The sequence below is a fragment of the Sceloporus occidentalis genome, unplaced genomic scaffold (assembly GCF_023333645.1).
Source record: "Sceloporus occidentalis isolate IW3139 unplaced genomic scaffold, rSceOcc1.0.p SCAF_7, whole genome shotgun sequence".
Taxonomy (NCBI): domain Eukaryota; kingdom Metazoa; phylum Chordata; class Lepidosauria; order Squamata; family Phrynosomatidae; genus Sceloporus; species Sceloporus occidentalis.
Genome location: NW_028316987.1, coordinates 6057008 through 6201186, shown reverse-complemented (window position 1 = coordinate 6201186; position 144179 = coordinate 6057008). Strand labels below are relative to the sequence as shown.

The 144179-nt window shown below is 41.3% G+C and overlaps 5 protein-coding genes across 11 annotated transcripts in view; 2 read left to right on the top strand and 3 right to left on the bottom strand.

Moving 5' to 3' along the window:
* The window catches only part of TBX21 (T-box transcription factor 21), a 62072-nt gene extending 8049 nt beyond the window's left edge, over positions 1–54023 (top strand). Inside the window, exons 2-6 of one of the 2 annotated variants that reach the window (XM_089531774.1) lie at positions 42499–42653; positions 48868–48989; positions 49563–49721; positions 51132–51193; positions 51798–54023. In XM_089531774.1, the coding sequence (XP_089387900.1) occupies positions 42499–42653; positions 48868–48989; positions 49563–49721; positions 51132–51193; positions 51798–52464 (1165 nt within the window). In that variant the 3' untranslated portion in view covers positions 52465–54023. The remainder of the gene's footprint in view (positions 1–42498; positions 42654–48867; positions 48990–49562; positions 49722–51131; positions 51194–51797) is intronic. The other variant, XM_089531773.1, reaches the window with a different exon arrangement.
* Positions 54024–58148: 4125 nt separating this feature from the next.
* On the bottom strand, positions 58149–105846 carry OSBPL7 (oxysterol binding protein like 7). 2 transcript variants are annotated; one of them, XM_089531772.1, is made up of 23 exons: positions 105771–105846; positions 90801–91017; positions 90038–90160; positions 88177–88230; positions 87882–87995; positions 85413–85523; positions 83761–83887; positions 83404–83507; positions 83051–83143; positions 81677–81806; positions 79470–79618; positions 78847–78954; positions 77242–77376; positions 74898–74991; positions 72152–72465; positions 70259–70396; positions 68980–69043; positions 68285–68363; positions 68028–68172; positions 66863–67007; positions 64201–64327; positions 63809–63931; positions 58149–62711 (listed from the first exon to the last, which is right to left on the bottom strand). In XM_089531772.1, exons 2-23 carry the CDS (start codon positions 90897–90899, stop codon positions 62603–62605), a joined length of 2685 nt encoding a protein of 894 aa, XP_089387898.1. In that variant the 5' UTR covers positions 90900–91017; positions 105771–105846; the 3' UTR covers positions 58149–62602. The 2 variants fall into 2 exon arrangements, with proteins under 2 accessions (XP_089387898.1, XP_089387897.1); XM_089531771.1 differs by lacking the exon at positions 105771–105846 and adding an exon at positions 104165–105759.
* Positions 105847–109916: 4070 nt separating this feature from the next.
* On the bottom strand, positions 109917–118666 carry MRPL10 (mitochondrial ribosomal protein L10). Its single transcript, XM_089531770.1, has 5 exons — positions 118215–118666; positions 116732–116907; positions 115121–115285; positions 112944–113088; positions 109917–110559 (listed from the first exon to the last, which is right to left on the bottom strand). The coding sequence occupies exons 1-5, from the start codon at positions 118291–118293 to the stop codon at positions 110312–110314; spliced, it is 813 nt and encodes a 270-aa protein (XP_089387896.1). The 5' UTR covers positions 118294–118666; the 3' UTR covers positions 109917–110311.
* LRRC46 (leucine rich repeat containing 46) lies at positions 118137–129908 on the top strand. 5 transcript variants are annotated; one of them, XM_089531767.1, is made up of 9 exons: positions 118137–118392; positions 119697–120001; positions 123208–123310; positions 123416–123524; positions 124323–124369; positions 124727–124836; positions 126381–126450; positions 127073–127230; positions 128817–129908. In XM_089531767.1, exons 2-9 carry the CDS (start codon positions 119992–119994, stop codon positions 129179–129181), a joined length of 972 nt encoding a protein of 323 aa, XP_089387893.1. In that variant the 5' UTR covers positions 118137–118392; positions 119697–119991; the 3' UTR covers positions 129182–129908. The 5 variants fall into 5 exon arrangements, with proteins under 5 accessions (XP_089387893.1, XP_089387890.1, XP_089387892.1 ...); XM_089531764.1 differs by lacking the exon at positions 118137–118392 and adding an exon at positions 118577–118709; XM_089531766.1 differs by lacking the exon at positions 118137–118392 and adding an exon at positions 118577–118750 and having other exon boundaries at positions 119701–120001.
* Positions 129842–142459, bottom strand: SCRN2 (secernin 2). The gene is made up of 9 exons (XM_089531763.1): positions 142399–142459; positions 141252–141433; positions 139257–139438; positions 137245–137444; positions 134793–135008; positions 133751–133916; positions 131791–131971; positions 131287–131458; positions 129842–129920 (listed from the first exon to the last, which is right to left on the bottom strand). The coding sequence occupies exons 1-8, from the start codon at positions 142406–142408 to the stop codon at positions 131300–131302; spliced, it is 1296 nt and encodes a 431-aa protein (XP_089387889.1). The 5' UTR covers positions 142409–142459; the 3' UTR covers positions 129842–129920; positions 131287–131299.
* Positions 142460–144179: the final 1720 nt, after the last annotated feature.

Sequence of the window (144179 nt, the reverse complement as noted above, 5' to 3'; positions counted from 1 at the left end):
CAAAACACACTGGAGAAATAATCCAGTTTGAGACCACAGTTAACTGCCCTGGTTCAGTGCTAGGGAACTCTGGACATTTTAGTTTGTTGTGGCACCAGAGTTCTCTGACAGAGAAGGCTACAATTTCTCACCAAATTACCGTTCTAGAATTCCTGACTATTGAGCCTGGGCAGTTAAAGAGGTCTCAAACTGGATTATTTCTGCAGTGTGTTTTAGACCAAAGATGATCATAAACATTATATTCAGCCTCAAATGACAAAATAACCTGGTTGCTTTCATCAAGTTATCGTGCTGTAGACCTAGGCTTCATCCACACTGTGGAAATAATCCAGTTTGACACCACTTTAACTTTCATGGCTGAATACTATGGAATGCTGGCATTTGTAGGTTTTTTAAAAATGTTTTATTAGTTAAAAACAAATCAAAATAATAAGTACCAGAAAAAAGAACAAAAACTAAAGCAGAAAAAATAGTACATAGTAACAATAAAAGGCATTTGTAGTTTTTTGAGATAGTTAGCCTTCTTTGTCAGAGAGTCCGGTGATACAGTTCCCAGAATTCCATACCAATGAGGTGTGGCATTTAAAGTGGTGTCAAACTGGATTGTTTCTGCAGTGCAGATGCAGCTGGAATGAGGTTGCTGCCTCAAGAAGAATATTTATTGTTGTTGTTGTGTGCCTTCGAGTTGTTTTTGACTTATGGTGGCCCAACGGTGACTCTGTGACAGAGTTTTCTCAGCAAGATTTGTTCAGAGGGGGTTTACCTTTCTTTGAGGCTGAGAGAGTGGGACTTGCTGAAAGCAACCCAGTAGGTTTCCACAGCTGAACTGGGATTGGAACCCTTGTCTACAAGAGACCTAGAACCACTACACCTCACTGGCTCTCCATACAAAAGAGCAGCAAGTTGTTCTTTATGTTGCTGTAATGGTATTTTTACTGGCAAACTGAACGTTTTTTTTGGCCTGGATGCCAAAACAGTTTTGACTGGCCTTGGTTACAATGCAACAACTACCAAGACCCTTGACAGAGATGCTTTAGCAGATCTGTGTTGTTGTTGCTGCTGTTGTGTGTTTTCAAGTCATTTCTGACTAATGGCAACCCTCAAGTGAACCTATAATGGCATTTACTTGGCAGAATGTGTTCAGAGGGGGTTCACTTTTGCCTTCCTTTAAGGCTGAGAGAGAGTATGACTTGCCCAAGGTCACCCAGTGGGTTTCTATGGCCAATTAGGGATTCAAATTTTGTTGTCAAGAATCCTAGTCCAACATTCAAACCACACTGGCTCCCTGAAAGCTATGACCTACGCCTAAATCCAGTTGCTAGTCTCCACTAGAGTAGACGGGAAGGATGGGATTATGTGAAAGGATGGGATTTACATAAGGACTGGTTTGCCATTCAGCAGTTGACTGAACACATATACTCCAATGAAGACTAGCAATTTGCTTTAGGCCTTTATCTACAGATGGCTTTTCTTAACCACTCAGCACCTCCATTTCCCTTTTGTTTAACTTAAATTACCTCTTGAAAGTGTAGTTAGTTGGATTTTGGGAGGAGGCAGATAAAAATGAGGTAGGAAAACAAACATTTGTTGTTAACTGCCCTTGAGTCAATTTCCACCCATGGCATCCCTACTGATGAGATATCTCCACAACCTCCTGTCCTCCACTGCTCTGCCCAACTCCTGCAAAGTCATATTCATGATCTCTTTAATAGAGTCTTCCATCTCGCATGTGGCCTTCCTCTCTTTCTACTTCCCTCTACCTTTCCTAGCATTATTATTTTTTCCCATGATTTGTGCCTTCTCATGATGTGTCCAAAGTACGACAACCTGAATTTTGGGCCTCCAGGGAGATTTCTGTCTTGATCTGCTCCAGGACCCATTTGCTTGTCTTTTTGGCTGTTCATGGAATCCTTAGCACTCTTCTCCAGCACCACATCTCAAATGAATTGATTTTCCTCCTATCCTCCTGCTAAACTGTCCTCCTCCTTCTAAACTGTTCTTCTAAAGTTCTCACATCCGTACATGACAATAGGGAATACAGTGGCTTGTACAATTCTAACTTTTGTGCTCAGTTGTGTATCTTTGCATTTTAGGATCTTCTCTAATTCTTTCATTGCTGTCATTTCCATTCTTAATCTTCTTCTGATTTCTTGGCTGCAGTCTCCATTTCTATCAGTGTTTGATCCCAAGTATGAGAATTATTTTACTCTTTCTGTTTCTTCATTGTCTAATTCAAATTTGTGTAAGTTCTCTGTGGTCATTATTTTTGTTTTCTTTATGTTCAACAATAAGCCTGCCTTTGCACTTTCATCTAACAGTATTTTTTAAATCTCCAGCAACCTGATCAGTATTGCTTTCCTCTCAGTCCCTTTTGGGTGGAAAAAAAATGTTAGGCTAAAAGTTTTAAGGACTGTGTGAAGATAGTAGGGGAGTTTTTACTTAATATGACTTTTCCTCAGTTTAAAATGTATTGTCAACTCTGTTATGGCCCTTTCTACAGAAGAAGCCCAGGGCAATTCCCTTTGTTGCTCATAAAAGTGTGTGTGTGTGTGTTTGTGTGTGTGTGTGTGTGTGTGTGTGTGTGTGTCCTTGTGTCCTTGGAGAGAAGATTTCATCACATAATAGCTGGAATCCCATTGGTTACTCCCTTGAGAAGACCCATTGAATCAATTGTTGAATGTTGAGTCAACACAAAGATAAATTCAACATGGTTCAGTGGCTCTGCTCTTGCTGGAACTAATCTCTGACCCAATCTTTAGTTTTAGATTTTAGGCTTAAATTTCATCAGTGCCGGACAACAGAGAAAAGGAAGAAGGGAGGAAGAAAAGAGACGAAAGCGACCAGTGGGGGCATCTTTGGTCTTTTATAGGGCCAAACATCTAGAAGAAGGAAGGTTCTCTCCCACACACTAGGATAGATGGATGTACAGTATAAAAGTATAGTTACATTTAACTAGATTGCTTATGGCAATCCTAAGGCAAACCTATCATGGGGTTTTCTTGGCAAGATTTGTTTTGAGGAGGTTTGCCATTGCCTTCCCCTGTGACTTGCCCAAAGTCACCCAGTGGGTTTCATGGACATCATGAGAAGAAAGTAGTAAGGGAAAAGAGCCCAAGCAAAGAGTTCTGTCGCGAAAAGAAAAAGATATTTAAAGAAGATATGTGTGAACATATAACAAGAATAAATTAAACAATGGCCAGTGCTTCATGACACTCAACTGCTTGAAGATCTTACTCTGGCAAGTAGTAGAGTCAGACTTGGAAAGTGTGAAATATCCTCCCCTGACTTCAGTCAAAGTCACACTTATTGTGGGGTGGCCTCTTTGTGGTGGTTGGTAGAACGTGTAGTTCTTGTACACAAAGAGAGTGTGAGTGTGTGTGTTTGGGAGCAAGAAACTAAAAGAGAGAAAAGGAGAGATGGAGACAGAGACAGAAGCAACACAAAAATAAGACATTCCCTTCTGACTAATTCTTGCAGAAGTTTCAACTCTGTCTTTCAAACACAGATTTGATTAATTGGCAAATAGTAATGGTGACTGCAGTGGGCATATGGCCTCTAAAAGTCAAATCATCCTTTTTAGGTTCATATTTTACCTTCCTCCCCCCCCCCCCCAAAAAAAAAGAAGAAGGGGGGGGGAAAGCCCCAGTTACAACTGCATATTTCATGTTTTTGACTTCGAGGCAAGCAGGTCTCTTCAATCGGGTTTTTTTTATTTTGTGCTCAGTGGTATCATTCCTTTTCATCCTGGTAAAAGAACCCTGCATAAGCTTTGGGCCACTCTTGTTTGTTGCTGTTGAAAGGATCTAGTTAGTCCAAAATACTGTGGCTCAGTTTATTCACTGATGCTGCATCCATGCTGCAAAAATTAATCCAGTTAGACACCACTCTAACTGCTATGGCTCAATGCTATGAAATTCTGGAATTTATAGTTTGTTTTGGCACCAGAACTCTCTGACAGAGAAGGTTAAGTGTTTCACAAAGTTAGAGTTCCCAGAATTCCATAGCACTGAGCCATGAATGTTTAACAGGTGTCAAACTGGATTATTTCTGCAGTAGAGATGCAGGCTGAGACCTATTGTTAGGAATATATCTTGGTGATTCTCTAAAGCAGTGCTTCACAGGCTGTTTTATGTGGAGGAACAGCATTTTTTTCAATGTACCACAGACGAGTACCAAACTTGTGTCCATTGGGTTTACCTGTTTCTTTCTATATCCCCCAACATTTCACAAATGAGCAAAATAACCTTTTATTTTCCTTTTTAGACTCCTAGGAGTTTATCACATAGGAGGGAATTGGCCAAATCCCGTGCGGAAAAAGAATTTAAATCCACAAAAGCGGGATCATTTTCAGATGCGTTGAGCATTAATCCAACATTAACCCACACAGAAAGTGGACAAAATCAGCCACTTTTTACTTTCGGGATGTAAAAAGCAGCCAATTTTGTCCGTTTTCTGTGCGAGTTAATGTCAGATTAATGCTCAGTACCCCTGATGTATCTGAAAAAAAATCCTGGTTATTTCAGATCTTGTTTTATTTTAAATGATTTTTGTTAGCCTTCTTGAGTGTCTTCCTGCAGAAGGAAGAGTTAAATGTTTTTGCATATACACACATTTGCATCTCCTTTTACAGGAGGGGCAGGTGGGCATCTGTGGCCTTCCTAATGGTTTTAGCCTACAAAGCATAACCAACTTTGATATTGGTGGCGAGTAACATCAAGTAGGTTCTCCACTTTTGTTTTAGAGATTAGATCCCTGGGACATTGAGTTGCGAGGGTTGCAAGGATTGTAATAAAGTGCTAGTGAAGTTTGGCTTAAAACTGAAGATCAGAAAGGGCTTGGTTTGAATTAATCAGGCTTCTTTAAAACATATAATATAGTAAAGGTAATACCTTCTGTTGTATGTGAGGTTCACTCACTAGTACAAGAGTAATAACTAATGTGAAACTTTCTGGGTTTTGATTTCTGGTTTCTTTCTCAAGCTAATATTTTGAGGAAGCCAAGAAATGAAACTTGTTGGTAAAACGCTGAAGATTCCATTGTTAAACACTGAAAAGTTTGCTGAGTTATTTCCATTCATGTGTCCTTTCCATGACATCATGCTTGATCGTTCCTTTCCAGATTTAAGAATGAGTTTCATTAGTCTCACAATTTACATATGGCCTCATCCTTCCTCACCAGATTAAAATTCCCTAGATAGGAGGTTGTAGGATGTGGATTAGGTGGAAAAAAACAAAAAACAAAAGATACAGAAGAGACTAATAGTTCTCCCCACATTTGTTGCAGACACTGATGTAGGTATCAAGATGCCATCCCACTGCAAGCATTTGGTTTTTGCATATTTGAATATTCTGCTGTGTTTTTAATGGTTTGCATAAAGAAAACTAATAATATGGGAGGAAGCATTTGTCCCTCTCCATATTTCTGATGTACTGCTTTTCTCTGCAATAGGTCTGTGGCTACAGTGGAACAAAACAAGGGAATCACCCTCCCATAAACATTCTGCCCCATCAATGAATTTTTCCTACAGTTCTCTTATTTCTAGCGTTGCAGTAACTTAAAACTTCAGTTAAGTATTTAGAGAATAGAGTTTAAGCATCCGCAAAAAAAGGGAGGTAAATTTACCAATGGAATGCAAACACAGCAAATACACACCATGTATTTTTATACGTAAAAGCAGCAAATACTAAGGCTGCATCCACACCACAGAAATAATCCAGTTTGACACCACTTTAACTGCCATGGCTCAATGCTATGGAATCCTGGGATTTGTTTTGTCACCAGAGCTCTCTGATAAGGAAAGCTAAGGTGTGTTACATACCGCTGGATTGCGGCGGTCTCCCACCGCCGCCGCTTGCAGCGTCCGGGAGCCGCAGCAGCCAAACCGCGCAGCTCCCGAACGCTCCGAGGAAGGAGCGCGGAAATCGCGCTCTTTCCTGGGCCCCGGAAAAGACATTGCGAGGCACTAATCGTGCACTCGCAGCGTCACTTCCGGGGCGCAACGTGTGGACGCACAGCGTCCGCTACGTCAATATGGCGGCGGCCGTGTGGAAAGGCCACCACCATTTGTTACGGACTCTGTCCGTAATAGGAATAGGGGCGTCTGGAAGAGACGCCCCCTTTTCAAAATGGGACGTCTTAAGGACGCCCCTTATGGTGGTCTGTAACCCGCCTAAATATCTTACAAAACTACAAAGCCCAGAATTCCATAGCATTGAGCCTTGGCAGTTAAAGTGGTGCTGAACTGGATTATTTTTGCAGTGTGGATGCATCCTAAGTGAGAATGATGTTAAGTGTCTCTGCCCTTGTCTGTACTGGCCACAATACTTCAGGGACTATCTTGGCAGTGCAACTGTCCCAACCTGCCCGTTATCCTCCATTTTCATACTGGAGTGGCTGTCTACACAGGTATCCCACTGGGCTGCTTGACATGTTTGTCATCACAGGTCATTCACTTATGAAGTCGTGAGTAACCCGTTTTGATGGCAGACACACTGGGTGTTCCAGTGGGACGCCCGTGCAGCCAGACACTGGTGCAGAAACCGAGAGGTAACGGGTTGGGTTTTTTTGTTGATGTTGTTAAACCATGTTAATGTTGTTATACCTCAGTTCTGGTGTGGGACATGCCAGATATCACCGGATTGCCCACACCAGAACCAGGGTGTGGACCATGCATCGTCTGAACAGGATGGTGCCAGACCAGGATGGGGATGGGCCTTTTGGTCTCTGCAATACTAGAAATTTAAGGATTGAAGGAAAATGTCATTGGGAGAGGGGCAGAATTCTTATTGGTGAAGATAGGGGCACCTCTGTTCTTGCACTATAATTTACTTCTGCAACTCCTCATTTTTAGTTAGAAGTGGCACCATCCAAGAGGAAGTTTGCCACCTGTTTCTGCTTTACTGTGTAATGCCTAGGAAACCAGTCCTAGAATCTTTCTTCATTGGAGTGCGGAAACACAATAAAAATGTTTGAAATTTGAAGCTGGGTAAGGCATGTGGAGACCATTATTCCTTCTTCTTGTTTGCTTACTCCAGAAGGCTGGTGAACTAGTTGGTGTGATAAGGATGGGTAACAGCAGCAATGGGACATTCCAAGGATTGGTTGTAGATTCCCCATTTTTAAACCATGGTATTTTTGTAATTAACTGGCAGTGTCAAAGCCTGACACCATCCAGCTAACAACTGTCATTACTGTCAGAGGAAGGAGGTGAATGTTGCATCTTAGTCTCAGTTGAGAATTTCCCCCTCTGGCAACATTTTAATTGTTGTTTGTATTTCATTTTAACCCAGTTCTACATGGTAGTATAATATAATATCCAAGCATGGACCCATGGCTGGGGTGGCCATATGAAAAAAAAAGAGCAGAGCTCCTGTAACTTTAATACTTATGGAGAATTTGAGTATGAATGTAAGACATACTTGGTTGGTGGTCTCTGATACTGGTTTACATCACTGATGCATCTCATTCATAAAGAAAGGCATACTTTCTGCATTAGACATTAATACTGTGTGCAGTTACTTGGCGTTAACTCCAGAACTTCCAGTTGAAGGACTAACATGTGCATCAAGATAGCATTTAGCAATAGCATTTACATTTCTATACCATTTATCAGTGAACACAGCACTCTCTAATCAGTTACAATGTGTAACATGCAAATCATCAGGTTATATAGTTTCTACCACCCTAATTCACAGGTGCTTCTCCATATCCATGGATTCTGTATCCACGGATTCAGCTATCCACGGCTTGAAAATATTTTAAAAAAATATAAATTCCCAAAAGCAAACCTTGATTTTATCATTCTATATAAGGGACACCATTGCATAAGATGCGATGCTTTTAAGAAAATTTAAAAAGAATAATTTTGTAAAACAATTGTACTACTATTTAAAATTTAAATTTCTTTTTAAACCAAGGCCTTTCTTTTCTCCTTCCATTGAGCCACACTCCACTTACACCATCTCTTCCACTGAGCTCCCGTGTTTTAAAGGGATGCAGGCAAATGCCACAGGCCATTTCTGCCAAAAGGTAGGTGTTTGGAGAGCAGTGGTGTCACCCCCCCCAGTAGGATATCACCTGGTATGTTTTGTACTCCTTGCACTTATGTAGTGACACCCCTGTTGTACTCTTAAGTAGAATAAATTTTTCAAGTTAAAAATACACAGTATTTATGAATGGCAGATATGGGAACAGTTGGCAGACTGGGCTGTCAAATATATGTGAAATGCTACTCTCTTGTACCTTCCTTTTCTATTTTTCTCGTACATGCTTACATATACTTCTATTTAGTTCTTTGTTTCTTTCTCACACTGTTGATAGGGCGGTCTCATGATTTTTCCTGTCTTCTTTTCTTGTCTTCCTTTGCTCTCCTTTTTCTCAAGCCCCAGACAGAGAGTGTCACTTTGATGCTGTAACCAACCCGCTCCTAATGTGTTGAAAGTCTAAATGCATTAAAGCCGCTTCATTTCCTGCGCACCCTTCAAGGGTTTACAATCAGAGAAAAAGACACCCCCCCCCCACACACACACACTCCTCTGCTTTGCGCTCAAGGCTCTTCAGTGACATACCACCATCATTGGGAAAGAGACATAACAATAAAGAAGATTTTATTCTGAAACAGAAATAGCAGAAATGTCCACTAATTGGTCCAAACTAAAATTTCGTTTCTGCCACTCCAGACTTTTCCTGTTCCATTCTGCGTGAAACTCTGTGAATAGGTTCTTGAAGAATACTTTCAGTTTTGACAAGCTTTAAACTATGTTGTTTCTGCGGGTTTAGTGTTTAAGATATATGGTTTCCTTAAAGATGCTATTGTAATTTCTCCGCTGGGCAGAAGGATACCTCCTACTGCAGGGTCTGTGATGCGCAGTGTCTTGGTATTGATGTCTTCCTCAATTAAATCTCTTTTTGGACAGAGTGCAAGATAGTATTCTGTAGCCTTTTGTGCAATGTACAGTACAAAATTCCCCATACAGTGGTCAAGTCCCTTACCAGTAGGGAGGGGGCAGAGAGCTGGGAGATAATTTAGCAGATCTAGATCTAGGAGGAAGGGGTGGAAGGGTGCACTCCATCTATGAATGTGTTCCCAATTACCTTTTCCTCTGAGCTGATGCCCACCAGATCTTCATTCTCTAACTTGACTTCCCATTCCCTCCATTCCTCATCAGTAAATAGCAACAGCCCTTCCTACTATTTGATAGGTATGGGGTGGGATATTTTGGGTCGTGGTGGTGGTGATGTTATTCATTTATATCCTGCCTTTCTCCCATTAATGGGACTTAAGATGGCTAGAAAGATTTATAAATCAATACAGATGTTAAAAAAAGCTATACAAAAACATAAATACAGTGGGACCTTGTTATCTGCTGGGATTTGGTTCCAGGAACCAACAAAACTAACAAAATCCATGGATGCTCAAGTCCCATTAAATATAATGGCAGAGCAAGATGGTGTCCCTTATATAAACTAGAAAATTAAGGCTGGCTCTTTGGAATTTATACTTTTTTTTTTTGGAAAAATTTTAAGCTATGGATGCTTGAATCCATGGATAAAAATCTGTACATAAGGAGGGCCAACTGTATAAATTTAAAATTAATTTAAAAATTAATTTAAAAACTATTAAGAGCCAGAATGGGTGCAGTGGTTTAAATGCTCGACTAGGACTGTGGGAGACCAGAGTTTGGATCTTGGTTTAGCTATAGAAACCCACTGTGTGACCTTGGTTAAGTCACATACTCTCAGCCTCAGAGGATGGTGATGGCTATTTAAATATTGTGCTATTCAGAATTGTGCTACTCAAATATTGTTGGGCTAATGTGGTGTAATGGTTTGAGTGTTGGACTCTGAAGATTAGTTTTGATACTCTGCTTGAGCAGAAAAACCTACTGAGTCACCTTGGGCAAGTCACATTCTCTCAGCCTGAGATGATGGCAGTGGCAAACTCCCTCTGAAGAAACTTGTCAAGAAAACCCCATGATAGAGTCACATTAAAGTCACCACTACAACTACACGCTGCAGCCCCGATCTCTCCTTTCCTTGGTGCAAAAAGGAGCCTTTGCTGCCGATGTGCAGCTTTTTTGCACTCCTTTGGCCTGCGTCACGTAGATGCAGTCCTAGAGGAGCGCTGTGATGCCATGTGCCGGAGTGGTGGCCAGTGTTATGCCAACCTGGGGACAGAGTCGGGGTGTGTGTCATGTGGCTCCCATGCCCCGACTCCACCTCCAGGCTGGCCTTAATGGCCAGTTTGTCAAGCCCCAAAGTTTGTCACTATCTCAGCCACTTGTGTGAATTGTTTTGGAATTTTCTGGATTTTGGAATTCCAGACAAGGGAGACTCAGTATGTAGCACAAAAATCTTTTCATTAGCCAATGGTAGGAGAACAAGGATGGAACAATCCTGGCCTCCCTAGGGAGGGGGTTCCAAAATCTGGAAGCAGTTCTTGAGAAGGTCTTCTCCGTTGTTCCCACACAGTGAGCCTGAGAAGTTGGTGGTTCAGAGCCTCTCCAAATTATCCCAGAGCTCTAATGGGGTCATAAAGGATGCCCCTTTATGGGATTGTTCTTTGCATCCCTCCAAAAAAAGACACACACAAAGGTGGACGCAGAACTGCACAGGTGCAGAATCTCTTGCCTAAATGTTCCAGAATTCTTTGTATATGCAAGGGTTCCAGGGAAGATGCTCAGGAATTCCTCAGCAGAAGAGTTGAAATGGCAGGTTTGAAAATCTTTGTACTGTTACACTAGATTGTGACCATGGCCTGTAACAAGAGTTTATCTCCTAACACCCCCCTCCACACACAATTGCTATATATTTCTTCTAGTTGTCCTTAGAGACAAAAAACAAAACAAAAACAAAACAAAAAAACTCAAACCAAATGGGTCTTCGCAACCTTTTATTGTTTTCCTTTAATTACACTTAAAGTGTGCACAGAACTTCTGATGTGCATGTAGGCTCATAGTTTCCCTCTTCTTCTCCCTCCTCTTCTCCATCCCCAACAGCTGGAAATTTATTTATGAGTCACTTCTCTATGAAAAATATGTGATGTGACATTTTGCCATTGAAATGTATAAGTGTAAACGACATTCAGTAAAGGAAACACGCAACAACAGCAGAAGCCTGAAAACCCAATGATCCCAAGCAGTTACCGATATGCTTTTAAAGTCCTTCCTAAATTTATAATCTATTCATGTCTTGTAAAATAATACCTTAGTATAAGTCTACTAGGAAAATTAGTACCACAGGATAGGTGAAGAAATCAGATTGATTTCTGGAAAAAACAGAAGTATACTGTCTCTGACTCTGGAGGTTCCATTTCTGCCTCTCTAAATCCATCTCACACAGTTCTAGTAACACCAATCTTGCATTTATTTTTTCTAATTATATTTGTTTTTCTTAATGCATTTTCAGAGGCATCTGAGCTTTGGCTTTGGCCATCACTACATCTTATGGAATTTATTTTTCACAGTTAATGTTATCCATCCACTCAAATACCCTGAAGGTGCCAGATACGATCTGACCTACGAAGATAAGCAGGGGCAGGTCTGGTTAATACTTGGAAGGGAGATCACCTTGGAATATCAAATGCTGTAGGCTGTATTTGGAGGAAGGCAATGACAAAAGTTCTCTGAATAAATCTTTCCCAGAAAATTCTATAATAGGGTCATCATAGGCATGTAACAAAACACCAGAAACAGTGTGGTGTAGTGGTTTGAGCACTGGACTACAACTGTGGAGGTCAGAGTTTGATTCCCTGTTTAGCCATGGAAACCCACTGTGTGATCTTGGGTGAGTCACACACTCTCAGTCCTAGAAAACCTCATTAGAGTTGCCATAAGTTGGAAATGACTAAAAGACACACAACATACACCAACAATACTTAACTCTAATGGCAAGGTTGGTTGTTTTTTAAAATCATAATGCCTGCTTGCAGAATAGTATAGACCAACTTTTTCACAGTGATTCCTAAGCAACATTACAAATCCCAGAATTCTCTGGGGAGGTCAGGAGAGGCAAACCACTTTCTATCCAATTTGTCTTCTGCCCACACAAGCAAGAGAGGTCTTGTCCACGGAATGTAATGCCAATGCAGTTGGAGAAGATGGCCATCCAAAAAAGGTCACGCTCCTGTCCTGTGTTCACCATGCAAATGATACATAAACAAAGTGTGAGGTCAAATGTGCAACCCCTTGGCTTGTGACATTTTTCCAAGGGGGCCTGGGGTGTCCGGGGAGCAAGCTGCCAGTCATGGGCATTCTGCCCTACTGCCTGCCCAGAAATATCTCCCTTGTTGTCCCTCTTTCCCTCCCTCCTGCCACTTCCCTGAGCCTCAAATTATGTCTCTTCCATACAAATCTTGGCTGTGTCTTTCTCACACCCACGGGGAGTGTTTATATCTGTTAATTTTTCTCCACTGAACCTTCCTTTCCCAAAGGGGCTGTTGGCATACAATGCCAGCTCTTCATCCCTCCAGGGAAGCTGTCAACACCCATGTTCTTTAACCAGCCTCCATTGAATGTGGACAAACATTTCAAACCTTAGGAAGGAAGAGAGGGATTGGGGCTTGTCCACATCGCTTTTTCTAATCCAGAATTGCTTGTTCTAACTCTTATCGCCATTGCCAGCTATTATGGGTGTTAAGCAAAAAAAGGAAGTACTTGAACCTCCTGGTGGCATGCAAGCTATAGCAGTCCATAGGTTGCAAAGTTCCCCCTGATTGCAGTCCTAGATGTGTGGAAGCAAGCTGTGTCTACCCATTGGTAAAAAGAATGCACTTTGTGCATGTTCAGAGACTCTGTTATATTCCAAAAATTCCACAAATATGGAATTCAGGAAATCAGGCATCCAGAAATGAGGCATAGCTTTAGTTCAACAAAGAGAAAGGAAATCAGCAGCATACTCTGTGCAGTTTGAACTGCAACACTGAATGCTGGGGTTTGCATTCATTTGATGACATTTTTTTTTATACCTCTTGATTTTTCTTTTTTCTTTTCTTTTTGGATACCTAAACTGTATTTCTAAATACACAACTGAAGTTTTAAGTTATTGACATGCTAGAAATGCAGGGATTGAAGGGGAAAACCAGGGAGGGGAAAATTCTTATTAGGGAGCAATACTGTCCTTTTGCGCTCCTTCCAGCTATATCTCTGTTTGACTCCCTGCCTTCCTCCAGTTGACACGAGGCTCTTTTCCCAATCCCCTTGCCATGCTTCTGGCTTTCAGATGTATTGACATTACTCAAGCACAGCATACACACAAACATCTTCCTGCCAAGCCATGGAGCCTCAGTGCCAGCAACGAACAAGGGAAGATGGGTACCCAGATTTTAAGGAGTGAAACCAGTTTCACTGGCTGCCTATCCATTTCCAGGCAGAATTAAACGTGTTGGTTATGACCTTTTAAGTCTTACATGGGTCCAGACTGTATCTCCTTATATGAGCCCGCCTGAACTTTACGATCTGCAGGAGAGGTCCCACCACCACCATAGACACATTTGGTGAGGATGTAGGCGAGAGCATCCAAGCTGTGGGATTTCATTCAGTGGGATGGAATTCTGGTTTTCCTCCTCTCTAGTATGTTTCCACAAGTACAGAAAGACTTTTTCATTTAGGCAGACATTTCTTAATTTAATTTATTGTAGCAGGTGCAGCTTTTGTGTGTGTGTGTGTATGTGTGTTGTGTTGTGTTGTGTTTCTATTTTATTATGTTTTAAACGTGTTTACTTGAACTGTTTTTAACTTCTGTTTTTAATTTAAGAGAGTTAAAAAGAACTGGTTTAATTTTCTCCTAATTTTATTACACACACACACACACACACACACACACACACACACTCGTCCCTCCTGATTTGCGGGGGATCCGTTCCGGACCCCCTCGCGAATCAGAAATATCTCAGATATTCAAACTCCATTAGTTATTCAAGCCCCCTGGCACATGCCCCATTTTGTCCCTTCCCCCTTGCCATCCGCGAAGGACCAAAACTGCAGATCCCAAGTCCGCAATGGGGAGGGAAGAGTGTGTGTGTATGTATATAACTTTATTTTAAATGGTTGTGAGCTACCTTCAGTCCTGTGACAGGAAAAAGACAGGCTATAATTTAATACAAATAAAATAAAATAGGCATGATCCAGTTCTTTAGTTTCTGACAGCCAGGAGCCAGTATAGGAAAACTTTCCCATGTTATAACTAGTACCACACACACAGAGATGAAATAAGGAGGGAACAAATCCATGTACACCTTTTGCCCACCCCAGTGCAAGATGGCAATACAGTACAGTGGATAAGGAAAGAGATCTGCCTCATTGCATCACCTTCTACCTCGCTTTGAACTGCTTTGGAAGAACAATTGAACTAGTTGATTGTTATACCTTAAAAACAGTACAGATTGGAAATCCAAATGTTGGACTAGTGTACTCAGTGTGATAAGAGTGAAAACTGTAATATTTATAACTAATCACATGTTGCATAAGGACGTACTTCTGGCACAAACAGCAATATTTATGGCATCAGCAGCATCTTTCTTTTTTTAAACAACCCTTATTTTGGAAATCTGTTCATTATATTCTAAAACAAATGTCAGTCTCCCACTTATGTAGGACAGATTTAAACTAATAAATTAAGGCAAGAAAGGAGGGATGGTGTAGCTAGGATACAATGGATCCTGCAACAAAATGTTGCAGTATTACATACTTTGTTTAGTTTGTCAGCCAAAAAGCTATTCCCTTTACCAGGATATTCCCCAGGTCAGCAAGCATTTCATGGCAACTGATCATGTTCAGTTTTCCTTGGGCTATTGGGTTGTTTTTTTTAAAATTTCCTTAGAAATGTTGCCTTCAAGTTTTGGTTTTAAATATATATTGTGTAAATCTTTTGCATAATTTAATTGCAATAAGATTTCTTGAGTCTTTTTGCAGCAAAAGGTATCCAATAAATAATAATTATCATTGGTACCTCCATCATCCTTGTATTGAGATAGCAAAAGGAATTTTAATATGGTTAAATACTTGCAAAGGCAATCATAGTATAAAGTTCTCAGCATGTCAGGTGGCAGTGAAAAGGATGGAGTACTGTTGAGAATTTGATATGTAGTTAGGGTTCCCAGGTCTCAGGAGATTCTTGACCCTCTTCTCCAGTTGTCAAGATGCAGGGAGGATTTATATAGCCGGAGTGCTGCCTTGAAATCTCTGTGTGTGTATTCCTTATTTGTTGGACTTCATGTTTTTGAGCTGAATGGCATACTCTGCAACTGGTTGATGCTTAAGATATCAGGTTTAGTGGCATCATGTCCTTGTAATCTCATCAGGTTCTGCCACCCATGACATCACAAACGGTCATCCCTAGATCTCAGGTTCTTGGCTAGTCTTGACCTGGCAACCTCATAGATAATATCAAGGAATAGGAAGGGATGAAAATTTAAAGAAACAGGAATTATATTTCCTTTGTCCAGAGTAGTGGTACAGAAAACATGGGAACTAGAAAAGGGGACCCAAAGTGACTTGGAAAATTTGGCATTGGATATATATCATGAAGGTCCATGCTAGGTTGGATGTGAGGAAGAATCCACACAGTTTGGGTTGCAACCATCACTGCACAGACAGAGTCAGGGAATCACATGACTTAAAGCAGGAGTTGGCAACCTGCGGCCCACGGGCCGGATGCAGCCCGGCGAGGCCTTGGGACCGGCCCCAGCCCGGTCCTGCTGCCGATTGCCGCAGGGGCAAGGGGGGCAATTGTTTATAGACGCCTCAGAAACATGCATTTATATTAACATTTTTTTAAAAAAAATCAGCAATTTTTTTTGTGTGTCCTCCACTTTTTTTAAAAAAGTGTCCACCATTTGAAAATGTCCTACATTTGTCCCGGTTTATTTATTTATTTTAAAAATATTTAATAATTTATTTTTGGGCTTCGGCCCCCCCAGTTGTCTGAGGGACAGCAACCCGGCCCCCGGCTCAAAAAGGTTGCCTACCCCTGACTTAAAGCTTTCATTTTCCCTCCATGCCCAAACTAAAAAGTTAAATAACTAGAGGAGAAAGGCTGAAGGAAAGGGGGAAGAGTAAATGGGAGCTAAACATATGCAAGGAGCCAGTGTGGTGTAGTGGTTTGAGTGTTAGACTATGATTGTGGAGACCAGGATTTGAATTCTGGCTTGGCCATGTAAAACCACTGGGTGACCTTGGGCAAGTCACATCAGCCTCAGAGGATGGCAATCGCAAATCTCGCCTGAATAAATTTGCCATGAAAACTCCATGATAGGGTCACTTTAGAGTCGCCATAAGTCAGAAAGTACTTGAAGGCACGCAACTATAACAACAACAACAACAAACATATACCAGGATAAAGAACCTCTGAAAAGCATTATCTCAAGTGTAAAGTGAGTCACTTCCTATGGGGAAGTGGAGTCCATTTTCCCAACCAACCCAGACTAGACCTTCACAAGTATTCATTGTCCCATTTTTGGCTGGTAATGGGAGGAATCCACATATTTTGGGACATACTCAAGCTACCCAGATAGCCTTAAGGATGGCTTCTGTTTGGCCATAGGCAATCTAGGAAGGGAGCCACAGGGTGGTTTGGAAAATCAATTGAGCAATCTCATATACTGTATATCTACTCAAAAGTAAAGCCAATTAAGTTTACCTTAAGCTGCAATCCTGTTCCTGTTTGCCTGGGGGTAAACCCTAGTGGAGTAGATGGGATTTTCTTCAGAATACACATGTCCAGATTATAGATTGATTGATTCAATAAAGGGAGCTACTGTCTTGAGTTTGCAACATCCAACCAGAGCTGTTGATGATGAATGTTCTCAGAGGTCTCTTGTTCACAGGAGTGATATAAGTTGAAACTATCTTGACAGAAAATAACAACGAGAACAAAGACATGTATAAAAGTGAATAAACCTTGCCAGGAAAACCGTTATGATAGGGTTGCCATAAATTGGCATTGACTTTAAGTCACATAACCAACAGCTCGCCTTCCCTGTATTATCTTTTATGCAAGTGCCATTTTATAAGTGCTTTTATTTTTTAAACTCATCCCTTAATTTACACTAGAACATCCTTTTGCCTGTGTTTGAATTATTAAAACACTTGCATAATTGCATTTTAAAAAGCAGTTTAATGCAATTTTCAGCACTGGTTTTTAAATGTTTCTTACGTATTTGGTGCCATTTCAGTATTGTAACCTCTCCCTAAACACACACACTAATTAGCACTGAGACATGTTTTAGCAAACCTAAAAAGTAATAATAATTAAATAACTATGCAATAAAACCTGAATTAAAAAGCACTTTACTGCGCATGTGTGTGTGTGTGTGTGTGTGTGTGTATAAAAATAAATCCTTGGAGAAAAAGTTGATTAACAAATGGCCTGCGTATGGAAATTGTCCATTCACCACCTGCATACAGGTTGAGTTTGGGCTCCCTTATCCAAAATGCATGGGACCAAAGTGTTTTGGATTTTGAGGGGGCGGGGTTGGATTTGGAATATTTGCAGATACATAATGAGTTATCTTGGAGATAGGGCCTAACTCTAAGCATGCAATTTAGTTATGTTTTGTATATATCTTATATACAGAGCCCGAAGGTAGTTTTATACAGTACATAATATTTCAACCATCAGAATGCAAAGGTGTCACTATCTCCATGTGGACAGTTTTGGATTTTGGAGTATTACAAATTTTGGAATTTTGGATAAAGGAGACTCAATCTGTAGTTGTTTTATTTGCACTAATAGGGATAGACTATATAGTGAGACATACCCACGCATGAAGAAAGCTACTGGAATACCAATTGCATTTCCACCTGTATGTTATTGCTGAAGCATAGAAAGTGAGTAATAATAGGCACTGCCCTACAGGAAGCACCAGAATCTGCATTGTGTCGTTGTATCCATTTGATACCATTTCACTGCCGTGGTTCCACCCTAAGGATTCCTGGGTGTAGGGTTGTCATATTGAAAACTAGATGTGGCTTCTATTCCTGTAATGGTTGTGTACAAGAAGGAATTACAGCAGATGTTGCTTGTCATGCAACTGGGGGCTAGTCTACATTTAAGTGTACTATGCAAATTGGTGCACATTTGCATTGATGGTTAATTGTTTTTACTTTCCTGTGCAAATGTGCATCTGTTCACCTTCCCTCTGCTGAAAATGTGCTATAATGCGGATTTCAGTGGATACTCTTCTTTGCAGAATTTAAGTCACACAATCTCAGCCTCAGGGGAAGGCAATGACAAACCTCTTCTGGAGAAATCTTGCCAAGAAAACCCCATGATAGCTTCGCCTTAAGGGTGCCATAAGTTGGGAATGACTTGAAGGCACATTACAGCAAACTGTAGTCAGGACTAATAATAGGATTTAGACCATTATTTCAATTAGAAATAATGATATGTTCAGGCTATGGCATTTTTGTTGTTGTTGTTGCTACTGTATGCCATAAGCTCGTGAAGGAAACTTTAGTAAACTAACAGGAATGTTAAGAATAGCCCCTCCCACATTTTCTCAGTGTCTACTTTAAAATCTTTGTGTCTTTAAGGAAAATAGATTGGGAAACTGCCTATTGTTTCTGAACTGCCTATTGAATCATTAGCGATGCGTCTATACTGTACAGATAATGCAGTTTGACACCACTTTAACTGCATGACTCCATCCTACGGAATCCTGGGATGTGGAATTTTGTGAAGCACCAGAGAAGGCTAAAGACTTTCCAAAATTACAAATCCCGTAACATAGCCTAGAGCTACAACACTTAAAGTGGTGTCAAACTGCATTATTTCTACAGTGCAGACGCACCCTTGGTCAAACCCTAACCTTTCCAGGTGGCACACAAGGTACCAGTGTGCCTTTAGGTAAGGCAGGCATAAAGGAGCTCAATCCAGGGCACTTATGCCACCTGGAGAAGATTTTTTTTCTGTTTTCAATCATGAGGGATTTTTGTTTCTTGAAGTATTTTTAAAAGCCAGCTGTCTTGGCAGTCTTTGCAGAATGGCAACATATAAACACATAAAATAAAGAAGGAAGGGCCTGGTAGAATCATTAGGCAGAGTGGGTGCCTCAGTGAGCAAATGTTGGGGGTTGTTACAGGACAGTAAATTGTTTTTTTTACCTTTTAGTGCCAGGGCTAGGAAATAATGCTTGTGGGATTTTTATTTTATTTTTTGTCTCCTTCATGTGCCAGAAGAACAAGGCTGGCTTTGGATACTGTACGTGTTAGCCTGGTAGCAAAGCCAGGAGGACTACCATTTGCTACTACTGGCACAGTGGTTAAATACTAGTACTGGACCCACCACAAGGTTGTGAGTTCAATTTCAGCCAGGGGCTCAGGGTCGACTCAGCTTGGCATGTCATTTCCAAGGTTGCTAAAATGAGTACCCAGCTTGTTGGGGGCACTTAGCTGACCATTGTAAACCACTTAGTGACTGCTTAGTGCAGTATGACATGTTATATAAATGAAGCTGCTATTTCTATTGCTATTGCTACTCTTCCTCAGCTAGCAAAATGTCTTGGGCTATTCCTGAAGTATGACTAAGACATTGTGACCAAGGATGCACCAAGATTCCCACATGTAGCCCATGCGATGAGTGGCAAATGAAGGATCATTGGGAAACATCACTGTTTCCAGAAATCTTAAGCCTGCAGGGAGAATATTAGAATATAAGAAGAGCAAGGCTGATCAGAATAAAGACCTATCTATCTAGTCCACCACCTTGATTCAGACGGTGACCAGAGCATAGTACCTATGTGCTTGCCTCAATTGCAATCTCACATTTGCAAGGAGAGGACTTTCTTGGTGGCTGTTCCCAGGTTCTGAAACTCTTTTCTAAGGAAGGCTAGGGTAGCTTCCTCTCCATTAGCCTTCAGCTGACAGTTCAGCTGGGCTTTTGGCAGTTGACTGAGAATTTTAACTGATGCATTTGTGTATTCCTCCCATGTGCTATAAAATTGCTTTTAATGCCGTTATTTTAAAATGCTAATCTGCCTAGTTATCTTTTAATACTATAACTTACTCTGTCTTTATGTCTGGTTTTATTTTTAAATGTAATTGCTGACTGTCTTGGGTTCCAGTCTTTGGAGGAAAGTGGGATAATTAATTAATAAATGTTCTCTTCCCCAAATATTTAAGAGAGTCTCAGAACATCAGCTCCTCCAGCATGAACCAGCATGGCATAGTGGATAGTATAAGAGTAGATTCAAATCCCCAATGAGTCATAAACTTCAGCAGGTCGCTACCTCTTAGCCTGAACCTGATCCACTTCACAGGATTTATGCAAAAATAAAGTGGGTGCTGGAAAACCATGCACTACCTTGAGCTTCTTCACATTAATGGAGCACTTTCATATAAGGTAACATTTTTGGCACTTTTTACCTTTTGGGGGGAAAAATTCACTGCTCAGAACAAACCTGATAGCAATGGGGAAGTTCTTAAGTAATGATTCAGTTGTTCCCAAAATGCATGATAATGGAGCATATGCATGCATGTATATGTGTATGTTTAAAATAATGGTGCAAAAGCCCACTTAAAAGCATCTATGCTATTCATAGAAAATTTTCAGTGTTAACATTAACCAGAGGAAGAGCTTCTAAGAACAATGCAAATTAGTTTGGCTGCAACACTGCAATGATTCATCAGATTAATGCATTAAGAATCTCTGTGGTCGATTATATCAGACTTTGCAGAAGCTGATGGTTTATGTAAACAAAATAAATGTTAACACTCTGATCCTCTCTCTTTCTCCCCTTCTCCCAGGGACTTATTTGGGGGGGGGGGACATTGTGAGGAGCACTACACACAGTATAAAATCACTTCAGTGATACATTTCAGTTAGTCATTTAATTTATATATGCTAGTGTTATTTATTTTTTATTGGTTTCGAAAAATAAAATCAAGCGGGGAAATACAGTCAATGAAATAATACACTACATTAGTTGGTTATCTAATTAAAACAACAAATAAAAACAAACAAACCATTTTAAAATAACTTTTAAGTGTCCTGATTTGGGAGGGAAAGTCCCTATTAAGCCTCTGTAATCCCACTTCTTAAGCTGCTTTTAAAATGTCCCAGTTTCTCTCTTGCCCTTCCACTTTCCCGCTTTGTCCTCCGTGTGGTTCAGTTTGTGCCAGTTTGAGTTCAGTGTGGGGAGGTGGCCAAATCCTGTCTTTGCAGTAGGCTCAGGCAAAAGGAAACTGCCACAGCCTCTACTTGTTCTTGTGTTTGTCCTCATTAATAACCTCGTGCCAACTTAACCACACTTTGATGTAGCTTGTACCCCCATTTTCATCTGTGAAATGTTGGTGAGGTATGTTTTTATATAATTACATCACCATCAAAATTTACACCACTTTTGTGGTTGGTAGGAATTAAATACTGGATTAATGGTGGAAGTGGGAGAATCCCTCTGCATAGAAAACTGGTCTGCTTAAGATATTTTCTTTGTTGTATGCCTTCAAGTTGTTTCAGTCTTATGGAGAGATCCTAAGGCAGCTCTATCAGGGTGTTTTCTGAGCCTGAGAGTATGTGATTTGTCCAGGATCACCGAGTGGAGAATTGAACCTTGGTCTTCAGAATTATAGATCAGTGCTCAAACTACTACACCATGCTGGTTTAGCTGGCTAAGGTTTACTATCTTCTTGTACAGTCATTCAGTTGTGACTCTCTGGGTCCACATGGACTGCCAAAAGTGCCAAAAAGATTGGTGGATTAGTAGATATGGCTGGATGGTCATTACTGGTTTTGGAATCATAGAATCATAAATCATAGAGTTGGAAGAGACCTCAAGGGCCATCTGTTCCAACCCCTACCATGCAGGAAATCTCAATCAAAGCATCCCCGACAGATGTCCATCCAGGCTCTGTTTAAAAACCTCCAGGGAAGGAGACTCCACTACACTCTGAGGGAGTGTGTTCCACTGTCGAATAGCCCTTTTACTGTCAGGAAATTCCTCCTAATGTTGAGGTGAGTGGAATCTCTTTTCCTGGAGCTTGCATCCATTGCTCTGGGTCCTAGTCTCTGGAGCAGCAGAAAACAAGCTTGCTCTCTCCTCCATATGACCACCCTTCAAGTATTTAAACAGGGCTATCATATCACCTCTTAACCTTCTCTTCTCCAGGCTAAACATCCCCAGCTCCCTAAGTCGTTCCACACTGGACATGGTTGCCAGACCCTTCACCATTTTAATCACCCTCCTTTGGACACGCTCCAGTTTTTCAACATCTTTTTAAAATTGTGGTGCCGAGAACTGGACACAGTGGCGCTTTACAGAGTGCCCAAAAAGGGTGCTCTGCCAGCGCCCGTGTTTGCTGCACCAGGGAACTGCAGCGGACAAACCGCACGGTTCCCCGGCGCAGCAAAAAGAAGCCGCAAAAAGCGGCTTCTTTGTGCGGCGCGGTAATGACGACGCAAGGCGCCAATGGCGCACTTGTGGCATCATAACCGCACTGCAACATGCGGACGCTAAGCGCTCGCGACATCAAAATGGTGGCGCCCATGTAGAATGGGCGCTGCCATTTTGTACATACTAGGTACGTACTAGGGTTAGGGCATCCAGAAAGGACACAATATTCCATGTAGGGCCTGACCAGAGCAGAATAGAGTGGAACTATTAATTCTCTTTGAACTTGGCCTGATTCTTTTCTTTGGATGCCTAAACTATATTTTTAAATGCTCAACTGAAGTTTTAAGTTATTGCAGTACTAGAAATTTGGGGGCTGAAGAAATATTTCATATGGAGGCAGAGTTCTTATTTGAGGGGGGGCAATGCCTTCCATTTCTCTCTCCTTTAAGTACACTCCTGGTGTGCACACGTGCCTCCACCTAACCACATGTAGACACACACACATCTAGATGCAAGGAGAGAGAGTTGAACATAATGTTTAAAGAAATGGTTTTTACCTCTTTGAGAGATAAGGCAGGTTTTTTTTATTTTTTGCCATGAGGTTTGTGCCTTTAGTTCTGCCAAATGTTTGAGGTTTTGTGGCATAAACTCAACAACAAAAGATAGCGATGAGAGTTAAACTTTAGAATACCACTTATTGTTTTGTTTTATCTCAGGACAGGTAGAGCATGGGAGGTTGAGGGGCAAGAACCAGCAGTGCTAGGTCTTCAGGTCAAACTGGATGAGATAATGCAGCTCTTTAACTGGAGTTTCTTATTCTTTAAATTTTGTAAAAAGCAGCGTGTGAGAAGAAATGTATGTGTTTGTATGACTGTGGTTTTGGGAGAAGAGGAACTAAACCTTGTCCTTGCTTTAATTTGCTGTTGAAAATTGCATGCAAAATGCTATTTTAGGGTTACCCATATTTTCAATAAAAGACTAAGTAATAACTTGGGGGTTAACTTCATTAGGAAGATGACAAGATAAGAATAGGTTAACCTATTCCACAAGTGCTGAAGGCATGCCTCCCTTACATACACACTTTCCATAAAATGTTAAAGAAGCGAATCTGATCCTATCATCATTGAGTTTTACATATGTTTAGCCCTCACAAAGGCCCAAACACAAAATAAATAAATAAATAAATGTATTATTTTATTTTAACAGCATTATCTTAGAATCATAGAGTTGGAAGAGACCACAAGGGCCATCCAGTCCAATCCCCTGCCATGCAGGAAATCTCAATCAAAGCATCCCCGACAGATGGCCATCTAGCCTTTGCTTAAAGACCTCCAAGGAAGGAGACTCCATCACTCTCCGAAGGAGTGTGTTCCACTGTCAAACATCCCTTACTGTCAGGAAGTTCCTCCTAATGTTGAGGTGGAATCTCTTTTCCAGCAGTTTGCATCCATTGCTCCGGGTCCTAGTCTCTGGAGCAGCAGAAAACAAGCTTGCTCCCTCCTCAATATGACATCACTTCAAATATTTAAACAGGGCTATCATATCACCTCTTAACCTTCTCTTCTCCAGGCTAAACATTCCCAGCTCCCTAAGTTGTTCCTCATAGGGCATGGTTTCCAGACTCTTCACCATTTTAGTCGCCCTCCTTTGGACATGCTCCAGTTTCTCAATGTCTTTTTTGAATTGTGGTGCTGAGAACTGGACACAGTATTCCAGGTGGGGCCTGACCAAAGCAGAATAGAGTGGCACTATTACTTCCCCTGATCTAGACACTATACCTCTATTGATGCAGCCTAAAATCGCATTGGCCTTGTTAGCTGCCACATCGCACTGTTGACTCATGTTCAACTTGTGGTCTACTTGGACTCCTAGATCCCTTTCACACATAGTTTCATTCAGTAAGGTGTCCCCCATCCAATCACTGTCAGTCAAGAAAAGACAGAACACACATGAAACAAAAGCAAAGAGATTTGTGCCTTGGCATGCATAGTCTATACACAAGCCTATTTGGTTGTTCAGCGACAGTCAACATATCCTGTCCAAAAGACCATTTTGAAATGTCTCTGATCTGCCGTTTAGCAGGACAGGAGGAATAATGGGAGAGGTACTGTTTACTGGGAGGGCCCAAATACCCTGAAGTCACCAGATCCTGTCTGACTTTGGAAGCTAAGTAGGGTAAGCCTTGATTGGTACTTGGACAGGAGACCACCAATGAATACCAAGTGCTGTAGGCTATAGAGGAAGGAACTGTCAAACTCAAAACCACCTCTAAATATTCCTTATCTAAGAAAACCCCATGAAATTAATGGGGTCATCATAAGTCAACAGGCAATTTGAAGGTGTGTGCACAAACATGCACATGGTTTACTGGTGAGGAGGGGCAAAAGTGAGGAAGCAATTCAGATGAGGAAAAGAAGCTGGCCTTGGCTCAAACGTGAAAGAAATGAGGGTGTGCTCACATATGAAGCCTACCTCCCACAACACTGTAAGTAGAATAGTGGAGGATAGGGGGGCTTGGAGACATCTCATTCACAGGGTTGCCATGAGTCGAGGCCAACTTGAAGGCAGCTAACATCATCAACACAGCCATCAAGATCCTCCAGCACAATTCTGTGGTATAGTTCCAGAGGAAGTTGACCAGAGTCATGCTGAAGGACCTAGAAATGCTTAGAAAGGTGTTCTCTCTAGGAATTTCTAGGTCGTCCAGCATGACTCTATGGTGAACTTCCTCTGAAAAACATTCATTTCAATAGGTTTCACTATTATCTGTACATTCACATTTCCATGGTAAATCCAAGAACGCATCCTCCATGGATTTGGGGGTCGTATTATACGCTGGTGTACATTGTACACTTATGCCTCCATATGCCACTAACAGGATGCCAGCCAAATTATTCCAGCTATTATGGATCCTGTCAGTATAAACTCCCTTCATGCTTTTTTTTTGGGGAGGCTTTCTTAATGACAGGCCTCGTATGTTGTAGCAATGTATTGTAAAACCCAACTTGGAATTTTACTTTCCCACAGCATCGTGATAATCAGCTCCTGTTACTTGTTGCTGTGTTTGAAAAGTAACCCATTGCCATTTCATATCATATTATTGAAAAAATAACTCATTATATTACATTATGTGCTAGTAATTGCTTTTCTATTCCTTTCTGATTATATAGTGAGATACAAAAGCTGAAAAGAGAATGGCATAATAATTGAAACACTCGCATAAAAACACATAGGTAATATCGCTCTTGTTAATTGTGCTGCTTTTGTAATGTGATATGATTACATCCTCATTACTTCCTAACATTGGGCCCATACAAACAGGCCAAAATAAAGCTGCTTCGGGTCATTTTGGAGGTATGCTGTTTATATGATGCATGTGTCCTAAGAGGCCAGAAGGGCTGGAGTGCAGCTTTGGTGCGGCTTCTGGTCTCTTAAGATGTGTGTGCCATTTAAACAGTATACCTCCAAAGTGACCCGAAGCAGCTTTATTTTGGCCTGTCTGTATGGGCCCCTTATTAGTTACATGTGACATGAGATCTTTCAGTTAAATTCCAGGGTAGCAAGAATTTGTACTTTGTCCATGGACAAGATTAGGTGTCTCAGATTCACTTTCCCCATCTATAAGATGAACAACAGAAAACGATTTCATAGCATTGTTTTATGAAGTTGAAAAATCCAGAGGACAAGTTATGCAATTGTCTAGTGGTTACGACACCTGCAATGTTCTGTGTTTATAGCAAAGGGAAAGATGGGATTGGAGGTGGGGTGGAGGTTAAGAGGGGCTTGTGCTATCTCTCGCTCCTTGTCTCTGAGTGGTTATTGTGGCCCATGTTACATTCCCCCAGCAATGCTGGCTCAGGAAGTAAGCAGCCCACCACACTGCCTGTTCAACTCTTTTTGTTGTTTTGCCGCAGTGTGATGATAGAAAAAAGGTGGGTTTTAGCTCACTTCTTCAAAGTTAGTATGTGCTGAATGAGCCTTTGCTTCAATCCTGCCACAGAGGCTTCAGAATAGTGTTCTGAAGGGACAGGAAGCAGAGATGACAGTGAACTGGACCCTTCAAAGAGAAAGATTTAGCCTTTTTCCACTCCCTTCTTTCTTAACCATCTTTCTTCATGTCCAACCCCTAGGCTAGATTCTCCAGCATTTTGCTAGGGGAAAAGTACATGTGTTTGTTTAAATGAAAACCTGAATTGTTCTATGTTATCAAACATAATTTCAGCACATACAAAGGTAAAGCCCCTGTTTTTAAAATCACTGCTGCATTACTACATTGAATCAAGCCTAATTGCCTCTAGTCAAAAAGTAGGTGCAGAGCAGAAGGTGAGCTCTGGTGCCATAATGACTGGGAGGGCAGAAGGAACCTAACAGTAAAAGCACAGATCTCCCTGGAGCATCATTGCAAGCTGCATCAAGAAATGGATTAATTGCAATTGCAAATTGTACCAAGCTGGTACTCTCCTAGCTGAGCTGGAGATTTGTACACAGTCCTTTCTTCTTGCCTGGATCTCAGCCCCCCAGAATTAGAAAATTTGTACCCCTGTTTCCTGTCTGAAGATGAGCCATGAAAACCTGAGACTGAAGGCGAGGCCCTGAGATTTGGCAATCCTGGAAGACAGCAGTCCATTAGCCTTGTCTATGTGTAAGTGGAGTGGAAGGCTGATTATAGGTTCCCGAAAATAAGGCAAGGTCTTTGAACATTCTCTTTATTCATTTTAGAGAAAGGGGGTGAAAAATAAGAGAAATTATCCCCTCCTCTTTAATTAATATCTTACACACTTTCACTTCTGCATGCTTAGCGGTGGCTAGTGATAGTCAATGGTTTTGCCAGTGCAGTGGACATGATTCTCTGGATTTTAATGCTGCTCTTATCACAGCTGCTCCATGTTGAACAGGTGTATTGCTGATATGGGACTTTAGCTGAGCACTAGCAGAGCTTCCTTGATAAAATCCATGGTGGATTTGCCACCTACATCAGACCATTCATGGGGATGAGTCAAGAAATTACATAGAGAGTCAAACTGAAGAATGCATTTCTTATAGATGCTGCTACAAGGGTGAACGAAAAGGAACTAGCAGTTTTGGTGGGAAGGCTCCAATATAGGGCTGCTGGAGGTGGGTGCGGATACTGCTAAAACACTTAGGTAACACTCTAAAACAGTGGTTCCAAACCTTTGGTCTTCCAGATTATTTGGGCTTTAGCTTTAGCATAATTCCCGACTGTTGACCAAGTTGGCTGCATTTCTGGGAGCTAAAGTCAAAAACTAATGGAAGACCAAGGGCTGGGAACCATTGCTTTGTAAGGTTCTGAAAGATGTGTTGCACAGGATAGCCCATTTGTGTGAATCACAGAGACCATGAAGAAGAATTAAGAAAACAGCAGCAGGGCTGCATCTGCACTGCAGAAATAATCTGGTTTGATACCACTTTTAACTGCCACAGCTCCATGCCATGGAATTCTGGGAACTGTAGTTTGTTAGCAGAGCTCTGATGCCACAACAAACAATAATTCCCACAACTCCATAGCATGGAGCCATGGCAGCTAAAGTGGTATCAAACGAGATTATTTCTGCAGTGAAGGAAAGGCTTAAATTCTTATGCTCCCCGGTGGTAGAATTCAGAGTCATAGCCGTGTTAGTCTGGATCAGTATGCAAAGTGATCTAGCTTGAGACTAACTGAGAGAAAGAAGTTGAGAGCATTCACTTTCATTGATTTATGTCTACTTCATCAGGTGCTCCCTGATCAAACATGAACCTTTGCAGCTGTTTTTAAATTGTGCAGGGGAGGGGGATGTTGAGATATCCAGTCCTAAATCTCTGTCAAGTCTTTTTTGACCCTCAAGGACTCATGAAACAAGATTTCCAGTTAATGCTTATGGCTATATTAGTAGTAATTAAATCCCATTTTTTAAAAAAAGAATCCAGGAAAGGTTATTCAGGCACCAGTAACTTGAGCTCCAGTTATAGGATGTCTAAAACATGAAAACAGGATTCAAGAAAAGAATATCTACTTTAACAATATATTCAAACTCTAATCTTACAGACACTTGGGAAATCTGTGTCCCTTACTTCTGAACATTGTGGCTGTAGTACGGGCATTTAACCACTGTGCCACCACTTTGGGAATCACTGCTCTAAGGCAAACCTATCATGGGATTTTCTTGGCAAGATTTGTTCAGGGTGTGTATATGCCTTTGCCTCCCTCTGAGGCTGAGAGAGTGTAACTTGCTTAAGATCTGCCAGTGGGTTTCCATGGCCAGGTGGGGATTTGAACCCTGGTCTCCACAGCTGTAGCCCAGTGCTACACCATGCTGACTGTCACTCCCTACCCCACTCTAAACCCTTTATCTTTTTCAATTTGCAGTTACAGAATAGGATATAGTTATGCCAGTTTGATGGGCCTCTGCTGTGTGATGTCATTAATAAGGAGTGACACTTCTGCTGGGGTGGGGGGAGACACTGAGAGTTGTATTCGAAAAAGTAAGTCTTCCAAGCTGTGTTTTAACTGAAGAACGACTTGAGATCAAAGATTGGGCTGTTTCCATTGCCTGACAAATACCATTCATAGCTGCCGCCGCTACTACTAATAGCACAGGACTTATTTCGTGCTGCCTTTCTGGAAGATGCTGTTTTACATAATTTAGTAAACAAAGCAGAAGGTCAACTCAGGTTGTGTCTTTTTTTAAAATTAGCTGGTAGGTGTTGCAGAGCCCTTTCCACTACACTTATAGCACTACGATCCCACTTTAATGACCACGGATGCATCCTGTGGAATTGCAGGATTTGTAATCAGATGAGGTCCTCAAGCTATCTAGCTGAGAATGCCCTGCACTGCAAATCCCAGAATTCCGCAGGAAGTTGCCATGGCAGTTAAAGTGGAATCATAATGCTATAATTGCATTGTGTGAAAGGGCCTCAAGTCTCTGCTTTTTCTAACTCTCCGTACTCACTCATCCGGGCTCCACCTTTGGTGGACTTTGGGTCAAATGAACTTGAGTCTCCGAAACCAGGCCCATGCTGGGCTAGCTGGAAATGGCATGCATCATGTAAACCCAAAGCCCATTGGATTGCCCCATTCATTAATTAAAGCTCATTGATTGACTGGTGTAAGAATTCTTTGAAATCACATCACAGCCTTAATGATTAGAGTTGTAAATGTTTAGCTGGCTTAATCAGTAGTGTAATCATCTAAACCTTTAGTAGATTAGTCTTTGGGGATGTTAGTTTTAATTAGTAAGACTGAAAGTAAAACAAGTGAAGGGCACACCTGTTTATTCTTGGGAGCTATTTTGGTTCTGGTGTGTAAATGCAATAAGTAATAAATGCAATATAATGTTGTGTTCTAAACAATAAGTACTACAGTCGGCCCTTATACACGGATTTCTTATACACGGATTCAAGCATACACGGTTTGAAAATGTTCAAAAAAAAGTATAAATTTCAAATATGAAACCTTGATTTTCCATTTTTATAAGGGACACCATTTTGTTATGTCATTATATTTAATGGGTCTTGTGCATACACAGATTTTTTTATACACGGGGGATCTTGGAACCAAACCCCAGCGTATAACAAGGGTCCACTGTATTTTTTTTGCATTATGAACGTCTTTCTTTCTTTCTTTTGGCATTTTCTTGAATGTCTGAACCTGAATGGGTGTTTGTAGGGTGCCACTTTTTGTCCTATGCCAGGCTTTAAAATATGTTTAGCCAACCTGGGATAGTAATGAGGAAGCCCACTCTGGCTGGCCCACTATTGAAATCTTGCCCAAGCCTCCCACTCTGAATGTGACGATGATAGTGTAGAGGTCAGAGTTTAGAAATGTTCTGGTTTTCTTTGGGTAGGGAGTTGTACAACTCTGTGATTAGAAAATCTACAAATCAAATTGTATAATCCTCTAAATGGCAGGTGATGGATCAAGTACTATTACTTTATTGGTGACAGTCTAAAGTAAGTTCACAAAACTTGCCCACATTCTCATTGTGCTCTTTGCGTGGTTACATACCCAATAGTTTGGAGTGATGACTGGGAAACTTGAGAAGACAACACACATTTCCGTTTGTATGTTGGTAACCTCCTGTTCTTTTTTTACATACATACTTCCTGCCTGAAGCAGCTTCTTTGAGGACTCTTCAAGCTGACCGGATTGAATTGGTCGGTTAAAGGGCTTTGTGCCAGTGTTGTTTTGCTTAGTTAATATTCACTGATTTAATGCCGAGAGAATGCATAATATATATATAGAATATAGATAAAGAAAGCAGAACCTTCAGAGTTTAAAAAGAAAGATGACGATGGTCATTTGAGAAACATCAACTATGAAATTATGTTATTCATTTTGGAAGCAGGCATCAATTTAGAGGTTTGGAGCAGTCTGCAATTTCTTTTTGGGGGTGGGTGGGTGTAAGGATGGTTCATTTTTCCCAGTCAGACCAGTATAGTGCCATTCTGCTCGAGCATCATCTTGGTCCACACACCATAGCTGAGGCTGGAAACAACATCATAACTTAGGGGCCTAACAGACAGGCCAAAATAAAGCTGCTTCAAGTAACTTTGGAGGTATGCTGTTTAAATGACACATGCATCTTAAGAGTCCAGAAGCTTTGCCAAAGCTGTGCTCCAGTCGTTAGGACTGGAGTGTGGCTTTGGTGCGTCTTCCGGCCTCTTAGGACACATGCATCATTTAAATAGCATATCTCCAAAGTGACCCGAAGCAGCTTTATTTTGGTCTGTCTGTTTGGGCCCTAATACATGTTTTATTGATATAAGTGTGTTTTCTCTGATTATGAAGCCTGAATCTAACTTATTATTTTAGTAGGTATAATGGAGAAAGAGATTAATAGGTATGTGACATTCAACCAATCAAATTTGGAAGGAACAAACCTCCCAGTTTCTGATATGTTCTCTTCTACCCACTGTCATTTCCTTTTATTGAAATAAAACCAGGACAGATCTGGCTGCACCATTAGGCAGAGTCATGCAACCACCTCAGGCAGTAAATTGTTGGGTGTCATGAAAAGGGTGCAGCTGATTTAGTGTGTGGTTTTATTTTTCCCTACTTCTAGGAAAGAAAACTTACAACAGCTTCAGTGTTATGTTTACCAAGATAACATGACCTGGATGAATGGAGGCAGCAAAGTGTCCTTATCCAACCTTGTATGGTGGTGTTGGGGGTACTCAAAGAGAGAGAGCCATCGAGAAGCAGACCATCTCAAAATCTGGAGATGATTTTGGACTACAGCTACCCAAATCCATTAGGTTGGGTTATTCTGGAAGCTGTAGTCTAAAAAAGCAACCTTTGGAAGCTCTGATGGAAGCTTGAGGGAGCAGTGGCTTGCTAGTATGCACAATGTGTGGCTGAGGTGCTATTTAAACAAAAGGTATCCCACTTCATACTGTTTGGACAAGTGGTACTTTCACCAGTTCATCTAATTCTTTCTCATGTTAGGTTTTGCTACAATAACTTTGCTTGTACTGTACATACAGTCAGCCCTCCATATCCACAAATTCTGTATCCATACATTCAGTCATCCACATGTTGAATTTTTTAAAAAAGTGTCCAAAAACCAACTCTTGATTTTGATATTTTATATAATTTACTACCTCATTGTATATAATGGGACTTGAACATCCATGGGTTTTGGTATCCATTGGGATCCTGGAACCAAACCAAGGCCCCCCTGTACAATTTTAAATACTTTTGCCTGTCCATCTATTATTGTCACAGTCTCATCAGTTTGTCTTAATACAGTACTTCCTTTCCTGCTGGGAAAAGAAGGCTGAGAATCTTAAGCTAAAGCCAGAACAAAAAACAAAAAAAACCTTTTGAGCATCCCTTCCCTTTAAGAAGGGGCTGCATGTCCATGGATTCCTCTGTAATTTCAATTTATGTAGAAACTGCAACCATTGACAAAATACAAACCTCACTGCTTTCAGAAGGCTAACTGAACAGGAGCACTCTGACCCATGAGAGCTCCATGGAAAATATGACTCAACAGCTAGAGGATACTCGATTCTTGGCTGTGTGTTAATTCCCCCTCCCCTACTGTTCCAGTTATCAATCCCTAAGGATAAAACCGGGACACAATGCTAGGAGGATGAGGTATCGTGGACACCCTCTCTCTTCCTCTTTTCTATCTCCCTTTCCTATCTAGAATTCCTGATGGTGTTAAATGGATACTACAGTATCTCAGAGAAGGCAGGGGGTTTGATGGTCTGATGTTGATTTCCTCCAACATTTATTTGGATTGCTGCATGAAACCGACTAAAAACGCCCCCCTCCCAATTTGACTGTTAATGAGATTAGATAGGCACATGGGTACTCCCATTGCTTGTGCCTTTTCTCTGACAGGACATTAGGACAGGATTTTGTTGTTCCTTTCTGAGCCATAAAGCTTTTGTTTGGGACAAAGCTCCATCCTTAAACTTTCTTCTTCTTCTTCTTCTTCTTCTTCTTCTTCTTCTTCTTCTTCTTCTTCTTCTTAAAAAATTAATTTAAAACAAAACTTTGTTATATACATTCTGGACAATTTTTGCGTCTTCCGCAGTCAAAAACATTATGATACCACGTTTGCTTTAAGTCATTTCTGTAGTATATACACTTTTTCAAAACTTTACTCCTTCTCATCAGTGTATGAAGTTGCTAAAATCCTAAGCTAATTATATTTAGACCTTCTGCACAATACACACACACACACACAAACACAAACTAATCTTTTCAGTTTCGTTTGTTTTCTCCAGCCTTAACCTTACATACACTTAATCATTACATTTATGATACTAAAATAAATGGAAAGAACAACAATTCTTTCCGTTTATTACTGTATTCTTAAATTCTTTAAGGTTCCTTAAGCTTTCTTTCTGTGCCAGGGCTTCCCTCTGGAAAATGTGGAGTGCCTTTGGGCACATGTAAAGTGCTTTTACTTGCCAACTATATAACCATAAGCATGAAACCTGCTGGGTGAACTTGGGCAAGTCCCATGCTCTCATCCTCAGGGGAAGAATTCAAACTTGATTGCAAACCTCTGATCAAATCTTGCCAAGAAAACCCCACGAAAGGTTCCCCTTAGGGTTGCCACAAGTTGGAAATGACTTGAGGCAAGCAGCAAAAACAACAACAACCATGGTCACACCCCTAAGTTTAATGGACTTCCAAGATATATGTCTTTGAAACATGATCAGAAAATAGTGAAGTTATGAAAAGAATACCTGTCTATATTGTTCTGGTTCCTGCCTTAATGTGTATTGGGAAATGAGTGTTGAGTTACTGGGATGATTGGTCGATATTTGTGACTTTTAAAATGTTTTGTTAAGTCTAGTCTACTAAATATAGCTTGGAATTAACTAATTTTAAATAAGTAGTGACTTGTATTTAATTCCTTTTACCAGTTCCCATAACCAAGAGATTGCCCAAGTATCCCAATGGCATCATGTTTGATCATGGAAGCTAAATAGGATTGGTCCTGGTTAGTACTTTTATGGGGAGATGCCAAGGAATACCAGGTGCTTTAGGCTTTATTTCCTTGCCTAAGAGAATCCTGTGAAATCCAATGGGGTCACAACAAATGACTTTAATGCACGCCAAGGGAAGTGGGGAGGTAAAAAACTGAAACTGTACACTTTTTGGGTTTGCTGTTGTTTTTTTAAGATGTCAGAATTCAAACTTAATTGTAGATTCTTTGACCGATTTTAAAAAAACCTTTATACCCTGTTTTTCCTCTAGAAAGCTCAAGACCTCTAACAACAAGGATAAAACTATCAATTAAGAATTTAAAACAACTATGGCAATTTAAAAAACCCTAAAATACCCACAATAACAGAATACAGCATTTCTTTCTTTCTTTCTTTCTTTCTTTCTTAGATGAGTGAATGGTGGAAATTTTGTAGCACTTTTGTGTAGCTCTCCACACACACACATACCCATCATAACAAAACATTTTAAAAAAATAAATTGTAAAATCATGCCTCTGGAAGCCTGAAGGTATGCATTTGGGGGCAAAACAAGGTGTGACACTCCTTGTAATACCCCCGAAATGACTTTAAGTGAAGCCAGCGATATCATTGTAAGTCGCTTCTTTATTTCATCAGAAACCAAAAGTGTAGCCTGTAGGAGGCAAGGGTGTTAAGAAATGGTGTGAATCTAGATCTTGAATTGTGTGGAGCTACTCGCTCTTAGAATGGGATTTAGGAGAGACAAAGTAAATCTCTCTTGCCTAACCTCCTTCACAGGGTTGTTGTGAGGGCAAAGTGTATGGAGGAGGTGAACCACTGCAGGTATAAATGGAAACTGTTATGCTTGTGGTCCTTTTTAATCTGTTACTTTAGATGATTTCTTAAATTATATCCTTCCTTATCTCTCTAACTTTCTAGCAGTGTGTGGATAGCATGGGGTGGGGTGGGAAACAGAATACGGACCAAGAAGGAGTGAATCGAGAACAAACACAAGATATTTTTAATGTGGAGTGAACACCACTACTCTCCCTCCCAGCAGGACCCAGGATCTTGCTTCTGGATCAGCTGTTTCCTCTTGGGATTTAAATTTACCACTTAACAGGATTAAAATATTGACTTAGAGGCGTTACAAACCGCCGCTTTGCGGCAGTCTCCTGGCGCTGCTGTTTGCTCCGCGAGGGAGCCGCCGCAGCCAAACCGCGCGGCTCCCTTACGGAGCAAAAAAGAAGCTCCAAAATGGAGCTTCTTCTGGTGGCGCGCTAATGACGCCACGAGGCGCCAGTTGCGCACTTGCGACGTCATTAGCACTGCATGACGTGTGGACGCACAGCGTCTGTTATGTCAAGATGGCGGCGGCCGTGTGGAACGGCCGCCGCCATTTGTTACAGACAGAGTCCGTAACAGGAATAGGGGCGTCTGGAAGAGACGCCCCTTTTTAAACTGGGATGTCCTGAGGACGTCCCAAGTGGCGGTTTGTAACCCGCCTTAGCCTTCCCTGGAGAGCTGGCCATTGGAGAATGGATTACTTCTTTTTGCACAGAGATGTTTCCAACTGGGGGGCAAGTGGATGTACAGTGTGCCGTGAAAGACAGAAGAAGGGCTATGGTGCATCATTTGGAATGAAAGCGGAAGAGAAACATGTTTTCTCCTTGCTGTTCCAAATATTTTGCACTTTTACCTTGAAGTGTAGTTGCTGTGGATTATGGGATGAATTTTGGGTGCAAGCACTGATGGTTTCCAAATTGTGGTGTTCATATGGTGCTTGTAAAATAAACAGAAAATTGAGGGTGTGTCTGTGGAAGTAAGAAGTTACAAGTAACACAATTACCAGTAAAATTTACTGGCTGAGGTAATGAGTTATAATGAAGTTACATCTTAGAAATAATATAAACAATAAGAGGGGAATTACTTGGCCAGTGTCATGAGTAAAAGTTTTCTCAGTACTTTCAAAATCTGTTTTCGAAAGTCATTTTAAAGGCATTTTGACTTGCATTTTTCAAACTTTATGTCGATTTCTCAGCATTCATTACTTTTTTCCTCTCAGAAAAGTGATATAAATATTGTCATTTTAAGTCATCATATAGACTTGAAGATATCATAGGGTTTTCTGGGGCTGAGAGTGTGTAACTCACCCAAGGTCAACCAGTGGGTTTCTGTGGCCAAGCAGGGATTAAAACCCTGTCTCCAGAGTCATAGTCCAACCCTAGGCAAGTCACATTTTCTCAATGAGAAATGCAAAGGCAAACCTCCTCTGAGCAAAACTTGCTAAGAAAACTCCAGGATAAGTTCACCTTAGGCTTAGGGTCACCACAAGAACTAACTTGAAGGCGTACAACAAAGAGACCTTTTTAACTCACATGCATAAATGCCCTCTCCTGTGTGTAAAATAGCCATTTCTAAACTGTTTGGTACAAAGCAGAAGGAACTTTCTTTCTTTCTTGTAAAATTTGATAGAGACAGCAAAAGCTGGTGTACCTCCAGATCCAAACTTGGAAATTGCTTTATAAAAGTGGTTCATTTCCATTATGGGTTCCCGTGTTAAAACAGTAATTTGTAAGAGAAAAGAGAAACCTCCAAGAACTGATAAGAGAATGGCATAAAAATTTATCCGAAAGAGACTCAAAAAGTAACTTTGGAGTGAGTGCAAAGATTTCCAGTAAAGTAATGTTGTTCCTATTACATTAATTTTGAAATTTAACTTTGTTCCACCCTTGTTGCTAAAACAAAGTGACCTGTAACTCATAGCTAATTTATTTACTAATGTGTTACTTCCCAGTTCTGTTCCAGATAGAGGATGGATGGATACACACACACACACAAACACGCACACCACACACACAGAGTGATCATGCCAACTCAACAATGAAAAATAAAATACCGGTAAAATAAATTCTGTAAAACATCACGGTAAAATGCCTCATCTAGAAATACCTGTCTAGGAGCACACAGGTCTCCTGACCCTGGTTTTCCCCACAATAGTGAGATGAGTATTTTATTTCTATTTAAACTAAATTAATTCCAAAGGTAACTCTATACACATGAATGCACTTATGCACATTGTATACATTTCTGTGGGCCCTTTGGTCCTCTTGTATTTGCAAGAGCGAGTCCATTCCCTGCATCCTGTTTGTTATCACTGCCCCCCTTGCAATTATCTCAGGGGTGAGAGGGAAGTTCTGTCTGCAATTAAAACTTTAATTAGTTTAATCAGTGTGGTGCTTGCAGTCCCAGTGTTTGTATTTCAAAGAACTATTTGCCTTTAAATCAACAGCTAAGCCATGCATTCCACACATGTATAAGGCCACACTCTGTTATTTACTATATATGCACCAGATCTAAGCTGTGGCTTGGCTCTATAAACAGATTTCCAGCTTGACTGTGAGCTCTGCCTCCAATTAAACTCCTCAACATATCTAGGATTAGTCCTAATCATTAAGATAAGGTTTTCCAGGAGTACAAGGGGTATGGTTTCCGGGCAAAGTTGAAAAATTGAGTACTGAGTGTATTTGCAAAGAAAGCACCATTTCTGGATACAGGCTGAGTCTCCCTTATCTGGAATTCCAAAATCTGAAATATTGTAAAATTGTGCACATGGGTGGCTGAGATAGTGACACCTTTGCTTTATGATCTTTCAGTGTGCCCAAACTTTGTTTCATGTGCAAAATTATGAAAAATATTGTGTATAAAATTACCTTCAGGCTATGTGTATAAGGTGCATTCCCTCCCTCCCTCTCTTAAACTGAAAAAATGTATTTTAGGGACAATAGTTTTCTGATAAGTCTCCAGGGTGTTGGAGTTGTGTTCTGTAGGGATGCAGAGAACCCACCCAAGTGCTATGCAGTCCACTAACCACACAGTTCCATCCTTTCTCTGGACCCTGGATTCCCTAGCTGACAATTTTAAATGCCTTTCCTTAAACTTCAAACCCCAGGATTCCATAGGATAGAACCATGACAGTCAAAGTGAAATAATACAGTGGGACCTTGGGACACCACCACCCCATACATGGATACCAAAATTTGTGGATGCTCAAGTTGCGTTGTCCCCAATGACAGTGCATGCATGTGGCCATGCAGCGATTAGTGGCAGCAGTATGGTGGCTTATCTAAAGTTCTGTCGTGCCTAATGGTGGCATGGCCGCATGCATGCACTGGTACTGGGGACCATGGGGGCTGTCCCTAATGGCAGAACAACCATGGGCATGCACTGCCATTGGGGAAATGTGGGCTTGCTGTTTGCAGATACTGAAATCAGTGGATGGCAAGTCCGCAGATAGCGAGGCCCCTCTGTACCACTATAATTCTGTATGAGCTGCAGGTGAGCCTCTGTGGGAAAGGCACTCTGTACACAGTGTGCCATCTTTGCAAATTCCACTTTTCTTGTGACTACTATGCCATTTTTCAAATGCCACTTTTCTTGTGACCAAATTAAATATTAATTTAATATGAGGATGGTGCTAGGTGCTGTACTGAATGGAGTATGTGTGTGTATATGTGAAACAGGACTCATCCCGACAAACATATTTCCACTTAGTAGGTGGAAAATTCCATTGAGGTTACCATGATGTTAGAATGGCAAAATCTATTTATGAGCATGTGTGGGTGTGTGGGGGGCTATAAAGTTGGCTATTAATTTTTTCCTTATCTCACACACAATGCTAGAAAATGATCCATGGAAAATTTACATATGCTAACAATGATCTACCACCACACTTTCAGGTTTGGGCGCTTTCCGTGGGGGCAACGGGAAGGTGCTTTATTTTGGGGTTAAGTGTTGATTCACCTATATCATGTCTACCTCCAAGTATCTCAGTAGTTGGCTATACATTCATGACTAACATTTTTAATAATTTGTTTCTTTTAACCATATAGAATGAGACTGGTGCACAACAGGACTGATGCACTATCAGTCTCATCAGTCAGTCTTATCAGTCACTCTGCTGGCTCTCCTACATAGTAATGTATGCATGTTACAGAACTGCCCAGTTCTAATTCCTGCTCGTGAAAGTCCATTTAGATGTAAACCTTCAACAGGATTCCAGTCTGAGATTTTAGAGTTGATCCTTCTTTAACTTTTTAAAACTGATTTTAATTTCTTAAATTTTTCTAATTGATTGCTGATGAATTGTGGAAGATTGCTAACAAGTTGCACTCTGATTGGCATATGCATAAAGTGTCTGTTGCAAGAGGCAAAATCCCTTCAAAGCTGGGTAGATTAATATATTTGACACATCCTCTTGTTTCCCACTCCACTTGTTCTTTTGCACAAACCCAGACATGGGGAAGTTAGTAGAATAGTGTGAACAGACCAATTATCTGGTTGTTGTTGTTGCTGCTGTTGTGTGCCTTCAAGTCCTTTCCGTCTCATGGTGAGCGTTTCACAAGGTTCCTCGTCTCACCAAAAAGTGACAGAAAAGGGAGGAGTAATACAAAGTGTGAGAGCCAGTATGGTGGAGTGGTTTGAGTGTGGTGTAGTGGTTGGACTATGACTCTGGATATCATGCTTTGAATCCCTGCTTAGCCATGGAAACCCACTGGGTAACCTTGGGCATTTGCACTCTCTCAGCCTCAGAGAAAGGCAAATATAAACCTCCTCTTGCCAAACCTTGGCAAGAACAAATCTTGCCAAGAAAAACCTGTGACAGGTTTGCCTTAGGGTTGCTGTATATTGGAAATGACTTGAAGGCACACAACAACATAAAATGCTCCTAATCTTTTTGTAACACTAATGGAAACAAACGAACGGGGTTGTTAAGGTGTTATTATATATGTTATATTTGTTTTTAAAAGTAACCTGACAAGATCCAACATGGTATAGTAGTTTGAGTATTGCACTATGACTCTGGAGACCAGGGTTCAAATCCTGGCTTGGCCATGTAGCCCCACTGGGTGACGTTGGGCAAGTCACACTCTCTCGGCCTCTGGCAATGGCAACCCCTCTCTGAAGAAACTTAGCATGAAAATCCCATGTTAGGCTCATCTTAGGGTCACCATAAGTCAGAAACAACAGGAAGGCACACACCAACAATAACAAAAGATCCAAATAGGAGCGACATAATAGTTCTTGTTCATTTCAATTAAGCTTCACTGGGGAAATGGCTTTGTGAACTGAGCCCAATATTACTTGTTGTGTCTTTCTGTGCATTCCTATATGAGTCTGTACGTCTTCACAAATACTATTTGGATTTTCAAAACTCCTTTGGTTCACCCAGGGAACAAACGTTTCAAGCCATCCACTCTTTGTCCGTACATCCCAAGTTCTTCTCTTTTTCTCTCACCCCTTCTTGCTTTCTCTGAAAATAGAAGTGGTGTCTATTTCTGAACCGGAAATGTGGAGGGAGCCAAGAGGGAAGTGGCGAGGTAGAGAATTTGGCTAAGGTCAGTGGGGGTAAGAAAGAAACAGAGCTGCTTTTACACCTGTCGCAGCCAGTCGAGCAGCTCTTGACAAACGAAAAGATGAAGTGCGTGTCATTCTCTTTGAGCTGCCCTGCTGGAATGGGCTGGGTGAGTGGGGAATAGCCTGGAAATATATTGACTGCTGGAAAGTAGATCGTAGAGCTAAACTATTAGGACTGAATGCAGCAATTGATGAAGTGAGCTGGAGAATGGACAACACATCCTCCCTCCCCTTCATGTGGAGAGAGATGGATTGTAAAGGGATAATAATAATAATTATTATTATTATTATTATTATTATTATTATTACCCAACCCATGGATTGAGGCAGGGGACAACAACAATTAACAAACAATGTCAGTTAAAACACATCAGTTAAAACACTTTATGAAACATCAATTTAAAAGGACAAATAAGATGTGCAGATATTAAAACAATCTACATCTAAAATTAATCATTTAAAATTCACAATTTATAAATCAGCTGGATAGGCCTACCAGAAAAAACTGGTCTTCAATGTTCTTTTAAATTCAGAAAGCGTATGACTAATTTTTCCAGCAGGTCATTCCACAGTCTAGAGGCAGCTTTTTGCTGCAACATGAGTATCCGACCCCTTCATATTCTTTCCTTTGAGAGCCAGTGTGGTGCAGTGGTTTGAGCATTGGACTAGGGCTCGTATCCCACCTCGGCATATAAATGCACCAGGTGACCTTGGGGCAAATCATACTCTCTCAACCTCAAAGGATGACAATGGCAAACTCCCTCTGAAGAAACAACAGCACCAACTGCACCTTCCAAGTTGCCTGCCTTTACTGCGACCCCATGTATTTCATTTGCTGTTGTTGTGTGCTTTCAAGTCATTTAGGACCCTAAGATGAGCCTATCACAGGGTCTTCTTGGCAAGCTTCCTCAGAGGAGCTTTGCCACTGCCTTTTTCTTAGACTGAGACTTGCCTGGAGTCATCCAGTGGGTTTCTGTGGCTGAATCCAGCACTCAAACTGTAGCACTATGCTGGTTACCCTACCTACCTATCTTCCCCAAATTTTCCTGGCATTATTTTAAATCCAAACACTGCAATTGTCTGACTGTAGGATATAATTGAAATAATTTTGGAAACAGCAATACGAAGGAGCAAGAAAGGTTTACATGTTGGCTCAGAAGTAAATCCTATGTTCAGTGAGACTTACTTTCCTCTGTTCAGTATATTCAGAGTGTGTCTGTCCCAGTCAGCATGGCTTAATTTTCTATTGATAAGTTGATTGCAAAGCCCTATTTTTACTTTATTTAAACATTATCATCAATAATAGAAAGCTAGACATTATGGGTGGGATTTATCTTGAGGTAGTATTTGAGATGTTACATTAGATAGAGAGATCATTTTTCAGGTTACATTCTCAGAGATCCATCCATTGTTTTATCAAATCTAATGAAATTAAGTTTAACACTGGATGAGCACACATGCCAGATTTAAAATATATATAAAAAAACCTCTGAAGAGATAGCTAAAGAAACAGCCTAGCTGACTCAATTTACATCAAAATTGGAATGTGTTTTTTATACCCATTTCCCCACCTGTTCACTTATGGGTAGTTCTTACACAGTACTCTAAAGCTACCTCTCCACACTCACCAAAAACTTCTCTCCATCTCACCAAAAGCGTCTTTGCTCATTATTCTTAATCATTTCTGTTCCGCTTGTTAAATAGTTCACAGTCTTACATTGCTTGCCCTCATAACTCTTGAAGTCAGGTCCTTAATTCCATTGTACAGGTTGGGGAAGGTACAGCAGACAGGAAAAATGTCACCTGGTGATTCTGTGGAATCAGAGACAATGGTTGCAACTGAGATACCTGTTTTCAGCAGCATAAGGGTGCACACTAATACTTGACAATTTTAAAAGTTACTTTTGGGGAGTGCAACCTCTACAGCTGAGAAAATGAGCAACTGTTTAGTTAGGAGAAATACTTTCCCCTGTTGATGGTGGGAACTGTCTTATAGTTCCTTTCTCCTCCTTGCAAAAAAAAAAAAAAAATACTCAAAGGAGCCAATCTGCCATCGAACTTCTCTTTTCTCATACCTGCACTGCCATTTTCTCTGAGATCCCTTTGTCAAGATTTGTGAAATCTATCTTGAGTGACCAAGATGGAAAGATTGAATAGTTGAGATACTTGGTGATGTTTCCTTCAAAGCCATAGCCATCAGTCCTGACCTCCTCATGGCTTATGAGTAGGAAATGTGTTGAGTCTGAGGAAAACCGGTGATGTGATATCCTTCTTTATTTTTCTCTCCCCCCCCCCCACCCCACTCCTCTGTTTCCACTACCAACTAGGAGGATGTTCCCGTTTCTGAGCTTCAACATCTCTGGGCTGGATCCTGTGGCCCATTACAGCATCTATGTGGACATTGTATTAGTCGACCAGCATCACTGGCGGTACCAAGGCGGGAAATGGGTTCAGTGTGGAAAGGCAGAGGGAAATATGCCAGGTATGATGGAGAAATATCTTCTCCTTCTTCCTATAAACCACCTTCCCCTTGTTCGCCCTCCCCTTTTCACTGTCCTCCCTTTGTTAACCCTTGCCATGGCAGCTTACTTTCCTTGCCCCTATTGCATTAAAAGTGTAATCTACCTTATTCTCTTCCTAGTTAGCTGAACTGGACCTGAAGCTAAGACTTGACCTATGGTAGGACCTTCCTATAGACCGGGGTGGACAACTTTGGCCCTTTTTTGTCCTACAGTCCCCACCATCCCTTACTAGAGTCGCCTCTGGGGAGGAATTACAATATGATTGCAGTCTGAAATCCCCTTGAATTGGACACCTCTGAAACAGTGGTGTCACTACAGTTGGCGTCACCCCATGTGGTAACCCATGGTGTCACCACCAACCCATTGACATCATCCCATACTACAACATACAGAATCCTTAGTAATGTTTTTTGTACTATTGTTACTCATAAATCATAATTCCCATATATCACTGAATGTAATGGTAATAATTGTGACATAAAACAATTGGCAAAATTTAAATTACTGTTGTCCCTCCTGATTCCTTCCTTCCTTCCTTCCTTTTTAGCACTTGCATACAGGAGTGAGGAGATTTAAGGGAAAAAGTCTTGTGGGAAGAGTTAAGCTTCTTCTCCCTGTATTTGTTGGTATAAGTCCAGACTCTATCCCTGCAAGCTTTCATGCTAGGGAGAAGGAAATGGTCCTAAATTCCACTTTATCGATTTAATGTATTAAGGGGTGGTGGGAATTCAACTAAAAGTCTATCCAAACATTATATAAGTATTTACACCAGCATGTGAGTGGAGGCAAGACTGCATTGAGTAGCTCTGCACAAGCATAACTGTGCCATTTCCCTTTTCTAGGCACCTTCATGTACAGCACAGATGTCTGTAGAGAGGAGGACTTTGCCTATATAGACCATAATCTTGTTGAGGCATTATTTTTTTTACATATTTGAATTAGGAGATATACAATATCCCCTTTTGCAAGCGGTTTACTATCTCCCACTGTGCAAGGGAGTGGGTGTTGATGTGGCATGTAGGTTAAGTTTCATCTCACAAAACAGACTCTGGAAAAGTGACTGGTACATTTTGATTCCCCGCTCGGCCATGAAATCCACTGAGTGACTTTGGGGAAGTCGTGGGGTCACCATACGTTGACAGGCTACTTACACACACATGCACACATGTTCAGAACAGTTCTCAAAAAGCGTTCCCTCTGGAACAGAATGGGCACGGAAGAGAGGGGGAACGGAACGAGTGAGGAACTGGAGTGTGTGGTAAAATCCGTCCCTCACTCGTTCTGTTTCCTGCCAGGCCGTTCTGAGAACGGCCCTGAAGACCTGTGCAGTAAGCTTAAAAGTTACAGTAAAATCACATAAGTGTATCACACAATAAAAAATCTGTATTAAAAAAAGACCCCACAAAAATACACCCTCTAAAGGAAATAGTAAAACAGGCAGTAACAAGGACAAACTAGCTGACAAGTACATTTGAGTAAAGCTGTTCACAGTCCCTGCCAGGGTGAGCTTCCACACATCATGTATTAACAGGAAGACAAGCTCTCTGATCCCAGTGCTTGGGGCTAGCCTTGCCATTTACAGAGAGAAGCAGTCATCTCAGGCTGCTCATTTTGGGCATTGTGGGAAGGGCTACAACTTGTTCATTAATTACTTTATGTTGTTGCATATTTCCTGACAGAGAGAGGTGTTCATGATAGGGTGTTCTCATCAGTGCTTGGGAACAACTGCTATTTCTCTAAAGAGATGTCATGTAGAAGACGGAGCAAACTTGCTTTCTGCTGCTCCAGTGATTAGAAAACACACCAGTGGATTCAAATTTCAAGAAAAGAGATTACCCCTAAACAGTAGGGAAAAAAGTATTGTAAGAACTGTCATCAGTGGAATAGAATGCCTCAGAGGGTGGTGGACTCCCTTTCTTTGGAGGCCTTAAAGCAGAAGTTGGATGGGTTCTTTCCTGCACAGCATGGTGTTGGATTCTATGTCCCTTGCAACCTCTTCCAACCCTATGGTTCTGTGATTCCTCCTGGAGTGCACAACGATGGCCAGAAAAATGTCGTTCCTCCACCATCCCCCAGCATGGGAGTGCATCTAGAAGCCATCCAGCTGTCCTTTATCACTCGTGGGAGGAGAAATCCTGGATAGAGAAAGAAGCTGTTTCTTCCCAGGAGCACATTAACAGCTAGATAGCTCATGGACAATGCAAGGCCAAGGGTGTGGAGCTCAACCCAGAGCTTCCAGCTGCTCTTGTGCAGAATGCATCTTCCTGCAGCATTTCCAGAGATGCAGAAGTCACCAATAGTTTTTTGGACTTTAGATTCTTTCATGATGAATTTTGGAGTGCAAGGAAAGAAAGAATGCCAGCCTTGCTGAGAGCTATTCAGATTCTGGCTGGCCTGGCTTCAGCAATGGACAGGAGCAGGCCCTTACTGGAAGCACCTTTTCCTCTTCCAGTCAAAGCTGGGAGAAGCACATCTAACAGTCTCAGGTTGGTCAGGGTGGATGCTCCTGCCAGCAGTTGCTAGATGCCAGTGACATTACCAACATTCTGATTTTAAGGGAATATTGGAGGTTTCCTTTAAAAAAAAAAAAAAAAAAGAGCAGAGCTTGGAGAAACTGTATTATACCTGTCTCGATTCCTCCATCCATGCTGGCTAGAGGATTCTGGGGTCTGTAAGTCCCCCAAATGAACTTATTCTTAACTGTATGGAAATGTTGACAGCTTTGAAACAGGAAAAATGTTTCACTCTAGTTGGAGTATTTAAGATTCTTCCCCCACCCACTCCCACCCAGTCACTGTGCCCCCAGATTCTTTCCCCCTCTGTTATAAAAGCTAGCAGTATTTCGTAAACTTGAAATTAATTTGGATAGGAACAGTTAACAAAGTTTTAAAGTTAAAATTTGGGGGGCCTGCAAGAAGAAATTGCATTATCCTGATTGGAATTTCCAGAAAGTATTTCATGGAATGAGAGCCAGGGTGCCAGGGTGGTTTGAGTGTTAGCCTATGACTCTGGAGACCAGGGTTCAATGCCCGGCTTGGCCATGAAACCCACTGATAAATTTGTCTTATGTTCACCATAAGTTGGAAACAACTTGAAGGCACACAACAACAAACTCCAAGGAGTAGCCATTTTTACATACTCAAGGCAGCAGGGACGCAGCCAGGATTTTTTTTTTTTGGGGGGGGGGGTCCAGACTAAGTGCCACCACCTTAGGCACTCTTTCACACCCACCCACCCACCCTTCCTCAAGGTGGCCACCCAGATGGAAGGGGGGTTCCGAACCCCACAGACCCCCACAGCTACGTCCCTGGAGGCAGTGGGCCATATTGGGAGAGAACATAATAATAAAATTATCATATCAGTTTAACATGGTTCAACTTTCTCTAAATCTAACTCAAAAGAATGAAAAGTAAATTACTTTCCTTATCCACACTGTAGCTCCCCACCCCCAGTTTCCAAATGCCACCCTGTTCACAGGAGCTATGGCACCATCTAGTGGTATGGATAGGAATGCCATTGTGTCACCGTTAAAAAACACTGGTGCAAATCCTACTCGTAATTTGTAGTGCTGACCATTCTGCGTTCCATGATGAAATTATTATTGTATTCTTTCCTTGCCATTTGGAAGAGACCTAGCAAAGACCAAGAGTATGGATGCCATAGGAGTGGAATCACATTCCAAAGCAGTTGATTGCAGAGGGGAAAGGAACAAGGTTGCATTACATGACATGTTAAAGTCAACTTGATGATCTGTTTGAATCAAAAGCATGCCCTCCATGTATCCCAGTTTGACAGGGACAGCCCCTATGAATGCTCTGTCATCCCACTTTTTCATCTACTTTAAAACTACCCCAGTTTCTCTCTCCTGTTCCATATTCCCTTTGTCCTGAGCCTTACTTCCATTGCTGCAGATTTAGTTCAAAGTACAAAAGTAGTTTGCATTCAGTTAACTTAGGAAGGGGAAGAGGAAAGGAGGCGGTAAAATCTTGCCTTTCCCAATAAACTCATGCAAATGCAAACTGCTCCAGCCTCTCTTAACTTGTGTGTTTTTTTCATTAATACGTGTTGCCATCTTGATCTCACTCTGATGTTGCTTGTCCACATGGGTCTCAGTTTTCATATGTGAAATTTGCACACATGCTAAAGGTGTACTCAAAAATCAGTCAGAGAAATTAAAATAATGTATTATATAGAACCTTTCATGTGGGCTGTGTGAGACACATTTTTCTTTCGTTTTTACTTGTTATGTTCCATAACAAGTTGCTCTTGGAAATAACCTCTGGCAGGCCCAGAGGTTATTTCCAAGAACAAGCAGAATTCCTTTATTACCTTTATCCCATCTGGGAAGTCTAGGCCTCATCTTTACAACACCACTAATATAGTTGACCAGAGCGTAGTGTGGCAGCTTGAAGCTGAGCAAATGTTAGGGGATGCAAGGTATCAATAAGGTTCCACCTGGCTTTAGAAATCTGTTGTAGCTCGCCTGATAGAGCTTCTGGGCCATTGACTTACCTCTAGACTCAACAATATATGAAACAATAAATCCAGTGTGCCTTTTGCAAAGCTGCAGAGTGTGTCTTGATCAGTGGCATATACATCACAATCTGTGCCCCATGTCTATCCATTCAAAGATGGGGGCCCAGGACAGTCAGTGTGGCTACCCAGGGTACTTGAGGTGAAGAATTTGTAATTCAATGTAATGGTGGGGATTTCCACAATGAAAAACTGTGCCCTTCCTGCTGTTTGTGAAGGTGGGGGTATCTCAGAACATGGTGGTTTACTGTAAAGGTGGAAGTAGGTAGTCTTCTTCTTAGCTGTGGGAAGATCTAGGATGGGTGGGCTGACTTTAGTCTTGACTGATCTACTTCATTTTCAAACCCTCTTGGTTCCCAATCTATATGGATCAAGTTTCAAAGCAAAAGTGTGCTTGAAACATTCCAGAACAATTGCAGATCCCTCCTCCTCCTCCTCCTTTTTATCACATTACCTTTCATGGTAGTTATTCTTCCTTTTGTGGCCTTCATTTGCTGAAGTTGATGCAAGTAGATTAATCTCTGTATGAGGGATATAACCATTGATTGTTTTCTAGATAATGTTTTCAGCTTAATCTTCAGTATATGCAACAGTAAGCTTTTAAACCAGTGAATGTGGTTCCTTCACCCCCATTTTTATGACCCCCCCAGCTACATCTGCTATTGAATGTGTGGGGAGGAAACTTCTGAATCAGCTGCCAAAATTACAACTGTCAGGCATGAAAATTCTGTGACCAAGAAACCCTCTGAAACACTGCAACCACGTATCTACAGTGCAGAAATAATGCAGTTTGACACTGCTTTAACTGCCATGGCTCAGTGCTGTGGATTTCTGTGATTTGTAGTTTGGTAGGTCACCAGAGCTCTTTGACAGAGAAGGCTAAATATCCCGCAAAACTACAAATTCCAGAATTCCATAGTGTTGAGTCATGGCAGTTAAAGGGATGTCAGACTACATTATTTCTGTAGTGCAGATGCAGTCCCACCCTCACTAGGCTCTCTGGTGCAGGAGAATGCTGCAGTTGCTACCTAAAGCCAATAGAGCAGTGACAGCAAAGTTGGCAGGCAGCAAAATTTTGGCAACTGCTGTAGCTCACATTGGGTTCTATGGGCTGCAAAGTACATACCCTCCAACTGTCCCACTTTGACAGGGACAATCTGGATTAATTCTTTCTCTGTCATTCCATTTTTTAAGCTGCTTTTAAAATGTCTCCATTTTTCTCTCCTCCTTCCACTTTCTTCCTTGCTTCAGTTATTGCAAACTGAGTTCATACTGCAAAAGTTGTTTACACTCAATTAACTGAACAGGAGGGAGAGGTCATAGGTATGAATTTGCAGGATCTGAGCAAAGCAGTGGAGTATAGGGAGTCTCAGAAATGCTTCATCTACAGGGTTGTCATAGATCGAGATCGACCCAAGGGTGAATAACAACAACAAGCAATTTTTTTTTAAAAAAATATGGAAAATGTAGAATAAATTAATGAACAATTGACAGTTCTTGATAGCAAGGAAGCTGAAGTGGTTTCAAATCAGTTAAATATTTGTAATGTGGACATGCTCAAGGTCCTACACAAGGCCCTCATGTGTTTGGCTCTGAGTTGGTTTCTAGAGTTGTTTACCAGAGATGCTGTCTTTCTTGCAGGGAATCGGACATACATGCATCCGGATTCTCCTAACACAGGAGCCCATTGGATGCGGCAGGAGATCTCATTTGGAAAACTGAAGCTCACCAATAACAAAGGAGCATCCAACAACGTCACACAGGTGATGGTGATGCCGCTCAAACCTGGTCTAAATAATTTTCTTAAACATCTGTCTCTCTGAAAATTTGGTATTTGTAATTTTTTGTGTATTCATCCGTTATATTCCTTTGACTTGGAACATTGTTGAACAGTTTGATTAGCTCTTGCATGCTTTTACTTTAGCCAAAATACTTTTACCCCAAGGTTGGAAAGACTAAACAGTCATAATTCAGTGACTGAAAGATCTTGCTGTTTTGTCTGCTTATGAATGTGTATCTTATAGACACTAACTTGAAACAGGTTTAAAAATACTTATGGTCTGCTTATTTTAAAAGATGATAGACAGACAGACAGACAGACAGATAGATAGAGACAGACAGATCCATTACTATATTCTGTGTTTCTCCCCCACACTCTCCCAATCTGTTTTCTTTTTCTTCCCTTTTCTTCCCTTTATATGTATTTGCAAGTATATATATATATTTGAATAAACAACCTCACTTGCCTTATAAATTCATGAGGCTATGTCACAGAATATATTCAGTTACAGTTTATGGAATATGTGCAAATGAATCTTGTCCCATTTGCCCTGCAGATGATCGTGTTACAGTCTTTGCACAAGTATCAGCCACGTCTACATGTTACTGAAGCCAAGCCAAGCGAGTTGGATGAGGCACACCCCTCCATCTGCACCCAGAGCTTCATCTTCCCAGAGACTCAGTTCATTGCTGTCACAGCATACCAGAATGCAGATGTGAGTTTACTTCAGCAAAGGTATCATTGTTCTGCATTGGAAAAGCTTAGTGAAAGGGAGATGTCTTGATGCCACTTGAAAACATCCTATCAACATTGCGTTTATTGCACATGCATCAGGTAGGATTGGATCCTCTCAGGCCTGCAGTGTAGTTCTATCTAGATGTACTTGCAAGTAAGTCCCCCTGAGTTCCATGGGGCTCATTCCCTGTTAATTATTTATACTTTTGCAACCTTACTCATATTTCGAGTAGACTTATTGACATCAGTGAGACATAAGTTGAGCTTGTCTAACTTAAGTCACATTGATTTCAGAGATCTACTCTAACCATGACTACGTGTGGCTCCAACCCATAGTTTGTGAAAACTCAGCAAAGATAAATTTCTCTCCAGGCTGCTGATTGGCACCAACTATTTAATATCTCTTTATAAAGCTATAAACAGCCATACTGCTAGGATGTTTTTTCTTAGTCTAGAAAAGTGACAGGAGATTGGGCTTGCAATAGTTAATGTGGTGCATGGAAACTCCACCTAAGTAAGGTAGAAGCTAGGGTCCTGGATGGATCTGATGGAATACAAAGCTCCACCGGACAAAACTCCAGTCTCACCCATTGTCTGTGAGCAAAACTCACCTCTCTGCTGCCACCCTCGCTCAGCCATTTAGTGGTTTGGGATGAGTGGGATGTGGCCAGGCAGATGCACAAAGATGACATCATCCATCTGGACCTCCAGAGAACCTTTAGGAGGCCCTGAATTATGCCACCTTCATTGCCTGTCCAACTGTATGAACCTTGTTATACTCATTGACATGAGTATAACAAGTGGTGGGGGCAGTCAATACTGCCCTCCACCACTAAATGATCATGAGGAACACACACACACTGTCAGCTGAGAGGTGAGTTCAATAGGTAGGCATGATTACATGACAGAGGGAGTGGAAGGAAGATGATATTTCCAGCCCCCTCCCAGCAGTGAGTGAGACTGCAACAGTTACAAGCAGGATTCCTCTGGCAGTTCCTTGTTGCAGCCTTCCTCGCTGGTGGAAGGAGGCTGGAAACTTCTTCCTCTTTGTGCCCCAGTCAGCAATTGAACAGACCTCTATTGCCCAGTGCAGCTGTTAGCTAGTAAGGTAGACCTGGGCGGTAGGGCCAAGAGGTGTTACTTAGTTATACATACATAACTAAGTATCCAATGTAGCGTATTGGTGATAGTTTGTTATTGGAAAAGATTACTGATTACAAGTAACAAATTATGTGTTACATTGGTTCTGTGTAACTAATTACTTTTATATTCCTGGAAAGGAGGACTTTGGTGGTATGCCAGATGAGATGGAGGGTGTGTATGTGTGCATGTACTTTAGGTAGTGAACTTCATAATAAGTGCACTGCAACTTTCTCTTTTGTTTCTCTAGATCACCCAGCTGAAGATAGACCACAACCCTTTTGCTAAAGGGTTCCGGGACAATTTTGATTCGTAAGTCTTCCACTTGTCTATAGTTAAATTTTACCAGCAGTTAAATAGCCTCAGGCCACAAGGTAGGATGGTTGGCAGTTTTGTATTTTAAAGTCTTCATCATTACTGTGCAATCCGCGTAAAAGTGCAGGAAGACATCAACAGGCTGCTTTTAAAGCCTTGGAGACAATTCACTGCAATCATTAATTTAGAGATCACACCAAACCATGGTGGTCAACTATGGTTAACTGTGATTTAGCATGTTTTCGTAATTCCCAACCATGATTTACAATTGACAGAAAACAAGATCTGTTTGTTTATAGTATTTATATATTGCATTCTAGCCCACAAGGTTCCAGTGAATATTGTTGCATAAACTAATGGTTTATGTTAATTGTATCCCTATGTGTGCCAGTTGATGACTTTACAAACCATTGGTTTGTGCTAATTGTGGTTTGTCCTCAATTCATAGCTTCAAACCATGGTTTGCAATGGTTCACTAACAAACCAGAAACATGAAAGTGACTGTTTGAAATTATTTTGTGCACAAATTCCTGTTACCATTTGCTCTGGCCATCCTGTTTCACACCCCACTCTCTCTTTTCACTTCCTGTCTTCCGTCCAGGATGTACACCACTGCTGAAGGAGACCGCACAACACCATCTCCACCTAGTGTTGCCAATTGCCAGCAGCTCCTTGCAGGCAGCCGTTTCCAGCCCTTCTTGCACGATCAATACATGCTCCCTCAGAGCCGCTTCTACAACAGGGAGCGTGCCCAGCTCCCCCTGCCACCCAAGGATAGCCACCACTGGTATTTTGCTTCACAACAGCCACCAGCTTCCCCTCTGGAATACAGCACCTATGAGGGTGACTTCAGAGGGAACAAATTTATGCCCTATGGGGTGAAGCCCTTTGCTCTGCAGGCTGCTCCACACCCCTCCTTGCCGTACTACCAGGAGCACCCCTTTGGTCCTTCAGCCACTTGGAGCTCCCCACCTCAATATCACCACCCCAAACCCGCCCCGGGTGCCTTAAGCTGGTTTCGGCCCATGAGGGACTTGCAGGTGGTGGGCCCTGGTGATGAGAAGGGGAAGGACAATGAAGGTTGGGCTGAGCTGGGCTCAGTAAAGTCAGCAGATTCCTCAGACTCTGGGTTGTATGAAGCCGAGTGCAAACGGCGCCGGGTATCTCCTTATGTCTCCAGTGCTGAGAGCTCTCCACCTATCCGCAACGGAGAGCTCTATGACAAAGAAGGTGGTGACGCTGGTTACTATGGCTTCTATGGCAACTGAAGAGGAACAGCAACTTTCAAGAGAAAAGGTGGTGCTTGGAAGCATTACCTTTTCAGACTACAGCTCACAAAATCCTTCAGGCCACACTGGATGAGGGATTCTGGGAGGTGTAGTCCAAAATGCAACTCAAGCTCTGGGGAAGGGGATAGAGTCTTCTGAACATCCAACTCTCTGGCACTCATATCATGGGTACCTCACATAAAAGGGACCCCTTGTTTGGGGGAAAGGTATGGTTCTTCATGAACATTGCTGGGAGTATTGCTAGGGCATAGAGTAAAATTTGTTCTAGTCAGGTGTCTCCTTTATTAAGTAACTTCTAGTGTTAAGCACTGATTCACATTGATCTTTGTGAACAGAGGATATAACAGGGCCACATGAATTGTGTGCCCAGTGACAGGGTCTTGAAGGGCTTTCCCCCTCTCTTTCTTGTGGAAAACAGGAAGCACACACATGCACATGTCAATAGTGGTATACAAATGGAACCAACCTGCAGGTTTATATTCACATCTCTGTCCCTGTCTTTGTTTAATTTGGGGGATGTGTTGTTGCTACATACCTAATTTAATTCCTGATAGGTTCATTGCTTCGCAAAAATCTACAATTGAAATTCAACCTGGAATTATCTCTTACACACAAAAACACAAACTCCCGATTGAATTTTAATACCATATTGCTAAGTGTCAGCTTGTTGATTTTAGTCATCTGAATTCATGTAAGGCCAGCTATCCCTAGAATAGGGATTACTTTCTGCATTAGGAAAAGCAGGCCAGAGCTTGGAGAAGTTACTTTTTGACTGCAGCTGCTAGAAACTCCCATCCATCTTGGCCAGTTGTAATCCAAAGAAATCACTTTTTCAAGCTCTGCAACAGGCATAAGGTCTGTCTTTCTGCAATGTATCACTTTGACTGGAATATGCATTCTAGTGTACATTTCATTGTACATCCCTCCCAATCATTTCCTTGCACACCTAGGTACACATGAGCTCCTTCTTTATGTACAACTAGATGCAGATTAGGACAATCCAGTTTACACTTTGATCCTCGTCCCTGTCTTTTTTTTAAAAAGGTACATGTTTGGACTTACTGTGCATTTGGGTGGGAACATTTTAGATTTATCACAAGCAATTTGATATTAAGAAAATTTGCTTGAGAATAATATTCTGAAATACATTTCAGTTTGAAGAGCTTTTTTAAAAATTGAGATTATTATTGTCCAAGACAGATAGGTATAAGGAACCTCAGGTGTAAATAATGGTGCGATTTCAAATGAGTCCAGAATGCACATCAGAGGTACACAGATGGTCTCTCCATGCTGCAGTGGTTTCAATTAGACAGCTACTTAAGATGAGTTGACTACCTATGCATTGCCACAAAAGAGGCTATACAACTCCAAAAAATGAAAAAGGACAAAAACATAAATCAGATTTGCATAAAATTACATATGTTGGTGGGCAACCCCTTGGTTAGTTCCAACTAAATTAGACTCATTCAGTCCTTTGTTGAATGGTTAGTCAACATGTTGGTAAGTTCCATTGATTCAATGGGTATACTCTAGTAAAGACTGACAACAAGATTGTCAATGGAACTTACCAACATGTTGACTAACCATTCAACAAAGGACTGTATGCAAGTTTGGATATAACTGCTGCTTCTGGCAATTTTTGTAGTTCCATAGTGTCCTTCCTACTGCACCTAAATTTTCTACTGTGGTGGTAAATGGGCACCTTTCCTTTCCTTTAAATTTGTAAGGTTTAAAACAAAGAATGTGCTCCCCATATGTCTTGTTTACAAGTGGCTCATGGAAGCCTTCTGATTTTGCTTGTAAACAGGACATGTAGTTACAGCAGTAAATTAGGTAATGGTGGCAGAATGGGATGTAGCCTTAGTGGGATTGGGGGGAGCGTGTGACCCCTTCAATACACACAAAATTGCCCACACTTGATTTAAATAGAATTAAATTAAATTGTCCACAGTGAGTGGGGAAGACTGATACAAGCCTATTGTGCACATGCTATTTATCGATGGGCAACTTCAAGCCTGATCATTAAGATGGTTTGTTGCCCAGAATCCTATATGGAAGTTACATCTTCATAAGTGAACTTAGGTAAGCAGGAATCCAGAAATCCTGTTCTGAGAGGTGCTGGGAGGGGAAACATTTATATAGAACCACTAGCGTTATCTCTAGACCTGTGGTCAGGCACCTTTTACCCTCCAGATGTGGTTGGACTGTTAACAACTCACACAGGCCCTCACCATTGTCTATAATGGTTAGGTCCAAACCATCTGGAATGTCAGAATCTTCCCACCAGAAAGCTGTAAAAAGAATTGACAGGTTCACCATCTCACAGGCAACGCTGTTCAGCTAGCTGTGCAGCCCTTGCCTCCATGTTCAAGCTAAGCGCACAACTGAGAGCAGATACTCTAGTTTCGGAAAGATCTCCCAAACCAAAATGTGACAGCCAAGAAAGGTGTGTGAGCCATCAGGGTGTTCTTTTTGTGTATTTCCAGGGGAAATAAATGGGAGCACCCTTTCATTTTAGTGAGGCATATGTAGAACACCACCAGGGCAATTTGCCCAAAGTGATCAGCTGGCATTCTGTTCACAATCTCATAACTTTTCGGGTTCACGTTTACTGTTATTAATAACTGAATATGACCCACAAATCCTGTCTTTGTAGCTAGAAAGTGTGGAAAGCAAGAAACCAAAGGGTTTCCAAGATGCTACAGAATGATGACTGCAGCACTCTCCTGGTCCCAAGGCATAGAATCATAAAGTTGGAAGAGACAGCAAGGACCATCCAGTCCCACCCCCTGCCATGCAGGAAATCTAAATCAAAGCATCTCCAACAGGTGGCCATCCAGCCTCTGTTTAAAGACCTCTAAGGAAGGAAACTCCACTACACTCTGAGGGAGTTTATTCCACTGTTGAACAGCCCTTACTGTCAGGAAGTTCCTCCTAATGTTGAGGTGGAATCTCTTTTCCTGTAGCTTGCATCCATTGCTCTTAGTCTCTGGAGCAGCAGAAAACAAGTATTTAGACAAGCAGCTGCATTAGGACCCTGGAGGAACCCCAGCTGCCCATCTCAATGCCCCCTGCAGTCATCATTTCCCACCACATTGGAAACCCTTTGGTTGGGACTCTTAGAGGTTGCATTTTGAGGGGTGACATTGGCAGAATTTGCTATGAGGACAGAGCTCTGTCATTGCTATATACAAGATTTTGGCCATCCTTTCTAAAGCCCTACCTAATAAATCTGCTCTGTGAATAATGGGGGTAATAAACATTGGTCTAAATCCAATTGTTAATCCCAATTAACAGTGAGGTTGTGAATCCAGTTTGGGTTTTAGTCCAAACTCCAAAGACGTTATGCAATGTGCTGAATGCTATCCCTGAAGTAGGTTCAGTACCTTGGATAGCTCCTTGAATATCTGGACTCAGGCCTTGAGTAAATTCACAGCCCTGCTACAATGGAAGCCACCAGCTGAGGCTGAATTTATCAAGAACTTGCTAAGTTCACACTTGTGTAAATTCCTACTCATTCAAGGGCTCTGCTCTACTTCGAACTAATGACTGGATTTAAGCTACAGTGTGTGTTTTTACATTTCATACTCTTTTTTTAGCACGCTCTCCCTCTCCCCGCAAAAGTACAAAAGTTTTATATTTCAGCCTCTTCTCGTACAACCCACCCACCCAGAACAATTTTGGTAATATATATATATAAATATATAAATGCCCAAATCCTGGAAAGACTTGATGGTCATTTGGTGAAGTAAATTTATTGATGCTAGACAATCAAAAGAGATTTTCTCTCTTAAGTGCTCTGCAGGTCAGCCTCTTGGGGGGGGGGGGCGGGGGGCAGTTTCAGGCTCAGCTCTCTGTTTACACTTTTAAAACAAATATGATGTAGACGTAAAAGGCACAAATGGTTTTTGTGGTGTTTTGAGGTTCTCTTTTTTAATTTTATTTTTCAAGGCAAAAAAAAATCTTGATGATTGCAAATATTTATTGAAAGCTGTGTACAGGCACCCTGTTTTCGTTTTGGCTGAAGAATTTCTTTAAATAAACTGTAAAGCTGTTAAGTGTGTGGGTGTGTTGCTAGATGAAATTTTGTGCACAGGTATCAGTGTTTAATATGTGCGGCTGATTTCTTATGCCAGAGGTAGGGAAGTTTTGCCCTTCCAGATGTTCTGGATTTGAATTCCAAATAGTCCCAGGCACCACACCAAATTATTATTATTATTATTATTATTATTATTATTATTATTATTATTATTTTCCCAGGCACCACACCAAATGAACAGTTGTACAAAAAACATGGAGGGTGAGGATTTCCCCACTCTTGATATATGCACACTATTGCAAAGCAGGGGCCTAAATACCATAAAGACACCAGATTCCATCTGATCTTGGAAGCTTAGAAAGATCAGTCCTAGTTAATACTTGGATAGGAGGCCACTAATGAATACTGGGGGCTGGAGGCTATATCTCAGAGGAAGGGACTGGAAAAACCACCTCTTGAGTATTCCTTGCCTAAGAAAACCCTATGAAAAATTCATGGAGTAACCATGAGACAACAGGTGACTTGAAGGCACATACACACACACTGTTGGGCAGAGGGCGGGCTGCTTCAGGCCATAGATGCTGGGTAGTTGTGACAGCATTTGTAGACATGAGTGTCACATTTGTATCTCTGTATCCCTTAGCAAGCCTCCTGACCTCAGATGCAACATCCCACCGTTCAGCTTCTAGTCTGGTGAAGTAGTATGGAAAGAGTTGGAAGGTGGAGGACATCTCTGCATCAGAAAGTAAAATGTTTGGGGCCTGCCTTCCTAAATGGCTTTGTGAAAATTTCTGTCACACCAGCAGTTCTGTTAGAGCATATAGGTAGTAGCATGTGGTCTGCTAGGTTTCAGTCAGTGTTGCTACTTGAGGCTATTTTTCTGGCAGAGTCAGAGGGAAAGTTGGGCCTGCCAAGTGTTGCCTAGGCAGACGAGATGTAGTCCGGCAACATTAAATGGGCCACAGAGACAAACCAGCTGCTAGACTGAGGCTTCCTTAGCAACGGAGAACCCTTTCAAAGTTTTAAATAGCTTCCAGGTGTGGACTTGGTCTCTCACCTGTGGAGCATTGCTAGTACACTGGTACCTCCACCTTCATGGGGGGTTAGGGACATAGGACCCCTGTGAGTGTGGGCGGGGGGGGGGGGATTAAAAAACCTTTTTTTACCCAAGAGAATACCTCTCTAGAAATCTCTAGGTCCCCCAACGCAACTTTATGGTCAACATTGACCAGAAGGTGACTGTAGAATCATGCTGAAGGAGCCACAAATGTCCAGAGAAGTATTTTCTTTAGGAATCTCTAGGTTTTCCAGCATGATTCTATGGTCAGCTTCCAGCAGATTTGTACTAGAGGACTTAGATAGAACATATTCATAAAATCTGTGAATAAGTAAGTCCACAAAAGTTAGTTGCAAATGTGGAGAGCCAACTGTAAATTGAAAGACAAATAGTGTAATGACTACAGGGCCTTTCAAACTTCCCAACTGTAGTACTATGATTCCACTCTAATGGCCATGGTAGCATCCTATAAAATTCTGGGATTTGGAATCTGGTGAGGCACTTTAGCTCTCTGGTTGAGAATTTTCAATGCCCCCCCTAAACTGCCAATCCCAGGTATCCATAGGACATTGCCATGACTGTTGAAGTGGAATCAGAGTGCTTTAATTGTGAAGCATGAGAGAGCCCCAAGTCCAGAGACTTTCTAATCCTCCTTACTCGCCCATCTGGGCTCCACTTTTGATGGGTTTTAGGTCAAATGAAGTCAGGTAGGGCTGTTTCAGCAACTGGTCCTTTGCTGGACTAGTTGGAAAGGGCAAGCAACATGTCCATCCCAAACCCATTGGATTACAACATTAATTAGGAAATTCCATGGGATGTTTCCATGGCAGTTAAAATGGAATCATACTGCTGTAACTGTGTAATGTGGAAAGACCCTTAGAGACAATCACACATCAGGAAAAGCCTGGTTCAAATGCGTCATGAAATTCAATGAATGGCACAAACAAGCCATTATTCTGCAGCACACCACAATTTACACACACACTATTGTCTTTGTTGTTGTGTGCCTCCAAGTCATTTTTTACTTATGACGACCCTAAGAAGAACCTATCATAGAGTTTTCTTGGCAAGTTTTTTCCAAAGATATTTGCCATTGCCACCCTGAGGCTGTGCGAGTTGCAGTGGATGTTTATGCTTGAGCGAGGAATTGAGCCCTGATCTGCAGACTCGTAGTCCAACACTCAAACCACTATGCCAAGCTGGCTCTACTATACAGAGCTAAAATACTGACCTTTCCCACTGAATTGTGCTAAAGGATGCTAAAGATTATGCACTAGTTTTCCAAAATCGTATTCCAATTTTCTGTGCTGAAGGTCCCACATACACAGCTCAGTCTACAGAGTGCCACCTCCAGAAGAATCCCAAGCTCTTTGCTTCAGGACTTCTAGAAATCTAGAAAAGGCTAATGGCTTGGTTGGTTGCCTCAAAACAGAATCAAGAGCCATCCAGTAAGAAGAGGTCACCAGATGTTAAGAGCAGGGCTATTACAGTCAATGGAAAGCTAGGGAATAGTTGTTAATGCAGCCAGTAACTTCCACCAGCCTTAGCGAGCATAGTGGATAGTGAGGTAATAGTGAGATGCAACTGAAATGCAGCATCTAGGAGTGCCACACATTCCCATTCCTGTTTCAAGGAATAGGACTTGCAGTGCTTTCTCCACAACGGGCAAGTCAGCATCTTCAGCTTGCTTTTTCTATTGAACCCAGACTTCAAATTACATCCTGATGGGTCTTGTGGCAGTTATACCCCTCTGGTGGGCTGTAATAGGAAGCAAAGATAGCTAGTCAGAAATTCTCTGCATGGATTGCCTGTGGATTATTGAAACAATGCATTTTAACCACTCTGGACATGCACAAACCTACTTTATATCTGCAAACTGCTGTCAACCTGCCTCCTCCATCATCCCCAAACATGGGCCATACCAGTTAGGGATAATTAGATTTAGAGTCCAAGTTCCATCTCTGCCTACATGAATGCTGCTGCTCCTTTGCCTTCTTGTTATTAAATTGCTCTTGAAAAAGGAAGCACAACTAAATAATTGGTTGAAAGGATGAATAAAATGGCTGCCAGAAGCTTGAACTTTCTGAAACCTTAATTTCTTTTTTTATTGAACACACTGTGGATTGTTCAAGCCACAACACAAGACAGAACAGAGGCCAGTTAACGCAGACACAATAGATGATGGAGCAGTGACTCAGGTCCGGACCAGCCGGGTGAGGCAAATGAGAGCAGGCCAACCTGTGTTGCAGGTGTTGCAGACAAAACACCAAAGACACCAGCAGACAAGTGACAGACAGACAGACAGGAAGCTTTTTAGGGTGTGTTGGGCTGAATCTTCAGGAGAGGAGCAGAACAGGGGAGGCTCAGATAATGAGAATTTTTTTTAAGTTCTCCCTTCCATGCGGTATGCTCATAATTCTTTAGTAGGTGGCTTACAAAAAGGATTTGGAGCTGAAACCCACAAACCAAAAATGAGTATCTCAGTCCCTAATGCAATCAAGGAATCTAACAGAAAGAAATTAGTTTAGACCTCCTCCTCTACTGCTCAGTATCAGACTTAGGAGTCTCAGAATCAGCTGGAAGAGGCATATGAAAAAGTGCCTTAGTTTAACACAGTCTTCAGTCAATGTTGTCACATCCCTTCAGATCCACATTAAATATCAGGATCAGTCAATAAACTAAAATAGCTAAATAAAATGTTTGTCCATCCCAGGGTGAAGCAGGAATACAATAGCACTATGTTTTTATATTTTTCACTGGCAGGGAAGAAAAGGCTGCTTGAAACCTATTTTCTCCCTAAAGACCTTTGGTAAAGGGAACAAGGAAACAGGAAGGAAAGAAAAATAAGTGTATGACAAGCTAGGACTGCAACATAACATGAATTTCCCCAATGGTGAGCCAAAGAAACAGCCAATATAGTAGCAGATGATCTTGAAAAAATTACTTTTTGGATTGTAATTCCCCAAACCTCTTAGCATGCACAGTCACTGATCATGTTGGCTGTGGGATCTGAGGTTTTATGTGTTTTTAAAAAAGTAATGTTTCCAAGCTCTGAGCAAAGGATATACATTTCCCTAACACTGAGTAAGCTTAAGACAGGTGTGCAAGATGAAAGAACATGGACAGTGGTCTTGGGAACTCTAAACAATGCATGTTTTATATTTGTGCCTGGATGCTGTAGAACTGTAAAAAGATTTTACAGAGCACTTTCTAGTCACTTCTGTATTTGCACCTTGCGGAGGCATGGAATTGTGGCTGAAAGAACAGAACACACATAAATTGGGAATATAAATGTAAACATAGCTTTTCTTTCAGGAGTGGGGAATTGCCCTGCTGAAGTTTTGGACAACTCCCCAAATCCCTTATTACTGGCCATGCTAGCTGGGGCTTCTTGGAATTGTAGTCCGAAATATCTGTAAGGGCAAGGACATCCCAACAAACCCTAGATGAACCCTGACACCTTGCAATCCACTAAGCCAAACTATGCCCATGTTTTGTGACCCATTGGGATTCAACACACCAGTGATTGTCAAGCATCTTGCAGCCTAGAAAAGATGGCTGGTGAGCTGTCTGTAGTGAATCACAACATGAGTTGGCCTGTTCTAGATACAGCCAGAAGTTACTTGCTGTTCCTATTCTTCCTTCAAAACTCTATATTCCTCTTGGCATAGCTGAAAGGAAAAATACATAGAGATGACTAGCCCATTTTGCTGACAAAGGGCACATACACTCACAAAGAAATTCTTCCTCCTCCTAACAGATGATTGCATTATATTTAATTCATGGCCACAAATTCCTTCCCTCTGCTCCACCTCCTTTCTCCCCCATCTACCTTTAAACACAATCACAATCAAAACAGGTCTGCATTTAACAGACTGACTGATGTTGAGATACAATAAGCTCTTGGAGAGAATTCCACTTTCCTACAAAGCATTGTGGAAAATGCCAATGGTTCTCTTCCCGCCTTATTTATAATTATTGCTGAAGGAAAAGTGGTGTAGAGGGGAGGCATATATCCCTGTCAAAAAAGGAGAGAAGTAGGACCAGAGACAAGATGGATGGGTGGGTGGGAACACAGTACTGTTTCAGTGTCACTTGCCCTCAAACCAGGCCAGGTGTATGAGCCTTAAAATACTCTGCTTGAAGAAAATCCTAGTTTTGCCAAGATGGAAGTATCATGCAGGAATCAATTATTGGCCATCCCTGGAATGTATTGAATAACAGCTGCCTCAGGAGGAGATAAAAGTCTCCTCAGAGTGCTTCCATAATTCAATGTATGATCGACTCCCACAGAGAGGATTTCTAGCCAAGGCCTGGCTTTACTTCATACCAAGAATCTGAGGGAGACTTTAAGGAGAGTTCAACTCTTTTGCAAGGAAAGTGGTACCAAAAGAACAAAACAACAAGGGTGCAGGGGAGGGACAGACAAGTAGCCACCATAGAAGGGCACTGCAAGGTAGTTAAAAAGAGCCAAAATGTCCAGACTGTTCTGTGGAAACAAACACCCCAGTGCTCCACAGTTGTTCTTTGCTCAAGTGTGTGTTTGCTGCTGTCATGTTTGCAAAAAAGCAGGGTTTGAAAGTCAGTAGAGCTTTTCTCCCCATTTTCAAGTTACTTCAGGTCCTTCAGTTTCACTTGCCTCATCTTTTCTGTCCTGGCCTCTTCTGATCCAGGTGATGCTAAAGTGCTTCCTGAAAGCATCTGTGGGACAATCCAAGGTGCCACCAGAAATCTGCCCAACCAGCAGGCAGCAGTGCGAGAATGACAGATGGACGGTGGGCGCCTTTCTCAAGCATGTGGGCATGTGAGAGGGTTGCTTTGGAAGTGCATGGCGTAAACACCTACAAGACTGTCTCCTTTCCCCATCCCACCCCTCTGCCACTTTATGAGGTGCTGGTATTCCAGGATGGCATGCCTCTATCATCTTGTGCTTAGTTGTTGGGGGGGGGGCTTCATTGTCCACTCCCCCCACACTTTGGGAGATGGCAGAAAGGCACGGCTGCTCCTGCAGATATTAGCAGCTACCATAAGACAGCACTGTCCATGTTACTGAAGCCAGGCTCTGCCCTCAGCTTCCAGTAGGTGCTGTTGCTTAGCCAGGATTCCTTGCCGTTGGCATCCATTTGCCGCCTGCAAGGAAGAACAAAGGAGAAAACATTACCCACCAAGGTAACAGCTGGGCAAGTGGAGCATCTGGAGCTACTATAGCATGTGTGGTCATTCCACTGCTATCTGTGCCTCAAGCCTCCCTTTCTCCAAACCCCACTTCTCTAAGGTCCCCTTTCTGACAGCCATTTACCCTTTCTTGGTGCTCTCTGCATGCCTTCCATTGTCCCACTGGACAAAGAGAATGCCATGGATTATTATCAGGTTTGATAGCCATACAAGTTTGCATTTTATGGTAAAGGTGGTGCTTTAGGTAAGTGCTTTAGAATAAATAAGGCAAAGGTATGAGAAATTGTAGTGGAATGTTGGAATGTGCTGGATGCTGAAAAATGTGGTTCTCCAGCTGTTGGACTTCAAGCTCCCATGATCCCTCACCACTGGGTATGCTGCTAGGGCTAAAAGCAGGCTGCAATCTAAGAACATTAGCAGTCCAACATAACCCACCAAAGACTGCCAGAGCGCTTCCTCTCCCCCTCTATCATCCATACCAAAATATGTATATCTATATCAACTGAGGACAACATTTCTTGAATTTAACCAAATAGGGTTCTAGTCCCTAAAGGTTTATGGCACAATACAACTGTCAGCCTTTGAAGGCAGAACAAGACATTCTGCTGTTTTGTTTTTGCAACAGATTAACACAGCTGCCACTCTGATGTCCAAGGCCAAGTTCATCACACTCACAAGAAGAAGGTGTAAGCATACATGACCTCAAAGTTGCCAGACCAATCTCTGCATCACCAAAGAGGCCCAGATAATAAAGGGAACATTTTCAGAGCAATTACATGAAGGCATAGTATATCTATTTTATTTATGTTCCCCTGCTTCCTCCAAGGAGCTTAAGGTTTGTGCATGTGTGTGACCCTCTTCTATCCTCATAACAAAGTGAGATAACAACTGGCCCAATGTGAGATTCAGTACTAATGGATGGTTTGAACCCAGCACTCCCAAATCCTAGGCTAACATATTCCCTCCTTGGAGAAACACTAACAGAGAGCTGGGGAGGATAACATAAGTGGGACGTGTGTGTGGACCAGCAAAGAGGAACAGAAAGGAAATACCTGAAGAAGCGTGCCTGATGAAGAATGTTATTATCCTCCATCACCCGGCGCCTGTCTCTCTGCAGCTGTTCAATCCGTCGCTTCTGGGACTCTGCGGCCTGCACATTTCCCTCTTCTAAGTACCTGGAGATAGCGGAGGTGAGAGAGTTTTCAATTCACATTAAAAGTGACTTCACATAAACTGCATATTTATTGGGCTTTGAAGACAATCAGGGTATGAATGAGAAAAGTGTCCTCTGCTCTGGACTGTGCCTCTTATGTTTTCTCACTTTTATTTTCCTCATTAACCTGTTTTATAACTGCAGATGGTTAGAATGCAACATGCTTTGAGTACCTTACTGACAGAAAGGCAGGAATTAAAACAAATAAAATCCATGCTTTAATATTTTTACCGTTGGTCAGGCCTCAACCGTGTGTCTGTGGAAGGCAGGAGGCGTTTAAGTTCTGGCGTTAACTCATTGAGTTCCAAGGCAAACTGAGTGAAACCATAGTTCTTCTCATAATCCCGAGGCATGGGATCTGGAAGGGGATGCAGGCAAAGAAACATGTCAGAACAATTCAAAGACATAATCATGTTAGTCTGGAAAATCAGTATGCAAAGGGATCTTGTATCACTTTGAGATTAACTCAAAGGTGCTACCTGAATTTACACGCCTTCAGTTTCCACCCTGAACACACTACCAGATCCACAGTCTACACCCAAGCCCTCTGATAAAATCACATCCACAAGGCAGGGATGCTAAACTCATGGAATTACAACAATCATTCCTCAAGCGACAATACCCACCACATGAAGCAAAATAAATAAATAAACAAATAAAAAAGGCAAGACTTGTACCCAGGACTAATCTATTACAGAACAGACTGAGGGCAGAAAATGATAGAACCCCATGAGGGCAACAACTGAGGCCACTCAGATGTATCATCAATGAACTATAACCTAAGCTGGACAATAATACTGCTGTCTTAAGGACTCTTGGTTGCAGGTCTTTATTCACCTACAGGCAGCCTCCCAAACAGTTACTTATCTACAGACAGGAACACAACATATATGTGGACATGGGTAAAAGACTTTGCCACAAACCCAGATGCCAACTCTGCCTACATATCTATTCAGGAAATGTCCTGACCTAATGACATCACCCATAATATTAGAGGGACTTTCACTTGCTCATAATTCTTCCAGTTAGTCACAAAGATGCTGCAATATCCCTTGGAATACTGATGTCAGAGCAATGTATTCCTTTCCCCTTGAGAATACAACACTGGAGAAGAAAGGTTGACGTCATTTCTATCCCAATCCCTGAAAGTCCTCCTAAGAAATGTGTGTCAAGTTGGCTTCTCATCATTTAAATAGGACTGAGATAAGGGTGGGAACTGGAACAATGGTTGCTGATGTTAGAGGCCTGCCAAAAGAAGGGATGGTAATCACTGAACAACAGCATCCTTGGCACATTTCAGCCTCCACTTAAACTCCTTCCAGGAGAGTCTTGCCATCAGGGCCTTGCTCAACAAAAAACCTCCCAGTTTCCAAACCTTTAGGGGGTGTTCTCACTTGTGATTTAAAACCAATTTAAATACAGCGGTTCATTTTAAAGTGATTCAAAATACAGCGAGTGTTATTCCGCTTTTCAATTCGCTTTATTTGTATCGTTCCCATTTACTTAACGTTTTATTTTAATTCGCTGTAATTGACCCTCCTGTTTCATCCCCATTCAAGGATGAATCGGTGTATATTTAAACCGGTTTTGTTACTTTTTCGTTCACATTCACTTGTTTCGGCTGTCAATCAAAGCAACGTCATCATGACGTCACATTAATTCGGAATAACATACACCGATATAGCCTGTACCTGCGTTCCCACTACCTGGCCGTTTTTAATTCGTTATAAATTTCACGGTTGTTTTTTTTAAAAGAGCCAATCAGGAGGTGCTTATTCATCCTCTTCTGTGTCTCCCCATATTAACTGCCATAACTCAGTGCTAGGGAATCTTGGGAATGGTAGTTTATTATGGCACCGGCACTCTCTGGCAGAGGAGGATAAATGTCTCACAAACACAACAAACAGAACCATCCCATAGTTCCTCTGGAAAGAGCCTCGGTAGCCCCAAATTCGCTTTGGTTGCCCCATGGGAGAGAATCTTTGGGGAAGATTGCTCCCAGGGCTGTCTGGAGAGCCTTGAAGTGGGGATATGTCCTGCAAAACCCATCCCATAGTTCCTCCAAAGCCCATCTGCTGCTCAGGCAGAGGTGAAAAAGAAAAAAAGAATAGTTAAAAATGGTGTTCAATGGCTCTCCTCACACATCGGTCTATGAAAGAGGAGCAGAGGGGAGGTTGCAATCCACCGGAGGAAAGGCTATTATGCGAATGGAAGAAAATGGCGCTGGCGATGCAGAAAGAGACCAAAGAGGGTGACACTCCCAGGCCAGCCCATCGCGCTCTGCTCCTCCCATCCAGTTGACCCGATTCAAAGGCCGAAACGTTCCTATTTAAATACTCCGAATCCTATCCCGAATCAAGGAAAAATTGTAGGTTCGACCCTTCTAATTTTTTAACCCTGATTATACGCCATTAACACGGATTAAATAAAAATCCAGTTTACGATTCGGATTTTAGTGGGAACGATTGCGGGTTACTCTGGAACTGTTCTAGAGTTAATTCGGTTTCTAACAGGAATGCTATACCTTGGATTCAATTTGTAACACGGAGTATAAGCCAGTGAGAACACCCCCTTAGAAGCAAAAGAAAAATGAACAAGTGCTTCCAGGATTCAACAACAACACCTAGGAACTTGAATTTTAGTTTTAAATTACAGAAGATATACAATCCCTATCAGAATACAAGGTTTCAAATTTTCACATTTATTGTTGCTCCAGAACTGGATGTATACACGGCTTTTTAAGGCCAAAAGAGAGGGGGGGGGGACAACTGTTTTTCAGATTTTACTATTTTCTTTATCCAAAGATCAGAGCCATAGAAATGTTCAAACAGACTCAACCATTGTAGCTGCGCTTTCCCCTCTTCCCACTTCCTCGGTGCGGTCGGTTACTTACTGCACCTCCAGATGCACTTGCCAACGGGAGCCACACCACGGTACAATCCATCATGCCACTTTCCAAAGAGCCGGTGGATAACCTTGCCACTGTGGCTGAGAATGGCGCCTTGCACCTCATTGACCCCGGAACCCCAGTACCGTGCCTGCCAGAGAGGGAAGGGGGGTTAGGGCAGGGAGAATGACTCCATATACTCAAGCTGGAATTGGGTAGAAGATGAAGGGAGGGAGGGAAATTGAGGACTGGGAGGACAAGGAGAAATATGGAAGTAAAAGGGAGGGAATCAATATAACTATGGTTGCCAGGTGTCCTTTATTTTGAAATGTCTCTTATTTGGGGGTCAGAAAGCTTTGTCCTTTGCAGAACTGGTAGCTATTTTAAAGGGACATCCCCTACTTTAGGGTTGGAAAGCTTTTCCTTTAAATATAGGCAGAATACGATACCAAAAATAGATAAATAAATAAATCCCGTATTTTGAGTCAATCTGGAGCCCTGTGGGCATCCAACTCACAAATAATGTGTTATTAACAGGTTATGCATGTGCCTGGGAAGTTTTAGAGAGGAGATGTTGTTATGTGCTTTCAGGTTGATTCTGATATATGATGATGCTTTCATAGGGTTTTGTTGGCAAGATTGAATCAGAGGAGGTCTGCAATAGCTGTCCTCTAAGGCTGAGAAAATATTGTTTGCCCAAGGTCACCCACTGGGTTTCCATGGCTGTGAGGGGATTTCAACCCTAGTGTTCTAGTCTTAGTTCAACACTCAAACCACCACACCATGAAAAACACACCTTAAAAATGGCCAACTCTCCCACAATGACTTTTTTAAAAAGCAATTTTTAGGAGTAATGAGATGCTATTACTCTAAACTAATGTATTTGGACTAATGTTAAAGGAGGGAAAGTAGGACGGTGTTATGTTCTTGTCACAAAATGCAATGTGTTTCAGGTAACACAATTATTTGTGGCATACTACTTCCAAGCTTTGGATCTGACTTGTGATAAGGCAGGTGAGTATGTTATCAAATTGGGGCAACAACGGAGAGTGATTTCAGAAGTGGTGGATCAGGTATGAGATAAAGGTAGCACAGGGTGAGGTAAACACAGAAAAAGAGAAGCAGGGGTGTGACAAGGGCATACCCAAAGTAGGTCCAGGGTCAAATGTACCTTGCAGAAGGTGAGCTTGCAATGGTAAGTGCTGTCTCTTGTGTTCCGAATCAGCACCTCACCATAATGCTCAATCCACCGTTGGCCACTCAAGATGTTGTGGATGCAGGAAGTCACCTTGTTCCATTCATAGTGATCCCCAAACCTTATGTTGAGAGAAAGAGAGCCAAATAGGGGAGCCAAGTTTTTTGAGGAGGGAATTAGGAAGAAGAGCCCACAGAGTTGAAAGGGAATAGGTAAGAGGACTGGCAACTCACCTAGGAAGATGGACATTCACTGTACCCACAGGGATAATCTCTAAGGATTTGCCCCAGAACTTATTTTTCCACTTCATATCTAAACAAACAAAGAAAGAAGCAAGGAGGTCACACTAGTTAGGTCTTTAGGGACTTAGGCCAAATGGTGAAGTGGGTTATTGGAAGGGTGAAGGGAATGTGGCAAGTGGCTCTAAAGTGCAGTGGCCCTCCAGATGTTACTGGACTGCAACTCTCAGCATCCTTCACTACTGTCTATGATGGCTAGAGATGGAATTGCAGTCCAATGTACTGAAGGGCACAAGTTGCTCCCCATTGCTCTACACCAAAGTTTAAACAGACGTTATTTAAAAACAAAGAAGCAATTGCTATGACTCCGTGGGTATTGTAAAGCTGCCATTTCTGATGTAGAAAGACCATCCCCTCCAATGTAAATGTGCAGGACATTATTTTAGTAGTGAAAGAAAGGCAATCAGTGCACACTCAGAAAATAACCCTTTTTATGTCCCAAGAGCTAGGAGTTGAAAAGCATTCTGAGATTTGACAGTGTTAATAACCTGGAATGACCTTTTTGCTCCACAAAGCTAAACCCACACTCTCTTCCATTGAAGCACTTCCAGACACTTTCTCCTCCCTCCCCCCCCCCACTGTTGTCACCACTGCCCAGCCATGCCCTTGCTTTTACCTTGAAGCCTCACCTTGCCAGAAAACAAAGTTGTCAGACTCTGCGTGGCAGGCAGAGACGGGAGGATGGTGGCACACCTGCAATTTTGGAGGCAAGAAAGAAGACAATAAACCAGCAGCCTTGATAGGATTGCCACCTTTGAAAAAGTGACAAATTGGAATGTAACTGTTTCTTTTTCGGCATCCTTAAATATCAGTGAGCACAATAGGACTTTCGCTCATAATTACACTCTTGCTTACTTTTAGACAGAAAAAGCAATGTAAATCCTTGCTTGCCATGTTCTCACAGGCAATCTTTTTTCTTTTTTCTTCTCCTTGCTTGTGAGATATTTTCTGTCAGTCCTATGAAAGCTTTCATTTCTGTGAGAACCATTTTACACAAATCACTGAGTATATTCTTTGGCTTACCAAACAGGAGAACACATGATAGCAATTGCCAAAGAATATAGCAGAATCATTATCTTACAGCCCAGGTGTGTTTGGGGGATGGGAGACAAAGCAATAGCCATAGCAATAGCACTTACATTTCTATACCGCTTTATAGTGCTGAGCACTCTCTAAGTGGCTTACAATATGTTAGCCAATTGCCCCCAACAAGCTGGATACTCATTTTACCGACCTATGGAAGGATGGAAAACTGAGTCAACCTCTACCCCTGCAGGATCAAACTCACAACGTTTTGGCTGTAGTACCCGCATTTAACCACTGTGCCACCAGAAACATGACACATGGGGGAAAGCAGTTTGTAGAATTTTAGAGTTGAAATTGCATGTATAGATCATGTAGTCCAACTCTCCCACACAATAAAGCATTATGCAATGCAGAATGCAACTATAGCTCCCTCAGCTGGCAGTCACCTAGCCTCTACTTCAGTATCTCCAGCATAGGAGCGCAAGAAAGTCTATTCCACTGTCAACCAGCTATTACTGTCAGGATATTTTTCCTGAAGTTTGACTGGAATCTGTTGTTATTGTATGCTTTCAAACAATTTTTGACTTATCGCAACTCTAAGGCAAATATATGATGGGGTTGGTTTTTTTGCAAGATTTGTTCAGAGGAGGAAGTCTTTGCTTTCCTCTGAGGCTGGAAGTGTATGACTTGCTCAAGGTCACTCAGGCAGTTTCCATGGCTGGGAAGGGATTTGAACTCTGTTTCCTTGTAATTCCCATCCACTGGTTCTATCCCTGACCTCTGAAGCATCAGAGGAGCAATTTACTACATGATGTCTGTTGAAATAGTCAAAGACTACTGTCATGCGCCTGCCAGCTTCATATACACTTATTGGCTTTTTACCTGTTCACTGATAAAACGAAAACCTTTGTCAGGTCGCACACACTCATACGTTTCTCCTAGAACAGGGTTGAATGGCTTGCTGCCAGCACGGTAGTAGGTAGAAGCATAAGCAGATACGGCAAAGGCGGCCATGCAGATCTGCACAACAAAGGTGGAGAAAAAAATGATGTTAGGAAGTGGCTACAAGGAAAGGCGAGAGACTTGCAAGCAGCCAGAAAATAACTGCTTATTAAAAGAGGGCCCATGCTAGGAAAAGAAAATAAGCTCCTTTGACACTATACAATTTACAGTCCTATGATTCCACTTTAACTGCTATGGCAACATCCTATGGAATCTTGGGATGTGTAGTTTTGTGGGATCTCTGCCAGAGAATTCTCGTGCCTCACCAAACCACAAGTGAAGCCCTATGTTCTGACAGTCATAGCATTTCCCATAAGGGACACTGCAACTTCAGGCTACACTCAATGGCAGCTGTTAACTTCCATGTCAGTGAGGCAGTGAATCTATTTTGGGGTTTTGTCTAAATTTTAAAGGAGCTATCCAGAATGTTGAACCCCATCCCCATCAGCACCTGGGACAGTTCCTTTACAATTCACTCTAAAACCAAGAACAGATTCACCCTCCAAATGACATGGTATCACCAACTACCATTGGCCACAACTACAGGTCTCTAGATTCAAATAAGATCAGAAGAAAGAAACAAAACACCACCAGTCCCCACACTTGAGATTCAGAATGGGCTTATCTTCAGGAAAGGAATAGTTTAGGGAGAAATAACTTTTTTTTTATTTCATAGGAAAGATGTGAGTATTCATGTTCTGGATGCACACAGTCACAGGTTCAGTCCCTAGCAGTGCCAGGTAGGGGCAGGCAACTGAGGTCCTTCTACATATTTTGCACTACACCTCTCATATTCCCTGACCACTTCCCAAGCTGGCTGGTGCTTATGGGAGTTGCAGACCAAGGAGTTTCTCTCACAAGGAAAGTGAGTCCAGCTAGAAAAAAAAGACTCTCTTTTATGACCATCTCCCATGGGAAGAGAACCAAAGAACTACAAAATCATGCAGTAAGGCACACAGATGCTTCCTGAGGAAGTAGGCTCAAGTGTACAAAAGCTACCAGCTTCTTTCTTTCAGTTAGCCTCAAAGGTGCTACAAAATTTCTTTGCAGAATGATTTTGCAGACAGACATGGCTATGTCTTTGAATTATACAATGACAATACGTTAAATAAGTAATCATTGACTGTCCTTCCACAGTCTTCCAAATCTGCTGCTTTAGGCAGAAAAAGGTGAAAGCTGTAGAGACACCTTTTTTTAACCACATCTGTATTCCAAGGCCATGTTTTAGCATTCCATAGGATGAAACTCTGGATGGGACTGCATGGGTGGACAGAGACATCAGGAAGATCTGACTACTCACAATCCCTTGGGGTGGGTTCCCAGAGTAGGAGAGATAAGGAAGCATGACTTCTCTTTTTATCAAGAGTTGGTCAGCCAAGGATCAAGGACCATCCCATGACATTTGCTCCCTGAGATGAAGGGCAAGAGGGTATCTCCTCCTCTCTCCATGAACAATTAACCAACTGGACTGGCAGTTTAACCTTCCTTCAGCATTTGCAGTGGGATAGCATTTTCCACCATAGCTGAGGGAGCAGCCTAACTTAAAGAGCCCCAGGAGAGGTTTTCTGGCATAAACCACTCTGTCCTCCAAAAGGATGAACCAGCCGGACAGTCTATGGGAAGAGTCCTCCAGCATCTGCTGCCTGAGATAGTCACCTCACTCTGCCTACAGTAGGCCAAAGAAATACGTAGAAAACGCATTTTTATCTGGCCACCACAACTCCTGCTCCAAGATGAGGGTTCAGGTAAGGAAGCAGTAAGAAAGGCAGATACCAATCTTTCACAAGGATCCAGAGTGCGGCTGGCTGCATCCAATAGGGCACTGTACTCTAATTCCTCACAAAGTCGCTGCAAGGTGTTGAGGGGCTCATTCAACTGGACTGGCATGGAAACTTTGGAGAGATCCTTGCCAATGTTGTTGCGAAGAATGTTCCAAACACTGACATCGCTGGCATGGACATGAGAGGCCGGCAGGCAGTTCCGGCGCATTATTCCGGGTCCCGGCCCAGGGAGGTACAAAGGGAGAGGCACAGGCAGACTCAGCATTGCCTCTGAGGGTTCCCCAACACAGTGCATAGCAGCTGGGCCTGTTGGGAGGCACACAAACAACTACTGTCAAGTGAACACCATTCATTAAAAACAAGCAATTTCCTCTAATTTTTCAAAACATGTACACAGCGACTTTAAAATTCATTATTTTAATTGTTAAACATTCTTTTCAAGAACTCATTAATGGTTAGTTTAAATAATTTTGATTTAATCAGTTAATTAATTAATTAATAATTATATAATAATAAATTAATGATAATTTAATTCAAGAGTTTAGAGACTGGAACTGGGGTAAAGTGCAAAGGAGCTGACACTTTTTATCATTTCACACAATTCTGATGTAAAAATTAACAACTTGTTAATCAACAAATTAATGTTACAATTTTTTCACCCAATGGCTTAATGTTAGCAAATTATTTTCCTTTAATGCTAAAATTAACGTTTCCAAGGTTTGGAAAAGAGTCCTTGAAGCTGGATGGCCTTGATTTGATGAGCCAAAAACCTATCTCCTTCATTCAGGCACTCCCAATACATCCCCCAGTCCAATTTTCCAGGGGCATGGATGTATGAAGCCTTATATTTAAAAACACACATGCACTCACCCAAAATCCTAAACTGGAAAAGGCAAATCTATCCATTGACAAAACAGATCAATCTCTGAACTTGTTTTACTTTTACTTTCTTTACTGTCCTCTTCCTCTTTTCCTCTTGTGTTGTCTCTTTTTAGATAGTAACGCAGAGGTCAGTAAAGTAGTCTGTGTTGTTGTTATTTACCAGAAACCTCTCTCATAGTGTACATTATGTAATTTTATGTATACTTAGCTACATAGCAGAGGAGCTAAGAAACGTTACTAGTGAACTGAGAAGATGTGTAATGGGAGAAAGAAAATAATGTCCTGATGCACATCAGCACTTCCTAGCCTGTCTCCCATCGTGGATCAGTCATTTTGCTAGCTCCCCTATGTAGTAACATAACAGTATGGATATGCACATTACAAAACCACTCAGTTCTAATTCCTCCAGATGTAAATCCACTTATAAAAATGCAAGTCCCAACAAGATTTTGCCCATTATCATTTTCATCATCATCATAATCATCATCATCATCTGTTCAGAAAGCCTTTTCCATTGTAGACTACAAATGCAATCATCACAGGCATGTTTGTGAAGACACAGGAAAGAGCTTTTCCCAGTGGCTGCTCCCAGGCTATGGAATTCCCTGTCACAGAAACCTAGGTGGCCCACACCCTGTTCTCTTTCTGCCAGCAGGCAAATACCTTTTTATTTAGGCAGGCCTTTGTGCCTGAAGGGTTTTTCATTGTAGCCAGCAGGCAAATACCTTTTTATTTAGGCAGGCCTTTGTGCCTGAAGGGTTTTTCATTGTACTGCCCTGTGCTTTTATCATTTTTATTATGGTTTAAATGTGTTTTAAATTGTTTTAACTTTGTGCTTTTGACAGAATTGTTTTACTTAACTTTTTAAAAATGGTTTAATAACAAGATTTTAGCTGTACATTATTTTACTTTTGTTGTAATCTGTCTTGGGTCCCAGGCTGGGACAAAGGCAGGTTATATAAATTAAATTATACATAAATAAAAAATCTGAATCAGATCAAAAGCTCTATTAGCTCGCATTCTGTTTCCAACAGCTTGTGGACAGCAATATGTTTCTAGGAAGTTCCAAAGAGGGTCACAAAAGTGTCTGTTCTCAAACATCTTTCCAACCCTTGTGCTTCATTACAAAACTAAATTCTGGATGATGAAAATCACCAATGCAGATTCTTCTTCTTCTTCTTGTTTTAAGGATAGATTTTCCTCCTCCACCCCTCTGGCCCACAATTATTTAAAAAAAAAAAGGGGGGGGGATTTCTTTCAGCCAGAATGCCAAATTCAGTTTTTGACAGGGCAGAAAGGAACTGAAGGAAAAGGGCAGAAGCCTGCATGTGGAGGGGGGCAAAGCTTCTGTTAAAAATTCTGAGCTAGCTCTTCAAAATGGGTAGGGGCAGTATAGGCCATGGAGTTGCCAGACTGAAAACTGAAGACAGCTCTTGTACCTGTAACAATGGCCCAAATGAGAGAGATTGAATAGGTATTCCATATTACACAACCAGGGAACATGCAACACCTGCTGAAATCTTCACTTCTACACAACCATTAAAGGCACAGGAACCATCTCCAGTTCCCACTCTAGCAGCCCAGCAGGCTACAGGCTGTATGCCACCCAAGCCCCATTTTTGAGGTTTCCAAAGTCTGCACAATCCACACATACACATACACCATACAAAGGCTGAAATGGGGACCCTCTGAGATCTTTGAAATTGAAAAGTTTGGTACCAAAGTCCTATGGTTCCCCACCTTTGTTTTGGTCCCTCTCCTTGTTTCCCTATCCTACCCTACCTTACCCACTGCTCCATTCCGTACCTCCTTCCCTCTGCAAACAAACCCACCAAAACATTTCTTGGCTCAAGTACCTTTGTGACACCGCCCAGGTCCTCCTGCTACCTCTGCCATTTCTTCTGAGATGCTGTTAGTCACTTCGCTGATGCAGGACTCGTCATCCGTGGCCTGCAGGAGCAATAGGAGGTTACACAGGCCAAGGGAAATGCTGACTTTGCCAGGAAAGAGGAAAAAAGGAGGGGAGAGGAAATGGCTGTGTTGGTGTGAAGAGAATTTGGGGCTGGGCAAGGGCTTGAGCTTTCAGCAAGTTCCTAAACTCCAAGGCACCTTACTATTGTATGTGTAAGATAGAGTTCCTTGCACACACACACATCCAGGGTGCTTCAAAATTGTGTTGGAGTGGGGCAAACCTCTAGCCTAGTTCTGCCCACTGCTATGCTATGAATTTCATTGACACAAATCCAGTTCTCCCTGCCAAACAAACTAAAGAACAAGCAGGTGTCTGATGAATGGGCTTCTAAGTCCTGTCCTTCAGAGACAGCAAACAGCAGAGGAAAGAAAATTATAGTTGAAAATTTATCCCCAGAAAAACTACTGGACTGGAAACCTAGAGATTTAATACAGAATGAAAACTGCTTGAAGTTGAAAGAAAGTAGAAGCCAAGACCTGAGGTTCCTAAACAGAAGGACTAACAAGAAAAAATAGCCCACCTCTCCCAAATCCTAGATGCTCCATCCGCATGTCCCCAAGGAACTGTAAGATTCACTACTAGAATGTCACAATATCTCCTGATTTGAAGCAGGCAGCCAGAGTTATGTCCAAAAGTGGGGAAACAGAAGGAAAAGAAAAGACCTAAGCTAACATGTGAAGGGTATCCATGCTGCCAAGTTTGCACCTTCCAGTTGTGATAGTAAGCTAAAAGAGGAAGACCATAAAAATAAAAGAATTTGAGAGATTGTGATAGTAGGAGAGGAAGACAGGCTGTTGGGAGAATGGGAGGGGAACAACAACTGCTAGGCAGGGGGAAGTGGCGTTGCTGCTGACTAATTCACAAAGGATGAAAGAGAAAAAAGAAAGAGAAATGTGAAACGTGAAACAATCATAATAATAAGAATGGATGACGTAATTATATTTTAAAAGAAAAAAACTGTTACACTGGTCTGGAGCATAAATGTTTATCTTGTTCAAGCTTAGATGAAATCTATTCTATTATTTAGCATCGCTATGACTTTCTAAAGCGACTCTGTAATCATGACATAACTGGGCTATGTATATATTTCACAGTTCAGACACAACGGGTTCTTTTATCATTAATCCCTTTTTTCAAGTATAAGAAAGTTACACCAAAGCTGCAATGCAACAGGAATAATTTCACCCCTTTTGCAGTGTATGTCTATCTTCTGAACAATAGGCAGAAAGTATAATTACAACTACTTTTTAAGAGAGACAGTATGGTGCAGTGGTTTAAGCACTGGACTAGAACACTGGGAGACGAGGGTTCAAATCCCTGTTTAGCCATGGAAACTCACTGGGTGACTTTGGGCAAGTCACACTCTTTCAGTCTCAAAGGAAGATAAGAGCAAACGCGCTCTGAACAAGTTCTGCCCACAAAACCCCATGAGCCTTAGGGTGCCATATCTTGGAAATGAACTGAAGGCACATAGCAATGAATGATTACTTTTAAAGCACTGAAACTGTTACTGTGAGTAATTACTTTGTGTCTGTCCAAGCTTTGATATAGTTTATAAAATACAAGCCACACTTAGAAGTGAATTAAACTGGGCAACATTAAACTGGGAAATAAAGGAAACTAGACAACATCAGCTGGCACTTTGTGGCTATTTATTCAGCCATCATCAGGTGGAGCTACTGGTTCACTGAAAAGCTGTCCATGCTATTACTGAGCTGATCATGAGCTCCTGCAGGCTGGGAACCAGAGCCATGCAAATCATGCATCTCAAGTTTCATTTTTCTAAATGGATATTTCACTGGCACAACACATCTCTCTTAAAAGGCCTGCACAAACAAACCACAACTAATCTTCCAGCTGTGAAGATTTCTGCTGTTGTCAGCCACTTTTCCACCTGTTGGGGAGATCTGCCCCAAATACTAGGCTGCAGGCACTTGCTCTGCATTTCATCATTAAGTTTATTTGTATGTTTATTGTAAGTTTATTTGACATTTCTATCATGATGTCTGACGAGACTCACAGTATGATTCCCAACAGAGAAGTGGCCTGGCCTCTCAACATATGAGAAGAAGAACTTGGAAATGTTTATTTTTTGGACTACATGGTGGCAGGGGGATTCTGGGAGCAGTAGTCCAAAAAAACCTTCCCCATATTCAGTACTTGGCAAATAATGTCTTTTAAAACTCTCCCTTCTATGAAGCTCTTTAATGATCATCACATCCACTAACCTCATTCTCAGATGAGCTGGCTGACAGGAAAACCTCACAGGCATCAAAGAACTCGGTGTGTGAATCCGAGAGAGACACGATGCTGCGATTAGATAACTGCTGCTCCTGACCCTTAACCAACAAAGTATTATTTGGCTGCAGGCCAGAGGAAGAAAAGATAATGAAGAGATCAAAAACATGCATCAGTCATTAGAGTCAGACACACAGAATATCTAGGGTCCAAAACACACTGCAAAAATAACCCAGTTTGTGATCGCTTTAACTGCCCTGGCTCAAAGCTAGGGAATTCTGGGAACTGTGGTTTTGTGAGACATTTAACCTTCTCTACAATTCCCAGGATTCCCTAGCACTGAGCCAGGGCAGTTAAAGTGGATTATTTCTGCAGTTAATTTTGTACATAAGTGACTACCCACCTAGCACATTCTGCAGTATCTTTGAAGGGCTTTGGAATAAGTTTTACCACACTAAAGTGCACTGGGGTACACTGAATTACAGTTTCCTTAACTGATAAGGGCTTAATTCTGCATCAAGTAAGGCAGAAACCAATAAGTACTTGCAAGCCCAATATTAAAGTTATCACTGGAGTTTTGAAAAATTACTTTTTGGCTCTACAACTCCCAGAATTTCCATCCACCATGGCTGCTGGCCGGGGCACTCTAGGAACTGTAGTTCCAAAAAGTAACTTCTCCTACCTCTAGCAACAGCCATCTCCTGTTTGTTTTCAGGATCAGATGGTGCACTGCCTCTGGATATAGAGGTTACATTTTATCATGATGCTAATTGATACATCTGTCTTCTACAAATTTATCAATTCCTTCTTTAACCACTGTAAGAAAATAAATTCAGCTAAATGCAGAGGCCATCTTTTTTCTCCAGTATCATCACTCCTCCCGTATGGCAGAAAGTAGGGGGATTGGTGCCCTTAAGCAAACTGTTTTTTCAGCCCCAATGCCCCTACGTTCTGCAATATGGGGGGATGATGGTACTGGCTTAATTTGCAGAGTCGTTGTAATGATTACAACCAGATTATGCATTTGAAGGACTTTGAATCCTTAAAAGGGCTATGACACAGTCAGGAATCACGGGCAGCTTTCCCATCCTGCAGAAAGGGATCCCACTTCTTTCTTTTCTCTACCCATATAGGGAAGAAGTAGAAGCAAAGTGCTTACACAGCCCTACTTCCAAGCAGCATTTGGGCTCTGATCAGGAGTCACACTGTGCTTGTAAATACCAGCTAAGAGATGCCGGTTTTGTACACTCAGTGAATGGAAATAAACAGGGAAATTGCCTCCCAGTCACAGACACTCCACATGCACAGAGGGAAGTGGGGCGGGGGGGGATGGAGCATCTGGCAGCCAATATTCCAACCTTCCACAGGCCAGAGTTTCTCCACCCAAACCCATCCCATTTCTCTTAAGCATCATAATTAAGTATTCATCCATAAACTATCCATTGTACAATATATCACATTAAGCAACTAGAAAATTGGTGCAATTATATATATTTAAAAACAAATGAGCATAAAATCTCACAGTATCCAACTGGCTGGGAGTGAACCCCAAAGGCCATTTTTCCCCCCACCTCTGTCCTAGAAGAATGGCTCACCTCATCAGGGTTGAATGAGGCAAAAGAATCCAGGGTGGTGTCTGATGAGATGGAGAGAGAATGGAAGCGACGGATACATTCAGGATTGTCCAATGTTTGCAGAGAAGCCTAGAAAGTGGGGGAAGATGGGTATTTGAGAGCTTGATGGGATGTAGAACTGGAAGTGGCTGCTTATGGCAGGGATAAGCAAACTGCAACCACGAGCCATACAGTATGTGGCCCCCAACCCCCACCTTTCTGGCCCTTGAACTCTGCCATCAATCCCACAGAGATCAAAGCCCAAAATAATTTTTAGAACAATTTTCAACACAATTTAGGAGCAATTTTTGCCCCTAGATCAGTCAGAAATCTCCCCAAATATGTGAGGACACACAAAATATCTCAGCCCAATCCCGCAAGCATCCCTGAACCCCATACTTTCTGCCAAATAACTCAATTTTCCTCTGATGTTTCTTTCAAACAGGCAACAAGAAGTGAGGGGACATCTCTTCCTGCTACCATTTGAGAGGGACTTCAGAGGAAGAATGGTATTTGAGCTTGCTATGTGAATAATCCTTGATTTCTGTACTGTCTTAAAAGCATCATTTGGCCACCCTGCCAAAGGACCCTGGCTCTGTCCTTACCCCAGCCACTGAAGTTCCAAAGGCACCCCCACGGCCACTAGGTGCAGAAGATCCAGTGGAACGCTGTAGATCTAGCACATGTTGCAGTTCCTGAAGACGGTCTCGTTCTGTACTCAACACAGCCAGTACACTGCTGAGGGACCCATGAACTGGCAAATGAATGACATTTGGAAAAGGATTAGTCCATGATTCCAGGAAATTCAATGTTGGATAAAGGTTTCAGATTATCTAAAACACCAAGTTTTGTTAACGAAAGAAACTCAAACTCCTAGCCCCTATGGCTGCCAGGACCCAACTGAAAATGCTGTTCTAATTTAAATAGTCTGTCTGCCTCTTAATCCACATCACAAATCCACATGCTTGATCAAAGAGTCATCAATGCTGGTCTGTTGCCTAATGGGACCAAAGACTTTAGCAAGATTTTGGACCTGATTTGCCAACTACTTCAACTCCCTTCCTGAATTACTCTGGATTTCTGAATCTGTTGCTCAAAAATCCATGTGTTTGAACTAATTTTGACCACATTTACACATAGGTTGACAACTTGAATATTTTCTTGCAATTCTGAGACAACCTGCAAACTTCAACTTTTTTCTCTTCTTTTTATTTTTCAATTTTTTGCTTCACATGAGCATAACCACCAATGCCAGCTTAATCAATACTGGGCAAATTTTAGTAGTACTGGAGTGAGTTTATATGAGAGCACGTGTCACAGAGAGAACAAGGAGAGTTAGGACAGAAATGAATCAGGGGTCAGGGCCTGGATTTCCTACATCAGATGCGTGCATGGTCTGTGATCAAGCATGTGGATTTGTCTAACTTAAGAAGCAAACAGACTCTTTAAAGTATAATATAGGGACTTGAGCATAGCTTTGGCACAGCTCCTGGCCTCTTAAGATGCATGTATCATTTAAACAGCATACCTCCAAAGTGACTTGAAGCAGCTTTATTTTGGCCTGTCTGTTTGGGCCCATAGATTCTAGACAATATGTTCAGTTGGGTCAGAGTATAAAAATGTGCATGGGGAGTTGCAGCCCAATCATAGCTGCCATTTCAGGTGACCAGAAATGATGCAGCATCACTGCCAGACATCTTTCTAGCTTTTCTGTTTTTTTCTATGATGATTCTATGGGCTCATCTACATTTACCATAATACAACAGGCTGCCCTTGGCATATTCTGACCACAAATTCTCTCCAAATCCCCTCCTTACCTGCTGCCAGTTGTCAGCAATGTAGATAAGCCCTATGATTCTGTTTCAGTGTGTTTGACAAAGGTCCTGTACAGATGAGAAGAAAGGGACGGCCAAAGGCCGTCCCTTTCTTCTCTGGATTGTTGCCGCGGCAACTGCATGGCTGTGGCAACGATCCACAGGAAAAAGGAACTCAAAAATGGAGCTCCTTTCCCGCAACACCACCAAGGCGCCATTTGCGCCCTGGGACGTCACTGTGATGTGTCTTGTGCGACACACTGTTTGGACGTGTCGCACAAGACACATCATTGGTACACACACTGCCTAAATGTGCATGCACCAAAATGGCAGCATCCATACGTATTAGGGCTTGGGAGCGTGTGGTTGCTGCACGCTCCCAAGACCTAGTATGGACGCAGCCACGCTACTTTTGGCCCATTTGTACCAGGCCATAATAGCCTTTTGAGGATATAAAAAGTGTTTTCTTTTCCAGTCAAAAAACCATTTTGTCAGCTGAAAAAAGAAAATGGGGGGCTTGGGGCAGGGGATCAGTGGGAGTCCAAAGGGTCACAGTAAATCCTTCAACAGACTGCATGGCACTTGTGGGCTCCATGACTCTAACTGCTATCTTATACCCCTCATTCTACAGAAGCACAATAAATTATTCCAGCTAAAGCAAGGTGTAACATTTATGCAAGTCCTACAGTTCAGTCTTCTTTGATACAGAATCTGGATTGCCTCATTTAAAAAATTGTGAATTATTGTAGCAAAGATTATACATGCCTAGGGGAAAATGTCAAATTTTAAGAAAACAAACAACAGAACCAGAAGTCCATAACACATTCTTTAATTCCAATTGACTTCGCTCTCTCTCGTTCTCTCTCTCTTTCCACCTGGCAAGATGAGAATTGGTTTTTTGCACTCCGACATCAATAAAAATAAAATTCAGGTCAAGTAAACTGTCAGGTCTAGGAACTGCAGATACAAAAACCAATTAGCACTGGCCATAAACACACCTTTCTGAGCTAAAATCCAGAAGCTTCTCTGCAGCTGGCTATATTCTGGAGGGACACTGAAGATGGCCTGGTTCTGACATGACTCCAAATATCTTGAGAGATTAGGTACAGAGCCATGCAGGCGTCCCACCTGCTAGGAGAAAAATGCTTGAGTTTAGACATCTAGCAAAACAGCTTCACAATCACACCTTTTCCCTCTTTACTTAAAATGGCTTTCTCCTTCATCCCAGAAAAGTACTGTGTCCCTATTATTTCTGCCACCACAATACATAATGGGCTCCTTCTAAACTAGACCACAGCTTGGAAAATCACTTTTTGAAAAGCAATTTATTACGGTTATAGGGCCGAGGTGCCCCCAAACAATTAGTTACTGCTATAGTCATTTCTTTAAAAACTATTTTCTCTTTATGAAGTTGAAAGCTTTAGATTTTTGTGGGTTTTTCGGGCTATGTGGCCATGTTCTTGAAGAGTTTCTATCTGACATTTCGCCAACATCTGTGGCTAGCATCTTCAGAGAATGCTTGCCTGGAAAGCAGTTGGGTATATATATTGTGTGGCCTGGAAAGGCAGGAGTGATTTGCATGTGTATTGTTCTGTTGCTAATGGCAGGCCTCAGACTGGGAGGGTATGCAAAGGAGGATTAGTGTCTGCTTGATTAGTGCTCATTGTCTGCTGGGAAACCCCTGACCCTGGGCGATTTCTCATTTGCCATTGAAATCCACAAACACCTGGACAATTTCAATAGGAAAAAGGAAACCCTTAAAGTAAACAGGGTTTGACTACCAGTCTTGTAAAATAGCAAGAAGAAGACTCAACAAATGCAAATGAGAAATCTCCCAGGGTCAGGGGTTTCTCAGCAGACAATGAGAACTAATTTTACTAATTTTAATTAAATAAGAATGCAGCATCATAAGGCACAGCACAACACAGTGGTCTAGTTATGTGCTATTCCTCCTCCACCATCTTCTGAGATCTCACTTCAGTAACTAGAAAAACAACTTACATGTTATAAACGCCACAACACAGAGAGTCTAGCGGCACCTTAGAGACTATCAGGTTTTTTGGTGACAGGCCACTTCATCAAATACAGTCCATAAAAGCTTATGCCAAAAAAACATGTTAGTATTTAAGGTGCTACTAGATTCTTTGGTGTTGCATTTGCAACATCAGAGCAACATGACAGTGACATAAACCCAAAAGCTCTAATACTGTCACATGCAGACACCAAAAAAAAAAAAAAAAAATCCTTCTGCTTTGTCTTACTTTAAATGATTTTCTCCATTGTCTCCATTGTCTGATGCAGCTTCCCTTCTACCCCAAAACAAACAAACAAACAAACAAACAAATCAAAACAACAATCCCAAACCAGCTCACCCTGCCAATGGTGTCATCTTTTGCAAAACTCTGAGTACACCAAATGCGTGTAGACCTCTTCCCCTTTCTGGGTCTCTCCGTGCTTGCTGAGGTCTGTAAAAGCAAGCAAGAATCGAATAAAACTATTTCTATCACTAAAGAGTTATTTTAAGTGAGACTGCAAAGCACTGCATGCTCTCAGACAATCCCTGATTTCTCAGTTAAAGAAGGGGTGCCTGAGAATGAAAATCACACATAAACATGGCAGAAGGTTATGCAAAATGTTGTGGGAACAGCTACAGAGCTAGTGGTAATGAAAATACTCAAGACATTTTATGCAGAAGAAACATTACAGTTCCCATCACTGTACATACCTGACTACTGGAGATGAGGGGGGCAGACGGAATGCGATGGAGAGATTCCAAGCTCTGTAGCATACAGTTGAGCTCCTGAAGCTTTTCCTGACATTCTGTGAGTTCTAGGAAGAAAAGAAACTAAAAGTTATCAAGAGAGGGAGGGGAATTTTGACCTGCATGGGCAACATCTGTAGGACCTCTTGTTCTGTCAAAGCTCCAGTCACTTGTCATTTGGAAGATGGATTTCTGGAGAGGCATGGGATAAATGAATAATCTGTACCGCAAGCATAGTTTGGAACCAGTTCTGAAAAGATTTATTCTGTTGCCAAACCCAACAATGCCTAAGAGAAAGATGGTAAGAGTATCACATCTCACCTGCTGAACATCTGTCCAAGCCTTTACTGTCACTCAGCCAGTAATTCACCTTATCTCGGTGATTGCCTAGGGAAGACAAGGCAGGGGCACTTTCTGATGTCAGAATGCGGTGCCTTGAGCTGCAGGCCTGCAAGAATGAGGCAAGATGATGCACATTATTATTTGTTTTAATTTTTAAAAATTAAAATATCCAGAGGAGTCAGATGAGAAGGGAGCCTCAATAAGCACCAAAGAAAGTATTCTATAGGCTCCAGGGCAACATATTAAATATCCCAGAGCTACAGCCATTTTTTCACATGGAAGATGGCTGTGCTTCAAGGGTGAAATGCTTGCATGCTCTAAGTAAAAGTGCTTTAGGTCTTGAAAACCACTTTTCTCTGCAAATCCACTAGGTGGAAATCCACTAAATGAGCACCATTAGTAGAGATATAAGAATTCTATCATTTTAGACAATATGTCCCATAAACTGAAGCATTTGAGAACTAACATTAGTTGAGGATTAGAATTAGGATCATAAATGGGGTCAGTCAACCCAATTTATCAGGTGAATCTTACAGACGAGCAGCAGGCCTTTAATTACTAACTGTGTCTAAATGGATATGTTGGATTTTTTATGGTGTGTGTGTGTGTAGTGCTTTAAAGTGTTTTAATGACTGCTTTAAACTAATATATAATTAAATATTTATAACGTATTGTACCTTATTAGATGCTTTTCCTGTGTCCCAAAAAGCAGGATACAATTAAAATATAAATACAAATAAATAAAATTATTAGAGTGTTGGTCTCGGACTGGGGAGACCTAGATTCAGTACCCCACACAGCTATGAAGCTATCTCACAGAGTTATTGTAAAGAAAGAAATGGAAAGAGGAATGAGAGAAATGTAATTTTTGAAGTACAGCTACCAGAATCCTCATGCCAGTCTGGGAGGATGATATATACTATCTTCTCCTTGAAGGATAGGTGGGATGTAAATGTTATCAACCAAGAGCTAAATAAAATACAGTGCACCCCCATCAAGTGCAGGCTTGCCATCTGTGGTTTGCAGATGGCAGGCACCAGCTTTATGAATGGGCATGTGCACACATGGCGATACAAATGGGAGCATGCATCCACTGAGAACAACAGGCCTTAAGGTCCCTTTTTTTACTATCCGTTCACCCATTGAGAACAATGTGACTTAAGGTCCTGTGTTTTTTTTACTATCCATGGGGGGATACGGAATGGTTCCCCTGCAAACAGCAAGGGCCTCACTGTATGTGGGATGTATTAATTGCACCCTATGGAATCATAAAAGCTAACTCTGGCCCAAGGAAAATAACATTTTCCCGCAGAAATGACGCAAGTCTTCTCTCCTTACATGTAAGCAGAGAAAGAGAAGCAAGGAAAGATCCTTAAATACATGAGGCCACCACCCACTTTCATAGAGCTAGAGTGATGCAGTGTTTAAAGTGTTGGACTAGCACTTAGTAGACTAGATTGACTTGGGCCAGTCACTCTGTCTTAGCAGTCCAAAAGACCTACCTGACAAAAATGGGAAGGAGCAAAGTCTCTTGAACTCATTAGAGAAATGCAAGATGTAAAAATAATAACCAAAAACCAACATAGTGCAGCTTTTAGCACAGCAGGAAATCCGTTTTGCCTAAAGCTCACCTGTGCAGGATGGGGAGCTCTCCCACCATGGCCACCCATCAGGAACTTCTCTGCTTGGCGGTGTGAGCACAGCTTGGCCACCCAATTATTGAAGAGTTCCTGGGATTTTATCTAAAATAGATTAAGTAGAAAAGGGACATTAAACAGCAAGAAGCATAAACAGGGACCAGAGCACAGGGGCCCTTTCACACTACAGTTATGTCACTATGATACTACCTTAAGGACAATGGCTGCATCCTATGGAATCCTGAGGTTTGTAGTTTGGTGAGGCAATATGTGTGTGTATGCACCCACCTTCAAGTCACCTGTTGATTTATGGCTACCCCATGAATTTTTCATAGAGTTTTCTTAGGCAAGGAATACTCAGAGGTGGTTTGCCAGATCCTTCCTCTGAAAGGTAGCCTACAGCACCTATAAATACCCCTCCCTAATTGCAAATCCCTGGATTCCATAATCTGAAACCATGGAACTCTAAAATCATGGAAACTAAGGCAGAATATAGCACTGTAACTGTGTGAAAGGCCTCCAGAGCAGATTCAAGACATTTTGCTATTTGAGGAAGAACAGCAGAAGATACCCACCCCAACATTAATCAAAGGGAATCATATCTGAACCACAGAAGCTTGCAGAAGTGCTACTCTCCCTCTCCTCACAGCAGAGGCACAGCAATAAACTATAAATTGAAATAATTAATACTTTGCTGTCCTTTCATAACCCTCAAAAATCAGGTACCCGAGGCTGCTGAGGCAAGGGCAACTCCTACAGGGGCAGGGGAGAGATGGAATTAAACAAAAGAAATGGTAAACATTAGCACTGATAATTCCCAGGCACTGGAAATGGATTTCTAAGCCTGAATCCACAAACTAGAAATATTTTTAACTCAGCAGATCATCAGATTAATCCAGAGGATTAATTTATTTCACAGCAGTAATAGTTAGATATGGGCTGTCAACACAGGTTGCATGAGTTCTTCTATCAAATTCTATTTTCATTATGGGAAGAAGCAAGAGCAAGGTGCTAGTCTTCACAGCTGCAGATAAAAGCTTACTACCACTACCACCACCACTACTACTACTATATTTCTTGTAGAAAAACAAAAGCATGGGAACCAGAATGGGTCCAGAACTTCCTCACAAAACCTTTTGGTTACAGGTACAAGGAGGGCTCCAGCAAACATATCATGAAAGCATGCTGTTCACCGCTATGATCTTTGGAATAGCGGTATATAAATAAAACAAATTATTATTATTATTATTATTATTATTATTGGGACGTACAGGATTCAGTTTTTAACATTCCTTTATAAATTCTCAAATACATGTTCTGAAAGCTATAAATTCATCTTTGGCTGTGAATGTATAGAACTGATCTGCCATAGTCAGGGAGACACTCAGCCTTTCCCTATTACTTAGTACATGCCCATACACAAAGCCTTTCTCTACACTCACTACACACTTAGATGATCCCACTTTTATGAATAGGCCCAGGTTTTCACAGCCCTGCAGAATTTCCAACCCTTGAGCTCTAAAAACTGGACTGACAACTCCAGTAAAGCAAAAGAAATAATATCTTGCCCTGATTTAGATAACTATAGGCACACAACTATATTTCTTTGAATAGCTAGTACTTGGCATATAACCTTTCACCCAGGTTGCTGAGCTGAGAAGATTTCTATCAGGTCATTCATAGTATTATTATATAAGCATTATACCACAGTGCAAACGATTATCTCTTTTCCTATACCCTATGTGTGCAGCCAGCCCAGAAGATCAGCAAACAGAAATTTGCTTTTAGATGTTGTTTCTCAGATCAGAACATTCAATATAATTGCCTATATGAATCAGATCAAATGCCTATACAGTACAGATTCTGTTCCCACAGGAGTTAACATGATCATGGAATCACAGAGTTGGAGCACAAGGGCCATCTAATTCAACCCCCTGCCATGCAGGAATGCAAAACTAAAGCACCCCTGAAATATGCCTATCTAAAATCTGTTTAATGACCTCCAAAAACAGAGTATCCACCACTCTAAAGCAACCTATTCCACTATCAAACAGTTTTTACCATAAAAAAATTAAGTGGAATCTATTTACTTGTACTTTGAATCTACTGATTTGTATTCTAGTCTCTGGAACAACAGAACACAAGCTTGCTCCATCTTCTATATGACATCCTTTCAGATATATAAAGATAGCTAACATATCTTTATCCCTCATGAATTAGTCTAGCATCATTATACAACATTCTCACACAAGATTTCCCATTTCCCATACTGAACAAACTGAGGTCTAGTGTCAACAACATGCCAAAGGCTAACTGGTACTTGTATTCAGGTCCCCAATAATTTTTTTCTTTCCATCATTCTTCCTTCCTTCTACAATCTACATGCCAGTTGGCAATGCCATTTCTCTTTTCTCATACCACTGTCCCCTAACCTGATATGGTGCCCTTGTTTTGACCAATTACCTTGAGATGATAAATGTTATCTTCTGTGTCCAGATCTACTCGCTGAGCCTTCTTGTTGACTGACATGACCGACAAGCGTACATCAATGGAACCATGCAGCTTCCCTTTCAAGACCTGAAAGGAAGAAGAATAGACAGAATCATGTTGGTGATGCTGAAGAGTTATCCACCCTTTTAGCTCACTTCATTCGTGTTTCTCCTTAATTTTAAGCATCCCTAGTTTGGCCATTTCAGGTCCTGGGTTCCCGTAAACCTTACCACATTGAAAACTGGACTTCCCTCCAAAATGTACTCACATCTTGACGCGTTGTGGCATATTTCAGAATTCCATCTTCCAAAACAAAATAGCGCTTTGAGAAATAGAAGTGGGGAAGAGAGAAGAAAACATAAATTACTATGAAAAATTGCCCTGATTGAATTAAATCAAGCAAGTAGGACTTCAGGTTATTCTCAAAAAGTTCCTGAAAGAGTTGGTTGACTAAATCTCAAAACTGCTTGTTAGCACAAACAGTGGCCTAATCCTAAATATATGCTAGAATATCCGTAATAGAGAAAATTGCAGCACCAGTAATGTTACCCGAAAACTTTCTGTTGAATCACATTCTCTCAGCCTAGAATGCAAAGGCAAACCTTCTCTAAATAAATCTTGCCAAGAAAATTCTATGATAGATTTGCCTTAGAGTTGCCAAAAATTGGAAAACTTGAAGGTACACAATAACAAGATTATTTTATGAAAAACCAGAACAAATTATGTATCTTTAACAAAGTAACTGGGCGTAGAAAACAAGAAAATGAAGGTACTGACTCAACTATAGGTTGACCTCATGTGTAAATCAAGGACAGATTTTGGGGCCAAAATCATGGCTTTTGATATTACCTATGGATAAGTTGAGGGTAAAACTTAGGTAACCTATGTAAAAAAGGATGTAAGGAATGAAGCAAAGAAAAACGATGCCAAACAACTTACAAAATTCAAGCAGACATCGCTGCTTGTGCTCACACTAAAGACTGGATAGATGAAAGAATAAAGAGGGATCAGTGTTTCCAACTCTTGCCTTTCATCAGAGGCTGGTTCCCTTTTTTTGGTAAGAGAGTATGGTACTTACATTGACTTGTGGATAAGTCAGCTCAGGTTTATGGGGTCAATTTTGTGACTAAGCTCTCTAGACTTATACATGAATATAGACAGCAATATAATCTACAATGTACAGATCTGTGGATTTCCCCCTTTTACCATCTCCAAATCCATACAGTGCTGATTTTTTAAAATAAAGTTTCTCATTTCTCCCTATATATATATAATATACTTTGTAGAACTATAGGAATCTTCTTCATTCACATAATGCAAGCCTGCAAAACTGAGAGTCATAAAAACTTTTTTAAAAAATGTATGTATATTGGTATTATAAAAATTTGGTGTACTAAATCCAAAAAAGACCTCAAATTTGTTCCATCATGTACAGCTTCCCCATCCCCCCCACAACTTGCTTTGATGTTTCCATGTTGTAATATGTGATTGAAATGATCCTGTAAAAAATTAGACTACAAAGAGTAAATATGGGGTTAAAGTCTCCTAATAAACTTTTAAAACACTTTAATTTGCTGATATGAAACACAAAAATAAATTCAAAAGCACTAAATGAAATAGCACTGGAACATCAGTATCTGCACTTAATCAGAGATGAACTGACAATCGAATTTTTGAAAACTGTGTGAAATATTGTATTTTTATTGTTTTTCAAATTCAGCACCCAAAAACACATTAAAAATAGTTACATTTTTTAAAAAGTGATTAGTGGTTGTTGAAGAATGTAAAACAAATTGTGGTTATAGATTTTTTCTTTTTTTAACAATAAAAATTTTAAAACATTTTTAAAAAGTTTTTTCATTGCAGGGCTGTGTAATTTATTTCCAATACAGGGCGAGTTATATTGGAACATAATTTGGAACGCATACTTATTCTCCTCATACCAATACAAGCTGTGACAGATCAGCTCTATTCTCACTTTTATCATATCAACATACCAAATCCCTGAAATGGACTAGAGTTTGGAATTACAGGGGATCAAATATGCTAAACATGTAGCAACACACCCATTACTCTAGAATGGAAGCAAGAACACCTACAGCGATTCTTCACACAGCTAAATCTCTCACCTTGTGCCAGCCCTTCAGGGGCCATTTTCGCTTCTTGAGCAGATAACCCTCCTGCCTTTCTGGCTCCTGGATCACCCCACCTTGTATCTGCAGCTCATCTACCACCTCCCAGCTTTCTGAACCCTAAAATCCAAAGAAACACACACATCATGAAACTTTAAGGAAAAGGAGAACTCTAGGAAGGGCTTTGTGCTGTGCCCCAAAGCACACATTAAAGGATGGCACCAATCATTAATTACTAAACAGAAACTTTAGACACAACACCATTCTCTGATCCAAAGGAGAGGCTCCAGACTTTTAAAAAAATTAAATTTTCAAAATTAAAAATTCAAAAAATTGAAATTGAAATTTCTTAAATGCTTTATTCTTTTAAAATTTTCTTTTAAAAAAATCACATTTTAACATCACAGATCTTCACCATGTATATGTAAATACATTTAGGTTGTGCATACGATATTGTAATTTGAAGCCATAATTTTAATTTTGCTAGTTGTTTATATCATAAATATTAGCATTACATCCAGTGGTATATGGGAATTAAGATTTACAAGTAACATTAGGGCAAAAAAGCATTATTAAGGATTCTGTACGGTGTGAAATGGGAGGAGGTCAATGGTGTGTGTGTGTGTGAGAGACACCATGAGTTGCCGCACCAGGTGACACCAATCCTAGTGACGCCACTGCTCTGATCTAAAGACCATTACCATATCACCTAAGGATGCCATGGGATTGGTTAGGGTTACACAATGGGAAGAAGTCACACCTGCCGAGCAATGCTGTGTTTGGAAGACACGGTGCTGTTGGAACGGGAGGGAGGTGGTGCCCTTTTTGGAGAAGACAGATCTTTCTCATGGCTACCCATTCCTGGGGTGGCTGCCTCTCTTGCCAACGTCCCTTCGGGATGCCAAGGAATGGTCAGAAATGCACCTTTTGATCAAGACTTTCTTTTCATCTCCAGAGCGATACATTCAGAGGATTACCTGTTAAGAGAGGATATAGCAGGTGGATTGCTTAACAAAAAGAAAGACAATGAGAATCAGGGCTTTGCACAGAAGAATACTGAAAAGATGTATAACAATCACATAATAAGCTTGAAGGCAGGAGAATTCTCAAATTCAAAACAAACTGGGCTTTATGTCAGGGCGGAACCAAATGCTTAATTTTAATTTTTTTCTCAGCTGTGTATTTCCGTTCTATTGTTATTTTCATCAGTGCCATAATGGCTGCTTATTTTTAGAGCCGTACATTATTTCATGCATCTTTGTATGTTCCAATACTATGAACTATTAGAATTCAGGGCTGTATCAAGATACTTTGCTGCCTAAGGCAGAGGAGAAAAGGATGCATGCTACTCCCAGAGGCAAGGTGCATAATCCCTAGTCAGGTTACTCTGGCAGCTGAGGCAGACTATCTCAAAAGCACATCCCCACTTTTCCTATATAACAAGTATGCAAAAGAGATCTTTTTTAATTTATAATTTTAAAAAAATCTTGTAGCATCTTTGAGACTAACTGAAAGAATGAAGTTGGCAGCATGAGCTTTTGTAGACTTCAGCTTACTTCCTCAGATGCATGTTACTGAGGAAATAGGCTGAGGCTCACAAGTCTATGAAAGCTCATGCTACCAACTTCTTTTTTTCTGTTTGTGTCAAAGGTGCTACAAGATCCCTTTGCATACTGATTTTTCAGACTGACATGGCTATGTCTTTGAATTATACAATGATAATACGTTAAATAAGTAATCATTGACTGTCCTTCCACGACCTTCCGAATCTGCTGCTTTAGGCAGAAAAAATTGAAAGCTGTTATAATACATAAGATTTCTGCTAAAGGCTTAGGAAATAAAAGGTATGGTGAGGTTTACACGAGGGGTGAGGAAACTGCTGCCCCCAATCCCTTTTTACAGTCCCTAAATCTCCCCAAGCTTTCAGACCTCCCAATTTTTTATTCAAACTATAGCAAAAACTATGCCTGAAATGGCCAGAAATATCACCTGCAGCAATGTTATCCAATAACACACATTCTAATCCCCCCCCCCCAACTCCAATTTCATAAAATGGTGGAGGGGAGAATCAGCCAAAAACGAAAGGCATTTGAAAATACCCGTAAATTCAAACCGCCCCCCAATATTTGGCCCAAAATGCAGCCCTGAGGACTCCACTGCAGCTGCTCACCCCTGGATTAGATGATATTCTAGCTATTAGATGTAGAAATCCTCAACTTTCAGTCTGGTCCATCCTTCTCAGACTACGCCCACACTGCAAACATAGTCCAGATCGACATCACTTTAACTGCCATGGCTCAGTGTTATGGAATTCTGGTAATGGTAGATTGTTACGGCACAAGGGCTCTCTGATAGAGAAGGCTAAATGTCTCACAAAACTACAATTCTCAAATTCCATAGCATTGAGCTCTGGACATTACAATGGTTCAAACTGGATTATTTCTGCAGTGTGGATGTCGCCTTAGTCACAGTTAATGCTTTTCTGTCACAACCATCACCTCGAAAGGTGAGCATTTCATCACTCAACTAAGCTTCAGCCTTCTTTCATTAGCATCATTGCTTGACCTGTAACTCAACTTACCTTGGCTGTCCTCACAATATTGCATTACTCTCCACAATTATTCCAAATTATTAAACACAAAACAAACAAACTAACCAGAATCCAGATAGTTAAAAAACAACAACAAACCAAACCTCTTATCCAAAGACTATACAGTTGGGGGTGGTGGTGGTGGTGGTTCAGAGACAGAGTCTTTAGAGGTCTCCAGACTGACAGAGTTCCAGAGTTTGCTAAGATCAATCCAATCATGTTTATGTAGAACAAGGATGAACCAAGTGTGGACCATGGGCCACATGTGGTCCCCAGGGCTGTTTTTGCTTCATAATTCCAATAAAGGATGTTTGGGTGGTATAGAAGGCATTTCCACATGATTGGAGCACCCCTAGAACCACCAAGGGTCAAAACAAAATGTTGGTGAATGTGTATCCCTTCAAGATCTTCTGGATGGCTAAAGAGTCCTCATCTTCTTGGGATCATTTAAAAAAAAAGAGCAATATCTCAAAATAAGCAGCCAGAAAAAAGATGGTGAGCTATTTTATTTTATTGCATTGCCTGGGAACTTTTATTTGTATATCTATGTATATCAAGGTCCATTCAGGTTTTCCTTTGTTTGGTGAGCCTTCATGTGCTGCAGCAAAAGTTCTCACTTACCTCTCGGGCTCCAAGTATCATCTCAATGAACCCAAACCACTGGAAACTCTACTACAGGTGTGACAAATGTGTGACACTCCAGATGTTGCTGGCCTGCGACTCCCCATCAGCCCTAGCTAGCCTGGGCTATGATGAGGGATGATGGGAACTGCAATTCAGTAACATCTTGAGTAACATCTGTTCCCACTTGATCAGGCATTTCATCCTCTGACTGCCCATCACTTTGTTAACAATTTGATGGTTTTGTGGGGATTTGTTCCCCCTTCCTGATGCTGAAATGTCTGATGCCTGCTCTCATGCTTACAGATCCAGACATCTGACAAGCTTTCCCCCTCCCAGTGTTATTTCCAGATTCAACCTGTCTCTTCATCTGAGTCCAAAGAGCAACCCTAATTGCACAAACACAACAATACACTGTCAAGCAATGTCAAGCAAGGACACAATGCTGATTTTCTCCTCTTTCACAACGTTTGATCTGGCTGCACAGTTTGGTACCCCTCTCCCCAATTACAAAATTTAGCAAATAAACCCTCTAGATCACAACACAAGCTTTCAGCAAAAAAAGACAGAAGAAAGATGGTGGATCTGATTAGAAAGAAAAGAAAAGGAAGAACTCACAATGCCATCTCTATGACAGATTTCCCCATTCCCTCCAATGGATGGATACCTGTGCGGCTTGGCTCCACTAAGTCATCTTTGTACCTTGCCCTTTTAGCTCACCAGCTTACCTGCCAACCCTTTCTTTCCTAGGCTGGTACAACAGCTGCTGCTTTGTATAAATTGCTCAGCCACACCCATTTTGCATCTATCCTCCCTTAGCAAACAAGTTCTCAATTTTCAGCCTGTTCCTACCTGTGCTTACCCAGATGTGAGTCCGGCTGAACTCTATGGGAGCCAACCTGCACAGGATTAAAGCCCTGAGTCTCTTGTTCCCTTCTGGGTTTCAGGTTGAAACCCGAAGCAGGAGCAGGGGTGAAAGACGATGAGAAAATATATATGGATTTAGGTTTCTCACTCACGGAAGCTGGACTGCCTGCATGAGAGCTAGCAAAACATCGTCGATAGTGTTCTGGAAAAACTCAAGAGTTTAGCAAGATTTTAAGGTTTTGGATGACAGCTCCCATATTCTCCCAGGCGTCTGGTGTGGCTGCTGGGCGAGCAAGAAGGGGACAAGTCCCTGTCTCACTCGCCCAGTAGCCGCATCAGTCCTTTTGGGTGTACTGCCCTACTGGATGTGCACCATCCACTGGTGTCACCCAGTATGATCTGCACCTCCCTAGTAATGCCTCTGGCCTTCCCCCTCCAGTTTAGCTGGTTTGCCCACATTTTCCAAAAATCCTTTAATGCAGGAGGTTTCCAAAAATTCCACTAGCTTAAAAAACAAACAAATTCTTTTTCTAATTTATTAAAAATAATAAATAATAAAGGTATGTACAATTTTTTAAGGCAGTGGTTCTCAAACGGTGGGGTGGGATCCCGAGGGAGGGGCACAAGAGTTGTTCAAAGGGGGGCTTGAGACTTGGAGGCTCTGATCCCTCTTCTTCCCAAACTTTTTAATGTGTAAAATTTACAATGCATTGGTCTGCCTTCATGGCAACACTCCCATCCTTTATAGCTAAATGTAAATGCATACTGTCATTACTCATTCATTCGTCATTCTTCTTCTGCCATCCCAAATCTCCAAATTTAGCACACCCACATCCCAAAAGTCAGCAACAATCTGGAACTGAACAGATGAACCAAGCAAAGTTGATGCAAATGAAGCTTGTTTGCAAACATATGGAATAGATTTGCGTAATTGGGTTTGCATAAAAAAATAATAACAAAAAGCCTTATATGCAATGGAGGATTTAGATGCTCAACAGTCCCTTGTAGAAAACAAATTCAATATAAATTCTGTCCCAGTGAATCACCTAATTTCACTATCAGCATAAAGTAGGTAGTACTGTACCATTTTCAAACATATGGTGAAAAGGTCATAAAATGTCTATTAGTGGTAGTAGTCATAGTAAATAGTAGTAGCAGCATCCCACCCACCCCTCCCAAAATTGGGATTAAAAGTGGCTTAGTGTACAATGTCTTTTCTTCCTATTTCCTATCCCATTCGTAAGTCCCAAATATATGCCACATCGAGCTGTATTTTTCCTACATGGGGCTTATGTACAGTACTTGGTATTGGTGTGCTGCAGTTAAGTGCTGAATTAAAACCAGATCTTGAGGGGGGGAAATACTTTTTAAAACTACAATTCCTAAAATTGTCCCAACCAACAGGCCAATCTGAAGAAGTATTGGGAATTGTAGTCTAAAAAAGGAACATGTACAAGGTTGGATTAAAATATCCTGCATTGTTCATTGATGTATGGTGTCTATTTTTCAATTATCCTCCATCCCATTAAAGTTAAGAGAGAGAAAATTCCTTGCATCAGATCTGAACTTGTGTAAATTTGTGCTGATAGTTGGGGTCTGGCAATAGGTTGGAGTGTACTGGATACAGTATAAGAATGTTCCTTTGAGACTTGAGCCCAGTGATAGGAACTAACTAATTAAATTATCAATTAAGTTGAATTGTTTCTAATGAAAAGAGGAAACTTAATTTATTTTTAAAATTGAGGTTATTCACTTAAGTTATCACTCAGTGATTTATTAATTACCGGTAAATTAGAGACTATAACAAAGACCCAAAAATTCACATTTCCAAGCTGATTCTTTACAAAATGTAGTTCTCTTAGTTTTTATGCAAAACTGGTTTTTTGCTTTGTGTCAGCTCTGCAGGGTTGGGGAATTACAATGTTCAGGTCACTAAGTTCAAAGCACTTAACCAACAGTAATTCCAGTAGGATTAAGGATCCATGTGGGAACCAATAAGATAAAGAAATTGGAAGGGTAAGGAGATATAATGATAAGAAATAGAGAATAGAAAAGCAAGGTTTTGGTGTGGTAGATCAGAAGTGGATTCATTCATTTTTTTAAATTAAGAAGCTGTTTCCTTCTCTCTCTCAAGACTAAAAGTGAAATCACTGATGGCATTTTCCAGGTTTGTTCTAGTAAGCTTTTAGAGCAGGCATTAGATATAAATTACAGTTAGGCATAAACCTAAGAATTAATTTCTCCCCTTTGAGTGCAAATGTAATTGAACTGGATTTTTAGCTTAATAATGATTACTTAAATACATTAATTTTTCCAACTGATTTTTCTATCTCTATTTTAGCTCAGATAAACGATTCTGCCAGTGTCGGGGTTGGCAGACTAAAGGGACTACATCTGGTAGCAGATGCTGTGAGTGGGAAATGGTAGTGAGGAGTTGTGAGGACTGGGTTGTGAGTTGTAAGACCTGCCTTGTGCCTCCTGCACTACCTTGCTGCCACCAGAGTTGTTAAGGGTCTATTTGCTACTGCCACTTTTGAGCAAAATGTCATAGGAGAGCAGTGTCATGTCTTTCATCTGAGACAGCAAAATGTCTTGGGCAGTACACCACCCCCAGAAGAATGGTTTCCTTGTGTATGTACCATTGAGATATTCCATCCAAAGATGAGGACTTTGGACCTCATCTTTTAAAATCCCCTAACCAACCTGACTACTGACTATGCTGCCTGGTAGATTCTAGAAGTTGAAGTCTAAAATACTTTTCCAGGGTTCCAGTTCCACCATTGTACCTACCAAGATAGGAGCCAGCATGGCATAGTGGTTTGAGTATTGGACTACAACTCTGGAGATGAGGGTTCAATTGCCAGCTCAGCCATGAAACTCCCTGACTATACTTGGGCAAGTCTCAGGGGAAGGCAATTGCAAACTTCCTCTGAACAAATCTTGCCAAAAAAATTCCTCCATAATATATTCACCTTAGGGTCATCGTAAATCGGAAACGACTTGAAGGTACACAGCAACAACAATTCCTGTCATGACAGCCACATATCTGGCATTGCACTGGCACAACAGGGTTTTCACAATATCTTATAGTCCTTCAGTTGCCAGACCTTCATTATAGGATTAAACCCCAAACCTACTTTGTAAACTTTTGTACTATACAGTTCTGAATATGTTGCATATTATTATTACCGTTCTTTATATCCTGGTGATATTATTTTTGGCCATTACAGCCCACTGTTTATTCTTTAAATAGAAAGATCTCACCTTTCAGCCAGTGAATCTATAACAAGAATAGGAATCATCTTGTCTTTCAGATGTTGCACTGCAACTCCCAGCACACTTCACTCTTAGCCATGTTACATAGGGCTGCTGGTAGGTGCTGTCCACCAGCATCTGGAGAGCTATACTTTGCCCATCTGTGTTCTACAAAATAGCTAACAAATTATTTAAATACAGTGCATGATTAAAAGCACAGGCCATAGCAACAAAACCTGAGAGATGACAGAATTAAAAGAGCTGATGAATCTAAAACAAAAATCAATGATAAATATTTGAGGATCCTGAAAGCAATCTGGAAGAGAACTAGCTGGCTTCTAAGGCCAATCAAGACAGAGCTGGATTTCCTTAAAAAGCAGAATTTCACATTTTGAGAATTATTCTTAAAGAGGAGTCTTGTTCCACTAGACCAAATAGTTTATTTTCATTTTCCTGTCTCTCTAGCTCTTTTAATGCTGCAAAGGTACAGCTCACCCCAGGCAGAATTTAGGAACTTTTGGTCCTCTTTTTGACCTCAATTCTGACAATCTTTTATCACTTATGGGTTGAGCTGATGGGATTTTTAGGGCAAAATATCTGGAAGGCTAAAAGTTCCCCACCTTTGATTCAGCAGCAAGTTCTCATCAAATCATTGGAAGTTGCCTTATGCTGAATCAGACAACTTGGTCCATCAAGACCAGCATCGTCAACACTGGCTAGCAGCTGGTATGCAGGGTTTCAGGCAGGGTTCATTTCTAGCTCTACCTGGAAAGACCAGGGTCAGAGCAGGGACGTAGCCAGGATTTTAGGAAGGGGGGGTCCAGACTAAGTGCCACCATTATAATGGGGCTTGGGTGCGGCGACACAGCAGCACACACCATTCATTTTTCTAATGGAAGGGGGGGTCCGGACCCCAAGAACCCCCCCCCCTTGGCTACGTCCCTGGTCAGAGTCTGCAAAGTACATATTCTGCCAATGAGATACCATAACCTCTAACTGTCTTGATTTGACAGGGATAGCCCTTATTAATCCTCTTGTCAGCCCACTTTTTCAATTGCTTTTAAAATTACCCGTTTCTCTATTTTCCTCCCACTTTCCCTCTTCAACTTCCATTTACTTCAGTCAATACAAACTCAGTTCAAAGTGAAAATGTAGTTTGCACTCAATTAATTCAGGGGAAATGAGAGGAAAACGTGGAATTTTGTCCTTCCCAGTAGATGGAGGCAAAAGCAAATTAGGGCTGCATCTGCATTGCAGAAATAATGCAGCTTGCCACCACTTTAACCACCTTCGCTCAATGCTATGGAATTCTGGAATCTGCAGTTTGGTAATGCAAAGGAGCTCTCTGACAGAGAAGCCTAAATATCTCACAAAAATACCGATCCCAAACTTCCATAGCATTGAGCCATGGCAGTAAAAGTGGTGTCAAACTGCTTTATTTCTGCGGTGCAGACAAGGGCTTTTACAGCCTCTCCGAGGCTGCAACCACACTGCAGAAATACTCTGGTAAAGCTCTGGTGTCACAAGAAACTACAACAAATAACACACTACAATTTCCATAACTCCATAGCACTGAGCCATGGCAGTTAAAGTGGTGTCAAACTGGATTATGTAAGCAGTGTGGATGCCCTAGTTTGTCTGTTCTTCCCCTTCCACAAGTTTTGCCATCTTGACCACATTCTGACATTGCTCAGCCACGTGTGTCCCTGTTGTCCTCTGTAATTGCCCTTTGCTTACTAGCAGAAATACCAATGGAAACTCTGCCCTAAGAAGTTTCTCCCCCCACAAGCAAGTTCACAGTTCTGCTTTGCTGATCCTTTCCACCTGTTTTCACTCATCCCACATGTAAAAGTAACATCCCTACAACTGACAGACTTTGCACCTTAAAAAATGCATGTTTTTTGCTTGCTTATAAGAACGAAGCAAAGACTGAAGGATTAAAAACACCGTGGGTTGGGCGATGGGTATTTATAGAAAATGTCTAATGCAATCTTTTTTTGAGGTGAGGGTTATTTAGTTGCGTATCAGATACTGATCTGTGGTTACGTCAAAGTGCTAACTATTGCTATGCTGCTTGGCCACACATGTCCCAGTTTTCATCTGTGACATTTTGGACGATACGAGATACATCCCCTCGCTTGCGTGTTGAGAAATAAATGGGGACTGCAAGAGAGCACAGAAGTGTCTCCTTTTCTGCAATCTCCACTCATCACAGAGGGACAGGCACAAGAGAAGCTCCTGGATTGTTCTCTTAACTTTCATTCCAAATATATATGGAATTATTGTGATAGCTGTTAAACATATAACAAAATCTGCAGGGTAGACTTGCTATTTAGAATAAACACTGCATTTTCCCACCCCAGCCTTAAACCATCAAACACGATCAATCCTCATTTGGTTATATTTTTGGGCAGGGGAATTCCTCTAACTTTAGGACTGCCCCAGTCCAAGATACTTTGTACAGATCTTTTGCTACCTTTGGGTTTTCCCGGAGACACCTTCATTTAACGCTTTGGCATTACTACCTCCCCAGAAATGTTTTGGCAATGTAAGCCACAGTATTCATTTCAGAACACTGAAAACAGAGGAAATGATTTTTTAGTTCACTGGAGGGATTTTAAAAGTGACTGTCTGCCTACACTTGGTGTTTTTGGCTTCTGTACATTAACAACAAGATAGTACAGAAGGAGAATGAAGCACCAGCAATGGGAAAGCCCTATTCAGCCTCTTTCAAAGACTTCCAAGCTGCCTACCATCTGTCAGTTCCAAGCACTCAGAGCCAGTCACCTGCCTTGGGTGTTAAAAATAGGTTTCGGCTTATTAAACAGCAGCTTTTCATTAAAAGAAAAAAAGAACACAGTGTGTACAGTTGTGCCGCAGATACAACAAACTGACATGTTTCTAAAACATAAGGACCGACTGGAAAGATCAGCTCATAGGCTTTTTATTTCCGTTGCTTACTAACTTATATTCCATCTTTCCTCCAAGAAACTAAAGACAGTACACAAGGTTTCTCTTTATCCATTTTACCCTCACAACAACCCTGTGAGGTAGGTTAGGCTAACAGACAGTGATTGACCCATCATCGTACAGTGAGCTTTGTGGACAAGTGGAAATTTGAACACATAGCTCTATAACATTACTTTGGCGCTCCAACTGCAGTGAGTGGACTCATTTAGTCCAGCCTTACATGGTGTGGAAACCATATACTATGAGGAGCTGCTTAGGGAGCAAGGTAAGTTTAAAGATCAAGCTGAGTAGTGACAAGAGAGCAATGTTTAAATATTTGAAGGGAAAGCATATTGAGGATGGAGCAAACTTGTTTTCTGCTGCTCCAAAGAGTAGGGCACGGAGCAATGGGTTCAAGCTACAGGAAAAGAGATTGCACATTAGGAATAACTTCATGACAGTAAGAGCTGTTTTACAGGTGAACACACTCCCTCGGAGAGTGGTGGCATCTCCTTCTTTGAGATTTTGAAACAGAGACTGTATGGCCACCTGTTGGAAATGCTTTGATTGTGTCTTCTTGCATGGCAGGGGATTGGAGATAGTTCTTGTGCCCTTCACATTTGTTGGACAGTCAACATGATGTAGTGGTTTGAGTGTTGGACTATGACCCTGGAGACTAGGGTTCAATTCTCCATTCAGCCATGGAAACTCATTGGGTGATCTTGGAAAAGCCCCAGAAAACTCTGTGATAAGTTCGCCTTAGGGTCACCAAAGGTTAGAAATTACTTGAAGACACACAACAACAAGATTTGTTGGACTACAACTACCATCATTCCCAGCTATGACAGCTAATGGCTGTGTGGGCATCAAACTATGTAAGACAGATACAGGATCTAAAAACAGACACAAACAGTCATATCCTGTTATGTGTGCTTATGTATTCAATGGCATCCTGCTCCTAACTTTCTAGGTTCCATTTGTAGCTTCTATGGCTGATAGCCAGTGACAGATTTATCCTCCAATAACAGGTCCAGTTCTACACAATAGGGCAAGTGTAACAGTCATGACAAGCCTTTTAAGTGTTTAGACAGCCCATTAAGACAACATTCAGAGCTTCAGAAAGCAGGTTGGCATCAAAATGAAATGAAGGGAGGAACCAAAATATTTGGATAATTATGGAAGTACAATAGGTCAATACACCTGGTCTTTGCATGGAAGACAGCTGCAATTAGGATTCTTTGGGTAGCCTTCTGCATTGATAAATTATAGATTCACAACACTGTTTAGTTAAAATGCATCTCAACATTATCCATAACTAAATATGTGAAATTTCTGGAGCTCTAAAGTCAACCAGTGGCAGAGGTGGCGATGAAGCAAACATTGTTTTGTTTTTAAGACATCAGAGAAGTTCACAGGGAGAGACATCCCATTTCATTCCAAACATATCCCGCATTGCCTCTGGAACAGTAAACAGAATCCAGCAGTCCTGAGGCCTCCAGATGCTAATCTTTGATTCTATGCCACAAAAATGACCATTGACATTTTCAGTTCTATCAACAAAAGCATCATTTTCAAGCCTTGGGAAGTTAATAGAATTGCTGTACTTGGTAACTGGCAAGACTCCATTTAGAATAATAGCACATTCAGTTCTGAGTACTACTGCTTAGGAAAGATATTTGACAGTGTTGGAAAAGGTTCAAAAGAGAGCTGCAAGCAAGAGAAAGGGGTCTGAATGACAAAGTATGCAAAGGCAGGCTGAATGAACTAGGCCTGCTTAGCATAGAGAATAATGTACTGATGGTGATGATGTAGATACAAATAGAACTAATCAAGAATGGTTTGCAAATATTTCTAAAGACAAGAGGGACAATAGGGTTAGAAGAAACTGGTTCAAACTGCTTTGATTCTGTGTTCCTGCATGGCAGCGGGTTGGACTGTATGGCTCTTGTGGTCTCTTCCAGTTCTATGATTCTATACATGAAGATCCACAATCCCTCCCCTGTTCCTTCCTTCTTGTTTTCTTTTTTGTAATAGCTGATGGAAACTCCTAAAGGTATTGAAAACATGCACAGATTTTTGTCCCCTTTTGGCCTGGCCTAATCTCTGCATCCACTGATTCTTTATCCCCAGATTCAACTGCGCATGGCATGAAAAAATATATATTTAAATATATAAATTCTAAAAAGCAATTTTTTATTCTGCCATTTTATATAACAGACACCATTTTGCTAGGCTATTGTATATAATGGGACTTGAACATCCATGGATTTTGGTATCTATGAGAGGTCTTGGAACCAAACCCCAGGGGATACCAAGGACCCACTGCATTTCCATATTTTGAAATTAAGATTAAACATAACCCTGGATAGCACAGTCAAACCACGAGTACCTTAAGACTGTAAAAAACAACAGAGCTGCTAAAAAAAAAGGCAAAGGTATTATCCTGGTAAAAGGATCCCAGCTTTAAAGTCTGCAGAAGTAGTACAGTTGGCCTCTGTATCCACAGATTCTGCATCCAAAGCTTGAAAATATTCTCCTCATACACATACAAACACACACATACACAATCCAAAAAGGAAATCTCGATTTTGCCATTTTATATATGGGGCATCATTTTACTACACCACTGTATACAATGGGACTTGAACATCCACAGATTTTGGTATCCATAGCCAGTGCGGGAACCAAACCCCAGCAGATACCAAGGTCCCAGTGTGATGTAATAACGTACATGCCTTCAAATCACTTGTCAATTTATACTGACCCCATTACTTTCAATAGGTTTTCTTAGGCAGGGAGTACTCAGGGGTGACTCTAAGGCAAAGCTTTCATGGGGTTTTCTTTGCAAGATTTGTTCAAAAGCTGAGAGAGACTGACTTGCCCAAGGTCAGCCAGTGGGTTTAATGGCTGAGCGAGGAATCAAACCCTAGTCTCCACCAAAAAAAAAAAAAAAAATCAGCTAACAAGATAAAAAAAAATCAGCAACAGCAGAATGCTTTACAGCCACAGAATGTAGAAAAACAGCGGGAAAGGAGGGAAGTAGAACTGCGGTGGAGTGATAGTGCAATGCCCTGCTTGAATGGTTGGTTTGAACCCTGGACAAGAATTTGCTGTTGAGAGGGAGGATAAACTAATGCATGTTTTACTTGATAGGAAAAATTCCTAAATGGAAAGAGCAGCACAGCACGGGAAGGTAGAAATCTCTTTCCAAAGTTTGGAAAGGCATCCCTCCCTCAAACATTGCAGGCCTAAAATATTATGTCTCCGGGCCACAGACTGGAATAAGAACAGATTCACACAAGCATCTCCAGCACTTGATGACTACTAGAACATCAAGTGTTGACTCTTGTGAGATCAAGCCTTCACAGAACCTCATAGAAAGAAATTTTATATTGTCCAATGACAACTCAAATGTAACCTTTTCTTCTACAGCCCACGCATTCAGTTTCAGTTCATTCAAAGTAGGTTCAGAAACGCATGGACACCACTCGGTTTCCCTAAACATGGCTTCACATTAAATGGGCATTTCATGTGTGAATGGACTCCAGCCACTCTATGTTCCAAAGGTAGCAGCATCCAAATTCTGTCTGCGGCATCCAACCTCCGATAGCCCATTCACACATGCAAGACATTTTTGTTGCACATGACACTCTTCAGCTAATTTGCAAACCAGCCCTACAGTGATTTCAAAAACTAGATTGCTGAGAATTTTGTTTTTGTCTTGAGTATGCTTTCACTTTGCCCCATACAGTCTTTCCACCCCCTATATCTACAAACCATAGATTGAATCTGAGACCTCTTTGAATCCAAAGTCTGCCACGGAGCTACAGCCCTGTCCTTACCGAACTCTTTCACCAAGCTGTCAGTTTTCCGGCAAGAAGCCATCCTTGATCCCTTCCTTCTCCTTCTGTTTTGTTTTTTTTTAATTCTGTAGCAAAGGGCAAACCAGTTTTCAGGGTATGCTCTGGAACAGAACACAACCTACCCTTCAGTCAACACTCGCCCATAACCCAGATTCCCTTTCTGTGCAACAGGGCAACAATCCTGCTGCCAGCCAAAACCTTAAGCTCTCCCATTTCACAATCTGCAAAAACCTTTCCGATGACCCTTTCTCCCGCTTTGACCACAGATCAAATATCCCCAGCCTCTGGATACTTCTTTGATACATGTATACTCAGTCAACATCTACTACCTAGTAATTCCATGTATCTTTCTTGGAAGCCAAAAAAATCAGTCTTCTTCCCCTGTACATGCCCTATATGTTTTGGAACCAGTGCAAACTTTCCCCATGGGCCTACAAGCTCCTAAAATCAATATCCCCATCTACAATATGCTAGAATCGACATCCCCATCTATCATGGACAAGACACCTCTGAAATAGCACACTCACAATCCCCCAGATCTCTTGTATCCCATGGGCTGTATTTTCATCCATCTATTTTGGTTCAGGTCAAAAACAAAGTCACATGCTCTCAGCCTCTAGGGGAAGGCCATGGCAAACCTCCTCTGAACAAATCTTGCCAAGAAAACCCCATGAGGGTTGCCATAAGTCAGAAACTACTTGAAGGCACATAACATACACATACACACAAAACCAAAAGACTCTTTTTAGATGCCCCATCAGCTTTTTGCTGGGAAAGCTAGGGGGAGAGGAGATACATTTGCCATTTCCTTAGACTGCATCTGCACTACACAAACACAAATAATCCAGTTCAGCGCTGCCTTAGCTGCCATGGCTCAAGGCTATGGAATTCTGAGAACTGTGGTTTTGTTGTGGTCCCAGACCCCTCCGGTTGAGAAGGCCAAATAGCTCACAGAACTGCAAAACCCCATAGCATTGAGTCATGGCTGTTAAAGGGGTGGCAAACTGCATTCTTTCTGTGGGCCAGATCGGACTCCGGGGAGAAGTTAACTATGTATTTCATGGGCAAGGCAATAAATAAAACAGGGGTTTCATCTGTAATAAAATATAATGTTTTATATAAAGCAGGGGTGGTTTGTTGGTTTGTTTACATTTAGGTGGTGCCACAACAAATCCCACTGAGCCGTGGCTGTTGAAATGGTATCAAATCGGATTACCTCTGCAGTGTGGATACACCATGTAATATTTGTGCAAATTGGTAGAGAAAAAGTCTTCCCACTCTTTCTATTCCTATAATTCCCCTCCCTATTCCTCCATTCCCCCCCTTTGGAGATCTCTCTCTCTCTCTCTTTTGACAGGTTGCCACATTTGCCCTATTTTACAAAATTGGAGATGACAGCCCTTCTTCCCATTCTCCATCTGCCAAACCCAAAAGCAACCCATCCCTCCTCCTCCTCCTCCTTTTTCCCAGGGCATAGAGGCAGAAGAAGCCCTCCCCAAAGCCCCAGATCCAACTCCTCCCACTCCCACGCTTGACCCCAGTGGGCTCTGGGCTGCCAGATGTGCCTTCATCATCCTCCCTCTACCTGCATCCAGCTGTGCCAGCCTCCTTGCTCTCTTGCAATCCCTGCAGCAGCAGCTGCTGTTGTTGTTGCAGCAGCAGCAAACCGGAACCAGGAAGCAGCTGCCAAGCTAAGCCAAAAAAAAGCAAGCAAAAAAAAAAAACCACCTCTCGGTGGAATTAATCCGATTTTCTTCTGCTTTGGACTTGACTCGCCTCTGCCACCCTGCCTCTTGGAGGACTGGATCTAGATGACACCCAAGGCACTCCTTCCTCAGCATCTATGGATCTTAGGACCAGATCTCCTAGCTAGATGCCTGCAAAGGAGGGCAAGGGACCTCAGCATGTAGGACCTGCAAGAAAAAAAAAGGAGGACATTGCAACATTAGAAGCTGAAAACACTCCTAGAAATATCAATTCCTTTAATGCTGGTTACACAGACTGGTTGTTTTTTCTCTCCTGATGAACTGACCTATTAATATGATTATGATTATGAATGTTGTTGTTATTATCATTATTAGGGCATTGCAACATCAAAAGCTAAAAACACTCATAGAAATATAGATGCATGCATCTTCGTGATGCTCAAAATGGATGACATTTTGAAATGCCTCCTGGACAGAAGGCTTAAATGTAGGACATGTCCTAGAAAAAGGCGGACGGCTGGACAGCCTGATCTTGGGGGTGCTAGAAGTTAGCTTTGGATACCTTCCGTTGCCTTTTCTCCTCCTGGTTTCTGTCTGCAACACACAGCAGGGTGTCCATCAGTCAGTTAGGTCTGCAATTCTATGCATTGTTTATTTGTTTGTGTGCCTTCAAGTCAGTTCCCACTTGTCATGACCCTATCATAGAGGGTTCATGGCAAAATTTGTTCAGAGGGGAGTTGCCATGGGCATCCTCTGAGGCTGAGAGGGTGTGACTTACCCATACTTGCCCAGTGGGTTTCATGGGAATCGAACCCTGGTCTCCAATGCTCAAAACACTACACCTGACACACACACACCCCAATACGTACATAGAAATCAATCCCATTGTACTACGTGGGGGTTCCTTTTGAGAAAAGACATGTATAAGATTGCACAGTTAGCCATTGATTCTGGGAAGCTCAGCAATGTTGCTGGGAAGCAGGGCTACAACTTCTAAATGACCTTTCAGCAGGAGGGATTCTAGGTCCAAAACAGTAACTTTGTGGAGCTCAATGACCGCTCCAATTTTAGCATGAGGGCTGCAACAAAATGTTACAGTGTATAATTATGTTGTGAGGCGGGATGGTGTAGTGGTTTGAGTGGTGCACTATGACTTTTGAGACTAGGGTTTCAAATTCCAGCTCAGCCCTGGAAATCCACTGGGTGACCTTGGGCAGGTAGCCATTGAGAATGACAATGGCAAACCCCTTCTGCAGATACTTGTCAAAGAAACGCCATGGTAGGTTCGCCTTAGGGCTGTCATAAGTCAAAAATGACTTGAAGGCACATGACAACAACAACAGACAGGTTGTAATCGGAGTGGTCCTGTTCATGGTACCAACCTCTACCAAAATATACATTCCAATGTTTTACAGATGAAAACTGGGACCCGTGTGGCCAAGCAATGTCAGAGTGTGGTGAAGATAGTAAAACTCAATGTGGAAGATCACACAAGCAAGGAAAAGCTGCAGTAGTTTGCTTTTGCCTGAGCATAATAGAAAGGGCAAGATTATGCTATCTCCTCTCCTTCTGGTCAGTTAATTGAATGGAAATTACTACTGCATGTTGAACACAGGATGCATCTACATTGTAGAAATCTTGCAGCTTGACACCACTTTCAGTACTGTATTTTACAAGTGTTTAGCTTTCTTTGCCAGAGTGTTGGTGCCTCACAAAACTATAAATCCCAAGGTTCTGTAGGATGGAGCCATGGCAGTTCAAGTGGTGTCAAACTGCATGATTACTAGAGTGTATATGCACCCTCAGTTTGCAGCAATTGAAGTAAGCTGAGAAAGAAGGGAGAGGAAATGGGATATTTTTTAAAGCAGCTGAAAATGCAGGATGACAAAGGATGAATGAGGACTGTCCCTGCCAAATCTGAGGGCATGTCAAAAAACATCTTTTATGATGGGTCTTCTCACCAACAGTTGGAGGAAAGAGCACACAGCCCCACTTCTCATCCAAAAAACCAATGGATGATCCTTTAAATGCAGCTGTTAACTTAGCAGTTAACATGACCTCATTCTGGATTCATTTTCAGTCATTTATTGGAGGAATGGCAAGAGCCAGCATGGTGTGTGAGCATTGGACTATGACTCTGAAGACCATGGTTCAAATCCTCACTTGGCCATAGAAGCCTATTGGGTGACCTTGGGTAAGCTACAGTCAGCCTCAGAAGAAAGCAATGGCCAACTCCCTCTGAACAAATCTTGCCAAGAACACCCCGTAATAGGTTCATCTTAGGGTCTCTGTAAGTTAGAAACGACCAGCATACAACAAACAATACAAGAGAGGCCAGGAACAGGCTGCTTTTGTCTATATGAGGAATGGGGAACATTTGGCCTTCCAGATGTTTTTCCCTACAACTCCCATCAGCTCCATCTGGCATGACCAATAATCAGGGACAGTGGAAGCTCTACTCAGGACAAATTGTTCCATAGCCTTGTTGTATGCACATACAACCTGATCTTAGAAGAGATGCCCTTTTACCTTATTTGTATGTACTGCCTTTTGTGATCCATACATGAATAATTATAGAATTGCTGTTAGACCAAGAGTTTCTGACATGGAAATCAATCATCAGGATCTTTGTACCATGCACTAATTTTGAGTTTCAACCCCTCTTGCAGAGAAGAGCGAGACGAGTTATTCCAGCACAAATATATACCATCAAATATGAATTCTTTGTTAGGTTTTTGAAATTTAAAAACCTCTTCAGCAAAGAGTGTAGCCAGTTCTAACAGAGACTATTTTAGTTAGTCACTATTCTACTGGCCTGTCCCAGAACAAATTACATTACCTTCTATAGTATGTTTGCAGTGTTCTACTGAGTAGAATACTTGTACTTTTTAAAAAGATGGATAGTAATGGGGATATATTCACCTGTCATATGTAAAGTACCAGTTTCTCTACTGAGTAACCACAACAAGCTCAAAGACATTTTCAGTGATAGCAACAGTTCAGAACACATCTTTAAAAAATATTTTCTTTCACTATATTGTACAAGGTATGTTGTTCAGAGAAAAATGAATCTCTTACTATGTGTATGACTGTTAGTTTTTGTCATGGCATTCTATTCAGAGATCTGTTGGAGAACTCCAAAAAGGGTATGCCACAGAAAAGATAATACACATTTCCACATTTTGGAGGGCCCTGGTCCAATTTTTGAAACTGGATGTGTTTTATTTTTTAGGGTGCAGCCCCCCCTCCCCCAAGTCTACTGAGAGGCTGATACAAACCTCTAGCCTTCACAATAGTTCACCCCTGGAATAGTGGCTGGATTTTTTTAATCATCCTTATAAAGGTGCAAGATGTGCTAGAACAAAGTTTCATGTGCCTATTATGTAACCAATGAATAAATTGTAGTATTCCATTAACTGCCTCCAAGATTGTTATTATTCAACACAGCTTTTTTAAAAAGCATGTTTCTAGCTAGATTTCAGAGCTTAGTGGGTACTTAATACCATACATATAAAAGTCCTTATGTTTAAAGACAATTTCTTACCTTAAAAGCCCTATATAGCTTGGGACCCAATTATATGATAGAACACTTCTTCCTTTTATCGCCCTGCTGCTGCTCAGGAAGTTTTTAGACTACAGCTCCAACAATCTCCAACCAGCATGGTCAGACAATTCTAGGAACTGTACTCCAAACAAGTAACTTTACAAATGTTGTATCCTGTTTACACTTAATCCTGACCACTCTGAGTCCTTCTTCCATCCAAGATGTTGCTCACATTCTCTAGAGAGTGGTTCCTTTTGACAGCGCCCCTAATCTCAACTAGAGATGTGGCTTTCATGGAGCTAACACTATTAAGCTAATACCATATTCATTTCTTCACATGTTAAAAATAAAAAAAACAATATTTTACTAAACTATATAGGTAATCAGGTTGTAGAATTCTTATTTGGTTTACAAGAGAGGGCCAATCACCTTCCAAGAAACCCAGTTGTCCAACACAGTAATATACACAACAGGTTCTTTAAAAACATTTAATATTACAGCTTCAGATATGGGGTATAATTCTTTATGTCTGGAAGTTCAAAAGTCTTTATCAGACAAATAAAGATCATGACACTTTATTTCTCCGCTCACCAATTTAAATCTATTGTAATCTGAAATGTATTTCCATTGCCTTACTCAGTTTTTTGGGTTGTTTCCATGCTTGCTGGCTTGTCATACATCTATGTAGATGTGCATCACGTATTAATATCCAGACTGGAATCTGTGCCCCAGTATCTCTTATTCATGATGTGTGCCTCATTCTCCATCTTTTAATCCAACTGATGAACAGAACATAATCCTACCAACTGAGCTCAGTCCCCAGAAACATGCAACACACAGATCTGAGGTGAATAGTGGCTCACTGAAGAATATCCATCAAAGAGCTTCCAATTTATTAGGCGCTGCTGTTTCCTTTGATTCATTTGCTTCTCCACTCTGCTGTTTAACATATTGGTCCAACAAAGATGTCAGATGAGCTGGGCCACGCTGCAAAAGTATGCTGGTTTGGGATGTCATGACTGAGAGTGAGCCCACCACTTCCCCTTGGGCAGTCACCATGGATGGCAGCTTTGCGTAGTTTGTGAAACCTTGTTGGCTTAGGAGTGCATTGTCAACATAAACTCCTGGAAGGATAAGACAAAAAGATGCCTGGATAATATTCACAGTATTTTAAAATAAGCAATACACAGTTCATTTCAGAAACTGAACTGTCAGAAACTGAACTATATACTGCTCTATATATTTACAATATTTAATATATTGAAGTTTTTGTATGTATTGTAATTTGTATTGTAATCTGTATAGGTTTTAACATCTTGTAAAATATTTCATAGGGTGATCATAAGTCAGAAACGGCTCAAAGGCACACACACACGCCAAAAGATACCTTAAGTCCACTAGCAGGAAAGGGCAGGGTAGAAAAGGAGGAGGAGGAGCAATTACAAAACTAAATGATGAGAAAAAAATATGCAAAACTGTCACAAGTGTCTAGTATATGGAAGGATTTGGTAAATAATATTTCTATCACATTTATACCTAATTTTTCTTTAAAGAACTTTTATGATTCCCAGATGGTCTCTCTTCTAGTGAGTTTACAGTAGGGGTGGGCAGATTTTGGCTTAAATTATATATTTCATTTTTAACTGGAATCTTGAGACCCAGCAACCAGAACTTTAAGAAGAGCCTGGAAAGATGAAGACAAAGGCCTAAGTTCAGCATTCTTTTTCCACAGGGACAACCAGATGCTTATGGGAAGCCACCAAGATAGAACTTGATTGCAATGGCAACTCCTTGCTGCTGTACTCTATTAACTGGTGTTCTGAGAGATAGTGCCCCTGACTCTGGAATCATCATGACTAACAGGGATACACAGCTTTATTTTCAATAAATCTGGCTGAAAAGTTTTTAAAGTAGTTCAAACCTGTGGCCACCAGTACGTCCTGGGGAAGTTAATTCCATAGTTTAATTAGGTGTGCGAAAAGGTGCAAAATATCTATTCAGAAAGGTGGATGCTGTGTTTAGGGACAAGGTGTCCCAAGCACATGATCAAATCAGAAATTTGTTTTCAGTACCCCAACTAGACTTCACTCACAACTGTGATCCTATTTCCCTCCCTCCAAAATTTCACTGATTTCAACAGCCTAGAAAAGTTGTTTTCTGTTGTTAGCATTACTAAACAAAGGACAATAACAACCCCTAGCTTTTCTATTATGAATTGCTCAGAGATCTAACTGCAGATACCAAAGCCTCCTGTCCAGCTCTGCTTTACATAGATAGGGACTTACTGAGTTTCAGCACCAGAACTGCTGCACAGAATTGGGAGGGCCCCCATAGGCCATAGAGTCCAACCGTCCACTCAGTGCAAGAAATCCAACTAAAGCATCCCTAGCAGGTCGTTGTCTAGCCTCTTTTTGAAGACATCCAGAGAAAGAGGCCTCACTAGCTTTCTAGAAATTGGTTCCATTGTTGAGCCACTCTTAATGTTAAGAAGTTCCTTCTAATGTTTAATCCATATCTACGTACCCTCTTGTAACTTCAAACCACTAAACTTGGTCTTACCCTCTGGAGTAGCCGAGAATGAATCTGAACCCTCCTCTCTATGACAGCTTTTAAATATTAAAAGAGTGTCACCCCAGTCTTCCCTTCACCAGGCTGAACCAGCTTCTTCAACCTTTCCTTTTATGTTCTACTCTCCATATCTCTTATCATCCTTGTTGCCCTTTCCTGAACCTGCTCTAGCTTGCCTATATCCCTCCTACAACAAGGTACACAGAACTGAATGGATAATAAAAAGATAAGCCCTCTCTCCAGTCCACCTACCATGGTCCAGGCCTCAGAGGTAGAGAAGAACCGCTGGACCTATTCTCCTTATCTACTTCCATTCCCTTCTCTTCTTGTGTCATGTCTTTTTAGATTGTAAGCCTGAGGGCAAGGGAAAAGTCTAATTAATTTCTGTAAAGTGTCATGTAATTTATGGTGCTATGTAAATAAACAATAACAACAACACTCCAGATGAGGAGTGCAGAATATAATGGGACTATTGTGTCTTGGAACTATGGTTCTATTAATTTAGACTAGAATATCCTTTCACACCATGAGCCCATCTCTCACAGTCAAACACCTGCTTGCTGTTATCAAACTGTCGGGGATGCTGTGATTGTGAGTTTCTGCATAGCAGGGGGTTGGACTGGATGGCCCTTGGGGTCTCTTCTGATTCTATGATGACTTCTTCCTATGGCATATGTAAAGTCAAAGGCTTTCATAGCCAGATTCCATACTTTTTGTCGGTTTTTCAAGCTAAGTGGCTGTCTTCTGGAAGAGTTTATTCCTGACATTTCACCAACATTCACTGTTAATTCCTGACTTCTTTTGTCAATCCCCACTTTACAAACTGAAAGATGATTTTAAGCCATCTAGACATAAATTGTATCATATTTGTCATGTGTTAAGCACATAGCACTCCAGGTGCAGAATTCAACAGACCAGTGGCAGAGGTTTCAACACTTACCTAGGAGGTTAATCTGTGGCATACGCTTCAAGACTTTCAACATTTCTTGTGCCCTTGTTTCTGGACTCACCATTAGAAGGTTGCGGTCAACAAAAAGAGGGAGGAGGTTCTTGAACTTGGAGTCTGAAAGGAAAGGTCTCACAATCTGGAAAAGTGGCAATAAAGTACCAATTAAACCACAAGGGCAGTATCAAATGGTCTCCTTTCATGGACAGAAGGTTCTTTAATTCAGCAGATGCTGCCTTAAGCAAAATGGAGAAAACAGGTAATATCCTTGTTGTTGTTGTTGTTGTGTGCCTTCAAGTCATTTCCGACTTATGGTGATGTGAAAGCAAACCTATCATGGGGTTTGTTTAGCAAGATTTGTTCAGAGGTTTGCCATTGCCTTCCCCATAGCCAAACTGGGAATCAAACCCTGGTCTCCAGAATCATAGTTCAACACTCAAACCACTATGCCATGTTGGCTTTCCTTAATGCCTTCAAAGCTCATGAATCACCTCTTGTGAGGTTCCAAAGGATCTGCCAATGCTGAATACCCAAATGGAGGAAGGGAGAAGGAAAATTTGCAAAAATTACCTCCCAACCGTCTAGATACATCCCTGAGAAAATTCAGGTCACACTGAGGTAGTATTCTAGTTCTGTTCCATACCAGCCAAAAAGAGGACAGATGTAGAAATTTCATACCTCTCACTGGACATGATCTCTCAGTTGAAATCCAGTGATTCGCATTATAAAAAACCTTCAGTTGTAGGAAAGATCCAATCTAAGTAGGGTAAGGTTTCAAAATAACAGCCAACAAGGGTCTGGAAGAATTACTTTTCCTGCTATGTTCTATAATTTGAGCCCAAGCACTGGTCAGTCCTGAATTACGATTTGATAAATAATTGTCTAGAGAAGAACAGAAGCTCTTTAGGGAAAACTCACCTATTTTATTAAAACCTTTTTGTTTCACTAGAAATTCCTTAGATGTTTTTTCTAACAAAACACATAAAAATGCATTTTTACAACTCAACAGAGCTTGGAGATTTACTTTTTAAAAAGCAATTTGCTTCAAATTCATTATAGGATTTGAGAAAATACAACAAAATGCAAAACACACAACACAATAATACCTTCATTAGACCAACCAAAAGGGACAAAATACATTATGAAAGCTGTCAAAGCACATGGTTTCTGCATCAAACAAAGACGATAAAAATCATTTGCTGTTGTTGTGTGCCTTCAAGTCATTTCTGACTTAAGGTAACCCTATCACAGGGTTTTCTGGGGCTAAGAGTGAGTGACTCACCCAAGGTCACCCAGTGTGTTTCCATGCTCAAATTAGAATTGAACCCTGGTTACCAGGGTTGTAGATCATCCCTCAAAGCACTACAGCATGCTGACTCCTTTAAAAATACAGAGGGAGAAAAGTGATGGTGTCATGAGTCCAAAACACACTGCAGAAATAATTCAGTTTGAGACCGCTTTAACTGGCCTGGCTCAATGCAAGGGGGTTCTGGGAAATTTAGTTTTTTGAGGCATTTAGCCTTCACTCTCATAGAACTCCGGTGCCACCACAAACTACAATTCCCAGGATTCCCTAGCACTGAGCCAGGGCAGTTTAAGCAATCTCAAACTGGATTACTTCTGCAGTGTGTTTTGAACCAGAGTCATGAGCTTGTATCTTGAGATGTTCAATTACTATGAGTGATTAAGGCACCCTTGAACACCACCTTTAAACACCACCTAAACACTTGAAACACCATCTTATGTTAACATCTCAAACAAGATTTAGGCCTGTGAATCTGACATTGCAAAAGTAACTAGAAAATGTTAGTCGTTACAATGAAAACATTCACTCCCACACACTGTGTTACTTTAACATTGCTTTACTTTCCCCACTAGCCAAAAATAAATAAAGGAACTCATTAAAGATAATCACATTACGTGTAATTCGTTGCTACCAAGCTCTGCATTTCACTTAATGTAAAATTTAATGGGAGCTGGACACTTCCTAACAGTATGCTGCCACGGCATCAGATTGTGCTCTTCTGCCTCCAAGATATGTTTCTGAAGACAGTATGGAAGGCATGAGTGCTAGTTCCCCATCCCTAATTTACATAATCTTGTGCCTGTGAGCTTTATTTTTAATGAAAGCAGACACATTTCTTGTAGAACTGTTTATATAAAAGCTTTACCTCATTGGGGAAAAATTTGACATGGATGTTATACTTCCGCAGCCGATGCCTCATGAGTATTATGTCATTTCCAGGCACATAGTTATACTGGCACACAGCAATCATTTTATTCTCAAGGAATGTTTGCTCCACTTGCCGACGCAACAGCCTCGTATAGCCATTTTCCTAGCGAACAGAAGAAATTTTTTGCAGTCATTAAGACTGAGATGAAAAAAGATCCAACAAGCTTCAAGCAGATTCTGCAATAAAAGAAGCATGTTTAATATACAAACAGACATTTAAGACTGAAACCCTAAGTAAAGTAAAATCTCAACTTGAAATATTTTAATCATTACAACAAACAGTCTGCATATTTGCTTGGGAAACAGAAGAATTAGAAAGTGACTCATTACTCTCTTTTTCTCCTGCTTATTAAAAAAATCTATAAATCTAAAAATGTATGCCCAAAAATTTACACCAAAATCCCAGGTCAACTTATTTACGGGTCACTATGGTAATGTGATAGCAGCTCTTTCAGATTTCCCTATGCAATTTCTTTCTCTCTTGAGAGAAACAGAAAGAATCCTGGGTGACTGATTGATATTGTTTGTTTATGAGTCCCTCTCCTGCCTACTTACCTTGCTACTTGGGTAGTGAGGGATGAAATGAAAGATGCTGAAGCAAAAAGCATCAATGAGAGGCCCTCTTGCCGCACGCACACATACACACACTGAAGGAGTCTTCAAGTTTTACCCTTGATCTATCCACAGGTCATGGTAAAATCCATAATTATGGCCCCCAAACCTGTCCTCAACTTATACATGAGGTCGACTTATAGTCAAGTATATACGGGTAAATCAACAAGGGAACATATCATTGTTGCACACCCAGAGAAGCATCAGAACTAAATGAAATGTTTGATTCAGATCTAAGCTCCATTGGAAAGAGTTCTCATAAACTGAATAGCAACATATGAGAAAACTGTAAGGTTTGTCACAGTTTCTGGGATGGGTGTGTGTGCGTGTGCGCGCACATTGATTTTGCCTTTTGTCTCTCAAACCCTTTCAAATTTTCCCAGTTTGGATGGACTTTTGGTCAAGATTCCAAGTCTTGTCAAGGGCGAAGTTTACACTCCTTTTCTGATGGAAAAGACTAGAACATTTCTTGAAACTAAGATTATAAACATGCATTGGTTGCACAGAATTGCAATCGTATTTTGCCAATCATAAGAACTACAAACCTTTTTAAACTTATAACTTTGGGTTGCTTCTGCTGCATGAGGTGGTGGCCTCACTCTGCCTAATGGTAGGGCCAGCTCTAAGAAGACATTGAAGCTGAAATAACTTCTCTGGAACTTTATAGATAAAGAGCAGAACAATAGCACTGCACCGGGGCATCGGACTTTGGTGTAATTTCTCTCAGCAAATCAATCTCATCAAGACTGACAGATCAAATCTGAGTATTCAAGAAAACCCTATGAAATTAATGGGGGAGCCATAAGTCAACAGGTGAACTGAAGGCACATGCACACACAAACACAATATAAGAAACCTATGAATGACAAATTCACTCCAGTGGACCTTCCTATAGTCATAGCCCACAAAGTAGGGAGAGAGGGTGGGTGAATGTTACCATTTCGTCTTGCACAAGTTTGGCGCGGGGTTTGGTGCACTCCTCTGGGATTGCAGGTTTTGGAGGTATGTATTCTGTCACTGCCATCAGCTTTTGCCGCATAAAGTTCATAGCTCTCCAATGCCGGGTAACAGCTTTGGAGCCATGGCGGATATGATGAAGAGTAGGCCGCCACCCTGCAGCAGCAGAAAAAGAGGAGAAACTAAGAGACCACGGGGAGACAGATGTCACAGCCAGTTTGCCATCACATCCAAATTATGGACAAATTAATGAGAATTATACAGAATCAAAACAATGAGAAATGTGCTGAAGACTGGGATAAAGTACTGCATTACTGCACTACCCTCTTATAGTGCTGCTGTTCCACTTTTACTGCTCCGGCTATCTCCTGTTGCATTCTGGGACTTGTAGTTCAGTGAGGTCTAAGAGCTCTCTAGCTAAGAATTCTAAATGCCCCTTCTTAAACTGCAAATCTCAGAATGCAACAGGAAGCAGCCAGAGCAGTTAAAGTGGAATAGCAGCACTATAAGAGTGTAGTGCGGTAATATGAAATAATTAAAACAGGAATGGGCAAGTATATCCCATGATATTGGACTAATAGTTATCAAAATGTATAATAGTCTGAGAACATGAGATTAAAAGAATGAGGATAGAAGGTCAAACTACTCAAGAGTCAATCAGTACACAACGACAATACATACAGTAAAGAGATGTATGAAGCCAGCATAAATGTACAGACTAATTACAGGGAAGAGATGGAGTGTAAATTTTGTGAAACAACAGAGTAAAATGCCAAGAAAGTGTGGATAAGTAAGAGGTGAATGCAATTTAGTTTGTAATTTATATATATAATAGTGAGCTGAACGTGTTTTCAAATGCATTACATGTTGTGCATATTGTCTTTGTGAATTAGTGCGAGTATAAGCCAGTGGTCCACAAACTGTGCCCTTAAGAGATCTTGGACTTTAGCTCCCAGAATCCCAGACTGTTGGCTGAGGCTTCTGGGAGCTGGAGTCCCAAATCCCTTAAAGACCACAGTTTGGGGATCACTGTTTTAGACTTGAACACCATTTGGCAGATTTTTCTTCTTATTTCATTATGATTCCTACTACATAAAGCGCTGTGCAAAGACTACAGCAATCTATAAACAAATGTTAACAACAACAACAATAAATATTGTGGCATGTTTTATGTTTTGTGATTTTCAAAATTAAAACACAGAAATCAAAGCAGCTGAATTGCACCCCAAACAGAATTATACCCAGAAATGCAACAAAAGGATTTCTAAGAGAAAGAAAACAAATGCAAATAAAGCACAGCATCAGATATAAGGAGAGCTAGAGGTCTTAAGATCTTTGATTTCAATGAAGTTGAAGGATGACAGAGAAGGAAAACACACTGATCAGAGAGCAATTATTAGCAACCAGCAAGAGAGAGGGAAAGAAAAGCATAAAGTCATCTCTTAGCATTGATCAGTCCTTACCAAGTTTGCAAACCCCTTTCTGCCACCAGCTACTGAGAGCCGCCATTTTGTGGAGGAGTGGAGAACCAAAGAGGAGCATTATGGGAGAGGAAGAAACAGAGGCTGTCCTTCTTGGCTTTTGTGGGGGGGGGATTTAAAGGGAGAGAAGCATTTGTTTTCTTCCTAGTAATTTTCCAAGGTGTGTTAGCCTTTGGCAACAGGAAAATGTTTTAAGGCAGCACAAGGTTCAAAACACACTGCAGAAATCATCCACTGGTTCAATGCTAAGGAATTCTGGGAACTGTAGTTTATTGTGGCACTAGAGCTCTCTGGCAGAGAAGGCTAAAGGTCTCACAAAACTACAGTTCCCAGAATTCTTAGCGTCACAGCAGTCTCAAACTGGATTGTTTCTGCCCTGTGTTTTTGGACCTTCCTATTGTTAGCATTGGAAGTTAAGCTTAGAAGGCAGTTTATAGAGATGGAACTGACAGTGAGGAATGTGAATCTTCATTGAAGGCAATGGAGTCATTGAAACTGAAGAAGAGAAATAATAGAGTGTATTTTAAGAATGTGAATTAAGTGGATGTTTTGTTTCTATTGTCTCTTTTCTAAAAATGTTTTTAATTATATATATATATATATATATATATATTAGGTGCTACACCTATAAGACCCTTTGCATATAAATCACCAGGTTTCTTTTCTGGAAGGCTGGCTGTTGGTTCAGAACTAAGGTGCAAAACACACTGTAGAAATAACCCAGTTTGAGACTGCTTTAACTGCCCTGGCTCAGTTCTAGGGAATTCTGGGAACCGTAGTTTTGTGTGACATTTAGCTTTCTCTGTCAGAGCTCTGTTGCCACAATAAACTACAATTCCCAGGATCCCCTAGCACTAAAGTGGTCTCAAACTGGATTATTTCTGCAGTCTGTTTTGGATCTAACACAAGATGATTATTATAAATGAAACACTCTGCGAAAAATTGGAAGCCTTAATTTTAAATGGAGGGGGGGGTTAGTGGATGATAATTATAATTCTGTCATAAATATGTTTTAATGTATGGAGAAAGGCATAGGGAAGAGGGGAAGGGGTTGTTGTTGGTACGAAGATGTAGATGTTTTGCATGATTGTTTTCGGTAAGGTTTGTATGTGTGTGTGTGGGTTTTGTGTGTCTCTTTTTAAAAACTTAATAAATAATAATAATTTTTTAAAAAAGATTCCACCCGTTACAAGTCTAGACTCTAGGAAATGCCATGACTGTGGGGCATCTTTTATGGTTTGTGATGGTTGTGACTGTTGCTTGGTACTCTTTGCAAGGAGGGATGTTATTACAACCTCAGGCTGTTGCCAAGGCAATACATATGAGAGGAGGCATGGCTAAGTACATCTGCAGAAATACTTTCCATAAAAATAAAAAATGAAAGGGAAGGGAATCCCCAAAAACATCCCACCCAGGTCCTTCAAAGGCTATTCCATGAATCTTATTAATTTGTTTTCTTTTTAGGTAGGCCTCAGGCCTTAGAAACCTGCATCCTCAAGCTGTTGCTAGGCAACGGAACACCAGCCAGCCCAGGCTTTGAAAGGGAAACCCGCACAAGCCTGGCACAGGTTAAGGTGGAAAAACTGCATTTTTATTGCCAGACAGATCCAGTTGAGAGTTTAAAACAGTTATAACAGCCATTCTGGAACTGCAGGGACCACAAAACTTACGCCTTTCCGCCATCATCATCAGACCCATCCTTTCAGGATTTCTTGTTTCTGGATGCCATAAACCTGTGGTGGTGACATTTCCAACAGCCATGCTAGGAGGTGAGTAATGTCTAAAGGGGTCTTCCATGGGAATGGCATCTGTATTTGTGTACCTAAAAGATGCAAGGATGGATATGCATGCACACAGGGTGACCAAAGCTTCATTCCCACTTTTAAACCGGATCGCAATTCGGCTTGAACCAGTTTAAATGACCCTGGTTCCCACTTAATCCAAATGGCTGAAGTGATTCCAAGAGGGGGGCCATGCTCCAGACCCATTTAACCCGCATCTTTTTGATGCTGATTTTTTTCTGCTTCTTTTTTGATAAATCGATTCCGTGGAAGTGTGAACCACAAGCGGATCGGAATCGATTCAAATTTCCCCTTCTCCTGGGTGGAACCAAATCATTTTGAATAAATTCATTCGTGAATGGGAACCACAAGTGGGTTATTTTGGAGCCAGAAAATGACAGAAAATGCGATCGGGGCAAGTGTAGTGTAAACCACGATCCGATGTCAAATCAATCCATTGATTCAGATTGCACACCGATTTATCTGTAAGTGGGAATGAGGGCCAGGTGTCCTAATCACAAAGGAGGACATGAATGTGAATTTCAGTTTACCTTTGATAACAACATATACATTCCCCACTCCCGGGGGGAGGGGGCTGGTGACCTATAACTGCAAAGGAAGACAAAGCACCTCAAAATGTAGAATAGTCAAGGAAAAATATAGGATATTACAAAATAAAAGTTCAACACTAATATACATTCATTTTATATATTTTATTTATAGCTATATTACATATACTGTACTGTGATATGTACTTAAATGTATTTTTCTGATTAACTTATCATGGGAAAAATGCTTTTCCAGCTTGCAATATACAGTCGCCCCTCCTTTTTCGTGGGGGATCCGTTCTGGATCCCCTCACAAAGATGGAGTTTCGCATATATTCAAGCCCCATTGGCTTGAATATAGGCGCAGGCGCATGGGAGTGCGCAGGGGCGTGCCCTCTAGTCATTCTCCTTCCATTCGTCCCTCTTGCATAAGCAATGGACATGAGTCAAAAGAGCACAAGAACAGAGGGAGGACTGTCCTTATAGAACAAGAAAAAAGCTTAAAATATTACTTTACTAGCAACAAACCCTTGACATTTAAACAATTCCTTTCTTTTGTCCATTGTGCTGAAATTAAGGGGGGGGGGGGGAACCTTTCAACATTTGTATTGTCATCTCAAGCAACCCATTGCCTAACACATTTGCTATTCTTTTCTCCACCCAGAAACAAACACCTCCTGAGCTCTGGGTGCGAGTCTCATCTGCTGCTCCTCCTAGGAAAAAAGAACTCTAGAAAGAGCCATCATATCTCCCTATTTGCAACAAGGACAGGCTGCTAAATAGATCAATTTCTTGAAAGGGAACAGCAAATGTGTTTCATAATGTGCTACTGTGATGCTCAAAATGGAGGACATTTTCTTCCTGGACAGAAGGTTGAAATGTAGGGCATGTCCTGGAAAAGGAGGATGTCTGGTTACCCTTCATGCAGTGTTCCTGTGGGATGGCTGGTGGGGGGGGGGGCTGTTTCAGTGCCTTTCATATCTATCAATATGGTTGGTCAGATGATGCTCACCCAGCACCAAACAAACCATGCCCCACCTCAGTCATTGTTTAGAGTTCACCATTACCAAGAAGACCAAAATAATGCCCTCCTCCCCACATCTATGAGTAACCATTCAGAAGATGCAGTTTCTGCTCAGCTGGAATAATCAATAATCCTCCTCCCTCCCACTGACACCCCAAAGGTAGTGAACAAACAGAAGGTCTGCCTGAGTGTTGCACAAAAATGACCATCCTCAGTGCAGCTATGAGCAACTACAGAGAGCCCTTGGTTCCAGCACCCACCTATTCCCGAGGATACCAAAATCCGTGGATGCTCAAGTGCCATTATATACAGTATAATAGCAGAATCAATGGCTTGCCTTTCATAAAACGGCAAAATCGTGGTAGGCTTTTTGACATTTATATTTTAAAAAAATATTTTCCAGCCATGGATGGGTGCATAGGTGGATGCAGAATGTGTAGATATGGAGGGCTGACTACTCTGAGGACTGTATACAACAGGATCTGAAAGAAAGAAGCTGGTACTATGAGCATTTGTAGACTGGAGTCTACTTCCTTGGCTACATGGTGTAGGGTCCAGCCACAGACCTATATAAGCAGGCCGTGAGTGACAGTAGTGATAGAAATGCAAAACTTGTGGTTATAATGATGAGGTGACCAGTTCAGTTTTACTGATGGTCATTGGGGAAAAAGGCGGGAGGTAGGATGTTGGGTAGATAACAATATGAATGGTGGTGGGAGTACTGGAATGTAGTGTGATGCTGGCAAGGAACCAGAAACGAGGTATGATAAACTGGCCAAGAGAGCTGTGTGAGGCTGGAGTGTTAACTAGTGTTATGTGTATAGTGTGCCAGGACTTTAAAACTGAACTACTCACACAAGTGAAGATTGCTCAAAAAATATCAGTAACATGAGTTGGGAGGAGATTTTTTTTCTATGTTGTGCATAACAAAATCAATAACAAGAAGTAACATAAGTTAGGAGATGCATTTTTTACGTTATTGTGTGTATCTGCTTACTTCTTTGTATCCTTCATCCTCCCATGGTTGATGCCAATCATATGTGTGCCTACTCAAATATATGTCCCACTATGGCCTATGAGGCATACTCCCAGGAAAGTGTGCATGAGACTGCCTTCTGAATTACACCTCCTTTTCAAATTAGTCTATCCAGATTGCTTTAACACCAGAGTGGAAGAACACTAGTGTGTGCATGCTTAACAGAAAAAATAGGGAGACCCAAATTCACATCTCCATTTGACCCTGAATTTTCTTGTGTAGCTTTGGCCTAGCAACAACTGCCTCTCAGCCTGACTACCTCATAGGTTTGCTGTGAAAGAAAGAACTGTATAGAGAGATACAAAACTCTGTGGAGGTGAGATATGCAGTCAGTAAGGGGAGGACTAGAGAACTAGCTATTTAACAGAGCAAATTTCCGCTCAAATATTAAGTAGGCAGATAGCCTTTTTCCTTACATAATCTGTGTGATTTTCCACCTCCCCCAAGCAATGAACCCATCAAAGAAGTTTGAAGTACTCTCACTGTCACTTACCATCATCTAAGTTCTTTTGTATGGGAATATTAATACCAATCTATTTTACCAGAGCAGTGTACTTCCACAGAATTCTTGTGTACTTGTTTTCAGAGAACTCACAGAGATGCCCTACTGAAGGAGTGAAGTTGACAAAATCCCTCATTGCCCGGAGGAACCAGGCTGTGCCAATGGATCAAGAGAAACTAGAGAGTATGTGAGTATCCTACAAGGGTTTGAATATGGGTTGAGTTTTTGTTAACGTGTTGGCAATACTGGGAAGTATAATGTTGACAACTGTGAAACACATCTCCTGCTTCAGATCCCAAGGCTTGACTTCTCTTCAGATCCTCCGGCTTGATAGAGAGCAAATTAGCCACATCACAAATCTGGAAGGTTTAGAACAGATCCACAGCATCTACCTGCAACAGGTAACACATTCCATCTTGTTCTTCACTATTGTATTTCTACATTTCTCCCATCAAAGTCTGATCTCCATAATAGATGTATATGTTTAGGACATGGGCTTCTGTCACAAAGGTGAAAAGCAACTACAGGACTCATAAGGCAAATGGATATATTAGGACCAATTAAATTGTTAAAAAATAGTCAGCAAGCTTTCACACTTTCCAAAACCCTTCATCAGACTGGATAGAAAGCCAGGTTGGAGCAGGAGAGCAGAGTGGATGGTGTTAAGGATGTAAATTTTTCATTGTTTAGTCTTAAGATGGAGTATGGAGTCAACCATTTGCTGCCTTGTCCCAGAACTGCAGGCATAAACTGATAGCTGCGGCATCTAGCAGTAACTAAGGGCTAAATTACATACTGTATTAAATATGCAGCAAGCTACTGAGCCATGTGTCTTTTTTACTTCAAAGAAAATGCATACAAATCTGTCTTGGATCAGGACTACTATGCACAGTAGGGAAGGATTCATACCCCTGCCATTTCCCCCTTAAACTTTGGGTAGAGGGACTAAAGTGAGGGGGGGCTGGTCGTTTCTAGCTGTGCATTTGAATCTTCTCCCCTCTGCTTTTTTAGCCCCAGGAGTTAAATTTAAGAAAAAATGCTGCATGATGAATATGTAATTAAGTGTGGTTCTGAACCAAATTGGAATTTGCCCAATTGGGACCAAACATTTATAGATATACACCCTCCCCTCAGAAAACTGATGAACTTCTTTGTGATTCATAAATTCCAAGGTTGACTCACATTAATTTCATTTTTAGAACCAAATACAGAAAATTGAAAACCTAAGCTGCTTTCCTAATCTGAAGTAAGTGATATTTCTTGTTTCTACAATGAATCAAATGTTGTTGTTTTTTTAAAGCAGAAGCTTGCAAAGCTCATTCAAATGTGTGGGTGAACAAATTCAATCTGTTCCCAAATTAGTGGGATTTTAGGATATACATAGATGAGTTAGATATCCTGCTACTATCACAATGGCATAAATAGAACCTTTCTCACTGCATATTGAGAAGCAGATAAACTCTAATTAAGGTCATCCATCAAATCCTCTCCTAACTAGACTAGTACATCATTGTTTCTGTACAGTTCTCTGGAAGGCAGGGACTTTCTTAGTCTTATGAATCTCAAAACTTTATACTTTTGCTTTCCTATGTGATGATCATAGATTTCTGTCATTAGCTGGGAACCAAATAAGCAAAGTGGAGAACCTTCTGTGTCTCCTGAAGCTGCAGTTTTTGGATCTTTCACAGAACTGCATCGAGACTCTGGACATAGGTATGACTCTTCCTACTACTTTACTACTGATACTCTCCCATAGGATAAGAATAAAATAATATTTGAAACCTCACAAAGCTATACTTTTTAAAACTGCATTGTTTTTTTTAAAAAAATATATCCTAATCATCACTTGAAGAGATATTAAGATTAAACTAAATCTGGTAGATTATTATGCAGGCAATTTGACAGGGTGGTCGTGGTGAAGTAGACGGGTGGCAAGGACTGGCCTCCAGCTACAGTCGGGCCGGGACTGCAGTAATCGCACAGCTCGCTTTCAAAGCGGGTCACTGCTGCCAGGAGCCGTATTATCCCAGCGCCTTTTTGCGGCAGTTTTGAGCTATTTTAGGCAGCCTCAGAATGGCTTCCTGCTGCTTTGGGGCATGTGCGTTTGAATGCCATGCCCCCACAGTGGCTGGAAGTCACTTTATTTGGCCTGTGTGTTTTGGGCCTAACAGAAACAGCAATAAAATAACCCTTTATGAAACCCTACAGTGTAATTCAGATGCTGTAATCGGGATCATCCTGTAGTCTGATCACTTGCTTAACTCATCTGAACACTCATCTCCTTTCTGCACAGCACTTGTCCCATTTCTCCAGCCACAGAAAATTTTGCTCAATTCTACCTTTGGCTTCTGTTTTTTCTAGGCATTGCTCAAAACACAGTCTTGTGATCCCTAGCTAAGGAACTATAAATCAGCTTTTCTTTTAAAAGTATCTGTTCAGTGTTCCTTTCCAAACCTCTCTGGCACAATGGTAGTATCATAGTTCAAACCATACATGAGGGAATATTTAGCCCTTCAAATATTTTGGACTAAATTTCCCATAATCTCCTAACATTGGTTCTGCTGGGTGGCCTGGTGGCAGCTGAAATTCAAAATACTTGGAGGATCAAAAGTACCACTTCCCTGGATTAAAACATTTCTGTATGAAGATCTTGCTCACTTATCACAGCAAATACAAAACGTGAATCTGATAACTCTGGATTCAGGCTTTAGTTTAACCAGTGAATTTGCTTTCGAAGGCAGCAGAAGGAGAAGCAGGATTATGTGATTTACTGGGAGCAACTCTAGCTTCTAGTTAGTTTCTGGTTGTAATTTATTATGTTATACCAGAATTACCATGTGTTATGCAGAAAATGAAAATGTTACTTCTTAGATTACAGGTCACCAAATCCCCCAGCCAATAAAGCTGCAAGGAGTGTAGTTGGGAGATTCTGGGAGCTATACTCCAGAAAAGTAACTTTTCTGAGATGTGGTGCTATATTTATTTTTAGAGTACCTATGGATTTTTGCATTCTGCAAAAACTACAAGTTAAGCAACCTACGTCTCCTGTAAATAAACTCTAGTGAAATTAATTCATTTCAGTGGGGCCTGTACAGGTAAACATCCCTGTCAGTTACATATCTTGTGTGTCAACTATGTTTCCCACACTGTCACAGGAGAGGCAGTTGCTCCATGTTAACAGAGAAAGGAAAGATTTGTCTCCTCAATTTCCAACTTCACTAGCCTCTCTAACTCTCTTTACTTTGTAATCTGTGCAGATGAGCTGCCCCAGAGCCTTGTGGTCCTTGATCTGACAGGAAATAAATGCACAAATCAGAATGGCTACAGGTAAACATAAGAAGTACTGCACACATACACAGTATCCCTATGTGATCACAGCTGTTCCTCTGTACAATGGTCACAAGTAGAAACCAAGAGCATGCCCATTCATCCCCATAGCTTGGAAGAGTCATTTTTCTATTACATCCCCCAGAATCCCTCAACCAGCATGGACATTGGCTGTGCTGGCTGGGGGATTCTGGGAGTTGTAGCCCCCCCCCCCTTACCATGGGCTGGTACACCTGCCTCAGCTCTGAGGCCTGGCTGTTGCTGTCAGTTAGAACAAAAGGAAATGGGACATCTATATTACAGAACCATCAAACAATTGATCTAACAGTGTGTTCTGAATCAATGGGGAGGGCGGAAAGAGGAAGCACAACATTCCAGACTAGATAATATTAGTGTTATGATCTCCTTTTATAAAATTAAGCCTCTGGGGTTGCCCCTCAAAGTTTTTCTCCCTGTCCTATATTTGATCAACAAACAACTGGCCACTCATGAGGAATGTTTGTGGGAGTTTTCCGCTCCTCTAAAAACCACTATTCCTTATTAGAAGAACTACATTGTGCTTAGAAATGGGCTATTTTGTTTGACCCCACTTGGAAAGCTCATGCATTCTTGTTATCCCAAGGGAGAGAGTGTTGGCAGCCCTGCCCCTTCTGAAAGAACTGGATGCCAAGAGCATCCCCAGCTGGAAGACACCTGTTCAAAAGGAAGAAGAAGACAGTTCTGGAGACAGTGACTACGAGGATTGCCCCGAGCTCTCTCATCCTTTGAGTGCAGGAAAAGGTACCCCAACTGCAAGCCTAGGGAAATGAAAAAACAGACTGTCAGATGATGTGATCAGGCTATTTAGAGCCAGTTATGCATCACACTTAGAATGACTAGACTACCTTAGGGATAGGGAAAATACAGCGTGTGGGCTTTCTGTGTGCCCCACCTCCCCAAAATACTGATATTTTAGTCCAAACCATTTTAGTAGCTACTTCAGTGCTACTCAGAGTGGTAGTCCCTGGACTGGTGCTGGTTCCTGAGCCATTGGATGCCAGGCCCTGTTGAGTTTCAAGGAAAGGAAGATACAATTATAACTGATGGGCATAAATATTGTGCCTGTCCCTGACATTAGATAGCCTGAAATGTATTGCTTTCGTCTAGAGTGTCCACCTACCATAGGGGATGAGGGGAGCAATTCTATCACATTTTTTTTGCCATTGCATAGACTAAAAACAAGTCAGAGGGGCCAAAACATGAGGGGGAAGAATAGGGATCATTTTTAAAAAGTTTTTTAAAACTGGGTAAACTGGGATACAATGGGTTTGTGCACCCTCCAGTGCAGCCCCACAACCTTTGGCAGTTGCATATCTTTGAACTATAGATATCCAGGTTCATATTTTCACTCAGCCATGTGGTTTCTTGGGTAGCTGTGGGCCAGCCCTGCCTAATCTACATCACAGAGTTCCTGTAAGGGTAAAATGGGAGGGAGAATCTTTATACAATGCCCCAAGCTCCTTGGAGAAAAGACAGAATACTACACACACTGGGGAAAACATCATTTAACAGCCATTCCTCATCCCCCTCACAGTCCTTACATCTTAATTGCGAGCCCTATTTGTATGATAGTTTTGTTCCCAATGAACAGAGGAAAAAACTAGAGCTGAGAAATCTTTGTAAGCTACTTTCTGTGTAATGAAAGAATAATCCTTATTAAGAATAACTGATATGAGAAGACTTTGGGCAACTCCAAGTCCTGACTCAGTTGAGTTTGAGCCAAAGCATCAACAGCCCCAGTGTTATGTGATTTAAGTCACAATCCCTGTGGGGTTCCAATAAGTCATATCAAGAATCAGAGCTTGGAACAGTGGTTCTTTTGAGCTCTGAAAAAAACAACAACAGAGTAGCTGTCAAGGTGGTTAAAGGATTCTGTGAGTTGTCATACAAAAAGTAACTCAAGTTCTGGGGTGAACACTGTATGCACACACTGACAGCTCCCTATATCTTAGCCTCATCTGGTTCCATATTTAAGAAACAAGCATAGGTTTGACCAGGACTTGTATGCTGTTAGCGTGAAATAAAATTCTTCACCATGTATATAATGGCAGTTAGGAAGAAGGACTTGTGGGGAGCACTACTGCTTCCCATTTGTCACAGGATGGGAAGTACGAGTAGAAACAGAGAAAATATGTTTGGGGGCCTTAATTCTCATCATCTCTCACCAATGATTATGTTGGCAAGGGATGGTGGGAGTCACAATCCAGGAACAGCAGGAGACCACTTCACTCTTTTTCTCTGGAGTGGACATTTTTGCTCTAGTTTCTGAGTCATTAGCACCAGAATATGTCAGTCATATTTTTTTTCATGTTGTTTTCTTTTAACAGACTTCTTTGTAGATTTCCATGAGGAGTTCACCAGCCGCTCAAGAAGGAGAAGAGAGGATGCAGTGAGAGAGCATGAAGCACGTCTGGAAGAGCTAGAGCAGCAACAAAAGCTGAGACAATTGATCTTTAACACAAGCCAAAGTAGCCCTAAGGCACTGAGCAGATTAGAACCACTAGCACCAGCCCAGGAGGATAATATACTCCAAACTGAGTACCAAACAGCTTCTAACACACTCTTAAAAACAGAAAATTCTTCATTTTCTACAGGAACAACAAAGGGGAAATGTGAGGGCACAAGCCACACTCAGCTGAAAACACTTAAAGTGGCAAGATCAGCTAAAACTACAAGCAAGAGGAAGAAATAATTGCATCATTAAAATAAAAAATAAGCTTTTTATTCTGTCAGACTTAATGAAATAGTGTATTTAACAGGCAAACTGGTTGCTATCCATTTTTTAAAAAGCATATAAGCAATCAAGATGTCTAGTCAGATGGAAAAAGCCAGATGGCCTCTTCTGTAACTTGTGAGCAGAACTTCCTCCAAGAAAATGATAGGGACCTTGAGCCCCAGTGCAGGTTCTCTCAACCCACTCAGGTTTGCATCTTTCAAATGAAATGTGGAGACACGCCTTCTTCCTGCTGAAATTCTGCCTTGCAAATATTAACTTATGAAAATTGTCTTAAATTAGCAACTGCCCCAAAGGAGCCTGTGACGTGTACTGTCATGAGTACAGTGATACAAGGTATTTGTTCAGGGGCTCCCAAAATTTCATGGGGAAGTACCACAGTAATGTAGGTCTGAAACAGGAACCTTACAATCCCCTTAAAAGGAGATTGCACCAAGCCCAGTCTTTCCAATCTTGTAAATTTTATTGGTGTGCCAGGTGAAGACTGAAGTCCATCTGTGTGCAGGGAAGATTGCAGATTCTGAACATCAACTCCTGAAAGGCTTAGGCTGGAGCATATGCTTCTTATTAGAAGTCATCTCTGCTCCAATTTTACCAGCAGGCAACAAGAGCAAAGAGCAGGAAGTGAACTTGAAATTCAGGATTGCAATGTCAGGACTAGAAGGCAACAAGAGGCTCTTCTTGGTCTTCTGAAGTTCTAGAGATAGAAAAGAGGAATGAGAAGGCTCACTTCACAAGTATTCTGCTATACTAGATCCACAGTAATACATATTTGATCTTGTCTGATGACATTGATTTAAGGACTGGAATTTTTCAGGCAAAAGTTCACATTTAGATAATATACACTGGCTTGGGTTGGGTTTTTTTATTATTTTAAAGAAAATATGCACTGTTCTCCTGGGTTCATGATATATTTTGGGAATCCCATTAAATGTTTAAAATGAAACCAAATCACATGAACATTGTTAGAATTCCCACAACCAACTGTACAATTAATCAAATGCTTCCAATTTGGTCATCCTGCCTTGTCCGGAAGACACTTAAAATCTAAGCAATAGCCATTTTTACATCCACAACTTGAGTTGTGAGCAAAATATTGATAATGACCACAGCAGATGAGATTACAGAACTTACGTGGGATCTCATAGAAGGTTCCTATTAGTAGAGATCTCTCTGGCATGTTAAAAACAATGACAACCAAAAACCAAAATAATAATTCTACATGCATAGAAACCCTAGTCATCAGAACAATTTCTTTCATACATGCGGAATGTGGAACAAAAACTGTTGGTGAGGTGATTGGGGGCAGGGAAACAAGCAATCTGTTGAAGCCTCTCCCTGCCAACCTACTAGCTCTCGCAAATCACACCTTACAAGACAATCCTATTGGGCAAAGATGGCTAAGAGCCAATGGAGCTGATATTCGTCAGTGGAAGCTGCATTGAATCCAAGACATCTCAGCCTAGGGATGCTGGAAATTACTTTACTCCCCTGACCTAACTTTGTTCCAGCGTTGTGGCTGTGTCTCTGGACTAGAAGAGGTTTGGAGATGGCATAATGTGGCTCCTCACTCTCTTCTCCCAGCAGATCTCAGTGCATTCTGTAGATAGATTCCTGAGATCACCCTAGAACTAGTAAAATGCAGTGACAGATTTGAAATCTATCTGCCTTACTGATGGAAGATCTATCTGACAGGTCCCTCATTCTTGCTCAGTTTATTCATAAGCATCTTAGAAATCTATCTAGCTCAGTGCCCTGTCTCTAATGGTGGTCAGTCACGGGCCCCAGAAAATCCCCTTTAGTACATGATCTTACTAATACACAAGTCGTCTTCTTATCTATAGTCTTCAAGATACGAATGTTCCACTTTTAGCTACCACACTTGATATCTATTGAGACCCACCCTATAAGCTTTTTCAAAGTAAGAACTATACCAATAGCAAAGAAATACATAGGCTGAACATGCCCACTCCAGCATTTTAAGGTTCTAAACAGTAACAGCACAGTGTCCTTGTCATCACACATGAAATGTACAGCAGCATCAGGATGAAACCTAAACCTACCTGCCATTACTCATCATTTATATAATTTGAGTTCTGTTTCCACAGAATTACAAAAGAGGTCAGCCAACTCCTGGGGTTTCAGAGTCAAGGAACCTGCCAACAAATTTTTCATTCTCTCTAGGGTCTGTTGTTGAAATTTCTGCATAGCTTCCTGGAGTCTTCGGTTTTCATGCTGTGGTTAGGGAAATAGGAAAGAGAAGAAAGGACAGCAAGCTAATATGAAGTCTTAACAAACTATGGCCTTAAATCCTACTTTTACTCCTGACTACAGCTGAACCATTGAATCAATGGGATTTATCTATTTATTTATGTATTGACTCAACATTCAACAACTGATTCAATTTAAGACATAGATATAATTTTCTGTCCCACTAGCAAACAGCTGTTAATATTTGGCTGGTAATGTTTATCCTAAATTTGCATCCCTGCAATTTCCACCCAGAGCAGTAACCACAATGGTTAAACCAGGCAGCTTCAAATGGATTGTCCAAAGTGTAGATTCACCTGGTCACGATCCATGACTTCCAAGACTAACTGATGCTGTCTATAGAGATCATGGCGTCTGTCAACCCGGCTCTGAAACCGAGGATTCTCTCTGATGGGGTCTTCATCACCGAAGCTTGGGGACTTCACCTGGGGGAAGGAAGGGATGTTGGGAACAAAGATGAAGGGTTTGAAGATAGATCTGCCAAGCAAAAGAAAAGTGATGGAAGTCTGTTAGGTACAATGTGCAAAATCCAGGAACTATTACTGAATGTTTTAAAAACTTTGTTCAGTCTCTAAAACACAACTGGGGGGGGGGGGGCAGGCAAAAGAAATAAATATGAGTCCAAAACCAATAAAAATACAAGAACAAAAATATTGCTTCCTGGAGGTAAAAATGGTGAACAAAGTCTAAAACTTAAAACTACTATAATTTTTTTTAGACAAGCCCCAAGTACTAAAAAAAAAAAGAACTTCCAGAAAAACAAAACTCTATCCTTCCAGTTCCTTCTAAGTCTCAGCAGTCATGTCAACTTTTATTTCATTTTTTCCCTCACTATTACAACTGATACCAAAATATGTGTAACTGTAGTAATAACACATCCTTCTGCCAACCCACCCACCCTCTAGCCTCTGTTGCACCTCTGGATCACTGGTGGAGAAATGGCATTTCAGGTATGGGGGTCTGAGACAATAAAGGACTTTAAAAGTTAAAACCAGCCTCCCATTCCTTAAAAACAAAAATTTAAATACAATGGTATAAATGCATATAGGTGTATACACAATTTGAACATTACCAATCATGAAAAGGCCTTCAACTAAAAAAATAAAACTCTTAACAATTAAAGTCATTTACACAAAATTAAGGTCATCATTAAAGACCAAAAGTGAATCCCAGATGGAGCTAGGAATTTGACGGTCTCAGTTGCCCATTCCATTCTAGATATTCTGTTGTGAAGACAAAATATATAAAGACAGAAACAACAGTCTTCCCAATTACTCCATATGGATGTATCTCATCTTGTACCATACTGCTGCCACATATTACAAGTACAGAATAATTCATGAGGAGCAGTCTGAACCCAGGTCTGCTTTCAACAAGTCCAAGGACATTACTGCACAACACTCTTATAGTACTGCTATTCCACTTTAACTGCTCTGGCTACCTCCTGTTGCATTCTAAGATTTGCAGTTTAAGGAGGGGCATTTAGAATTCTCAGCCAGAGATCTTAGGCGTCATTGAACTACAAGACCCAGAATGCAACAGGAGACAGGCAGAGCAGTAAACCTGGAATAGCAGCATTATAAGAATGTAGTGCGGTAATCTATCAAGAGACTGATCTTGGCTTCCAAAGAGGGAGCATTAAAGCTGGAGATAGTCCTGAAGGCAGGGAATTTTAGATGTTGAACTGAAGTGCCTATCTTTCTCAATCATTGGCCATGCCAGCTGTAGGCAATGGGAACTACAGTCCAGCAATGTGGGAGGAGGCATTGCATTCTCTATCCCTGCTCTAAGACTCTTTAGGGTTTACAGTTTATAAGTGAAAAACTTGAATTATGGGCGAAAGGCAATAATTCACTAACAAGAGCTAGAGTCCTGAAGCGTTACTCTTTCAGTGTTCAGATTTCCACAAGAGGCAAGTCATTACTGTTTATCCCAGCTGACATGTCCACCTAGGGCATTCCTATTGGAGTAAAATCTAGCCTTGAGGTAGTTCAATTGTCAAGCACCTGCTTTGCCTACAAAAAGCCCCAAGTTCAATCACTGTCATCTCTAGGAAGGTCCAGAGCCTGAGTGTTGCTGTTAGCATCAATGATACCGGGCTAGATGAACAGAAGATTGGACTCATCTTAGGTCAGCTTCTTATATCGATCTTATGTCCCTAGTGAGCCCAGTTTTTTCTGGGCCACACTAGAAACTACAGATGTCTGCCAATAGGCAGAAGGGGGCTGACCATGTACATTTCCCACTTGTAGTTACCTGGAAGGGTCTGGTGTGGCTGTGAAGAAGTGGATGCAAGGTAGGTGGGAATCTTGTGGGAGGATGGATACCATACTTCCTGTGGTTGAGAATCCTTCAGAGTCAACACAGATCCCACTGGATTTGTCACTCAAGATGCCCATAATGGTCTCTGCAGTGATCTGTCCTACAACAACAATGAAAGCATGCTACATGACTACTAAAGGAGACAGAAAGCTGGTCATCTCACCAACACTTCTTTGTTGCAAAAAAGTGCAACAATTCATATCTAAAAAGGAAGCTCTAATACAAGAGTAGGCAATTTATGGTCCACTAGATACTAGAATACAATTCTCATCAGATATAGCCAGGGTAGCCAATGCTGAGGGATGATTTGAGTTGCTGTCCAACAAGCCCATTCACCTATCTAAATACAATGCTATACAGTATTCCACTGCAGCTACCATAGCAACATCCCATGGAATCCTGTGGAACTGGGATGCTGAGAATTCTAAATTGCTATTTGCTGTCAAGTCAATTTCAACTTACAGAAAATGTATGAATGGCAAGACTTCCATGTGTCACAGTCATCATATGCTTTTGCTCAGCTTTTGTGAACTCAGGGTTGTGGCTTCGTTGATTGAGTCAAGCCATCCACAGCGCAATCTCCCTCTTCTCCTACTGCCTTCCACTTTACCAAGCTTTACTGTCTTTTCCAATAAATCAACATCTCATGATATATCCAGAGTACAACAAACCCAGTTTAGCCATTTTTGCTTCTAATGAGAGTTCAGGCTTGATTTACAATAAGACTGGTTCATTTGTCTTTTGTCCATGGTATGTGTAGAACTTTTCTTCAGCATCACATTTCAAATGAGCTCATTTTCTTCCTCAACTTTCTTCACTGTCCAGGTTTCACAACAATATAATTTTTTAAAAAAATTCTCCCTAAACTGCCAATCCCATAATTATATGGGATACAACCATGGCAATTAAAGTGGAATCATAGTGCTGTGGTATTCAGTTTCCAATGCCTTTCTGTTCATGTATTTTGAAAACATACCTGAATGCTTGTGCAGGAGTTGCTGACCAGTGCAATACCGAGCTTTGGCTGCTTCCATGCGAACAGGCTGATGGATGAGTGAAAATACTTCCGTGAAGCTAAATTCTCCCTCACCACTCCACCATCCCTGCTTTTGGGCATGCTGTCGTAGACCTTTATGTTCAGCAGTAATCTCTGTCCCAATGCTCAGCTGGTTGGAGATGTTCCGGGCACCTTCTGCAGACATAGAAACACCCCATACCCCATTCTATTTAATGAATGTGGGAAGTTCAGAAAAAGATACGTTTTCTTGATGGAATAACTCCATCATGCATTTTTGCAGGCTGAAAAGTTGGACCCTAATTCTGGAAGCCAGTGCTCAGTGTCCTAGACTTTTATCTTGTGATCCACTTGGCCATGCTGTTTTCTCTAAAATCTCAGGGACCTACCTGGCCTTAAAGATTAATTCTCAAGCAGCATCTGTGCTAAACATAGTTTTGCTCAAGGTAGGCCTTACATTAGGCAGAGTAAGGAAACTGCCGCAGGCAACTGATTTGAAGATCCATGGAAAGATAAGAAATTGTTACTTATTTGATATATTTTCAGAGATGGGAGGAGGCGTTCTGGGATTTTCTGCCTATGTGCTAAAATAAATTAGCTGGTTTTGGGTAATATATACCTTAACGTGAACACCATTTGCAGCAAAATATCTTGGATCAGGCCTGCATTTTTAACAATTTAAGGAAAAATAACAGCTGTTTCTCCTCCTGGGAAATGCAGACATAGTATACTAGCTAATAGTAATGTCTACATTGTGAAACTGTGCAAAGAACAGTCAGATCTCATTGGTGTCCTGCTGTTGTTTCTTGTTCAGCAACTCTTTGGTGTTTCTGCTGCTTTCATTTCATTTGAGTTTGGCTCTCAGCCAATGAGCAGTTGCCAGTATTTTATCACTTCAGAATCTGGACCAAGATTTTCTTGAATGCAAGCAGAAAGAACAGTGACTAGTTGGCAAAACAACAGCACCTGCTACATTAAATTGTATGAGTGCGATCCAAACAGAAGTTATTTTTGGTAATACAACTCCCAGAATCCCCTCCAAATCCCTAAAGAGTCATGTCTTCAGGTTCTGAATCCACAGGTCCTTTCTCACTAGACAATTATAATCCCATGAATCCACTAACTGCCATAGCAAGATCCTGGGATCTACAGTTTAGGGAGTGGCATTTAGCATTCCCAGTGAGAGAGCTCTATTACCTCCCTGGACTATAAACCCCACAATTGCAAAAGGATGCAGCAAAGATTAAAATGTTATTGTAGAATGATTATTGTGTAGTGAGAAGCTCTAACCAAACTAAGCCAAGAGTTTTCTTGCTGGCTACTCTCAAACTAGGGAAGGTAGGATGGTATTTTTCATGTTCTCTTTTGGCAAGCAAAAGTTTATATGTTCAGGTCCAACTCTGCCAGCTGACCCAATTTGCTGTGGAAGAGACTTTAAAATCAATTGGGTTCTATGTTTATTTTTACTGGTATGTTTTAAAATGATGTTGTATGATTTAGAATCACAGAATTGCACACTTTGAAGAGATCTCAAGGACCATGCAGTCCAACCCCGGGACATGCAGGAAGACATACTGTATATACCTAGGTATAAGTCTAGAAATGTAGGTCAAAAAATTGACCCAAAAAACCCCAGGTCTACTTATCCATGGGTCAATGTAAGTACTATTCTTAGCTCTTTTTTAAAAAAGGAACCATCCTCTGGTGAAAGGCAAGAGCATAATCTGTCCTGGAAGCACTCAGTCCCCCCACCCAGCTTCTCTTATCCATCAAGCCTTTAGGGTGAGCACAAACAATTATGCCTGATGGAATTTTGTTAGTTTTTAGGCATCGTTTTCCTCCACTTTGTCCTTTACATCATTTGTTCCATGCCCTCAAATTTTACGCCTGACTTATCAAAATCCAGTTTTGGCCCCAAAACCTGCCCTCGACTTATAGTTGAGTATATACAGTAATCAAAGCACCCCTGACAGATGGCCATCCAGCCTCTGTTTAACAACCTCCAACCATGGGAGTGTATTCTACCGTCAAACAGCTTTAACTTGTTCCTAATGTTGATGTGGAATCTCTTCCTGTAGTTTGTATCCACTATTACAGTTTTATTTGTTTTATTTATTCAAATAGATTATTCAAAAATGCTCCTTTTTTAATCCATGGCACTTTCACACCACACAATTACAGTGCCATGATTCCATTTTAGCTGTCATGGCAACCTCCTATGGAATCCTGATAGTTTAGGGAGGGGTATTTAGTATTCTGAGCCAGAGATTCTACTGACACATCAGACTACCACTCCCAGGAGTCATCAGAATGGAGCCACAGCAACAAAAGTAGAATTACACACAGTGTTATAACTTTGTAGTGCGAAAGGGTCTCACGTCTTCTGTCAAGAGTTCTTACTAAACATGCTCACCTCGAATCCTCTGAGCAGCCCAAAATCGCCCAGCTGTTTCCAAGATCCAAGCTTCTGTGCGATCAGCCAGGAGAAAGGTATTATGGTAAATGAAAGGAGTGGGCTCCTCTTTGCAGCTTCCCCCTTGACCGTAGTGTTCCAGAAGTGCTGTTATGACCTGGAGGGCTTCATGGGCAGTGGTACCCCTCTCTAAACCCAGCCTGAAAAGCATAACTTAGCTTTTGTTACATGTCATTAACCTGGCTGTCAAATACTTAATTCAAACACTAAATTCACTAGTTGTTTTATTTAAAAGCAGTTTTATTTTGGAAGAACACAGAAGAAACAGAAAATTTTTCTTTAGTGTGAGACAAACAAACATTTTCTTTCTTTAATACAGTAGTCTTTCCGCATTTGCTGGGGTTGGGGTGAAGGACCCCCACGAATGTGGAAAAACCGCAAATAAAAAACACGATTCTTTTTACTTAAGAGAACACCTCTCTAGGAATTTCCAGGTCATCCAGTGAAATTCTATGGTCAACATCTGCCAGAGGTTAATCATAGAATCACACTGGAGGACCTACAAATGCCCAGAGAAGTGTTTTCTCTAGAAACTTCAAGGTTCTGCAGTGCAACTCTATGGTCAACTTTTGGCAGAACTGCAGTGGAGAATCTAGAGATTCCTAGAGAGAACATATAACTCAAAACCACAAATAATCAAACCCACAAAGGTTAAAGCTGCAAATGTGGAGGGCCAACTGCATATCACCTTTCTTGCAGGTGATATGTGGTTGTCTTACTGGGAATAGTAACACAAATGTTTAAAGAAAATCAATAAAAACAAATAATTCTATTAAATTAAAAAGCTTTAAAACATTTAAGAGTCTGTGAATGGTACCCGATCATAGTCAAATAACAGACACTACGTTAATCATTTTTTTGTTAACGTGGCTTGGAAATACAGAATATTTTGAGACACAGAGGACAGAGCTTACAAGTTACAAATAACGTATTTGCCTGTGGTAAATTGTTCTTAATTTTTTGAGGGGTTTTGGTAATGAAAATGCAACCAAAGCATATTTCCAAATAACAACAGCACTTATTTGTGCAACAAGCATCATTTTCTAGTTAACTTTCAGTGTTACTTTAAAAAATTCTAGGCATTTTAGCAGGAATTTTTCAGCAATCTGGTACTATTCTCTTTTTGATTTAATGTGGGATTCTCCCCCCCCCCCAAAAAAAAAAACAAATTAGGGGTATCAAAAAGTAATGAGAGGGTGAGTAACTTAGCATGATACTTTGTTAAAATACTGTAACAAGTTACAGTAACAGATTTTAATGAAGAGGGAAAGTGAGAAAAAGGCCTAAGTCAGATAGAACCATGTTGAAGAAAAGTTTGCTTACACAGAAAAAAAACCTTTTAAGTTCCTAATAACTTCAAATTAAGTTAAACATGTAAAAATACAAAACCCTTCCATAGGTCGCTAAAATAAGTACCCAACTTGTTGGGGGCAATTGGCTTACACATTGTAAGCCACTTAGGGAGTGCTTACATGCACTGATAAGGAGTATAGAAACGTGCTTGCTATTGCTGTTATACTAATTCCATGGTTTAAAAACAATAACACATGGCTGTTTTGGAACAGCAAAGGGGAAGCGCTATGGGGGAGAGGGGGAGACACTTACACCACATGACTACACAATCCCAGAGCTCTCACAGAATAATTTACCACATCTGTGGAGTAGTGCAATTAGGAGCTTATTGACAGGTTTCCCCCATCAATGGTAAGGTGTGAGGTAACCATGATTGGAGGACAAGGCAGCGACATAAGGAAGATGGTGTTGTGTGATAGATATCACCAAAGGAGCTACTATCGAACACGGTTTAAAAGCCCAGCTGGACTGTTCCCTTCCTGCACGTGACCATCTTATTTTCAACAGTGAGAAGAATTCCAGAATGGAGAAAGACAGAAGACAGATACAGGCTGTAGGTGGATTCATCATCTTCTGGCACACATCATGTTGTCACTTACCTGACCAGATCCATGCCCAGCAAGGCTTCCTCCTCCCCAACCGACTCCTTGGTCCACACCCCTTCATTGCCGATGCAGACTCCATGTTCGTTGGCCCCCATCTCGGCTCCCCACAGCCAGGCAGGTCGACTCAGAATGACTGCATGGGTCCTTTCAACCTGATGCACTTCAATATATGTGCACTGGGAAGAAAGTTGGCCTTCGTTAAGCACAGCAGGGTGGGGGCGATGATGTTTTTTGGATTACAGCTCCCAGGGCTGGGAGCTGTAGTCCTCCCAAGCTCACCTTTGTATGCTTTGTAGCCAAGATCATATCTACACAAATTTTAAAGTTGGCACAAAGGGTGATACATTACCTGCCTGGGACTGAACACACAACCCTGTGGCTGTGATGGCTGCAGTACCTTGTTACAGGAGTGGAGAACATGTGGTCTGTGAAATGTTTTGACCACATCATTCCTCACCATTGACTGAACAGGGCTGATGGGAGTTTTAGTTTAGAGTATGGAGGGTCAGAGATTCCCCAGGCCTGTACTAGTTCCTCTGAAAACACACATACACATACAGAGATCAGGAGGGATATTCAACTCCTTCAGACCATTTCAGACTTTTCCCATGACTTCCAATCTTTCCCTACCAGGCCTGCGTGCTTTCCCATCATCCTTTCAACAGCATCGCAGAGAGACCAGAACGTTTTTTCCCCCCTTCCTTTTTCAAATATCCAGTTTAGACTGTCGTGAAAACCCTAAACTGTGATTCTTTTTAACTACAATTTGAAGTTAGCTTGTTCCAAGCAAACTTGGGAAAATTATCTTCTTAGACTTCAGTTCCCAGCATCACCCTGGTGGCCATGATGGCTAGGGGTTTTGAGAGCTGTAGTCCAAAAAAGTATTTTCAAATCCTGGTTCAAAATTAACCACAATTAATGCAGGTTGAAGGAACACAAATGGGTACAGTTAATCAAAATAGAAGCACTGAAACATAAATAAATTCTGTGTTTAGACTTGTGTTCTATCTTCAAGATATCTTATTATGTACATATATGCAGATACAGATATGCCGAAATCCAAAACAGTCCTGCTTCCAAGCATGGATAAGGAAGACTCAACCTATATTTGTCTTTAGATGATGTAAAAGTAAACAAACACTTCTCACAAATTTATTCTGGGTCCCAGAAGAATGCAGTTAATGACTTATATATTTTTCAAACAGAACTTCAAAGTTCTATTAATAAGCAAACTGTTACAGCACCTGCCTTTCTCAATCACTTAAAAGACAAGTGGGCTTGTTAATGATGTGAAAAAGATTAACAAGATTAACTACCAACAACTGCTACAAGCTCACTTTTATCTTAAACAACTGAGGAAGGCAGAAGCCAAAACATTTTGTATATTAATTGAATTCTGCTCTGTGAACCACTCTCAAATATATGATCAAAAGAGAGTATGGTGTAGTGGCTTGAGTATTAGACTAGGACTATGTATGCCTCGAAGTTGTTTCCAACTTATGGCGACTTCAAGATGAACCTGTAACAGGGGTTTTCTTGGCAAAATTTGTTCAAAGATTTGTCATTGCCTTTTCCTGAAGTTGAGAGTGCGTGACTTGCCCAAGGTCACTCAGTCATTCATGGATGAGCGGAAATCGAACCCTGATCTCCAGAGTCATAGTCAGATTAAAACCCTGTGTCCTGAGAGCCAGCATGGCATAATGGTTTGAGTGTTGGACTATGACTCTGGAGATCAGGGTTCGATTTTCGCTCATCTATAGATCAGCTATAGAAACTCACTGGGTGACCTTGGGCAAATCACATTCTCTCAGCCCCAGAGAAATGCAGTGAAAAATGTCTTCTGAATAAATCTGGTCAAGAAAACCCTACAATCGGGTTGTTGTAAAACTTGACCACAACATATACATGAAGATCCTCTATTCCTTCTGGCTTTCCACAATACTGTGTGCCACTCACCTACTCCAGCCCTCTTCTTGGTTTTTATCTCACCTGGACCTTTGTCCCCTTGGCATGACATTCAGCAGGGAAATAGACAACTTCCTGGACTTCATCCTTTGGCCGGTCTGAATTCTTGCCAAAGATCACCTCTCTGGCAGCAGAGGCAGGTGGAAGCGAGACAAAACAGTCGCAAGAGGAAGGTGGCACACAGGAGTGAAGGTCATCCATTTTATCTAAAGGAAATCAACAAAACCACAAGAAGGCATTTGAAGGCTGTAGTCTCTTCCTTCCCTCTCCACTTTGGACACAAGAATCTCATTTGGGGCTCCTCTGAATCTCATGATTGATATTTTAAGATTCATCAATTAATCCAAAAATCCAAATGTTATTATACCCCACTAATAAATTATGTAATTCATTATCTGGTATTGCACCTTTGAGACTGCACCGAGCAGAAGGTGTTGCAGCATAAACTTTTGTAGACACAGGTCGAAAACACATTGCAGGAATAATCTGGTTTGACACCACTTTAACTAGCACGACTCATTGCTACGGAATTCTGAGAATGATAGTTTGTTGTGGCAGTTCAAGTGGTGTCAAACCGGATTATTCCTGCAGTGCGGATACAGCCAATTCCATCCAAAGCTAGTTCACTCCCTCCAGGTCACAGCCAGCAAAGCTAGTTTAGATTCAAGGTGACCAGGGTCCAAAACACACTTACTGTAAATTCATGCTTCTTTAGTCATGCACAAAATGGAAGACATTTTGGAATGCCTCCTGGACAAAAGGTTGAAATGTAGGGCATGTCATGGAAAAGGAGGATGGGCTACTGAAGTCCAAAACACCTGGAAAGCCAGAGTTTGGGAATCACTAGGGCAAAGACAACTCTTCAGATAGCATGCTGGACTGCAACTCCCATCATCCTTTGCCAGCATGATCCATGACCCAGCATGATGGGAGTTGTAATCCAGCCAGATGCAAAGGGTTCCCCACTGTCTGAGTTGTGTGCATCAGTCCTGTGCATGTGTGTTGTTGTGTGCCTTCTTCTGGCCAACCTAAGGCCAACCTATCCTGGGGTTTCCTTGGCAGGATTTGTTCAGAGGAGGTTTGCCATTGCCTTCCCCTGAGGCTGAGAGAGTGTGACCTGCCCTTTTGCAAAATTCATCCCCCCACTCATAAGCCTTTCCCCATTTCTCACCCATTTTCATGCACAGCTTTCTGATTGCTCCTTCCTTTGCAACCCAAGTCCTCTGCTGCAACCAACCAGCCCTGGCAAACTTTGCAAAGCTGAAATCCGGGCTGGAGCTAAAACCCGGACTGGATTCAATTGGCATCTGGCCGGATGGGACCACATTTGGCTGTGATTCAATGAAATGGACACTAGAGGGCACCCTTGAACCATCTATCAATGAGCTGAAGAACTGCTCAGTTCTCTTAAAGGAGATTCATAGAATCATAGAACTGTAGAGTTGGAAGAAACCACAAGGGCCATCCAGTCCAACCCCCTTCTGCCATGCAGGAAATCACAATCAAAGCGTACCCGACAGATGGCCATCCAGCCTCTGTTTAAAGACCTCCAAGGAAGGAGACCCGACCACAATCCAAGGAAGTGTGTTCCGCAGTTGAACAGTTCTTACTGTTAGAGGTTTCTCCTAATGTTGCAGTGGAATCTCTGTTCCTGGAGCTTGCATCCATTGTTCCATGTTCTAGTCTCTGGAGCAGCAAAAAAACAAGCTTGCTCCATCCTCAATATGACACCCCTTCAAATTCTTAAAGAGGGCTGTCATATCACCTCCTAACCGTCTCTCCAGGCTAAACATACCCAGCTCCCTAAGTCTTTTCTCATAAGGCATGCTTTCCAGACCCTTCACCCTTTTATTCACCCTCCTTTGGACACGCTCTGGCTTCTTAACATCCTTTTTGAATTGTGGTGCCCAGAACTGGACACAGCGTTCCAGGTGAGGCCTGACCAAGGCCGAATAGAGTGGCACTATTACTTCCCTTGATCTAGACACTATACTTCTATTGATGCAGGTGGATTATATGGGAGGAGGCAATCCTGTAGGTAACGTGGACCCAAACCATGTAGGGCTTTGAAAGTAATAATCAACACTTTGTACTTTGCCTGGAAACTAATTGGCAGCCAGTAGAGTTATTTTAAGATTGGTGTAATATGAGCATTGCCATTTGGGTTCACTGGGTGCACTGTGGATGAATAAACATAATCTTATCCTTTGTTTCAGGCAGCAAAATATCTTGGGTCAGCCCTGCAGCCAAATCTCATTCATTGTCATTTTCTCCTTTTCTGATGGATGTGCCTCCCCTCATTGATCATGTGAAAAAAGGGATGCCATAAAAGTAAAGCCCAGGACCATTCTCAGCATGATAACCAGGAGGGCTCACCAAATGCAGCAGGACAGTATTTTGACATATATGGTATAACAATGCATATTGCTTTCTAAAGACAGGACACTATGGGCATTACATCCAGAATCTAAACTACCTGACGGCACCATTATCTCAAGTGCCCAGCCCAAAACATGGGTGAACTTTTGGCTGGCATCCTATTAGGCCATTATGATGTTGTAAGCTAGACATATGGCCTCACAGCTGTTTTAGTACTTGCATTTATGATCGTGGTGGCATTGTAGCCCATAAAACCCACCTTTTAAAGGGAAGCAGCCATAGCAAGTGAAGGAATACTGTAGTGGTGGCAAACAGAAAACTAAAGGACTATGCATCCAGCCCCCTCCTGATGTACATGAAAAAGGTAATAAAAGTTCAGCCCCAATTTTATTGGGGCTATTCTTAATGTTGACATGTGCTTTCATATCAGGGTTCTCCTTCTTTGATATGCAACTATTAATTCTTGATATCTGTAATCTTTTTTAAAATATTTAAATTTATTAAGATAATATAAAAAATAAAACAATAGATGATGGCTAAAACCCACAAAATATTACAAATATAAAAATGGAC

Coding starts and splice junctions, on each gene's coding strand:
- LRRC46 (XM_089531767.1), top strand. Junction 123,311..123,415: donor CAAGAGAAACTAGAGAGTAT/GTGAGTATCCTA, acceptor CTCCTGCTTCAG/ATCCCAAGGCTTGACTTCTC. Junction 124,837..126,380: donor CATCGAGACTCTGGACATAG/GTATGACTCTTC, acceptor TAATCTGTGCAG/ATGAGCTGCCCCAGAGCCTT.
- SCRN2 (XM_089531763.1), bottom strand. Junction 139,439..141,251: donor CCAAGGGGACAAAGGTCCAG/GTGAGATAAAAA, acceptor CTTTCTTCCCAG/TGCACATATATTGAAGTGCA. Junction 131,972..133,750: donor GCCACACCAGACCCTTCCAG/GTAACTACAAGT, acceptor TTTGCTTGGCAG/ATCTATCTTCAAACCCTTCA.
- MRPL10 (XM_089531770.1), bottom strand. CDS start 118,293: ATGCTCCTCTTTGGTTCTCCACTCCTCCACAAAATGGCGGCTCTCAGT. Junction 113,089..115,120: donor TCAAATTTTTCCCCAATGAG/GTAAAGCTTTTA, acceptor CCACTTTTCCAG/ATTGTGAGACCTTTCCTTTC. Junction 110,560..112,943: donor GCCACAGATTAACCTCCTAG/GTAAGTGTTGAA, acceptor TTATCCTTCCAG/GAGTTTATGTTGACAATGCA.
- OSBPL7 (XM_089531772.1), bottom strand. CDS start 90,899: ATGGGTAGCCATGAGAAAGATCTGTCTTCTCCAAAAAGGGCACCACCT. Junction 88,231..90,037: donor CCCTGAAGGGCTGGCACAAG/GTGAGAGATTTA, acceptor TATTTCTCAAAG/CGCTATTTTGTTTTGGAAGA. Junction 81,807..83,050: donor AAGATGACACCATTGGCAGG/GTGAGCTGGTTT, acceptor TTCTCCTAGCAG/GTGGGACGCCTGCATGGCTC.